This window comes from Schistocerca piceifrons, chromosome 3, assembly GCF_021461385.2.
Source record: "Schistocerca piceifrons isolate TAMUIC-IGC-003096 chromosome 3, iqSchPice1.1, whole genome shotgun sequence".
Taxonomy (NCBI): domain Eukaryota; kingdom Metazoa; phylum Arthropoda; class Insecta; order Orthoptera; family Acrididae; genus Schistocerca; species Schistocerca piceifrons.
Window position 1 is genome coordinate 289,642,980 of NC_060140.1, and position 132,474 is coordinate 289,775,453.

A 132,474-nucleotide genomic window follows, 5' to 3' on the forward strand; every position below is an offset into this window, starting at 1 on the left:
GTTGGCCGTCGAATGGCGCTAGCTGCGCAGCATTTGTGCACCGCCGCCGTCAGTGTCAGCCAGTTTACCGTGGCATACGGAGCTCCATCGCAGTCTTTAACACTGGTAGCATGCCGCGACAGCGTGGACGTGAACCGTATGTGCAGTTGACGGACTTTGAGCGAGGGCGTATAGTGGGCATGCGGGAGGCCGGGTGGACGTACCGCCGAATTGCTCAACACGTGGGGCGTGAGGTCTCCACAGTACATCGATGTTGTCGCCAGTGGTCGGCGGAAGGTGCACGTGCCCGTCGACCTGGGACCGGACCGCAGCGACGCACGGATGCACGCCAAGACCGTAGGATCCTACGCAGTGCCGTATGGGACCGCACCGCCACTTCCCAGCAAATTAGGGACACTGTTGCTCCTGGGGTATCGGCGAGGACCATTCGCAACCGTCTCCATGAAGCTGGGCTACGGTCCCGCACACCGTTAGGCCGTCTTCCGCTCACGCCCCAACATCGTGCAGCCCGCCTCCAGTGGTGTCGCGACAGGCGTGAATGGAGGGACGAATGGAGACGTGTCGTCTTCAGCGAAGAGAGTCGCTTCTGCCTTGGTGCCAATGATGGTCGTATGCGTGTTTGGCGCCGTGCAGGTGAGCGCCACAATCAGGACTGCATACGACCGAGGCACACAGGGCCAACACCCGGCATCATGGTGTGGGGAGCGATCTCCTACACTGGCCGTACACCACTGGTGATCGTCGAGGGGACACTGAATAGTGCACGGTACATCCAAACCGTCATCGAACCCATCGTTCTACCATTCCTAGACCGGCAAGGGAACTTGCTGTTCCAACAGGACAATGCACGTCCGCATGTATCCCGTGCCACCCAACGTGCTCTACAAGGTGTAACTCAACTACCCTGGCCAGCAAGATCTCCGGATCTGTCCCCCATTGAGCATGTTTGGGACTGGATGAAGCGTCGTCTCACGCGGTCTGCACGTCCAGCACGAACGCTGGTCCAACTGAGACGCCAGGTGGAAATGGCATGGCAAGCCGTTCCACAGGACTACATCCAGCATCTCTACGATCGTCTCCATGGGAGAATAGCAGCCTGCATTGCTGCGAAAGGTGGATATACACTGTACTAGTGCCGACATTGTGCATGCTCTGTTGCCTGTGTCTATGTGCCTGTGGTTCTGTCAGTGTGATCATGTGATGTATCTGACCCCAGGAATGTGTCAATAAAGTTTCCCCTTCCTGGGACAATGAATTCACGGTGTTCTTATTTCAATTTCCAGGAGTGTATGATGCAGGCGCCGATCATACGCTACGGGCCATTAAAATTGCTACACCACGAAGATGACGTGCTATAGAAGCGAAGTTTAACCGACAGGATGAAGATGCTGTGATATGCAAATGATTAGCTTTTCAGACCATTCACTCAAGGTTGACGCCGGTGGCGACACCTACAACGTGCTGACATGAGGAAAGTTTCCAACCGATTTCTCATACACAAACAGCAGTTGACCGGCGTTGCCTGGTGAAACGTTGTTGTCATGCCTCGTGTAAGGAGGAGAAATGCGTACCATCACGTTTCTGACTTTGATAAAGGTCGGATTGTAGCCTATCGCGATTGTGGTTTATCGTATCGCGACATTGCTGCTCGCTTTGGTCGAGATCCAATGACTGTTAGCAGAATATGGAATCGGTGGGTTCAGGAGGGTAATACGGAACGCCGTGCTGGATCCCAACGACCTCGTATCACTAGCAGTTGAGATGACGGGCATCTTATCCGCATGGCTGTAACGAATCGTGCAGCCACTTCTCCATCCCTGAGTCAACAGATGGGGACGTTTGCAAGACAACAACCATCTGCACGAACGACGTTTGCAGCAGCATCGGCTACCAGCTCGGAGACCATGGCTGCGGTTACCCTTGATGCTGCATCAGAGGCACTCAACGACGAACCTGAGTGCACGAATGGCAAAACGTCAATTTTTCGGATGAATACAGGTTCTGTTTACAACATCATGATGGTCGCATCCGTGTTTGGTGACATCGCGGTGAACGCACATTGGAAGCGTGTATTCGTCATCGCCATACTGACGTATCACCCGGCGTGATGGTATGGGGTCCATTGGTTACACGTCTCGGTCACCTCTTGTTCGCACTGACGGCACTTTGAACAGTCGACGTTACATTTCAGATGTTTTACGACCCGTGGCTCTACCCTTTATTCGATCCCTGCGAAACCCTACATTTCTGCAGGATAATGCACGACCGCATGTTGCAGGTCCTGTATGGGCCTTTCAGGATACAGAAAATGTTCGACTGCTGCCCTGGCCAGCACATTCTCCAATCGCTCACCAATTGAAAACGTCTGGTCAATGTTGGCCGAGTAACTGGCTCGTCACAATCCGTCAGTCACTACTCTTGAACTGTGGTATCGTGTTGAAGCTGCATGGGCAGCTGTACCTGTACACGCCATCCAAGCTCTGTTTGACTCAATGCCCAGGCGTATCAAGGCCGTTATTACGGCCAGAGGTGGTTGTTCTGGGAACTGATTTCTCATGATGTATGCACCAAAATTGCGTGAAAATGGAATCACATGTCGGTTCTGGTATAATATATTTGTCCAATGAATACCCGTTTATCATCTGCATTTCTTGTTGATGTAGCAGTTTTACTGGCCAGTAGTGTATCAACACGAAAGAAAGATGGGGACAGAATGGATCGCCTATACGAGATGTCAAACAGGCCATAGCATTTGTGGTTTGTAGCTGGATGGGTGCTGTGCTGGTGTTTTCTGGGGTGTGTGGTGGCGCCGCTACATGTGATGTTTGAATCAAACTTCACCTGACGATACAACCTAACATGTGGGCCCAGACGTGTGCTCTGGAGTCGCTGGTGTGCGTGCAGGATATTGTGCTGTGGTTGGCCCTTGTTACTCAACAGGTCTACCTCGTCAGTGGACGGCGGGTGGCCTGAACTATCGTCGGGTGGCTGGACTATTGTCCAGCACTATTACTTGATATCAAAACTAGTGGAGAGGTCTCGGATCGACAGATCTTGACATCCAGGCCACGTATAAGAAATTGAGGAGAGCATAATATTGCCCCTATAGCCATATATATCTCTGGAATGGTGCTGCAAAATTTGATACACACCAGCTGCTAATGATATCTTGATGAGGCCACGGCGAGAAACTCTTTTAAGGTGCTGCCTGATCCAGAACGCAGCGGTCGCAGTTCGGGACCACTTGTTCAGTGTCAATGTCTATACATGGCCAATATACGTGATGGCAAGCCAACTCGTTCAATTGCGGCGTACCTCAAAATTATCGTTGCAGCATCGGTGAAGCATCTGGAGGTTGTGGGGACAGAGCGTGGCCTCGAATAGTGATTATGCATGCTACATCTTCTGTAGATGAGAGTAGTACACCATCCATTTCGATTTGACGAGGAAACGGAAAATAAAATTGCTGAAGCCAACGTCCGCCATTTGGAACAGGTGACAGGGCACTCGTATTGTACTGACGAAATTACCTTGTGCAGAACAAGATTCTGCTGTGTGGCTTGTGCCACTCTGCGGTATGTGATGTCGTGGAACTCATCCAATCCCTGGCGCACAGTATCGTCAACTAGTAAGAAGACTCCTCTCAGCAACTCGAAGTCGATGTCTGGGTTTATGGATAGGCGTCGGAAGACAACCGCGTTGCCGTTTTGACCCACTGCAATCTTTACACCAATTTTCAAGGAGATTAAACCAGACACCAAAAGTGAAGTCGGGTTGTATTTGGTGAAATTTAATGCTGTGTGGGTGCACAAGAAATCTCTCAGTTCTATGAATACTGGCCAATATCCATCGCTTAATTTCGATATACTGAAGTTGCTTTGATGATAATGTTTTGGAATCATTTGCAGTTTCTGTTGGTGTATTTGTGGGGCAGTACTTTCGAGCGCACCTTGGTTTAAAATAGCCGATATAGGTGTAGGCAGTACAGGACCTACTTATTTATTGGCCTGAATCGTCGTTATGTCTGAGTGGTTCAAATGGCTCTGAACACTATGGGACTTAACAGCTGAGGTGATCAGTCCCCTAGAACTTAGAACTACTTAAACCTAACTAACCTAAGCACATTACATACATCCATACCCGAGGCAGGATTCGAACCTGCGATCGTAGAATTCGCGCGGTTCCGGACTGAAGCGCCTAGAACCGCTCAGCCACCACGGTCGGCTCTGAGTGGTCGTCCGTCACTTTTAAGCCCAAATGTATAATATAACAATACTACGCAAACCATTAAATAGTAGACAAATCAGTAAGCAGAATGACTGAAAATGTTTGAATTTGAATTAACTGGGTTAAATTCCGTAGGATAATGATGTAGGCTAAACCAGACAAACATAATTAAAACCGAAGGAAGTGTTAACTGAACACAGTTTGCAGCCAAATGATAACTGTGGCCTGACGTAGATTTGTGGCCTCAAAATGAAAATAAAACCGAAAACAATAATGAATTATGTACAAGCAGTACAAAGTGTGTAGTTATGTAATGCGAGCAGAGCGTTGAATACAGTAACGCACGCGAATGAAGTTAATATAATAACACAATAATTCTCGAAATCGCAGTTCGAAAGTTCACACTTATAGTTTCTGTGTAAGCTAACGTTTTTTATACACAATAACTAAAGTGAAAAAAGTCCAACGTGTTCATCATTCACTAATATCGGTAATAACCGTAGCGAAATATCACAGTTTAAAAACGATCATCGCAAAGCACATAAAAAATTGTACGTCTAGCACGAAGTTTAGGGCCTGGAACTGGTACTCGCCAAATTGTCTAACTCCATCAAATTTTATACAACATGTAAACTCAAGAATTTTGTTCAGTGTCCGTCGAACGTTAATCTAAGCCAAGAGGCACTCGACTGCACAGTCCACCTATCAACAACTACAAGTGAATGACAACTGGCGAAAGACCAGATATGTAAGACCAAGACGAAAGAGCGTGCTTGCTCTTTTATGCTCCTCTGACGCCACAGTTACTGAATCCAAGTGTAGATAAAGATTGATCACCAGTCATTTTCAAAGATAACAACACATATACACTACGTATACGTATATAATACAGCACAAAAAAGAGAAGAACGTCGACAGAATATTAAATAAGTTACGAATAAATCCCATGAATGCCTGTCTGCGTCCGGCCCTGCATCGTGTTAGAAATGAAAAATTGTAATATCCGACACAACAGCTGCTAAGAGGAGGATTTAAGTGTTAGTATAATGTATCTACGATGCATTGTCACATGGTTCAACAGCTGAATCGCGGCTGTCAGGGTAGTTCTACGCCGTTCGCCAGAGACGTTGCGTTTTTCGAGTGTAACAAGTGAATCGCGACTGTCAAAGCATTCCACACCCGGCCGTCAGGGGCGCTGGCTTTACGTTCAATGTTTTTATTTCTTGTGTTCTGTACTGTCGCTCTGGGTTATAGTTCAGTTAGGTTCATGCTCTCATTGGGTAAAGAGTTTCCTGTTGCGTGTAATCCTTTGGCGCCCGATTAGTCAGTATTCATAAGTCAATCATTTCGAATTACACTGATCCCATCACTAGTATTATTACAGATTTATCACAAAGCTTGGTGTAGGCTTACATACTTTGAACACCTCAAAATGAAATTCAAAAGTAAAATGTAGCGGGTTATTTCTGAAAAAGTGACACTGAGTGGAAGTGAATGATACGTTATGGGTAAGATTTCAATGCAAGAAGGTGTCTAAACTACAGTGACATTAACACACGGACAGTCTGATGAAATAAGAATTAGTTCTGCATGGAGGTATACCTCCACACAGTTCCATTGCTTCTACATTTCAAGAATCTTTCACTTTGTTGACATCCACGAGGCATGATAGGGCATCTTTCCATTTTCCCCACTCTGCACACATTTATGGGCTGGCAAAGAAAACGAAGGTAATTTTTTTGCAAACGTGAACATTGAACTTGTTGCATATATGATTTGAAAGTTGAAAATATAACGAGTAAGAATCAGTATCAGTAAGCAAACAAGCGCAATTTTTAGAGTTCTCTCTCCATGAGCTATCGATGCAAATGCAATAAAAGATGTGTTGTATGAATTAAAAAAGCATTTTTTTCTTTGCAGATGCTTCACTTTCTTGTTGTTTGAAATGTATAGCAAAAAAGCAAGTTATGTTTACGAGGACACATGCGTCGTATACGCACGTAAGACCAGAAAAACGTTCCAAAATCCATTCCTGACACAACGTTATTTACATAAACACTATAATATGTACTAATTAAAACAACTGTCACGCACACATGACAGAAATTGAGAAGAAAAAGCAATCGTAGACCATCTCCATGTAAACAATAGTCTGCTAATTTTTTGGGGCGTCTAACATGGCGGCGTTGGCTTTAAAACAAAGTACAGCGTTAAGTTTGTAGCGCCATCTCCCCTTATTTTTACCTCCATGGGAAGCACCACAGCCACAGTCCATAGCACCATGTTAGACCGTGACAGCACTGTATACATATCTGTGACATCTGAATACGCATTTCCGCGATAAATGAAGTGTTGTCAAATTACTTTAATGTTACAAGAACGGCCCAGAATTTGGCAGGCAGAAGAGGTACAAAGAAATTGTTACAGTGCACTCGGGAACGACTTTTTAAAACATTGCTCGGCTAGACATTGACGACGCTTCGCCAACGTCACAGAGTAATATATTCGAAAGCGTCCTGTATCTCGTACTTCTCGTTTCTTCTATCTCACAATAAATACTATGGGAAAACTGAGGAGAATAAAAGCAAAGTATTCGCAGTTTTCGACTGCAAAATGATTAACGAATCGAAACCAGAAAATTAAAAGAAAAGTACAAGTTTATGTCGGTGACTTGCTGGGCTACTAATTATATATCGGCGAAGCGTTAGGTAAGTACCGCAAAACTTTCTTCACGACGGTTTTTACCGTTGTTTCTTTGTTAAAATCGATGAATATGGTGTGCTGTGTAGAGTGTTAAATACAATTACTGTGTGAATTGCTAAACGATGCAGCTATATTCCGCATATTTAAAGAATAGTGTTTTAGCGCACATCGATTCGAATGAGGGCCAAATAGACACTGCTCTTAAAGACGTTAGAGCTCAATCTCTTATCTTATAACGATAACTTGCTTCTTCAAGAGAAAGTACAGATATAAAGTCGGCTAGTAGTTTTAATACAAAAAATGTATTTCTAATTTACGACACTTCTGTTCGTGGCCTGGGATATACGGATGATGTTCCTTTCGTATCAATGTAATATCCAACTTTTCAGCTGACAAACAAATCCCAAAAAGTGCAAATTTGAAATGAGGCACAGTATTTCACCAACTGAGATAGAATTTATGAATTTACAGTTTGTTAATGTCTCTATTAAGTGTTCATTGTGAGAAGAGCCTCTATGCGGTAGTTGACGGGAGTAGTTGTTACAATAGAAGTAGGAAGATAATGTGTGACGTTTGACCAATATTAACTTGTTTTCGGTAGCTTTCAATGCCGTGCGCTAGTGCACTGGCATTGTTATAGTCATATTGTTTCCGTGTTAACGTCATCCTTTGATTATGGTTATGTACAAATAACATCAACATCCCCTTACTTGAAAACTAATGACATAATTTCTTTTACGGGTACGTAAACGCAGGCCGGCCAGTGTGGCCGAGCGGTTCTAGGCGCTTCAGTCTGGAATCGCGCGACCACTACGGTCGCAGGTTCGAATCCTGCCTCGGGCATGGATGTGTGTGATGTCCTTAGCTTAGTTAGGTTTAAGTAGTTCTAAGTTCTAGGGGACTGATTACCTCAGAAGTTAAGTCCCATAGTGCTCAGAGCCATTTTAACCATTTATGTAAACGCAATGACGTGAGTAAATGTCGTCTGCTAGGTAAGGTGCATCGTGAAAACTGCCGATACTGATCGAAGCTGTTCGACTTCAATCGAAAGAACTCCTCTTGTCCGTCATGGATCCCAGAATATTCTTAAAGAGAACAATTAGTACTCATTGTTCGCATGAAGCAGCAAATCGTATATATGAGAGGTGGAAAGTTCCACCGTGTTTCAGATCTTATGTTAGACTGTGGGTTTCCCAGCCTGTTCCTCTTGATTAGTTTCTCAGACTGTAGGAGGACAAAGGCGTTTAATCACAATTTGTCTATACTTAACGAAACGCACCAGACCCTCTTCTTCACTGTAAGATTATTTTTTACACATATTTCGCTAAATGGAACGTTGTGAAAATAATAGACTAATAATAAATTGGTGCAAGTCTGTCAATTGGACTTCATTTCGGCGAATTGTTGCTGTCAATTCACTTAAGCTCTATTGAAACATTTCTTCGGTTCTGTATTTTCTGTTATCAGAGTAATGAAAGAAACCGTCCGTTTCTTTTTCTGAATAAGCATACGATAATTGAACAGTGGTGTTGGACATTTCAGATTTTCCACATACTACCCATTTGTCTCAATGCTCATCCACTTCACGCATTTAAAATTTACAAGATTGTCGTATTTCGAAAATGGTCTAACCATTGGTCAGTATAAGAAATATACGGTACGGTATACTAGCTGCAAAAGTTTTATTGCAACTTACGCTTCCATATCGTCACAACAGATTTAAGGAATAAAAGTTAGGTAAATCTTCAAAAATTGTTCGAAAAGGTACCAAAAATTTTGTTTCGATATATTTTACCAATAATGTTTAATAAGTACATTGATGAAACATTTAGAACATTGTAATGGGAGAGTCATTCCGGATTTTGAGAGGAGAAATGTACAAAGATCATACTATAGTCTGATGAGTTATCTGTAAAATATGATACAGTTCTATTCTCAAGTTTGGCTCTAAATAACATTTCAATAAGACCAAAGTTGAGGTGCGACAAATAAAATGAATTTTCTTTCGAAGATGGTGAAGGTGTTTGGATATTCTAGCCAAACAGAAACAGAAAAATTAGTATTGAGAAACAACGCAAAGAGCAAATACTTCTTAGCAGTACAATAACAAGCAACAGAAGACTACACAGGCACCTTTACAGCATGTCAGTATATGGACTACCGGCAATGGTTGTGAATTACTTCCCTAAGTAAAATAGTATGTAGAAGGAGAGAGGAAGGGACGGACAGCAGAACAAGTGCTTTTATAGCTTAACATTTGTAGATAACAGAGTGACTAAAAATGTAAAGAGATGTATGTGGTGCAATCCCATGATCGGACTAGTGTCATGACTGCCGGCGGTGTGTAGCCTTTCGATCTGGCACTAGCAGGGGCAGGGCTGATAAGTCCTTCCCTCTGGCAGCCCTTCATCCCCGGGAAAGATCGCTTTACTCAATTTGACAACAGACTGAAACTATCTGGGACCATCCTGTAAGAACTAGAGCGAGGGAAAATCCCTGCCCCCAAGCCAGGTTTGAACACGGGACGCCCAGGGTTAAAGCCTACCACTGGGCCACCACGGCCCCAGCAAGGTGATTAACGAGAAGAAAAACATTTTATCGACGAGTTTTGTTAATTTATCTCACTGTACAAGAATAATTTCATTTTGTCGTGAAAGTTTAACAGCGAAGAACTGATACCTTTCTTTTTTTTTATAACATTGCAACTGTTAACGGTTGTTAATTACAAGGTACTACAGTATATTGTCTGTACGTCAGACTACTTAAAGAATTTTCTTAACACTTTAGACAATGCACCCAACGTCCATACTAGAGCAATAATTTCATACTGTATAAAAACAGTACCGCCAAGCAACACGGGGATGTTATTTCCCCCTGCTGATTTGAAACTTCCTGGAAGATTAAATCTGTGTGCCCGACCGGGTCTCGAAACTGGGAATTTGCCTTTCACAAGCGAAGGATGGGAGCCTGTGTGAGCCTCGAAAGCTACATGACGGCTATTGACCAATTTATACATTGTGAATCATTGGGTACTTAGAAAGCACTGCCACAATAATATTGCAGAGCTTTCACAGTAATAATGAGTTAAGCAGGTCAACTTAGCAAAGAGAGAGACGATGGCTCTGCGGTACATAAAGTAAACAATGAAAACAAGATCGTGGGGCAGGTACCAGAGACTGCGCTATCAGAGCAATATTGCGGCTCTGAGGTACACAGAAGGAACTACGAGAGCAAAATGCCTACCGACTGTAGCGCTGCCCAGCGTAGACTTCCTCAAATTGTTGTGGTAGCGGCCATGCAACGACTGGAGTGCCGCCAAGTTGGGGACACATCAGTTCGCAGTGATGGTGCCGAAAGTCTTTTGCTGTCATTCCATGTCCCCAAATGCCCTTTGCCCTCCTACTCATATCTCCACAGGAATCATAACAATGCAATACGTTCTAAAGGTTTTCATTCGTATATACTACTGACAGCATGGGTTATCACCAATGTGCCCAAAGCAGAATTTATTAGATTAACATTCAGATCTTTGCATTTCTAGATTTCGTAGTTGGAAACTGTAAGCTCAATAATTTCAGATGTATGTCATACTTTTAAGTGATAAGTTTCATTACCTTAAAAGAAATAAAAATTTTCATCACAGGTGCGTATTGTACTTTTCTACAAGTGAGCTCTTATCCTTTTCTGTATATGTGTTCGAACTTTTTCAGGCAGACGTTACGAGAAATTATGTAACAATGACTTTGTGTTTTAATGTTTTTTAATCGTTTACTCACATTATGTTACTGACTCACCCAGGTAGATGAGCGCATTTGTTCGCCACTTCCGGGATTCGGGGATGCGCCCCAGCTTCGGATCGATTCCACCCGATGAGAGGCCCGATGTGTCGGCCAGCCTAGATATGGTTTTTCAGTGGTTTCTCACATTCCACTGGTATCAACATCACGCTTCAAATTTCATGGTTCACAAATATCTTGAAAACGTTCACAGTTTTTTATGTAACGTTAGACGCAGACGGTTGGGGGTACACAAATTTAATCCTGGAGGGGAGGGGTTGGTGACACGAAGGGCAACCTGCCAAGCCCTATCACTGACACTGGCAAATCCAGATTAACATGCGTACCGTCTGACTGACAAGTGACAAGGCCAGAGAAAAGAAGACTCACATTACGTTACTAAATCAGACGAGACGATTAGACTACCACTAAAGGTAGAATAAGATCCCACTCGAGAAACCTTCATTTGGTTTGGGATCGACCTTTACACTGTGTGGTGTTCGTCAAGGAATATGCAGGTCTAGAAACTAAAAATCTAAAAATATCGTTTCGGTATTTCTGTGTGAGAACTTTTTACTGCTGACAAGGAGCATCAAAAGTTGCTTGCGAGGATAGTATCCATATAATGGTGATAAATATAAGAGTTTAGGAATTATAGAAATGTGCGATCGTGAAACTAAGTTACGAGTTTGCCAACAATAGAAAAAGGATCTCTTTTTATAAGATGGTTATTTGTAGACAGATAACATGGTCAGTGACAATGTGTTTGAAAATTTTATAGTTTATGATTGCAGCATCTTAAATTTTAATTGAATGAAGGAACACCAAAAATATTTCTGTATTCTTTTACTTCTTGTGCAATGCTGTTGCGATTACCTTGAGTATGTTGGTGAAAGAGAAAGGTGATCTTAAAAATCAAGTAAAAATTACCGTATTGCAAAACAAATTTTGAAATAGGTAGTAAAAACTCATAGTAGAAACGTGTACGAGTGGAACAAATACTTGGTGGCACCTGGAACGAAAATTTCAACTGGAGTTGTACTTCGTGATAAAATGTTAGCACGTAAATATTATCCATCGTGGATTTTCAGTGTTCTGCACTCATAATGAAAAGTATCATACAATAATGTAACCCTGAAAATAAGAAGTATAAGCTTTTTTCCATGTCTCGTTTGACAGTATGGCTAAATTAATGATATAGTGAATGTATAATACATTCTAGCCTTGAAAATTTATTGTAAGAGAAAAATCGAAATAAGGAACCTTGAAATAAACTGATAAACTGAACAATTAAACTGATACTATAGAGGGGGAAAAGAAACTCTTTCTTTCTTCCGGCCGATACAATTCTCTGTGAATGTGGAGAAGATGTAGTGAAATGCATGTAACTGACCGTTGTCAGCTTAAGTAATCTGTTATTGCTCTAGTTCTTCTTTAAAGTAAGACGCCAGGAAAGTACTTTTATGTTCTGTTACTTCCGAATACGAGGGTGAGTAAAATGAAAACCTTAAATTTTTTAAAAGTATTGTTTATTGTGCAGGAGTGGTACAAAGCTGTATCACTTTTCAACATACTCTCCCCCACGCTCAATGCAAGTCCTCCAGTGCTCCTTTAGAAATAAAAAGTTCTTTTGGTAGTCCGCGCAACCACTCATGCACCGCGTGGCGTACCTCTTCATCAGAATGGATTTTCTTTCCTCCCATTGCGTCTTTGAGTGGTCCAATCATATGGAAATCACTTGGGGCAAGGTCTGGTGAGTATGGTGGATGAGGAAGACACTCAAAATGTAGGTCTGTGATTGTTGCAACTGTTGTACGGGCAGTGTGGGGCCTTGCATTGTCATGTTGCAAAATGTTACCTGCTGACAGCAATCCACGTCGCTTTGATTTGATTGCAGGCTGCAGATGATTTTTTAGGAGATATGTGTATGATGCACTGGTCACTGTGGTCCCTCTAGGCATGTAAAGCTCCAAAATGACGCCTTTTTCGTCCCAAAAGAGAATCGGCATAACGTTCTCTGCTGATGGTTCTGTTCGAAATTTCTTCCATTTTGGTGATGAGGAATGGCGCCATTCCTTGCTCGCTCTCTTCGTTTCCGATTGGTGGAAGTGAACCCAGGTTTCGTCCCCAGTAATGATTCTTGCAAGGAAGCCATCACCTTCTCGTTCAAAGCGCCGAAGAAGATCTTCACAAGCATCAACACGTCGTTCTCTCATTTCAGGAGTCAGCTGCCGAGGCACCCATGTTGCAGACACTTTGTGAAGCTGGAGCACATCATGTACAATGTGGTGTGCTGACCAATGACTAATTTGTAAACATGCTGCAATGTCATTCAGTGTCACTCGGCGGTTTTCCTTCACTATGGCTTCAACTGCTGCAATGTTCTGTGGAGTCACAACTCGTGCCTCACCTGCACGAGGAGCATCTTCCACTGAAGTAATACCATTTTCGAACTTCCTGCTCCATTCGTAGACATACTGCTGTGACAAACATGCATCACCGTACTGAACCTTCATTCGTCGATGAATTTCAGCAGGTTTCATACCTTCACTACGCAAAAACCAAAGAACGGAACGCTGTTCTTCCCTGATGCAAGTGCAAGTGGGGCGGCCATCTTTATACTGATACTGGGACGGTATGTTTGCATCTGCACTACGCGGCCACCTACAGGCCATTCTGCACGCTGTTTGTAGCACGCTTACCAATTTACAGGATAACGACGCGAAATTTCGATTTGTTAATTACAAATTTAAGGTTATCATTTGACTCACCCTCTCATAATACTGAGCCGTATTATTACTAAAATACAGATTTTTAACCTATAATTAGAAAAATAAATATACTGAAAAACGTCAATGGTATACTGAGCAAAGCGTATAGCGAAGGGTATAGAGTGCAACTCAGGTAAACCTATCCACTTACCAGGCACTAATGAATACTGTAGGTCTGTTATGTCAGTCTCTCCCAACACAAATTACCAGTGAAGAGTATAACACCTCGGTATGTTTCTTTGTCGCCACAATTATTTTGAAATTATTGTCAGTTGTAATTATTGTCTCGAAACTTCGCGCAGTATGAAAACAGATCGAAAGATACTGTGTTGATTTCCGATAAATCTGAAGATGTTCATTTGAACACTAACAACGTATGACCTTTCTTTCGTAATAGCGAAGGGTCTCAGAATAATGTATGAAAAGAATCATTTGGAGTGGCAGAAGATTAAGCAGGAAATCCAAAAAACCAGAAGGTAGGAGACGTCTTAGAGAGAGTTACGAGGTCATAGTGAGAATTTCCGGAGTATAACAGATGTTGTTCTTGCAGTGTCCTCTCTTTCTCTTCACACAACAGATGTAGATGAATGTCACTGGAACATAACCGATGTTGGCGCAGCAGACGACTCCACTGATCGTATCTAGGGAATGCAATAAAAACTTCTCAACACGCGTCACAACTACTTTGAAGATACATAATAAAACTAACACTTCACACTCAAATAACTGCAGCAGCAGCTTTTCCACTGCTTTTGGTCTCACATTTACTGTGATATCAAGACTTGGATATGCACCTGTTTCAGCGACTGAGCTGCAGCAGCCAGCGGCGATATGGGGAGACCGTCTGCTCTACGGAGGAGGTTGCCTCAGGTATTCGCGGCCCTCTCAGGTATGTGTCGAGTTCCCTACTGATACTGTAGAAGCGCGGAATATGTACTTGCTTTTGATGACGTTTTTAAATTAGATTCATTAAAATACGTGTACAAATGGTGAAACCAGTTCTGAAAATCTGTATAAATATAAGTCAAGTAGAAAAGTGGCGATTATGCTAGATCTTACAAAAGGTTGCCAACAAAACGAGAGGGGTGTTGGAGATGGTGAACAAACAGAGGACAGGAATTAGTGTTTCAGAACGAAAAAAGTTGCGGTTGCGAAATTATTGAATGTCAATGATGAATTTCACCCTTTTGGGGCATCATCAGATACCTAGTGTAACTTTTCCCGTCGCCAGAAACTCCGTCACGCCAGTAAATTTTAGTTTTGTACTAGTAGACAGCATACAATTTAGATCAGTGCATTCTAGTTTGATATTTATGTCGTGCAGTAACTTCTCGGTAAACAGGGTTTCTAATAAAAGGTATCTGTAAATACATCAACTTGAGCCGAGAAATTTATTTCTGTTTAATAGCTTGCGACCTCAGAGTACAGTGAGAAATCTGCACAGCAATTTTTAATCTTTCTTTACTCTTCTTTGGTGTATTTCGTATACATTTCAAGCTCAATAGCGCCATTTGAGACCTTACATCTATTTTATACACAGTACGATATGGCTAGGGACTGTGCATGTTGTGAGGGATACAAGGAGAGTTGGCTGCTGTCCGTCAACACAGCTGGATGCTGCGTTGGTTACCGTCGACAAGCTCCTAGCTAATGCTCAAAGTTGGCGCCGGTGAGGAGACCTGCGACACCTTTGGTGCCACTGGAATCCCCTGGTGACCCGGACGTCGCTGCGCCTTCTGATACGCTACATCTGACCGGTCCGTCCTAATTCCAGAGTGGCAGACAGTGGTGGTTTCGGAAGGCGAAAGAGGGAGCTGGCCGTGGGGCTGGCTCCCTAGGTCTTACCAATAGGTACGAGGTGCTGCCCATTGTTGATGATAACTCTGAGCCGGCACGGGATGCCTCTCCTGTTGGGTAGCGGTCGATTTTCCTGCCAAATCTGGAAAAGAACAGAGGGTGGGTATGCTTGTCATTGGGAGCTCCAATGTTAGGCGGCTAATGGAGCCCCTCAGGGAGATAGCAAGCAAGACGGGAAAGAATTCCAAAGTGCATTCGGAATGTTTGCCGGGAGGTATCATCCGTGATGCCGGCGGCTAACGGGCGCAATGGTTGCAATCGGCTGCATGTACTGGTACAGGTTGCCACGAATGAGGAGTGCCGCTTGGGTTCTCAGGCCATCCTCGGCTCCTTTCGGCGGCCTGGCTGGTAAAGGCAACTAGCAACGCACGCGGGATGCAGGCTCAGCTGTCTACTTGTAACATCGTACCAGGGTTCATCGCGGTCCTCTGATTTGGAGCAGAGTGGAAGATCTAAACCAGAGGCTCAGACGACTCTTCGACTGTATCAGATGAGAATTTCTCGACCTTCGCTATCGGGCGCAGAATTCTAGGGTTCCCCTGAATTGGTCAGGCGTGCACTACACGCAGGAAGCGGCTACTAGGGTAGCGGAATACGTGTGACGTGCACATGGGGCATTTTTTAGGTTACAGGACCCCTCTCTTGGGAGCAAACACGATTTGCCTGTTAAATCAGCAGCAGTGACCTCGGAGAATCTTGGTCCTCGCAGATCAGAGACAGAAAAAATTAATACGATTTTAGTAAACTGCAGGAGAATCTAAGAAATGTCCCAGATTTAGTGTCGCTTACTGAATGTTATAATGCACAGATAGTTTTGGGAACACAAAGCTGGTTAAACCAGACGTAGTGACAACGAAATACTAAGTTCAGATTGGAATGTTTATCGTAAGAATAGGTTAGTCGCCAATGGTGGCGACGTGTTTATTCCAGTAAAAAATTCAATAAAATCTAGCGAGTTTATCACGGATTCCGAATGTGAGTTAATCTGGGTGAAACTGAGTATCAAAGAACTGTCCAAAATGTTGATCGAATGCTTTTATAGACCACCTGGGTCAGGATCTATAATTGTAGAGCGCTTCAAACAGAACCTGATCGTGCCGTTGTAATAGGGGGTGACTTCAACTTACCAGGTATAGATTGGGAGTGTCATGCCATCAAAACTAGTGCCAGACAGGGATTCGTGTGGCATTGTTCTGAATGTCTTGTCCGAAAATTATCTTGTGTAGATAGTTAGGGAACCAAGTCGTGAGGATAACATCTTGGCAACAAACAGACCTGAACTTACCGAATCATTTTACGTAGAGGAAGGTATCAGTGATCATAAGGCTGTGACAGCTTCTATAACGACGGGTCGTACAAGGAATGTTAAGAAAGGTAGGAAGATGTTATTGCTCAGCAAGGGTGACAGGACACAAATTTCAGAATATCTCAGCAGTCAGCATCAAGTATTCGGTGATGAGGACGAAGGTGTGGAGAACAAATGGAAAAAATTCAGGGGCATCGTACAATATGCCCTAGACAAGTATCTCCCTAGTAAGGTTTTAAGGGATGGGAAAGATCCACCATGGTTTAATAGCCGTGTTAGAAAAGCGCTACGTAAACAAAGAGCACATCATCTCAGATTCAAGAGAAGTGAAAACCTAACTGACAAACAAAAGCTGAACGAAGCGAAAATGAGCGTAAAGAGAGCAATGAGACAAGCGTTCAATGATTTTGAAAACAAGACCTTGTCAACCAACCTAAGTAAAAACCCTAAGAGATTTTGGTCGTATGTAAAATCAGTAAGCGGGCCAAAATCATCTGTTCAATCTCTCAGCGACCACACCGGCACCGAAAGTGAACACAACAGAGAGAAGGCCGAAATACTGAATTCGGTCTTCCGAAGTTGTTTCACCACGCAAGATCGTATCACTGTCCCTGCTTTCAATCGTCATACGAATGTCGAAATGACAGATATTAAGATAATCGATCGCGGAACTGAAAAGCAACTACAGTCGCTTAGTAGTCAGTCAGGCAGTAGCAGCCGACCGAAACAGACAGAGCAACAGGGAAGTAACCACTTTTGTGACATTTACGAGTTTCTAACCAGGAGCGAATTTTATTATATCATCTGTGTGCTTTAATAGCTTAGTTTCTTGAGTTTCTGCGTGTAGATTTAATATCTAATATTCACAGTTCTCGCGTTTTCGTTTGCGTTGGAAAGTAAACCGATTTTTTGACATATTACAAGTTCTTAATCAGGGGCGAATTATTTAGTTTCACATGAGTGCTTCGGTAATTAGGGTTCTGAATATCTGCGTAATATTAGACACAGTTCCTGCATTTTCGTCAGGGTCTACAGTAGAGTTGCGCAGCACGTGCCGATAGTCCGTTTATCTGCATAGTTTAGTTTTCCACGGTCTTTAGTATGGACGGGGACTGCGGATGCGAGCCGAGTTGGTAACACTTCACTCTCAGCTTCAGGCTGTGATGGCTTCGGTTACACAATTTGAGGCTGCAGTGGATGGGCACCACTGTTGTGGGCCGACCGTGGGGATCCAACGAACGTCCAGCACGTCCGAGTCCTCCGATCGGTCCTCACCGGTGCCCAGCCCAGTTGCTGCTCGCACTGAGGTTGACCCCTCACTTGTGGTCGAGTGGGAGGTCACTCCAGGACGAAGCAGGCGGCGAAAAACTTCCCAGGCGGCCGCAAGTAAGGCCTCCCCGGTTTGTGTGACAAACAGGTTCCAGGTGCTGTCTGTGGCTGACAATGTCGCTGAGCCAGATGCTGTCGACTGTCCTGTTTCAGAGGAAGCCACTCAGCCGGCAAAATCCGGGCAATCACAGAGGGTAGGATTATTGGTAGTTGGGAGCTCCAAAGTTAGGCGCGTTATGGGGCCCCTTAGGGACTTGCCTGCCAAGAAGGGAAAGAAACCCAATGTGAACTCCTTGTGCATACCGGGTGGAGCCATTCCAGATGTGGAAAGGGTCCTCCTGGATGCCATGAAGAGCACAGGGTGCAGCCAACTGCAGGTGGTTACTCACGTCGGTACCAATGATGTGTGTCACTTTGGATCAGAAGAGATTCTTTCTGGTTTCGAGCGGCTAACAGAAGTGGTAAAGGCTGCTAGTCTTGCTTGCAAGACGAAAGCAGAGCTGACCATTTGCAGCATAGTCGACAGGACCGATTGCAGACCTCTTGGTACAGAGCCGAATGGAATATCTGAATCAGAGGCTCAGACGGTTCTGCGACCGTGTAGGCTGCAGATTCCTCGACTTGCCTCAAAGGGTGGTTGGGTTTTGGGTTCCGCTAAGTAGGTCAGGTGTCCACTATACGCAGGAGGTGGCTACATAGGTATCAGGGGCTGTGTGGCTTGGACTGGTGGTTCTTTATGTTAGAGGGTCTCGGGAAAACACAAGAAGGGCTTCAGTCACAAAGGGTGCAGGCTGAACACAGGAAGAACGTAGATACAGGAACATTGGTACAACAGTTGTCTGTGTTGGGAAAGTACTAGAGCTCCAAGCGCTAATAGAAAGCACCGATGCTCAAATCGTTATAGGCACTGAAAGCTGGCTAAAGCTGGATATAAACTCAGCCGAAATTTTTGCGAAGAACCTAACGGTGTTCCGAAAGGATAGGCTAAACAAGATTGGCGGTGGCGCATTTGCTGCTGTTAGAAGTAGTTTAACTTGTCGCCCAATTGAAGTAGATACTTCCTGTGAGTTAGTATGGGCAGAGGTCATTGTTGGCAACCGGAATAAAATAATAATAGGATCCTTTTACCGACCTCCCAATTCAGAAGATACAGTTGCTGAAAGGTTCAAAGAAAACTTAAGTTTGATTTCAAACACGTAACCGACTCATACAATAATAGTTGGTGGTGACTTCAATTTACCCTCGATATGTTGGCGAAAATACATGTTTAATTCCGGAGGTACACATAAAATACCATCCGAAATTGTGCTAAACGCATTCTCTGAAAATTGTTTCGAGCAGGTAGTTCATGAGCTCACACGAATAGTAAACGGTTGTGAAAACACACTTGACCTCTTAGCAACAAATAATCCTGAGTTAACAACGAGAATCAAAACCGATAGAGGGATTAGTGAACACAGGGTTATTGTAGCACAATGCCCATAATATAGCAGACTGCAGTCTGTGTTTACAAGTAGGAGTACTAACGTCAATCAACCCCAATCAGATGAGGTTGCACCAGCGATGGGATCCGCAGACATAATTATCGTATATGGGCAAACAAATCGAAGCAGCAGAAAAGCAGACAGGTTGTACAGGACAAATATCCGTGTAGAAGACATCCAGTTTACACCATGTTTCCAAGACGGTTCCATATATCAAGTAAAACAGAACAGTTGGTAGTAGTACGACATAACGACCGAGAAGGCCGACGAACTACACAGGCTCCCGGCTTAGAAGACTCAGTGCTTGCTTGAATGGTCACATGACCTTCAATCAATACTTGATCAGCTGAATGTGAATCGAATGTTTCTCAGAGTACTGTGTGGCAAGTATTACGCGAAATGCATCTACACAGTACCGTCCACAGGAAGTGCTTGCTTTGACTCATTCTGACTTCGAACCTTGAGTCGCGTTCAGCCAGTGGCTCTCGCAGCGGAATATTACACTAAAGTGCCAAAGAAACTCGTACATGCATGCGTAATCAAATAAAGAGGTATGTAAACAGGCAGAATATGCCGCTCCCGACGGCAGCACTTATATAAGACAATAAGTGTCTGGCTCAGTTGATCGGTGTTACAGTCGGGGCCCGAGAGATTGGACACAGCATCTCCGAGGTGGCGATGAAGTGGGGATTTCACGAGTGTAACGTGAATATCAGGAATCTGGTAAAACATCAAATCTCCGACATGGCTGCGGCCGGAAAGAGATCCTGCAAGAACGGGACCAGCGACGACTGAAGAGAATCGTTTAGCGTGCAAATTGCTGCATGTTTCAGTGCTGGGCCATCAACAAGTGTCAACGTGCGAAGCATTCAATGAAACATCATCGATATAGGCGAAACAACATAAATATGGGCTTTCGGAGCCCAAAGGCCAACTCGTATACCCTTGATGACTGCAGCACACAAAGCTTTACGTCTCGTCTGGGCCTGTCAACACCGACATTGGATGGTTGATGAATGGAAACATGTTTCCTGATCGGAAGAGTCTCGTTTGAAATTGTGTCGAGCGTATCGACGTGTACGTGTATGGAGGCAACCTTATGAATGTCAGCAGGCGACTGTTCGAGCTGGTGGAGGCTCTGTAATGGTGTGGGGCGTGTGTAATTGGAGTGATATGTGACCCCTGATACATCGAGATACGATTTTGACAGGTGACACGTAGATAAGCATCCTTCCTGATGACCTGCATCCATTCGTATCGATTCTGCATTACGACGAGCTTGAGCAATTCCAGCAGGACAATGCGACACCCCATAAGTCCAGAATTTCTACAGAGTGGCTCCAGGAATACTCTTCCGAGTTTAAACACTTCCGCTGTCCAAAAAAAATTCCCAGGTATGAACATTATGGAGCATATCTGGGATGCCTTGCAACGTGCTGTTCAGAAGAGACCTCCATCCCCTCGTACTCTTACGGATTTGAGGACAGCCCTGCAGGACTCATGGTGTCAGTTCCCTCCAGCACTACTTCAGATATTAGTCGAGTCCATGCCACGTCGTGTTGCGGCACTTCTGCGTACTCGTGAGGGCCCTAAACGATATTAGGCAGGTGTGCCAGTTTCTTTGGCTCCTCAATATAAATAGTCACAATAGTCATGTTTGGGCCGATGAAAGTCCCCACGTTACAGTTGTGAAGAACCATCTACACAGATTGTCAGTGTGGTGGCAGGCATAGTTAATTATTACGTACAAAGCCCTTTTTTTTCTTCCTCCCCACTTAAATGGAGAAGTGTACAGGGTGTTTGTCCCAGGCATACTATCCAGGTCCTGGAACATAACACCCTAGCTTTTCGTCGAAGGTTGTGGTTCCAGCATGATGGAGCTCCACCTCACCGTGGACTGAGATTTCGTGAACACCTGGATCAGATGTTCCCTGAAAAGTGAATAGGCGACAAAGCCTGACCCTGGTATATGTCATTTTGAACAATTTTTGAACATGTATCAGCTTGTGAAACTTGTGCAGCTAAATGGAACTCATTATTACTGTATTGAGACCTAGGATTTACGATCTCGCTGGCATCAAGGTACGAGCGCTGCTACTAGTCCTCCAACAATGGAAATTATCTGAGGTGATGTGTGGCGTCAGCCGATGGAACACAGCGAGCGAAGTTAGCCCCGCGGCGCGCTGGCAGGAGATTTAAGAGTGCCTTCTCTCACGTAGATGTGTACGACCCTCCGGGTGCCCAAGACGAAGATACCGTCGATAACGCGTAATATGTGGATAATTAATGAATTAATGTGTTGGCTGAGTCAGGAAGTTTGACGTAAAAGTTTTCGGATAAAGAGCGAATCTCTTCAGAAAGTGTTCTAATTATCATTGTAGACTGTCGAATTTCTAGCACATAATGTGGTATTTAATACACTGCCTGAAAAAAAAAAGAATGAAGCATCCAGAAGGGAGAGACGAAACGAAATGAAAACACGGTTTGATAGGATGTGTGACGTAATTTCAGTGATTGTGAAATCGAGTCAAATTTACAAAGAACTTGGCAGTATTGACCCACTTACTAGTATGACGCTTCAATCCTTCTGGCGTGGATACACACACTGGTTGGGATGGGTATCATAAAGCCGTTGGATCCTCTCTTGAGGCAAGCTAGTCTACCACTGTGATAAATCGTTCTACGTATCCTGTATAATCGCGCTGGTACTGAGTCAACATTGGAGCATTTGCCAAATATGTTCTGTCGGGGACAGATCTAAGGATGTTGAGGGCATAGGAATACCTCAACATAACGCAGATAGTTCATAGAGACACATGCTATGTGTGGATGAGCATTGTCATGTTGAAATATGGCTGCTCAGTAGTGTCGCATGAGATTTAACACGTGAAGTCGCAGGATGTCTATCGCGTACCGTTATGCCCTCAGTTCCCTTAATCACCACCAACCATAACCTGAAGTCATATCTAATTGTACCCTACATCTTGACGACAGATGTAACACTGCTATGCCTGTTGAAAACACTGCAGGAATGGAACCTCTCCCAAGATCGCTGCCTTACTCGCCAACGTTGGTCACCCAAGGTAGCGGACAATCACAATCCGTTGCTGAACACATTGCAACGACGTTCATCAGCAGTCCATACGTCCCGCTCACGACACCAATCCAAACACAGCTCTTTGTGTTGTGGTGAACGGCAGCCTACACATGGGACGCTAATTCCCTGTCCATCTGCTGCTAGTCCCATACTAATGATGTGGTATGAGACACAGTGTTGCAGGGAGTCCATTAGTTGTTCTCGGATGCAGTTGCAGATGTGGTGGTCAGACATGGTCGACTGTAACCCTGACGACGAGATTGCCTGCCCTCTCGTTCTCATGCACTCCACCACCACTGTCACACTGAGAGTCCCACAAATCTAGATATAACAACAGCGAGCAAACGGAGACCTACAGTGTGGCCCCTGAGGTAGTTATGACGCTGTTTCAAACGAGTACACTGCATCCTCGAGTCAGTCAGAGTGATCACTCAACTTCTGACGCTGCTCACGCCCTTTATGTACTATACCAGGCCTGGTAATACACAAAACATGAATAACAGTAAGACACTCTGGTGGCCATTCTACTGAACACAAAAATCTCAACTAAAATAGATTATTTACACGCCTATGGTGTGAACCTGTATGAAGTTCCATTGCCATCAGATCAGATCGTCTGAATGCTTCACTTTTTCGCCATGCAGTGTATTATTTGCAATGTCTTATATTGGAGAAACAGAGATTCTTTAATATGTGTAGACGTAGAATGTTCTCATATGGGGCTGGGATTCATCATTACTGGTTTTATGAAGTTAGAGACTTATTCCAATTTAGAGACGACTTTCTGTTTTTTAAGGGTTATAAGGCAGCTATCCGATTACGTCTATTATATGCCACTGAAGGTAAGACATTTATTTAAGTGATCTCAATGATGTTTGGTGGACTGAGACTGTGGAATGATTTCATTGAGTAACATAGAGGTGTTGGTATATTCTGTCTTTTACTTGAATAACAAAGTGTTATAATTTTGCTTGCTTTTATTTTCACTCGCCATTCTGTAAAAAATTTCTCAAGAATCAGCAGAAATCATCGTAGTCAATTTTAAATGTTCATTAGATTGTAATTTATCAGTGTGTCATGAGTGAAGGAAGCTATGTTAACCAGTAGCATGCCTGAAATGTATGTACGTATATTAAACTGATCTATAACGACAAGGACAACTGCCACCTCTTAACTCAGTACGTTAAAAACCTACTCAACTGTGCTCCACCAAATGAAGACTTCAACTACGAACAAACCACACCAAACCCGGACTCACTGCCTCCTTCATTGGAAGAAGTTCGACAAATCATTCAACTGCTCAAGAATAATAAGGCAACTGGAGAGGACTCTATCATTGCCGAACTTTAGAAATGTGCCGGAAGAAACGTCGTGGGCAAGGTCACCGAGATCATCCAGAACATCTGGGAAACAGAGAAATTGCCACCTGATTGGAACACGACTCTGATCCATCCCCTTCACAAAAAGGGAGATGTTACCGATCTGAATAACTACCGTGGAATTTCTCTTGTCCCGGTAACATACAAGATTCTCTCCAAGGCATTACTAACAAGGGCAGAAGATCAACTGGACAGTCAACTGAGAGAATATCAGGGAGGCTTCAGGAAAACCAGATCCTGTGCTGAACAGTTCCTCAACCTTAAAACGGTACTGGCATACTCCAAGATGAGAAACCGCAAAGTGCTGTCACCTTTGTTGATTTCAAGATGGCCTACGACTCTGCTGATAGAGAACCCTTAACAAAATACTCTAGGAATTAGGACCAGACAACAAAACCCGCAGACTCATTCTAGAAACCTTGACAAACATCCAGTTGGAGGTCAAATTTAGAGGAGAGATCTCAAAAACCTTCGAGATAAAAACTGGAATGAGACAAGGAGATGGACTCTCCCCTCTTCTCTTCAACTGTGTCCTCGAAAAGGTTGTGAGAGAATTACGTAAAGAACTGACCAATTTTGGTGTCCGGAGTAGTGTCTACCTGTGCCGTAAGAACGAAGGAGTGATTGAAGATTGCCTGGCGTTTGCAGACGACATGGCACTAAATGCTGATTCTGTTGAAATGGCAACACTGCAGGTAAACTGCCTCAGAAAACAGGCAGCCAAAGTGGATCTTCAAGTGTCGCTGGAGAAAACAGAGTTCTTCACCAACATCAAAGATGCTCACAAAGGGATGTTACTAGACCAGGGAAAGATCAAAAAGACTGAGAAATTTAAGTATCTCGTCGAATGGATTGAACCCAACTTATCAGAAGAAACGTCATTATTCATGAGAGTCAAGAAATTGGAACTAGCCTATCGACTGACTATGAACACCTACAACAAGAAATGCCTGTCACGCAACCTGAAACTGAAGCACTACACATGAGTCATACGACCAGAAGCCCTATGTACCATGGAATGTCTTTCTATGAACCGGAGAGGTTTGATGGAGAAATTGGAAGTCAGAGAGAGAAGAATCTTCAGGAAGACCCTAGAAGAAGCTGGGGAATTCAGAAGGCGCATAACTCGGGGCTCTACGAACATATCGAGAGGCTCTCTGACTGTGCAAGAAAAAGGAGGGTAGCTTTCTATAGCCATGTTGCAAGATTGCTTCCAAACAGGTTGACCAACCGTCTGTTCACCTTTTGGCAAAACAAGAAGGTTCGCACCACTTGGCTGACACAAAGCGAGAAGGACATTAAGGAATCGGGAATAACTGATCTCCAGAACAGACAGTCTGTGAGGCACACCCTGAAGGAAGTCCGAGGATTTCAGGAAAAGACCCGAAGAAAAGGTACCCCCTGGACAGAAGAAAGGAAGGAGTTACACCGACATAGGATGCGACAGTACTGAGCGAAGGTCAAAGCCCAACAGGTGAACAAGCGTGGCCCAAAGTAGACCCTTTCGAAACAAGAAGAAGAAAAAATAGTGCCCACCCCAAAAATGAAGTTTAATGTACATTATTTAATCACAACACCACCTCGCACGTCGGTGGTGAGACAGGTAGCCAGGACCTATCGTTGCCATGTAGCCATGAAGCCAAGTGTGTGAACGACCGGATGAACGAAAAGCGAGTGAGGGAGAAACAGGGCTGGTCAAGCAGCTTCGCTACACTGGTTTAAGGGACACAGTTTTGGGATTTTTGCGCCCCTGGACACAGTGCTTGTTTCGTATACTCTTTGATTCTGTTTGTACTGTAAATCTGTAATTACATGTGCTACGTCTGCAGAAGATGTAAATATCTGACTGGGAATTTAGTTCCAGATGGGCTCAATTGCAATATCAAATTGTTTGCTGACATCGTTCTTGTCTACAGGAAAATATCGTCACTGGGTAATTGTAAGGAAGTACACAAATTCCCTACTTGGTGTAATGAATGACAGCTGTATTAAAATGTGGATAAATGCCCAATAAAGCCTACAACGAGAAATAACCCATCAGTATCTAATTACAAGATACTGGTGGGCGTCTTGGGCATGTCACGTTGTATAAATGTTTAGGGACAATATAGAGAAGTGATTTGAAATGGATCGATCATGTAAAATCAGTATTATAGAAGGCGAATGGAAGACTTTGAGTGCACCACATTTCATGTTCTATCAGTTGCATTTCTCCTGAACTTCCAGTGGTCCATATTTCACTTTCATAGAATGTTGTTATCCAGACATACAGTTTCAGCAAGTTACTCCTCTACTAACATCAGTATTTGATGTTAAGAGAGTATTTCTAGTGAAGAAAACTTATTTATGCACACCATTGTGCTTCTGACATGAGACCTCGGCTGTAAACAGTGTTAAGTCCATGTTGGTTGTATCAAGAAATTTTACAGTAAAGTTCCAATAAATTCTCATAAATAAGATACTTCAAGTACAACCATTGTGATATTATTATTCAGGTAAGTCATTGTTTTCAAATTATTCTAGAGGAATGGCATATTTTTAAAATCGTAAATTCTGTCCAGAACTGTATTCTTAAAAATTTGTCAATGATTGCTTAACATTGTTTACTTGCGAATTGAGTGGGCTTAATATCGGCTGCCTTTGACTTACCAATGTTTAAACATTTACCGAGTTAACGAAAAATTTCTGTGAAACCGCTAAAAATGCAAATTTAAAAGGTCTGCATTGTTTCAATTTATGATGCAAAGATTTGCATTACTACTATTTGAAACAATTAAATACAGCAAACTCAAGAGTAATCTACGATTCAGCACAGTGTTGAGGATGGTCGTTAATATTTCTACCATCACACTGCCATGAAGATCGACGTAAGTAATGGTAAGTGAGGCAAAAATTATTTACCTGATTACAAAATTATTCACTTTACCTGACTAGCAACAACTTTTGAAGTACACTTGCTTTCAGGAACATAGGATCTTTACCTGAACTGTAGCTATTAATATCATCTTCAGATTTGTACAAATCGTCCCTGAAAAGCATTTTTCTGGCACACTGCACACGTTATAGCTACTAGCAACCTCGTTTATGGCATTTGCCACTGTTGACGTGTACACATCCTGACGAAGTCGCCATTATTCAGAATCTGAAGTTAGAGATAGAGCTGCCATTTCTTGGCCTATTGTGAAACTGTCAACCAATATGTGTTAAATGCAATAATTCTGCTTCTCATTGATTGCCCTTTGCCATTGTTTACAGCTGAGTGTTCATTTAATACTTAATTTTCCCATTTCATGTAACCTGGCTTCATGGGTATGAGAATTTCTTTGATGTTAAGGAACTCTGTTTTCTTTTCTACTTCACTTAAATGGAGATATGTGGTGTCTGTACAAAACATTCCGGAACACTGTCCACAAATACTGACTGTGCATGGTCTCCTTCGAAATACACTCCTCCACAATTGATACACCGCTCCTAACGCCATTTCCTCTTCCGGAAGCGATCTTGGTACGCCTCCTGCTGGATTGCGCGAAGCGCCGTCTGCGAATTTTTTTTTTTATCTCGTCTATCGCTGCAAATCTTCGTCATTTCGACGGGCTTTTCAACTTCTGAAATAAAGTCCTCAGGGGCCACGTCTGGAGAATACGGATAATGAGCTAGCACAGTGATTTCGGTTTTTGTGCAATAGTGAGGCACCAACAGGGATGAATGTGCGGGTGCGTTATCGTGATGCGAGAACCATAAATTGTCTCGTCACGTTTTAGACCGCTTCCTTCTCTCATTTTCCCGCAGGCGTCGCAATACGTCACGGTAGTATCATCGATTAACAGTTTGTAGCTTTGGTCCGAAGTGATGATGAACTAATCTTTCAAAGTCAAAGAAAACTATCAGCATGGCTTTGACAGTTGACTTGACCTGACAAGCTTTTTTTGTCTTTGAGAACCTTTCCCGACGCTTTGCGAAGATTGAATCTCGGTCTCAACATCATAAATGCAGACTCATGCCTGATCACCAATGGTACATTTAGCCATCGGGAGAGCGTTACAAATCTCATAGAAAGTTTGAAGTGGGAGACACTTGCAGATAGACGGCGCACTAAACAGAAGGGGTTGCTCACTAAATTCCGAAATCCGATCTTCACCGAGGATGTAGAGCATATATTATTAGCACCAAGTTTCAAATCGCGCAATGATCACCATTCAAAGATAAGGGAAATAAGATCTTGTGCTGAGGCGTTCAGGCAGTCGTTTATCCCTCGCGCGATCTGCGAGTGGAACAGAAAGAGGGTGTGGGGATGGGGGGGATATGACTTTGGCGCGAATTGTGCCCTCCGCAACACACCGCTTGGTGGCTAGCGGAGTATATATGCAGATGTATTATTTTCTTAAGGAACATCTAGTTCACATATGGGTGATTCAAAAGCCTTTCACAGATTGCAAGGAGAACCCTTCCTGGTCTTGATTCATTAGCCGTGTGACGAACTTGGTGACGACACGATGCATTCCAAGAAGCTTATCAGGATTTCATGACATGATCACAGAAATATTGCTTCTTCTGCAATCTCTCGGACAGTCAGTCTTCCATTGGCAAGCACAATTTCACTGACTTTTCTGACATGAGCGTCGCTGGTAGACGTCAAAGGGCGTCCTGAACGAGGGCCATCTTTTAACTTCCGTCCAGCCACTTTTAAACAGTGTGAACCATTCGTAACTCGAGTACGGCTTAAGCACTCGCCGTCGTAGGTACCCAGCATCATTTGGAGTGTGTCTGTAAAGGTTTTCCTGAGTTTCACGCAAAAGTTAATGCAGGCGCGTTGCTCCTCTAACTTTGCCACCTCGAAATTCTCAAACTGGGCGACACCACGTTCTACTCAGTACAGTACTGAACAACAACTAACCGACATGCGACAGTGAAACTTCCGGTATCCAGAATGAGATTTTCACTCTTCAGCGGAGTGTGCGCTGATATAAAAGTTCCTGGCAGATTAAAACTGTGTGCTGAACTAAGACTCGAACTCGGGACTTTTGCCTTTCGCACGCAAGTGCTCTACTAACTTTTTTTTTCGCTTCGTTCGTTGTATCTGCTCGGGGCGGACGTCGTAAGAAACCCGTTTAAGTTCGTTGTTGATCGATTAACTCAGTTTTTTTTATTACAGAGGGCTGCTAACCCTCTGACCGAACACGCTGTGCTACCGTGCCGGCATTTTTTGCTCGTTTGGTCTGGGCGAACGTCATATGACATCCGTTCAAGGTGATCGTTGATTCCTTTACTCGTTTTTTTTTTATTACAGAGGACAATCGGCCCTCTGGTCGAACACGCTGAGCTACCGTGCTGGCGCCGACTTAGCTACCCAAGCACGACTCACGCCACGTCCTCACAGCTTTACTTCTGCCAGTACCTCGTCTCCTACCTTCCAAACTTTGCAGAAGCGCTCCTGTGAACCTTGCAGAACTAGGACTCCTGAAAGAAAGGATATTGCGGAGACATGACTTAGCCACAGCCTGGGGGATGTTTCCAGAATGAGATTTTCACTCTGCAGCGGAGTGTGCGCTGATGCGCTGATATGAAACTTCTGGAAGATTAAAACTGTGTGCTGGACTGAGACTCGAACTTGGGACCTTTGCTTTTCGTGGGCAAGTGCTCTACTAACAGAGGTACCCATGCACGACTCACGCCCTGTCCTCACAGCTTTACTTCTGCCAGTACCTTGCCTCCTACCTTCCAAACATTGCAGAAGCTCTCCTGCGAACCTTGCAGAACTAGCACTCCTGAAAGAAAGGATATTGCGGAGAAAAAAAAATGGTTCAAATGGCTCTGAGCACTATTGGACTTAACTGCTGTGGTCATCAGTCCCCTAGAACTTAGAACTACTTTAACCTAACTAACCTAAGGACGTCACACACATCCATGCCCGAGGCAGGATTCGAACCTGCGACCGTAGTGGTCACGAGGTTCCAGACTGTAGCGCCTAGAACCGCACGGCCACTCCGGCCGGCTTATTGCGGAGACATGGCTTAGCCACAGCCTGGGGGATGTTTCCAGAATGCGATTTTCACTCTGCAGCGAAGTGTACGCTGATTTGAAACTTCCTGGCAGATTAAAACTGTGTACCGGACCGAGACTCGAACTCGGGTCCTTTGCCTTAAGGCTTGGTTCGCAGAAGAGCTTCTGAAAAATTTGGAAGGTAGGAGACGAGGCATTGGCAGAAGTAAAGCTGTGAGGACGGGGCGTGAGTCGTGCTTGGGTAGCTCAGTTGGTAGAGCACTTGCCCACGAAAGGCAAAGTCCCGAGTTCGAGTCTCGGTCCGGCACACAGTTTTAATCTGGCAGGAAGTTTCAAACTTCCGGTAGTTACACATTAGACGCATGGGTTAGCCACAGCCTGGGGGATGTTTCCAGATTGAGATTTTCACTCTGCAGCGGAGTGTGCGCTGATATGAATCTTCCTGGCGGATTAAAACTGTGTGCCGGACCGAGACTCGAACTCGGTACCTTTGCTTTAAGGCTCGGTTCGCAGAAGAGCTTCTGTAAAGTTTGGAAGGTAGGAGACGAGGTACTGACAGAAGTAAAGCTGTGAGGACGGGGCGTGAGTCGTGCTTGGGTAGCTCAGTTAGTAGAGCACTTGCCCACGAAAGGCAAAGTCCCGAGTTCGAGTCTCGGTCCGGCACACAGTTTTAATCTGCCAGGACGTTTCGAACTTCCGGTAGTTACACAGGTGCGTGCAGGGATGCCAAACGCACTCCATCACACCATCGGCGCGAAATTACCGTTGTTCCGGAATTTTATTAAAATGACTCGTAGTTGTGGTCGTGCGGGCAAGCTGACGTTTGGTGACTCTGCAGCGACGCTGGGCGGCTTCTCGCTGGGCGCGGTGCTGGGATGGACGTCGCCGGCAGTGAAGTCACTGATGAAAGAGGGCATGTCCGACGAGACGGTGTCGTGGCTGGCGGGCGTGACGCCGCTGGGCGCCCTGGCGGCCATGTTGGCGGCGGCCGTGCTGCTGGACCGCGTGGGCCGGCGGCGCGCCCTGCTGGCCACGGCGCCGCCCTTCGTCGCCGGCTGGCTGCTGCTCGCCTTCTGCCGGCACCCCGCAGCACTGCTCGCCGGCCGCTTCGTCACCGGCTTCTGCGGCGGCGCCTTCTCCACCGCGGCGCCCGTCTACATCGGGGAGATCGCCGAGAACGACATCCGCGGCGCTCTCGGCGTCTGCTACCAGCTCATGCTCACTGGGGGTAACCACTCTGTCTGACTGCTACTTCCAGTTCATTCCACGTTCTGGAAATCGCGCCCATAACGAATGAGAGTACAAGGACGCTGGAAGCTGAGCGTCCGCTAGGTGTGAGTGCAAAATATTGGCCGAGCGGTCTGAGGCGCTGCAGTCATGGACTGTGCGGCTGGTCCCAGCGGAGGTTCGATTCCTCCCTCGGGCATGGGTGTGTGTGTTTGTCCTTACGATGATTTAGGTTAAGTAGTGTGTAAGCTTAGGGACTGATGACCTTACCAGTTAAGTCTATCTATTGATACGTAATCAGCATGGTTTCAGAAAACATCGTTCTTGTGCAACGCAGCTAGCTCTTTATTCGCACGAAGTAATGGCCGCTATCGACAGGGGATCTCAAGTTGATTCCGTATTTCTAGATTTCCGGAAAGCTTTTAACACCGTTCCTCACAAGCGACTTCTAATCAAGCTGCGGGCCTATGGGGTATCGTCTCAGTTGTGCGACTGGATTCGTGATTTCCTGTCAGGAAGGTCGCAGTTCGTAGTAATAGACGGCAAATCATCGAGTAAAACTGAAGTGATATCAGGTGTCCCCCTGATCTATATAAATGATCTGGGTGACAGTCTGAGAAGCTCTCTTAGGTTGTTCGCAGATGATGCTGTAATTTAGCGGCTAGTAAGGTCATCCGAAGACCAGTATCAGTTGCAAAGCGATGTAGAAAAGATTGCTGTATGGTGTGGCAGGTGGCAGTTGACGCTAAATAACGAAAAGTGTGAGGTGATCCACATGAGTTCCAAAAGAAATCCGTTGGAATTCGATTACTCGATAAATAGTACAATTCTCAAGGCTGTCAATTCAACTAAGTACCTGGGTGTTAAAATTACGAACAACTTCAGTTGGAAAGACCACATAAATAATATTGTGGGGAAGGCGAGCCAAAGATTGCGTTTCATTGGCAGGACACTTAGAAGATGCAACAAGTCCACTAAACAGACAGCTTACACTACACTCGTTCGTCCTCTGTTAGCATATTGCTGCCTGGTGTGGGATCCTTACCAGGTCGGATTGACGGAGGACATCGAAAGGGTGCAAAAAAGGACCGCTCGTTTTGTATTATCACGTAATAGGGAAGAGAGTGTGGCAGATATGATACGCGAGTTGGGATGGAAGTCATTAAAGCAAAGACGTTATTCGTCGCGGCGAGATCTATTTACGAAATTTCACTCACCAACTTTCTCTTGCGAATGCGAAAATATTTTGTTGAGCCCAACCTACATAGGTAGGAATGATCATCAAAATAAAATAAGAGAAATCAGAGCTCGACCAGAAAGCTTTAGGTGTTCGTTTTTCCCGCGAGCTGTTCGGGAGTGGAATGGTAGAGAGATAGTATGAGTGTGGTTCGACGAACCCTATGCCAAGCACTTAAATGTGAATTGCAGAGTAATCACATAGAAGTCCCATAAGATTTCTGACACTTTTTTTTTTTTACAAAATATTGAACCATAAAATTGAATAGTACTCAGCTGTTGTATAAACTAAAGCAAATGCTGTTATTCTCAGAGTCATCATCATCATCATCATCATTATCATTCAAGACTGATTATGCCTTTCAGCGTTCAGTCTAGAGCATAGTCCCCCTTAAAAAATTCCTCCATGATCCCCTATCCAGTGCTAACATTGGTGGCTCTTCTGATGTAAAGCCTATTACTTCAAAATCATTCTTAACCGAATACAGGTACCTTCTTCTTGGTCTACCCCAACTCCTCCTACCCTCTACTGCTGAACCCATGAGTCTCTTGGGTAGCCTTGCCTCTCCCATGCGTGTAACATGACCCCACCATCTAAGCCTGTTCGCCCTGACTGCTACATCTATAGAGTTCATTCCCAGTTTTTCTTTGATTTCCTCATTGTGGACACCCTCCTGCCATTGTTCCCATCTACTAGTACCTGCATTCATCCTAGCTACTTTCATATCCGTAACGTCAACCTTATTGATAAGGTAACCTGAATTCACCAAGCTTTCGCTCCCATACAACAAAGTTGGTCGAAAAATTGAACGGTGCACAGATGTCATTTCTGGAAACCCAGAATCTACTATGTAGGAATCAACATGGATTCCGGAAACAGCGATCGTGTGAGACCCAACTCGCCTTATTTGTTCATGAGACCCAGAAAATATTAGATACAGGCTCCCAGGTAGATGCTATTTTTCTTGACTTCCGGAAGGCGTTCGATACAGTTCCGCACTGTCGCCTGATAAACAAAGTAAGAGCCTACGGAATATCAGACCGGCTGTGTGGCTGGATTGAAGAGTTTTTAGCAAACAGAACACAGCATGTTGTTATCAATGGAGAGACGTCTACAGACGTTAAAGTAACCTCTGGCGTCCCACAGGGGAGTGTTATGGGACCATTGCTTTTCACAATATATATAAATGACTTAGTAGATAGTGTCGGAAGTTCCATGCGGCTTTTCGCGGATGATGCTGTAGTATACAGAGAAGTTGCTGCATTAGAAAATTGTAGCGAAATACAGGAAGATCTGCAGCGGATAGGCACTTGGTGCAGGGAGTGGCAACTGACCCTTAACATAGACAAATGTAATGTATTGCGAATACATAGAAAGAAGGATCCTTTATTGTATGATTATATGATAGCGGAACAAACACTGGTAGCAGTTACTTCTGTAAAATATCTGGGAGTATGCGTACGGAACGATTTGAAGTGGAATGATCATATAAAACTAATTGTTGGTAAGGCGGGTACCAGGTTGAGATTCATTGGGAGAGTGCTTAGAAAATGTAGTCCATCAACAAAGGAGGTGGCTTACAAAACACTCGTTCGACCTATACTTGAGTATTGCTCATCAGTGTGGGATCCGTACCAGGTCGGGTTGACGGAGGAGATAGAGAAGATCCAAAGAAGAGCGGCGCGTTTCGTCACTGGGTTATTTGGTAACCGTGATAGCGTTACGGAGATGTTTAATAAACTCAAGTGGCAGACTCTGCAAGAGAGGCGCTCTGCATCGCGGTGTAGCTTGCTCGCCAGGTTTCGAGAGGGTGCGTTTCTGGATGAGGTATCGAATATATTGCTTCCCCCTACTTATACTTCCCGAGGAGATCACGAATGTAAAATTAGAGAGATTAGAGCGCGCACGGAGGCTTTCAGACAGTCGTTCTTCCCGCGAACCATACGCGACTGGAACAGGAAAGGGAGGTAATGACAGTGGCACGTAAAGTGCCCTCCGCCACACACCGTTGGGTGGCTTGCGGAGTATCAATGTAGATGTAGATGTAGATAACTTAATCTTGGTACTGACTTCCTTCTTGCAGAAGAGAGTAGATCGTAGCTGAGCGCTCACTGCATTAGCTTTGCTACACGTCGCTTCCAGTTCTTTCACTATGTTGCCATCCTGTGAGAATATGCATCCTAAGTACTTGAAACCGTCCACCTGTTCTAACTTTGTTCCTCCTATTTGGCACTCAATCCATTTATATCTCTTTCCCACTGACATTACTTTCGTTTTGGAGATGCTAATCTTCATACCATAGTCCTTACATTCCTGATCTAGCTCTGAAATGTTACTTTGCAAACTTTCAATCGAATCTGCCATCACAACCAAGTCATCCGCATATGCGAGACTGCTTATTTGGTGTTCACATATCTTAATCTCATCCGGCGAGTCTATTGTTTTCAATATATGATCCATAAATAATACGAACAACAGTGGAGACAGGTTGCAGCCTTGTCTTACCCCTGAAACTACTCTGAACCATGAACTCAATTTACCGTCAACTCTAACTGCTGCTTGACTGTCTATGTAGAGATCTTTAATTGCTTCCAAGCAATTAAAGTTCTCAGAATCTTTGGGATCAGAAAACTTAAGCACACTGAACAGAAATTTAAGTCACCCACAGGAGACATCTTCCTAATATTGCGTAACACTACCTCTTACTTGAATAACGGCCACCATTCACGGAGGTTTTTAATGTATCTGACATTTGTTTACATCACCTCATTGATGATTATACCGTGTGATATCGGCTGCCTCGAAGTACGTACGATATATTATTTTTTAAACATAACTCACGACTCATCGCCTTCTACGAGGGTCACTCCAAAAGAAATGTACACTATTTTTGTAAAAATACAGTTTGCATTCTGCATGTGTGAAAGTTTTACAGTATGTAGATACATCCTTCCCGCTTGTTTTCAAACTTAGTTCAACCTGTTCTCGTGAGTGGCGCCGTCACAGGATGTCTTGAAGGTGGCTGCTACGCTTGACGTTCGACAGAAGCAACGTGCTGTCATAGACTTCGTGTGCTGTGAAAACGAGACAGTGGGAAACATCCACAAGAGGTTGAAAAAGGTGTATGGAGATGCTGCTGTCGATCGCAGTCGGTGGGCAAGCAGGTTACGTGATGAAAGCGGGCACGGCAATATTGAGGATTGTCCTCGCAGCGACGGGCCTCGTACGCACACAGTCCAGACAATGTGCAGAGAGTTAACGAATTGGTGACTGCTGACAGACGCATCACAGTGAAAGAATTGTCAAGCTACGTTGGGATAGAGGAAGGAAGTGTTTGCAGAATATTGAAAGTGTTGGCGTTAAAAAAGGTTTGTGCCAGGTTTGATCCCAGGATGTTGACAGTGGCTCAAAAAGAAACAAGAAAAACGGTACACAGCGAACTTTTGGAACAGTACGAGAATGGTGGAGAAGAATTCCTTGGAAGAATTGTGACAGGTGATGAAACATGGCTCCATCATTTTTCACCAGAGAGGCGGAGGCAATCAATGGAGTGGCATCGTGCAAATTCACCCAAGAAAAAAAAGATTCAAAGCCACACCTTCTCCTGGAAAAGTTATGGCTACAGTGTTTTTCGCTTCCGAAGGACTCTTGCTTGTGGACATCATGCCAAGTGGAACCACCATAAATTCTGATGCATATGTGACGACACTGAAGAAACTTGAAGTTCGACTGAGTCGTGTTTGACCACATCGGCAAAAGCAGGATGTTTTGCTGTTGCACGACAATGCACGGCCACATGTCGGTCAAAAAAACCACGGAAGCGATCACAAAAGTCAGATGGACAACACTGAAACTCCCGCCTTACAGTCCTGACCTTTCTCCATGTGACTATCATCTCTTTGGGAAACTGAAATACTCTCTTCGTGGAACAAGGTTTGAAGATGATGACTCTCTTGCGCACGCTGCCAAACAGTGGCTCCAACAGGTTGGTCCAGAATTTTACCGTGCGAGTATACAGGCGCTGGTTCCAAGATGGCGTAAGGGAGTTGAGAGGGATGGAAATTATGTGGAGAAATGAAAATATTGTTCGTAAAGAATGTATCTACACACTGTAAAACTTTCAAACTTGTAGAATAAAAGATGGATTTAAAAAAATAGTGTGCATTTCTTTTGGAGTGACCCTCGTATTAAGGGCGTTCAATAAGTAATGCAGTACATCTTCGGTTGAAATATGCAGAATATTCCAGCTTCAGGCACTATAGTTTCATAATGTTCTGATAGGTGGCGGTGCTATACGTTGTCTGCAAAATGGCGTCTATTACATGGATGCGTTTCAAGCAGAGAGCTGTCATTTAATTTCTCTTGGTGGAAAACCAGAGCACTGCAGATATTCATAAGCCCTTGTAGAATGTCTACGGAGACCTTGCGGTAAACAAAAGCACGGTGAGCCGTTGGTCGAGACGTCTGTCATCATCCGAAGTAGGCCGTTTAAACCTATCCTGTCTGCCACATGCCAGTCAACCGCAACAGCTGTGACTCCTGCAATATTGGAGTGGCCGGACACACTCAGTCAAGGTGATTGATGGGGCACAATCGAGCACCGGGCCGCTCAACTGAACATCTCTGGTGATGTGTTGACACACTCGTCCACCAGTTGGGGTACTCAAAGATGTGTGCCTTCTGGTTTCCTCGCTGCCTCACAGAAGACCTAAGAACAACGAAGGCCCATCTGTCCGGAACTGTTTCCGCTTTACGATGCTGATCGTGAATATTTTTTGTCGAATTTCGGCACAGGCGATGAAACATGGGTTCATCACCAGAGCTGGAAACAAAACAGCAATCCTTGGAGTGGCGTCAAGCCAGCTCCAACTAGGATCTCGCACCTTCCCACTTCCGTCTGTTTGGCCCAATGAAGGTTGCATTCAGTAGGAAGCAGTACGTAGCTGATGGGGAGGTTATTGCTACAGCAAGAGGTTGGCTCCGATGTTACTGTAGAGTAGTACCATATCTCCATACAGTCACATCTAGTAAGGTGGCGTAAGGCCATCGCAATCAACGGAGATTATGTTGAAAGATAGGGTTTGCCGGCCGTTGAGGTCGAGTGGTTTTAGGTGCTTCAGTCAGGAACCGCAATGCTGCTACGGTCGCAGGTTCGAATCCTGCCTCGGGCATGGATGTGTGTGATGTCCTTAGGTTAGTTAGGTTTACGAAGTTCTAAGTCTAGGGGACTGATGACCTCAGATGTTAAGTCCCATAGTGCTTAGAGCGATTTTTTGAAAGATAGGGTTTTGTAACCAAAAGAGTGGGGAACAATATGGCGTATTTGTATCGTCAATAAAACCAAATTTCTTTCAGAAAAAAAAGTGTTGCGTTATTTGATGAACGCTCCTCGTACAAACTGCAGGTACTTGGTAGTCACGTATTCCCACAGGTATGCCATATATTGATGAAATCAGATTGTTGAACAGAGACCACATACAGCTATCAAATTGCAGGGATGTTGATTGCTACGATTCATTTTCTGTTGCAAATAATCTTATGCATTTTCTTTAGGATTAATACCGAGAGATTTTGCGGGACAGTACAGGTGTAATAGGGGGTTTGAGTGTTTGTCAAACGCGCGACGTATGAGTATAGCCCTGTGAACGTGTTTTGGAAGATAGTGCCCACAGAACACTCGTCATTAAGATGTACGAGAAAGAGCGGCACGTCATTATCGAGAATGTGGAAAATAACATCATGGGTAACGTGAATGAGAGGAGTCCAGTCATGACACGAAAGACTGTATGAAATATCACAGAATCACCTCTGGCCTGTAGTTTTTTTTTTTTTTTAATGGGACTTAACTTCTGAGGTCATCAGTCCCCTAGAACATAGAACTACTTAAACCTATCTAACCTAAGGACATCACACACATCCATGCGCGAGGCAGGATTCGAACCTGCGACCGTAACGTGGCTGTAGTACACCGTCCAAATGCTAAACAGTTCATTTGAAAACAGCAAAAATCGTGACACGTCATACGACACTACGCGCCTCCAGTCAGCTGGTATCAAGTTTTTGTGATGTTTGTCCCATTTGTGCTTCTCTGAGCAACGGTCTTTTGCGAATGTAAATGACATGCAGTATTCTTAGCAATGTTCGCTCGGTAACTAGTTGAGGTACATCTGTACTCACTCACAGCAGCAATTACTTGATCCGATTTGGTCTGACAAGGGGTGACTCTTGGAGGCTAGGATCTTTTTACGTCTATTGTCCATAGGCCTTGTGGAATGGCTGCGAGTGGAACGCCATTCCTCTTAGACACGCGGGAGAATCCGCGTTAATACACTACTGGCCATTAAAATTACTACACCACGAAGATGACGTGCTAAGGACGCGAAATTTAACCGACAGGAAGAAGATGCTGTGATATGCAAATGATGAGCTTTTCAGAGCATTCACACAAGGTTGCCGCTGGTGGTGACACCTACAACGTGCTGACATGAGGAAAGTTTCCAACAGATTTCTCATACACAAACAGCAGTTGACCGGCGTTGCCTGGTGAAACGTTGTTGTGATGCCTCGTGTAAGGAGGAGAAATGCGTACCATCACGTTTCCGACTTTGATAGAGGTCGGATTGTAGCCTATCGCGATTGCGGTTTATCGCATCGCGACATTGCTGCTCGCGTTGGTCGAGATTCATTGACTGTTAGCAGAATATGGAATCGGTGGGTTCAGGAGAGTAATACGGAACGCCGTGCTGGATCCCAACTTCCTCGTATCACTAGCAGTCACGATGACAGACAGCTTATCCGCATGGCTGTAACGGATCGTGCAGCCACGTCTCGATCCCTGAGTCAACAGATGGGGACGTTTGCAAGACAACAACCATCTGCACGAACAGTTCGACGACGTTTGCAGCAGCATGGACGATCAGCTCGGAGACCATGGCTGCGGTTACCATTGACGCTGCGTCACAGACAGGAGCGCCTGCGATGGTGTACTCAACGACGAACCTGGGTGCACGAATGGCAAAACGTCATTTTTTCGGCTGAATCCAGGTTCTGTTTACAGCGTCATGTTAGTCGCATCCGTGTTTGGCGACATCGCGGTGAACGCCCATTGGAAGCGTGTATTCGTCATCGCCATACTGGCGTATCACCCGGCGTGATGGTATGGGATGCCAATGGTTACACGTCTCGGTCACCTCTTCTTCGCACTGACGGCACTCTGAACAGTGGACGTTACATTTCAGATGTGTTACGACCCTTGGCTCTACCCTTCATTCGATCCCCGCAAAACCCTACATTTCAGCAGGATAATGCACGACCGCATGTTGTAGGTCCAGTACGGGCCTTTCGGGATATAGAAAATGTTCGACTGCTGCCCTGGCCAGCACATTCTCCAGATCTCTCACCAATTGAAAACGTCTGGTCAATGTTGGCCGAGCAACTGGCTCGTCACAATACGCCAGTCACTACTCTTGATGAACTGTGGTACCGTGTTGAAGCTGCATGGGCAACTGTACCTGTACACGCCATCCAAGCTCTGTTTGACTCAATGCCCAGGCGTATCAAGGCCGTTATTACGGCCAGAGGTGGTTGTTCTGGGTACTGATCTCTCAGGATCTATGGACCCAAATTGGGTGAAAATGTAATCACATGTCCGTTCTAGTACAATATATTTGTCCAATGAATACCCTTTTGGCAATTGGTTCAAATGGCTCTGAGCACTATGCGACTTAACTTCTGAGGTCATTAGTCGCCTAGAACTTAGAACTAATTAAACCTAAATAACCTAAGAACATCACACACATCCATGCCCGAGGCAAGATTCGAACCTGCGACCGTTGCGATCACTCGGTTCCAGACTGTAGCGCTCAGAAGCGCACGGCCACTCCGGCCGGCGAATACCCTTTTATCATGTGCATTTCTTCTTGGTGTAGCAATTTTAATGGCCTGTAGTGTACAACAACAGATTGGGCATCTTCACGCTCAGTGTGACCTTGGATACGTTCAAACGCAACATCTTCTTTCGGTCTAGTCTCCATCTGGAACTTAGTACCACAGAGTGGCAGATACATCTCACATCACTGCCATGACTTACGTGAGCTAAAAAGTCAGTGTTGTATTTGTTTCTGTTGGTGTTGTGATACGCGACGACCTGGTGGTTTGCCAATGTGTAGGTACTGGATGACCGATTATTGCTGTTCGCAGGTATCCTGTACGTGTACGTGGTGGGCAAGTGGGCCCCGCTGGTGTGGCTGTCCGTGGTGTGCGCCATCCCGCCCATCGTCTTCTTCATGCTGTTCTTCTTCGTGCCGGAGTCGCCCATATTCCTGCTGTCCAAGGAGAGACACGAGGAGGCCATCCGAGCTCTGCACTGGTTCCGGGGCGGAGACGAGGCAGACATCACTGACGAACTGCTCGAGACGGAGCAGGTAGGACGGCCGTACATTTCCTTTTCATCACTAAGGCGATCATAAATCTACAACTGTTCTACGCGAACCATCATACGAGGTCTATTGTTTGGTGTACAGCGTGTCCCACAATTAATGTGCCAAGATGTTAATCGAAAGAGGATTTATTGTGGCCACAACCGCGTCCACCTGCAAACAACATTCTATTAGAAGCACTTGAGTTTTGACACATATTAATTTCCAAATTTTTCAGCCGACCGTCAGAGAAAATAGCAGCAAAAACACTAAATCCATCGAAAACGCCAGGGCACTCTAGGAAACAACAAAGTTCGTATAATACAATATATATTTCTGTTGCTTGCATGGGGGCTAGCTTACAAGGATGTGCTTATGTTCTTGCGACTTTACCAGCTGCATAAACCGCTCTTCCCAAGTAATGGCGGCCATTCACAGACTGTTGATATCTACTACTACAAAAAAAGAAAAGAAAAAAAAGGCATGTAAGTGTGGATGACTGAAACAAAGAGCATTGCCTCATGTGCACTCTCGCACAGCTAGGCATAGTCTACAGGCCTGAGATCATAATGTTAGTGCTACACCGCATATATTACAAAGTTCTCAAATTGTGAACCCTTGTTCCTGTTATAATTCATAAATCAATTACAGAATACATGTTCTTTCTGAACTGCAATTTTTTGGAGTTATGCTAAAACGATGTTCTATGCACTGAAATAAACAAATTATTGTTAATATAAGTACACTGCTGAAAAGAATAAGAGGAATATGAATTTCGGCTTCTGGCATACTCCATTCAGCAATAACTGAGGACTGAGTTTTTATCAAATTATACTTTGTCTTTCACAGATTAAGTGCACGACACAACGTCGTTACATTGTCGATCGTTTACATAAAAAGAGCAGAAATGTCTACAGGTGTCGAAAACAAAGTGGAAACAATGATTCGTCCCTTCATCTTGGATGCCTTGCATTCGAATTTGAGAGCTTCAATAACGTGCATCCCTCAGTCAGAGCTTATCACAGTCTGACACCTACGTGACGTGCTCCATGTAGGTCTGTGGAGGTCACCCTGAGATACCCGTTGCCACTTTGCAATGGGAGCCCATGAGAATAATTGGATAGTCTATGTTGGAACACGACGACCGTCAACACGTCTGTGAAGCATGTCGCACATATGCACGATGGAGTTTATGTCTGGACTCACCGCCAGCCATTCTATTACTTCAATGTCGAGATTTCGCAAGACATCCCTGCTGACGCCCATCATATGGGGCCTGGTATTACAAGAAATTCAGTGTCACCACCGTATGCAGCAGGGTCCAAAACGATCTGTTCTATGTACTGCCTGGCTTTAAGACGACTATGGGCAACGACAAGCTCTGAATGGCTGTCAGCACTAAAGCCTCCCCACAATAACACAGAGCCTTGGAAATCTGTCGACTTCGTGGAGAACATTTGGCACGTACTGCTCACCACAGGTCTCGCACACGAACACGGCCATCATCTTGCGTCAGAGAATGTCTGAACTCGTCTGTGAACACGTTTCACCAGTGTCGAAGTTGCCAGTTGACATGTGAAAGGCAGAACTGAAGCCGAGCTGCAACGTGCTGTCGTGTCAAGCGGGATACTGGGCGTAGGGTCCTTTCTTGTACACTGTTAATTAAAGTCTCAACGGACACAGCGCCTCCAGTGGCCCTTCTGAGAACGTCCTGCAGTGCTCTGGCGGTATCCGTACGATGCCGCAAAGCGCAGATGGCCAGACACCGGTCTTCAAGTGGTTTTGTAATGTGTCTGCGATCTTGTCCAACTCACCTTGTGCACTGATCTGCCTCTCTATAGTGTGTCCACAAACTGTGGATGATATGCGGAAAGAGTTGCATTGGATGAGTTTGGTTGAATACAACGTTCAAAAATGACAAGTGCCATCTGTGTACCTCATTAGAAAATACGGGGACACCGGTACTCACTTCCTACTGAGGAGCCACCTGACACTGTAATGCATAACACAGCCAATAGAAGACGATTGATTTTCAATGTTGCCTACATTGAACTCGAAGATCTCAAGCTATGCAATAAGATCACATGTAACCCCTGTATCAAACTAGACACCAGATGTTGACACACGTGTTGTCCTAATTCTTTTGAACAGGTTATAAAGGGTGAAGAAAAAGATTTCGTACGAAGGCCATACAGTCCAGAATAGGTATGCCAGGCAGGCAAAATAACTGTGATCACTGAGGGAATCATTCCACCGACAGACCAGGCTGAAGATACCCGTTTGCTAAAACACTATGTCTTGCTGCATTAAGAAGTCCGTAACTGCCTGCTGCACATTCTCGCCCGACAGAAACCGTCGACACTTCAAGGCATTTTGTAAGGGATCGAAGTCGTGATAATCGCATGGGAAGAGTTCAGGACCATAGGGCGTGTGCTCTGATGACTTCCATTTGTAGCTGGGCATAAAGGATGACGTTGGCATGCAGATCGCCCGGCGTCTTATGTCGGATCGCAACCAGCAAGGAACTTGGCGCACCATTCCACAACGGTGATTTTCGATAGACATCCTGCCCCATACACATTCTTCATACTCCAATGGTTGTCTACATGTGACTGCCCTTCGGCACACAAGAAAAGAATAACAGACATTGATCCTGTTTGGGGCTGATTTGCCAATAACTTCGCCGTAGATCACATTTCCACATTTACCGCACTCACGTCGGGAAGACACGAATACCAACACGAATGACACACTGATCCCTTTCCTACATATCTCTGATTATATGCCCGCATCGGAAGTCGCGCTATCTTGAATACACGATGCAGTAACACCCTCAAACGGAAACTTTTTGATCGCCTTACATATACACTACTGGCCATTAAAATTGCTACACCAAGATGAAATGCAGATGACAAACGGGTATTCATTGGACGAATATATTATAATAGAACTGACATGTGATAACATTTTCACACAATTTGGGTGCGTAGATGCTGAGAAATCAGTACCCAGAACAACCACCTCTGGCCGTAATAACGGAGTTGATATGCCTGGGCAGTGACTCAAACAGAGCATGGATGGCGTGTTCAGGTACAGCTGCCCATGCAGCTTCAACACGATACCACATTTCATCAAGAGTAGTAACTGGCGTATTGTGACGAGGCAGTTGCTCGGCCACCATTGACCAGACGTTCTCAATTGGTGAGAGATCTGGAGAATGTGCTGACCAGGGCAGCAGTCGCACATTTTCTGTATCCAGAAAGGTCCGTACATAGGGTTGCCATAATCCAAGGACGAAAATCAAGGACAAAATTCGGTGATTTTAAAGATGAGGTTTAAAAACGGACCGATATGTTGTGCAAGTGACCATTGGTTTGCATTTCAGTTGAATCTTCATCATTACTTTACAGTGGCAATTATGAAAATTAATAATGACCATTATTACCATAATTCAAACAGTAATTCTGTCAGCAAAGAAGTTGTAATAAACAAGGAAAATTAATCCAAGCATTAATGGTGTCTACAAAGTAGTAATCAATGATGAAGAAAATTAATTGCAATTGACATCTGTTCTGAAAATAGCCGAAAGATTCTGAAGTGACATAGAATATCAGCACAGGTTTCAACGACTATCGTCAAGTTAGCAGGAGTTATGAAACACTTGATCGGTGGCCAGTGGCAAAACTTGCGACTTGCGCAAAAAATCGCGGACTTTCCGCGAAATCCGCGACGTATGGCAACCCTACCCATACAGGACCTGCAACATGCGGTCGTGCATTATCCTGCTGAAATGTAGGGTTTCGCAGGGATCGAATGAAGGGTAGAGATACGGGTCGTAACACATCTGAAATGTAACGTCCACTGCTCAAAGTGCCGTATGGCGATGACGAATACACGCTTCCAGTGTGCGTTCACCGCGATGTCGCCAAACACGGATACGACCATCATGATGCTGTAAACAGAACCTGGATTCATCCGAAGAAATTACGTTTTGCCATTCGTGTACCCATGTTCGTCGTTGAGTACACCATCGCAGGCGCTCCTGTCTGTGATGCAGCGTCAAGGGTAACCGCAGCCATGGTCTCCGAGCTGATAGTCCATGGAGCTGTAAACGTCGTTGAACTGTTCGTGCAGATGGTTGTTGTCTTGCAAACGTCCCCATCTGTTGACTAAGGGATCGAGACGTGGCTGCACGTTCCGTTACCGCCATGCGGATAAGATGCCTGTTATCTCGACTGCTAGTGACACGAGGCCGTTGGGATCCAGCACGGCGTCCCGTATTACCTTCCTGAAAGGATTTCATATTCTGCTAACAGTCATTGGATCTCACCAACGCGAGCAGCATAGTCGAGTTACAATAAACCGCAATCACGATAGGCTACAATCCGATCTTTATCAAAGTCGGAAACATGGTGGTACGCATTTCTCCTCCTTACACGAGGCATCACAATCGCGTTTCACCAGGCAACGCCGGTCAACTGCTGTTTGTGTATGAGAAATCCCTTGGAAACTTTCCTCATATCAGCACGTTGTAAGTGTCCCTACCGGCGCCAACCTTGTGTGAATGCTCTGAGAAGCTAATCATTTGCATATCACATCATCTTCTTCCTGTCGGTTAAATTTCGCGTCCTTAGTACGTCATCTTCGTGGTGTAGCAATTTTAGTGGCCAGAAGTGTAATATGTAATTAATATCAATCAGTTAATATAAATAATGTGTATTTTGCTCTTCCCCAAAGACTACGTCCTGAAAGTGGGAGACAAAGACGACTCCAGTTACGTATTCAGGACACTGTACAAAGAATACATAGAATGGGGCCTGACAACACACACGAAGAAGGTAGAATACGTGGTCATGGGTGAAGATGACCTAGAAGATGTGTATGTAGAATTCTGAAAAATTAAAAATGTCTGTACATTTAAATACTTGGGTGTCGCTTTTACAACAGATGAAGGAAACACACATGACTTGTCAAATAAATCTGCGCAAGGGAAAAGAGTAATTGGCCAGCTTAGCTGCTTGCTATGGAGTGACAAAATTACAAAGCGAACAAAAGTCTTGAGTACAAGTCGATCGTAGCGAGTATCGCCACATACGGCGCTGAAATGGTGAAGCTAACCAAAACGGAGAAAAATAAACTGATGTCCCTTGAAATGGATTTTTGGGTAATAGTTTCCCGCGTATCCAGACTGCAAACCATCTGAAATGTCCGAATAAGGGAAATTATAGCTGAAAAAGATACTATTTTTTAGATGCCGAAGGTGGCAAATATTAACTTGGTATGACCACCTCCTGCGATGATAACCGATGGCCAAAAAGAGTCTATGGATGGACACCTAAAGTCATAGAAGTCACACATGGAACGTTTTATATATTTTGTTGATACTATTATCATAAATATATGAGTGTGTGGCAGGTTCAGTTGCGTGCAGCTCAGTGACCGTGTGCAAGTCTTGCGATTGGACGTCCCTTTGGCTCCTTTGGTGTAGCTAACCTGAAACGTCCCCTTTTGAAAGATTATATACGACTGTGCTTAAGCTGACACACAATATTTTTAGCGCAACGCAATCTGACTTTCAAAAATCCCTACAAAAGAATGGCCCTGACTAACATTAACCTATACCTTTCACAAATCACTTACCTCACAAAAATCTTCATTACTCGAACTACTGCAATACAATAAAAGATTTTAATAGAGAACAAACAATGTATTTACCTCAATAGTGTTCAAAAGTCATAATGTATATAGCAGTTCATGATATCCAGTATTGCAAATTTCAAAACTTCGCCATCTCTCTCCTCACATCCACCACTGCTGGCGGGTCCCCTCCAACTGCGCAACGCTACGTGCTGTTAACATCCAGCTGCCCAACGCCACAATCACCAACAACAATGCAAACCAGCCACAGACTGCGCACAGCACAGCCAGTAATTTTCATACAGAGCGCTAGGTGGCGTTGCAATAAAAAAACCTATACAGTCTACTTACATAGCCCCCATGCTCCCCATAAAAAATTTTACAAATTGTTTTGGGCAGTGGCCATAACAGATTTGAAAACATTTTTCATAATTACAGTAAGAAAGATATCAAATGCACACACTTATTAATACAATGTTGTTCAAAGGCTAAACTTTTCTCACAGTCCATAAAGACAGTCCTGGTCATTCATCACAGTAAAATCGCAGTGTTTTTCTCAAAGTCTGAGCAGTAAAAGAAAATGCACACAGAAGTAGTGGATTTCCATACAGTCTTGAAGAAGTAGTGTTGTCCTTCCAACGGAAAGACAGTGCTGACTCTCGACATGCAGACAGGTAATGGGCCACAATAGAGCAAACCCACAGCAGAGTCATTCGACGTTTTGAAGAATATTGGTAGGTAGGTCACCACAGAGCAGACCCACTATAGTCTTGGTAGAGAGTATGGTATTGGTGGGCCACCAGAGCTGCAGACCCACTGCAGTCCTTGTAGAAATAGTAGTATTGGTGAGTCATCAAAGGTGTAGACCCACTGTAGTCCTTGTAGAGATGGCCAGCAGCCATCTGTTGCGACTGGGCAGGTGCATAATCACCATCGAAGAGTCTTGCAAAGAATATAGCAAGTCCATAAACCACCACTTGTGCGCTCACAAAGTTTTTGGAATTGTCCTTAGAAGTCTTGCAGACAATATAGCAAGTCCATAAACCACCACTTGTACACTCACGAAGTTTTTGGAATTGTCCTTAGAACCAGCAATGCTGTTATCCAGTCCCTTGCTAAATTAGTAACACACGTGCAAACACTAACAGTCCCAACTTCTCACATATTGTGCATTACTATGACCAACAGAAATGTGTGCAGTGAAATGAATGCTTACAAGTTACTTAATTTGATGAACTGGTGTCAATTACAATATTATAACATGAGAATACAATAACAAAGGTACAAAATACATCATTAAAGAACATAACAGTACAGATAACATTTGTAGTAACACAGGCTTTACAAAAGAATAGAAATAAACATATACATCAGTGTTACAGGAATTATGACATAAGTACATACATAAAAGATCAGAATAACTTTCGAAACATCAACTTCACACATGTGCATTAAAACAGAACAGAATTAATAATGTCTAAACATCTTTACAAAATAAATAACATAGTATTAGAAAAATTCTACAACATAGCTCTCATCAGCTAAACACATAAAGACAGGAAAAACACAAATACACAAGGGTACACAAACATATAGAGGGATGACACAAAAGGGAAAGGACAGGGTTTGTTTTACTGCAGTATTTTGCACGGAGATTTCACTTCGTTCATCATTATTCCCAAAAAGTCCTGTCTAGGCCTGCTTTCTGTATTCTGTTCACATCCTCTGTCAAAAACTAGTTTTTCTCCACTGCACACTACCTTTTTTTTTGCCAAACCATTTTCTTATAGCTTCTCAATGCATTTCTTATAATTCATCATAGTTTCTTATATAGTCTACCACCTCTTAAGCTAACTTAAGTCTACTGAGCTCAGATATATATACCAAAGGATGAGGCAATGCATCAGCACATAACAAATTAACACAAACAGCAAGGACAAAAAAATGCAAATTGGCAGCAGCAGTAAATCTAAATTAACAGAGAAAATGCAACATTACAACTAATATGAGCCAATGTGCAGCAACAAGAAAAATAAATCAGTAGTAAAACTGGCTTAACAGAGTAATACAAAGTGAAATTCGGTAGCACTATGCCTGGCAAACAGCAGCAGCAAATGTAATAACTTATATCTAAACATGACATAGCTCAATCAGAAAAAATATTACAGTAAAAATGGCCATGTGTAATACCTATGTCACATCTTAATACTAGAGTGTTGCATCACAATTTATTCTACAAAAGAAATTACCAAGTACATGAAAAGAAAATTCTGTATGCAATTCCTGTGAAGGGACATGTCTTTTTGTGCTCCTTCGTTTTTTTGAAGTACATCTTAAAGTTAGTCTTTACTGGGTCTGTAGGCATAAAATATTTATATTAGTACATCTATAAAATTTTATTTTAACCATTGCTGCAGTGCAGCTTGAAACTAGATATTAAACAAATGAGCAAATATATATAGCCTATATAGAGCAATGCATGAAACGTTATTCACTAGGCAAATGGCGTCTCCAAAGGCAAAAGAATCTCTCAACTAGAAAGACAATAAATGTAAAATGTTTCTCATCATTTCATTAGGCATTTCAGTAAATATCATAAATTAAGAGCTCCACAGTGTAATCATATGTTTTCAAGTTTGAGTGTGTCGTATTTGCGATGCTTTCTACAAAGGAATGTCAATAGCAAGGATAATGGCCTCCCTTTTTTTTTTCTACCTCTGCCTCTGAAAAGGGACACACTAATGGCTTTTTCTCCAGGCGTCTGACACAGCTGGGTGCCCACGACGCATTACGTGCAGGTGGTCACTTAACTTTCTTACGGAAATACTTACCACAGCAGTTTCCGCTACAGTGACAGTCTCATATAAAAATATTTCACAGGTCAAGAATTTGCGCTACAAATCTGTAGAAACAAAATCCTATTGATATAACAGTGTCCAAAAAATTTTCGTCGGCATTGTGATACATTCACACATTTACATACATTTCGTAACTCTTAAAGTACGATTCTTGGTTTCCAACAACCTTTTTCACAAATCAGAGTCCTTAACCACTACTCATTATTCCTTACCTTATTCGTCGACACTTCTTCAACATTTCATCATAACAGATACGTAGCATAATCAAATAACTCATATAGCATCAGCTTATTGATCATAAACATACCGCAACAGCATAATACGCATAGTCATCGTAATAATAACATCATAACACCTCAGTCAACTCTCAAAATCGTCGTAGCTTCCTCCAATAATTACAAAACCTAAAAAAACTCTCTGCTCGTGTCAAAAGTGTCATCTACCTCAAACATACTTTAAAAATCATGATCCCATACCAAATACATCATTCAAAGCTTTCATAGTATCACAATGATTCCGAAAAAATATGAAGAGTTCACACAGTACAGACAAATACAATTTCAAAAGTGTGAAGTTATCCAATGGTGTAATTGGGTAAACATCTGTCACTGCCGTAATAAAAAAGTTTGTCTCTCTCAGTTAAATGATCGGATAGCTGTGTAATTATGTGTTAAAGAAATATGGTACCGATGTGTAAAGTTGTATAAGCAAATACCATATTAGCTAGGGCTCCTTGTGCTTGCCAAACACATGGGACACAAAGTAAGCGTGTACCCCCCTGAGGATTAATGTAACTATACCCTCAGGTGTTAGAGATTACAGCAATGGAATGAAATGTATCACGGAAAACCTTTGTATCATTGTACTTGAAATATCTTTAAAAATAAATGTTGTAAGTACAAAATTAATCACTCAAATACGTGTACTGTAGCGCTAAACTGTGTGTCTTGTTGTAAGATAATCTCTGTGGAAGTGTCATAGTTATTTTCCTCCGAAAGCTAAGTTCTGCAGAAGCCAATGTACTTACCTCATGATAAACAAAAGTGAAATGCTTTGCGTATAGATATCGTGATTATTACGTACAGTACCATGATCAAGAAAGTACTACACTGTAATGTATTGTTGTGCTACAAAGCAAAAAAAGGCTGTCTTATTGTAGCTATACCACAAAGTTACGATTAAACATGTTTTACTTTCCAGAAGAACTCAGAAAAACTGTGCAGATATAAAACAGATACACCGCAAAAACAACATTGTAAATTGTCTCTCATTAGTAGCGTCGTGATAAAATCGTGTAGCTGTCACATAAACTAACCACTGTGTCATCTGGTATCTCACAGAAAGTACTTTAAATCCAGAATGTATTTTCAAGTAAACCAAAATGTTGCATTAAAATCTCATTAGCAGTACTGGTAAATGTTGTACGTATGTGAGCCTTATAGTCGTTATGTAATTGTGCAACTAACAAGCAAGAATGCACACACATAATAACACTGTATCGTCTGTTCACAATGACAATGCATTCGTAATTTCTGTTTAAATAAGTTCTCTTGGTTCTTGACTGGATATTTAACTTCAAACATTGTTGCATGGTAACAGTTTCTAGGTCTGACAATGCATACTAGAACTGTGAAATGAAAAGTTTTATGGCAAAGACAAAGTTAAAAAGCAGATTATCTTTCAATAAACGGTTTTACATGTGAAATGTGGTGTAAACCTTTACTCTTCCTAGTACGCAGAGTTTCAACTTCAACGCAATTATCATGTGGTATACGTCGGATTCTGTAAGGTCCATTGTAAACTAGAAAGAATTTGTGACTCAAGTGTTTCTTCTTATGTGATAATGAATGAGCTTTAATGAGAACTTTCTGACCAATGTATAATTTCTTTGCATTTGCTTTACCGTGTAGATTTGTCCTTTTGTTTGCTGCAGATTTTATATTTGTAATAGCCAAATCAATTATGTCCTTGTGTCGAAGTTTACGTGTATTCGGGAAAGGTACAAGCTGTCTGATTCTGTTCGGTGGTTCTTCATTCTTCAGTACAAGAGTAGGTGGTAAAGCAGTGGAATCATGAGGCATTTCATTCAGCACATTTTGAAATAAGTGTAAATATCTGTCCCAATGCTGATGCTTTCTGTGACAATAACGTCTGCAAAGCTTATTGATTTCTTTCATAATCCTTTCAGACGGGTTACAATGTGGTGAGTACAATGAAATAAAAACAGGTTTGATTTTATGATTCTGAAGCATGCGTGACCAAACAGCAGATCTGAATTGCGGTCCGTTATCTGAAATGACTTTACTAATGTGTCCAACTTCATGTAAGAAATTTTTAATAAAGGCATTGGGTACAGTCCGTCCAGTGGCTTTACGTAAGTCAGTGAAAGAAACAAATTTTGAAGTAAGTTCAACAGCGACTAGAACGTACGAAAATCCATTCGATGTTCTGACAAGGGGTCCCAAGAGATCAACAGCAGCAAATTCTTTTAATTTAGAAGGAATAATAGGAAACTACGGAGCACGATGTGAGATAGTATATGGTTTCGCCTTTTGACAAAGTTTACAAATAGACAAGACTCTTCGAATTCTCTTTTCCATATTGTTAAAATAACAAGTCGTCCGAAGAATATGATAACATTTTCGTGGACCAAAATGTGCATAGCTGAAATGAATGTACCAAATGAGCTTATTAACAAAATCGTCAGGAATGCAAAGTACCTATAGCTTGTCATCAACAGTGCAGCGTTTGAACAGTATATTGTTTCTAACCAGGTAATAATGCCGAATCTGAGTGTGCGGCTTTTCATGCCATTTACTTTTGATGTCTTTCCAAATTGGATCTTTATCTTGTTCATGAGCAATGTCCTTTAAAAGATGTGGTGATGAAGTTTTCAAAGGCGACTTTCTGAATGTAAAGAATACTGAAATTTTTCTCGAGGTTGCCTTCTGTGTTACTTTTCTCAAGCCCAGCCGGTGCGCGTGACAGTGCGTCCTCAACAATGTTCTCCTTGCTGGGAATGTAGACTATTGTGAAGTGGAATTCTTGCAGAAAAAATGCCCAACGTTTTAACCTGTCATGATTTAATTTTGAAGACAAAAGAAATTATAATGCACGATGATCACTGTATACTTTTACGTCCTTACCAGAAAGAAAGAAACGGAATTTGTTAAATGCCCAAACGATAGCTAACGCTTCTAATTCAGTAACGGAATAATTTTTTTCATATTTTGTTAGCACTCGGCTAGCAAAAGCAATGGTTTTCTGAACAGTAGTGTCGTTTTCTGTGGCTTCTTGAAATAAATTGGCACCAAGACCGACTTTAGAAGAATCCGTGCTAAGGCAGAAATCTTGTGACAGATCTGGATGAGCTAGTATTGGCGCGTTAAGTAGCGATTCTTTCAAAGAATTGAATTCCAACTGTGCTTGTTCGTCCCAGTTCCAAATAGTATTTTTTCCAGTGAGAGAACAAAGTTTTGGTGTAACTAGAATTTGCATATTCAGAAAACGACAGTAAAAATTTACGAGACCTAGAAAACTGCGGACTTGTCTTTTTGTGGATGGAACTGGAATGGCTCTGATTGCTTCTAACTTTTCAGGATCCGGCTGAATGCCTTCAGAAGAAATAATATGTCCCAAAAACCTCACCTTTGACCTACCGAATTCAGACTTTTCCAAGTTACCTGTAATTCCAGATTCTGCAAAAATACGTAACAAACTGTTGAAGATGCGATTATGTTGTTCCCATGAAGCTTCTGCTATTAGAATATCGTCCACATATAAGGTGATGTACGTTTTAAGAACTCAGGTAATATGGAATTTAGCCCGCGAATGAATGCTGCCGAAGAAATGTTCAAACCAAATGGAAGTTCCGAAACTGATAACAAACGCCGAAACAAAGGAAAGCTGTGTATTTTCTACATTGTGGATGAAGTTCGATCTGATAAAAGCTGGATCTGAGATCAATGGAAGACAACACTTTTACACCATTAAAATTTTGAAGAAGTTCTTCCAACGTTTGCGGCCTGTCTGTTTCAGGAATGATGATAGTATTGATTTGTCTTGAATCTAAGACAAGCCTGATCGATCCATTTTTCTTCTCAACAACATGTAATGGATTGTTGTATGACCTTACTGCAGGCTCAATAATGCCCTCGTCAAGCATAGAGTGTACGTCTGTTCTAACACGGTCCCTATAATGCGCCGGAATTACGTATGGTCTAACACAAAATTTAGTATGCTCACGAACACGAAATAGGTATTGAAATCCCTTGATTGTTCCTGTTTTGTGAGTAAAAACTGTGGAATGTGCTTGTAAAATCTCAAAAAGGTCCTCCCTATCAGTGTCATTACAATTGTTTGAATTTTATTCTGAATTAACTCATTAGTATCAAATGCGCCGTCGATATCATCCCTGTCAGTACTTGCAGAGTGATTGTTAGTGTCAAGTTCTGTCGAAAATTCCGAACTGTTGTCTAACAGGAGGTAAAGCCGATTAATTTCTTCGTCATGGTTTGAGAGTCAATCTTCAAATTTCAAAGCTACTGACTTACCTTCTTTTTCTAAACTTATTTCAGCATCGTGAAAGCTTAAGATTGCTTTGTATTCATTCAAAAAGTCTACTCCCAGTATAATTTCCGTCGACAATAATGGAACAATAAGAAACTTCATAGAGAAGCTGTGGCTTTGACAAAAGAATTCTAAGTTGGTTTGTTGTCGTACATCTACACTTTTTCCAAAGATTGCACCTTGTAATTTAATCTTACGTAACGGAAGTGTGGGGCAATCGTTCGATTTGTTGCATTTGCTAAAGGCTGTTTCACTAATTTCTGAAATGGGACTGCCAGAGTCAAGTACTGCCGTAAATTTTACGTCACTTACTGTAATGTGAATCACAGGATATGCAATGTTGTTATGTTTTACGTCTTGCTCCTGGAGTAAGATGTCCCTAATGTCTTCCATTTTTACGTAATTACTAGCTACGGCAGCTGCGTCGTTAGTGTCATACGTACGTTTTGTGGCTGCTAGCTTTGTTGGCGCGCGTCGTTATTGGGGTTTGGAGACCTAACTTCTACAAATTCGCCTTGTCGAGAGGGCCCTGCCCTGTTTAAATCCCGCCAGTTCTGATGCAATTCAGGTCTGTCGTTACGATCATATCGTCTGTCGTCATGTCGGTAGTTCCTGTAGTTTCTTTCTTGTCGGTTAAGTGGTGGAGAATTTCTCCCTGAATCGTAACTGCGCGCTGGACTGTTGCGTCTAAAGTTATTCTGTCTCCCGTAATAATAATTGTTTTGGTTCCCATATTGTCTGTTTCTATGGTTATCTCTGTCATATTCATTACTATGGAAGTGCGATCTTTCTCTGTACCTATTATTCTGCCAACGGTTGTCATAAGGGTGGTGTCTGTTTTGGTCACGATTTGTGTTGTGAGAATAGCCTTGTCGTGTCCAGTTATTATTTCTTTCATCGCGGAATTGCGACGGATGTGACCTGTAATTGTTGTGTTCCTGTTTTCGTGTTCCACGATTGTCAGTGTCAATTTCTAATTCTTGTAAGAGTCCCTGAAAAGCTTCAATGTCGTCTTTGCAACGTCCTGCCAAAATAATATGTCGTAAATGTTCAGGTAATCTGATTAAGCAAATGCGGATGAGTTCTGAGGGGCTGTATGGGTTTGACAGGTACTGATTCTTGTGCAACATATCTTCAAAATATTTGACAAGACTGGAAAATTCAGATTGTTCAAAGTGTTTCATCGTCATCATGCTATGCTTTACTCGGTCTTGTGTAGCTTGAGACCAATATGCTGAGAGGAATGCATGGTAAAATTCTCCTTCGCTGTGACAATCGTGAATGACCGATCGCATTCTTTCAGCTGGTTCATTCTCTAAGTAGCCACACATAAATTCTAATCTGTGCTCTAACGACCAGTTGGGAGGAAAACAATGAGAGAATTGATGGAGCCATGCTTGTGGATGAATGTCGTTGCCAGAATTCTTAAATGTTTTGAATTTACGTGTAGTAATAAACAGCTTATAGTCAAAATCATCATGTCGGCGAGTCACATGTTGGTCATTGTTACGTCGTTTCGGCGGTTCCATCTCAAAATTCGGTGTGCCTTGCCAATTTCTTTCATAATTTCCGAAGTGTCCTGTGTTATTATTTTGTGGTTGTTCCGTATTTCTAAGTCCCTCTTCCCGTGTTGGAGTGTGAGTGTCCTCTGAAATACGTAATTTTTGTATTACTTATGCCAACTGATCTTGTACTTCCCGGATTTCTTTTTTGTGTTGCGTATTAATTTGATTCTGATTTTGTTTGAATTTCTTAATTTGTTCATACTCTTCTGTGTCAGTGATGGCTACAGGTCTTGTGTCATTCAGATCATCATCTACCTTTGTAGATAAGTTAGTGAACTGATCTGAAAGTTCGGCTACTTTATCCGTTAGTGAAATTATTTCCTCTGTGTGTTTTTCTGAACCAAGTTTCAGAGTGTCCATTTGTGTTGAAATCGTATCTACTGTGTCCCTTAAGTTTTCGTGAGATTTTGTAAGTTGCATAACCGAATCGGTAGATGTAACTGAGTAAATTTTAGCTTGCAAGGTCTCATGATTTTCATGAACAGTAGTTTGCAGTTCTTTTATGGCTGCTTCGTGATTCTGTAATGCATTTTCATGACGCGAAAAAATAGGTTGGAAATGCTCACAAATTTGTGTTTTTACTTCATTACAGACTTTTTGACATTTCGATTCGATTTTATGTTACTCAGTAGTTAAATCTTCACATGTTTGTTCAAGTGTGGTGTCTGAACTTTTGAAGATTTTGTTCCATTGCGTCTAACTTTTGAAGATTCTGTTCCATTGTGTCTAGCTTTTGAAGATTCTGTTCCATTGTGTCTAACTTTTGAAGCTTTTGCTGTGTTTGTCTCTGGTGTTGTTCCATTGTGTCTAACTTTTGAAGCTTTTGCTGTGTTTGTCTCTGGTGTTGTTCCATTATGTCTAACTTTTGAAGCTTTTGCTGTGTTTGTCTCTGATTTTGTTCCATTTGTTGCATTAGTTGTAATAACAATGCATTAGTGTCTGGAATCTGTTCCTCTACGCTTTTCGGCAGTGCATTTGCATTGGCGAGATTCACATTTTGACAAGCTGAAAATGTGTCTTGACTTATTTGAGAAAACGGTGAGGACGCAAACCCTGAATCTACATTATTTGCTAGATTGTGTCCTGTCATTTCGGATTCCTGAGGCGAGCTCTTGCCGACCGATCAATCGATAATGCTTCGCTGTTCACTAATTGTTTCACTGCCTACGCCATTGTTTGCCACCCGCTCCAATTTCCCTATGCACAATTACCAAATTACTATGTTGAACATTAGTTAATTCATTACATGGTGGCGCTAACACACTGCTTTCGTCTTCACTGTCATTTATCAGTTTACTTTGGAGCCTAGTATTACGTTTTTCACACGCCATTATTGTCACAATATTTCACACGACAACATAGAAAAGCACAATTTGAAGAGCAAAATAAGAAAACACATTAACATAGCACTGAAAATGATATCTAATTAATTGCAAGCACAGCTGCGAAATACTTGGTGCAAATTTACATACGTGCCACACCTGTTTTACTGTACAACATTGAAAGACTGCAACTACAAAGGATATTCTCTCTACAATTATGGGCTAGCAATAAACAAAATCTACACTAATTATACAAACTACAAGAAAAATCAGAAGATTCCAGTGAGGTATCCTGGCAGGGTCGCCATATGAAAAGTCCCCTTTGAAAAATTATATACGACTGTGCTTAAGATGACACACAATATTTTTAGCGCAACGCAATCTGACTTTCAAAAATCCCTACAAAAGAATGGCCCTGACTAACATTAACCTATATCTTTCACAAATCACTTACTTCACAAAAATCTTCATTACTCGAACTACTGCAATACAGCAAGCGCCACTACTGCCAGCTAAATAAGAGATTCAAACTATGGAAGGCACTAACTACTGATAGGCATAGTTAGCAAATGAAAGATTTTAATAGAGAACAAACAATGTATTTACCTCAATAGTGTTCAAAAGTCATAATGTATATAGCAGTTCATGATATCCAGTATTGCAAATTTCAAAACTTCGTCATCTCTCTCCTCACATCCACCACTGCTGGCGGCTCACCTCCAACTGCACAACGCTACGCGCTGTTAACATCCAGCTGCCCAACGCTACAATAGCCAACAACAATGCAAACCAGCGACAGACTGCACACAGCACAGCCAGTGATTTTCATACAGAGCGCTATGTGGCGTTGCCAATAAAAAAAACCTATACAGTCTACTTACAAACCTATCTCATTTATCCGACTGGGGAAATGAATCTTACAGTTTAACGTGGAAACCGAACCATGTAGCCTTCCTGGCGACTCCCCATACCGTTGAGAGTGAAGGCCAGATAAAAGGCGGACTGAAAATTTCCATGTTCCTCCCAGGATTCGATCCCGCGTTGTCTAGGTTGGCACTTTGTTACTGGATCTCAAGGCTCGACCTGGCTCTGGTGACGGCAAGTTGTAATCAAAGCGGCCCCTAGTCAGTCATTAATACTGCAAAGTAAAACAGTGCAATAAAACTGATTTTCTCCATTGACTGCTCTGTAACATGGTTAATTGTATTGTCGATACCATAGTGCAATAATACTGTCTTCGGAACATTGGACTTCGAAAACGGTGCTGCTATGATAACAGTAGCTCTAACCTGTCGCAAGCAGAAAAAAGGTGGATGAACAATTTGGTTGATGGAATGTCAAAGCTCACGCACGAAAACTTGTTGAGAGAAATGACGCTAAACGAAAGAAAAGGTTATCATAACCTTATATAACAGTCCAAAAATTGATACATTCTCCAGAGTCCCGCATCTCGATCATCAGGAAAGAAAATAACAGAATGAGAGACGCACTTCCGTCAAGCGAACGCTTATCTGTTACGCTACAATACCTTGCCACTGGCAATTCTTCTGAAGACTGGAAATTTACAACTGCAGTTTCACTTTCACTATACGAGACCTAGTTAAGGAAACGTCTCATGCAGCAATATAAGCACTAAAGGATTACATTCGGGTAGTAATGTGTACACATAAATAAATATATACATACACTTTTCTTCATAACATTGCATTAATTAAATTTTTAAAAAATATCTTCTTTCGTGGTCGTTTCTTATAGTTTTTCAGCAAGAAATAATACCGTTAATCATACTTAACACTTCTGATTTTGTACTCATGTGTCCTAACATCCCACAATGTCGGTAGTGGCTTACACATTTTGATTTGACATAACAATAACGCTTTGTCGGTTTGTTTTGAACTCATTTCCACTGCTGGTCAGAGTGACCGTGCGGTTCTAGGCGCTACAGTCTGGAACCGCGCGACCGCTACGGCCGCAGGTTCGAATCCTGCCTCGGGCATGGATGTGTGTGATGTCCTTAGGTTAGTTAGGTTTAAGTAGTTCTAAGTTCTAGGGGACTGATGACCTCAGAAGTTAAGTCCCATAGTGCTCAGAGCCATTTGAACTATTTGAACCATCATTTCCACTAACAACAACAAACATAGCCTCCTTGGCGAGAGCAGCACGCGAGAGACTGTGAAGTATATTTTCAACTGCAACCTGCATGAAAATGCCCTGAGACGACGCGGCCTTTGGATGCACTTTCGATAACTTTTCCTATGCCTTGACCACTATTCTATTTTTCCAACAACCTTACGCATTTCGACTTTACGTCATTTTCAAGAATGGTTCAAATGGCTCTGAGCACTATGCGACTTAACTTCTGAGGTCATCAGTCGCCTAGAACTTAGAGCTAATTAATCTAAATAACCTAAGGACATCACACACATCCATGCCCGAGGCAGGATTCGAACCTGCGACCGTAGCGGTCGCTCGGTCCAGACTGTCGCGCCTAGAATCGCATGGCCACTCCGGCCGGCTACGTCATTTTCAATTGCAGTGTTATGCCAGTTATATAAAAATTGTTCGGTACTGCATTGTATATAGTCAACATTCTTGTCTTGTGATCGAGAACGTTGACGTAATACATACATCAAAAAAAAGTTTTGCATCATCTAGGTTCCGAGAGTTCAGGAAGCTGTGCAGGAAATTAGAAGTGAGAACAACATAAACATCAATTTCGCCCTTTTTATTGCTCACGAAAACCACACATTGCATGTTGTACCACCATACAGGCCGGCCGGAGTGACCGTGCGGTTCTAGGCGCTGCAGTCTGGAACCGAGCGACCGCTACGGTCGCAGGTTCGAATCCTGCCTCTGGCATGGATGTGTGTGATGTCCTTAGGTTAGTTAGGTTTAATTAGTTCTAAGTTCTAGGCGACTGATGACCTTAGAAGTTAAGTCGCATAGTGCCCAGAGCCATTTTGAACCATCATACAGCGAGACCTTCAGAGGTGGTGGTCCAGATTGCTGGACACACCGGTACCTCTAATACCCAGTAGCACATCCTCACGCATTGGTGCATGCCAGTATTCGTCGTGGCATACTACCTACAGCTTCATCAAGGCACTGTTGGTCCAGATTGTCCCACTACTCAACGGTGAATCGGCGTAGATGCCTCAGAGTGATTAGTGGGTCACATCGTCCATAAACAGCCCTTTACAATCTATCCCAGGCAAGTTCGATAGGGTTCATGTCTGGAGAACATGCTGACTATTCTAGTCGAGCGATGTTGTAATCCTAATGGAAGTAATTCACAAGATGTGCACGATGGGGGCGCGAATTGTCGTCCATGAAGACGAATGCCTCGCCAATATGCTGCCGATGGTTGCACTATCGGTCGGAGGATGGCATTCACGTATCGTACAGCCGTTACGGCGCTTTCTATGACCACCAGCGACGTACGTCGGCCGCCCCTAATGCCACCCCAAAACAGCAGGGAACCTCCACCTTGGTACACTCGCTGGACAGTGTGCCTAAGGCCTTCAGCCTGACCGAGTTGCCTCCAAACAGGTCTCCGACGATTGTCTGGTTGAAGCCATATGCGACACTCATCGGTGAATGTCAATATTGCGCGCTCCATTCATCATGTTGTTGGGTCCGTATGTACCGCGCTGTATGGTGTCGTGGTTCCAAAGATGAACCTCGGCATGGACGTCGGGAGTGAAGTTGCGTTTCATACAGCCTATCGCGCACAGTTTGAGTCGTAACACAATCTCCTGTGGCTGCACCAAGAGCATTATTCAACATGGTAGCTTTGCTGTCAGGGTTCCTCCGAGCCATAATCCGTAGGCAGCGGTCATCCACAGCAGTAGTAGCCCTTGGGTGGCCGGAATGAGGCATATCTTTATCTTCTCCATGTCCGAAAAACATAACTTTGGTTCACTCCGAAACGCCTGGACACTTCCCTTGTTGAGAGCCCTTCCTGGAACGAAGTAAAAATGCAGACGCGATCGAACCATGGTATTGACCATCTAGGCGTGGTTGAACAACAGACAACACGAGCCGTGTAACTGCTTCCTGGTGGAATGAAAACTGATTGGCTGTCGGACCCCCTCCGTCTGATAGGCGCTGCTATTGCGTGGTTGCTCACATCTTTGGGCGGGTTTAGTGACATCTCTGAACAGTCAAAGGGACTGTGTCTGTGATACAATATCCACAATAAACGCCTATCTCCAGGAGTTCTGGGAACCGGGGTGATGCTAAACATTTTTGATGTGTGTGCAATGTATCTACGAACAATTTTATATAAATGACATAACACTGCCTTTCATAATGTCATAAAGTCGAGCAGCGCAAAAAATAAAAGTTTGGTCAAGACATAAGAGAAGTTACCAAAAGCGATATTGTCAATACTGTCAACAGATGGCACACTGGCGGGCAGTGCAATTTACGTCAAAAGTTTTTGATGTTCTCAGTATTAAAGCGGAAGCTTTGAATCTTACCTTTACACGTTCAGTATTATTGGCTATCAGGTAATTCTGGACAATACGATTGACTGCCTACGGGGCGTTTGAGGAGTAGGAGTGGTGAGGGCGATAAAGGTATCCTCCCTCCGTCCTCCTTTCTCCCTTCCCCAGACCCAAACTCTTGGTCGACATATAATTGTACCAGAGATCGAAAATTGAACGGCCGAATTTCTATGTAACATGTGTCTTATTGTTAGACAAACGTTAACGGACATATCTAAGTGACAGTATAAAACGTGGACTACTTCCGAGGCCAACTAGATGGGCTAAAACATGGCATTTACATCAGGAGAAAAAAAACTTACGGTTTGTGGCAGACGGTACTTCGCGTGTCATGTCATTTCACACCTTCCCTACTCCAATCGTGAATTATGTCCGAGCAGAACGGCTCTTGGTAAGTCTCCGTGTGAGCCCGGATATCTCTCGTGTTACCATCATGACATTTGCGTGAGATGTAGGTGAAACCGGCGGAGAATGAACCACGGGGCGGAACGGAACTAGGAGTTTATTTTGATCGATAAGTGGTACACTCTAGAATCATTTTCAGGAACTGTTACCCAAGGGACAAGGATGGTGACAAGCCATTCTAGAAGATCTTACCTTTTATTGTTGTGCCAGTAACGTGTTTGTGATCGTTTTTCTTTTGCATATTGCAATATTAGTAACTCTTTATCTGTGCTTTATCTACTAGTTTTCTTTTTCTTAAAATCTCAAAATACATGCTAGGCTCCTTGTTTTAGTGCGTTTAGAAGATGTTTGATTTTGAAAACGCTTAGTTGATCTTGAAATGCACCTAACCTCACATCAGTTCAGGGCGGAACGGACCGAGGTTGCGTTCTGCTACAGGTAGCATGCCATTCTTTCCTAGTGTTAATTTTTTGGTATTCATGTTTATTCCAACACTTCTAAAATACATTACTATATTTTGAAGTTCTCCATATTGTTGGCAGTGATAATTTTGTTTCGTACGTGGTCAGAAGATACGAGCACAAAACTAATCGTCGAAGTTGGTCTACAGAAAATATGGGAGAGACTGCGACAGCTGTTGTGAGTAAGAAAATGAGTTTTGGGAAAAGTAGTCTTGAGTTAAATGTTCCTAAAACGTCTCTTCAGGGAGCAGTTCAGTATAGACTTCAACACGAGACTTTTCAAACTGACAAGAGTGAAAATTTTGTCATGTTTTCTGGAATGAGCAAGAGTTAGAGCTTGACAGTTATCTAAAAGACATGGATGGCACAATGTTTGGACCGACAACGAACAAGTTCAGAGCGTTAGATTTTCAGATGACATAGAAAAACAAACCGAAGACCCGTTTAATAAAGAACTAAAAATGGTGGGGTGAAGACTGGATGACTCAGTTTCTTTCGAGATGTCGTACATTCTGCCTCTTATTAACTCATATGCGCATTGCGTTTATGCAGATTTTAGGAAATATGATTAGTTTTTAAAGTTAAACTTCTAAGGAAATGTAAATTAATAACAGCCCTTATTACGAATCTGATTCCGTTCTGCCTCAAGCCTGGAGCACAGTGGACAAATTGTCAGATATCTTAAATTATTTATAGTGTTCGCTTGTGTACTTTCACGTTTGATTTCTTTGTTTCAGTGTTTAAAATAAATATTAAAAGTCACACAGAAATTTTCTTAGATTTTTGTTTACCATTTTAATTGAACTGTGGTGATTTTAATGTAAGCATTACCGTCCTGCTCCCTGTTCCCGTACGTAGGGCAACTCTTATAGGAACGTACGTTCTCACACAGTGCTGCTCTACATCTCTCTTCTAGTATCTGTCACTCTAGTCGGGTGAGTGTCTCTGTGATGCTTACTTGCTTATTAAATGAAGCTCTGAAATTCTGTGTTGCTCTTCTTTGATTCCTTTATTACCTCTAGCAATGCTATTTGGTAAGGGTCCCATTATGGACAGTAATACTCAAGTATGGAACAAACGAGAGTTACATCAGCTGCTTCCCTCGATAGTGGATTACACTTCTGGAAGATTCTTTTACCGAATCTGAGTCTGGTATCTCCCTTTCGTAGTATTAGTTTTGTGTGATTGTCTCACTATAAATCTGTACGTACACTCTCAGAAATGTAATATTTGTGTGTCATTCCAGTGACTGACTATAATGTAATTAAAAAACAGAGCTACATCCACCTATTTATGCATTACGTTACGTTTGTTTACGTTTAAGATAAACTGCCAGTGACTGCACCAAGTGTCCATCCGTTGCAGGTATTCCAATACCTCTCTACAATTTTCCAGTGTGCGACTTTACTGTAAGCAGTGGTTCCAGCATTTCTGACACCACTGCCCCTGAGTGCAGTTAGATATCAGCTAGTTTCTCGACCTTCTCCCCCCCCCCCCTCCCGCCCTCCCCACCACCATCATCAACGTTTGTAACTACCTAAACTTCAGAACCAAAAATAATTTTCTTTGAATACTTCCACTCTTAAAGTGACGAAGAATAAATGACATTTAGAGTTCGTAGGCGTTTCATTAAACCACGAACAAATGAGTCAACAAGACAACTGATACTGCTTATCTATACTATCTTTTTTTATACAAAAATGAATGAATTCTCAGTACATCGCGACTGCTACCTACAACTCCTTCTCAGAAGAGAAAACTGGCTATCAACACACAAGACACAAAAGACACTTCCGCTGCACCACTCCTCTCCCTAGAAATCTTTACTTCATTCACGCCCCCCTACCCCAACACTTAAAATATGCAAAGTTACAATAAGTACACCGCACTTAAGCTACTGTTTGTAAATCACCTGAATGCTGGAACCCTTACTTCTTAATTGGCAGAAGTTGAAAGAGTTCGGGCTGCTAATGCATTTTATCTCACCACTGGCACTAATAATAATAAATATAATAATAATAATAATAATAACAATAATATAGTGTAGGCTCTTAAGCAATGTAGTAGCCATTGCAGAGTTACTGTTCTTTGTGAGTTTGTTTATCGTTGAGTGGTGAATTATGAAGCAATTTCTGGTCCATTTCAGGAACTACCTACAGCATATGGAAGGTATTTTCATGAGATATTTAAGCTTATTTGATGCGCATGTCTCAGTTTTACTGACATAGATGCATGGTACAAAGTACGAAGTAAGTGTGCATTGGGTGGATTGTATAAGGGTGATGTGTTAATAGCTTCAGCAACTGTAATGCCTAGCACATTTTATCTCGACTTAATACTAGTACTGGAGCAAAAATTATTACTAATTTATTAATCCGTATTAAGGCTTACTAAATAGTGAAAATACTAGCGATCTTTTAAAAGTAATTTAGATGCAGATTCGCGAACGATGGCGGTTCGCGCAGGTCGAGACTTCGACGAGGATTGCACTGTTGCCGGTTCCAAGCGACAGTTCCAATATGCACGTACATTTTTACTTGGCTCATAAAGAAAGCGTGTATCCTGCAGATCGTGTTTCTCGCTTGCTTATATACAAGGTGTACATAAAGTCCGGGAACACCTTCAATTATTTATTGCACAAGAACGAAACATTGTACAGACGTCATACATATTGCATATTTTCCTTGCAAACATTCCATATGCGAACCATGAGTGACCCGGTAGACGTTAATATGATAATCGAATTCATGCCATAACCGTCCCAGCATGGCATCGTCGACTGTGGCAGTCGCTTCCCGTATTCTCTCCCGCAGCTTTGCTACATCACATGGTAGCGGCGGTACACACACCAGACTTTTAATGTGTCCCCACAGATAAGAGGCACATGGAGTGAGATCTGGTGGCCGGCCGTTGGAACCGAGCGGTTCTAGGTGCTTCAGTCCGGAACCGCGCGACCACTACGGTCGCAGGTTCGAATCCTGCCTCGGGCATGGATGTGTGTGATGTCCTTAGGTTAGTTAGGTTTAAATAGTTCTAAGTTCTAGGGGACTGATGACCTCTGATGCTCAGAGCCATTTGAACAATTTTTGAGATCTGGTGATCAGGGAGGCCATTTCATGAAACAGCTGTCCTCTTCCGTAGCACGGCTGATCCATCGATGCGGCAGCTCCGTGTTCAGGTATCTACGAACTTCACGATGAAAATGGGGTGGAGCCCCATCCTGCTGAAAGATGAACGGAGAGTCCGATTGCATTTGAGGCAGCAGCCATTGCTGCAACCTGTCCAGGTTGGAATATCCAGTGGCAGTGCTCTCGGCGAAGAAGAATGGGCCGTACAGTTTCCGACATGACAAGGCACAAAAAACATTTACCTTTGGGGAATCACGCTCAAATTCAATGCATTCGTACCCTAAATTCGACAACTGTGTCGTCCCCATTAGTGTGAAAAGTGCCTTCGACGCTCAAATTAAGCGGTAAACAAAGCCATCCACATCCTGATTAAATTGTTGCAACTGCGAACAAAACTCAAAACACTTGACTTTGTCGTCGTCATTGAGATTCTGCACTAGCTCCAGTTTGAATGGTTTCATAGACAGCTTCTCTCGCAGGACTTTCCACACTGACATAGGAGGCATTTCGAGTTCACGGGATGCACGACGCACCGATGTCTTTGGACTCCTTATAAATGTCTCTCGTACGCTCTCCATATTCACTTCCCTCACACTGGGACAGCCAGTGGTAAATGGCCTTCCTTGTTGGTGGCTGCTTACCGTACTTGGTTATAAACATCCGTTGAACAGCTGTAGCACACTTGTTTTTGTCGAATTCCAACACAAAGGAAGCTCGCTCCGCACCTGAACTCGCCATGTTTGCGACTAGCGCTGACTCTCGGCAAATTACCAAACTACGCTGTGTCGGTATGCATGAAAAAACAAAAAGAACTTTCAGGGTTTCTCTTCATAATGGCGTATGTAGGATATCTGTACAATGTTTGGTTCTTGTGCAACAAATAATTGAAAGTGTTTCCAGACTTTATCTACACCCTGTAGAGTTTGTCTCTTACCGGCATAAACAGCGATGATATCTCGCATCAAATGGAATAAAAATTCACTAAATATCTCGCTACACTCACGTTTAACGCTAGCGTTCGCTACGACGTTCACTGCAGAGCCCTCAGAACACTAGTGAACGCTCAATGGCTGTCGGAGAGTGCGTGACGTAGGTGCGCAGAACAAACCTAAAAGCGACCAACATCGTGCCTGACTCCAGTTATAGTTTAGTGAGCAAAAGAAAATTGACCCCCTTCTGCTTTCACGCCTCAGGAATAATATTTCACTCCTCAGGTGGTAATTAAACCAAGTTTGGGAACCACCGCTGTAGAGGTGTACCCTAACTCAGCCGATATTTTCCGAGTATTTTGGTATGAAGGGACCCCTGGTCTCCGGTGGCTCGATACAGAATAATTGAGTTTCGTTCCATTTCTTATCTCCATTTATCTGTGGATCTGAACTGGACTGAAAATATCTGCACAACATTTCGAATGTCGATGATATGCTGTGAGTCTCATGTTTGGAAAGTAGCTTGTTCCACTCATTCATGGTACTTGCTGATAACAACAGTAATGCTTCGGCGTCAAGCTTGAGTTTTTTCCCTGGCAGTGTTAGTTGCACGTTAACAGTGATCATGGTGGGCAAAACAATAGGTGTACGACAACATTTCTGGACTTGTTACATACAGCTACATACACTGGTGGAACTGATTAAAATATTGTGATAAAAGTGTACATGTTTCATCTGGGGTTTGTTGAGCGTTTTGGTGATTGAATATTGACTGATTCTTCACCGTTGGGAACGTAATTTATCAGAAGTAAATGTAATTGGGGTGGCAGCTAAATAAATGGTATTTAGATTGCTAATCTGTACCAAAGCGACGGTGAGCATTGGTGGATCATAACAAAATACACTACTGGCCATTAAAATTGCTACACCAAGAAGAAATGCAGATGATAAACGGGTACTCATTGGACAAGTAGATTATACTAGAACTTGCATGTGATTACATTTTCACGCAATTTGGGAGCATAGATCCTGAGAAATCAGTACCAAGAACAACCACCTCTGGGCGTAATAACGGCCTTGATACGCCTGGGCATTGAGTCAAACAGAGCTTGGATGGCGCGCACAGGTACAGCTGGTCATGCAGCTTCAACACGATACCGCAGTTCATCAAGAGTAATGTCTGGCGTGTTGTGACGAGCCAGTTGCTCGGCCACCATTGACCAGACGTTTTCAATTGGTGAGAGATCTGGAGAATGTGCTGGCCAGGGCAGTAGTCGAACATTTTTTGTGTCCAGAAAGGCCCGTACAGGACCTGCAAGATGCGGTCGTACATTATCCTGCTGAAATGTAGTGTTTCGCAGGGATCGAATGAAGGGTAGAGCCACACACATCACAACAACGTTTCACCAGGCAACGCCGGTCAACTGCTGTTTGAGTATGAGAAATCGGTTGGAAACTTTCCTCATGTCAGAACGTTGTAGGTGTCGCCACCGGCGTCAACCTTGTGGGAATGCTCTAAAACTAATCATTTTCATTTCAGAGCATCTTATTCCTGTCGGTTAAATTTGGCATCTGTAGCACGAAATCTCCGTGGTGTAGCAATTTTAATGGCCAGTAGTGTACACAGAAAATACCTCTGAAGAACTAGCTGAAATTTTTTCGGTTGAGTCTGGGCCCATTCTGTATCTGTAAGCCGGAGTTTTACTTCGAACCAACACAGAAACAACATTTGCAGGGGCTATTGGTTACAAATGATGATGAACTGGTTGAGACGAAGCTGAAGCGACTGGGAACAGTTGACACTATGGGTTTTCATTAAGCAGAAACAGTTCCCCTCAACGTCCAGTTTCAAGTGTGCTAGACTTGACAGTTTTAAAGGCTCTGAACGTTGTCTCTTTTTACGGTGTGCAGTTTTAGCTTTTTCTACTGCCTCTGTCGTCAACACAGACGTGTTTTGCCACAGGTGGTGACGGAGATGCTGAAACGCACCGGCTCGCTGTGGGACATGTTCAGGTCGCGAGCGGCCGCTCGAGCCCTCGGCATCGGTATGGGTCTGCAGGTAGCGCAGCAGCTTTCCGGCGTCATCATCATCATCTTCTTCTCTGTGCCCATCTTTGTGGCCGCCGGCAGCTCCATGGACCCCAGCGACTGCGCCATCGTCGTCGGCGCCGTGCAGGTGAGCGCTCCCGCACTGAGGTGTCCCCCTTCTCTTGGACACGGTATATTTATACTACATTACATTTTTCTTTTTGTCGTCAGTCCTCTGACTGGTTCGCGGCCCACCACGATTTCCTCTCTCGTCTCATCTTCATCATTCAGATCAGAACTTTCACCGTGAGGTTCATTTATCCCAATCTCTGCCTCCCCCTACAAGTTTTACACTCTACTGCTCAATGTAGCACCATGGAAGTTATTCTTGAAGTCTTAACGCAAGTCCTGTGACCCTGTCCCTTCTTCTTGTCACTTCTTGTCAGTGTTCAAATGGCTCTGAGCACTATGGGACTTAACTTCTGGGGTCATCAGTCCCCTAGAACTACTTAAACCTAAGGACATCACACACATCCATACCCGAGGCAGGATTCGAACCTACGACCGTAGCGATCGCGCATTTCCAGACTGTAGCGCGCAGAACCGCTCGACCACCCCGGCCGGCACCGATTTCTCATACACAAACAGCACTTGACCGGCGTTGCCTGGTGAAACGTTGTTGTGATGCCTCGTGTAAGGAGGAGAAATGCGTACCATCACATTTCCGACTCTGATAAAGGTCGGATTGTAGCCTATCGCGATTGAGGTTTATCGTTTCGCGACATTGCTGGTCACGTTGCTCGAGGTCCAATGACTGTTGGCAGACTACAGAATCGGTGGGTTCAGGAGGGTAATACGGAACGTCGTGCTGGATCCCAACGGCCTCGTATCACTAGCAGTCGAGATGACAGTCATCTTATCCTCATGGCTGTAACGGATCGTGCAGCCACGTCTCGATCCCTAAGTTAACAAGTGGGGACGTTTGCAAGACAACAACCATCTGCACGAACAATTCGACTACGTTTGCAGCAGCATGGACGATCAGCTCGGAGACATTGGCTGCGGTTATCCTTGACGCTGCATCACAGACAGGAGCGCCTACGATGGTGTACTCAACGACGAACCTGGGCGCACGAATGGCAAAACGTAACTTCTTCAGGTGAATCCAGGTTCTGTTTACAGAATCATGTTGGTCGCATCCGTGTTTGGCGACATTGCGGTGAACGCACATTGGAAGCGTGTATTTGTCATCGCCATACTGGAGTATCGCCCAGCGTGATGGTATGAGGTGGCATTGGTTACACGTCTCGGTCACCTCTTGTTCGCACTGACGGCACTTTGAACAGTAGACGTTGCATTTCAGATATGTTACGACCCGTGGCTCTGCCCTTCATTCGATTACTGCGAAACCCTACATTTCAGCAGGATAATGCACGACCGCATGTTGCAGGTCATGTCCGGGCCTTTCTGGATACAGAAAATGTTCGACTGCTGCCCTGGCCAGCACATTCTCCAGATCTCTCACCGACTGAAAACGTCTGGTCAATGGTGGCCGAGCAACTGGCTGGTCACAATACGCCAGTCACTACTCTTGATGAACTGTGGTATCGTGTTGAAGCTGCATGGGCAGCTGTACCTATACACGCCATCCAACCTTTGTTTGACTCAGTACCCAGGCGTATCAAGGCCGTTATTACGGCCAGAGGTGGTTGTTCTGGGTACTGGTTTCTCAGGATCTATGCACCCGAATTGCGTGAAGATGTGATCACATGTCAGTTCTAGTATAATATATTCGTCCAATGAATACCCGTTTATCATCTGCATTTCTTCTTGGTGTAGCAATTTTAATGGCCAGTAGTGTACTTAAACATAACTAACCTCAGGACAGCACACACATCCATGCCCGTGGCAGGATTCGAACCCGCGGCCGTAGCAGTCGCGCAGTTCCAGACTGGAGCGCCTAGAACCGCTCGGTCACACCGGCGGCTGTCAGTGTTCGTCAATGTTCCTTTCCTCTACAATTCTGTGGAGACCCTCCTCGTTTCATATCTTATCAGTCTATCTAATGTTCTACATTCTTCTATAGCACCACACCTCTAATTCTTATTGGTCTTAATGTGAACGAGAGAACGGGCATACTCATTATCAAACTTACGGTAGACCTCGTCTGATATCCACGCAGAGGATCGTCGCATTATGCACCAGGCATATCGTAACCCGTAAACATCTGTGCCTACTTCTGAGAACAAGAACTGACTCCCTGCAACATTTTGTGTGATGCCACACCACTGGTCAGAGACTAGCAGCAGTCATTCCAGGCAATTACTGCCTCATCCGTAGGATACCGTTAACACCGCAACAAAAACGACTGCTTGTGGAGAGATGCCGTGAGCGGAAAGCATGGACAGCCGCTGAAAGGCGTCGAATTGTGTTGAGTGACGAATCGTGGTTCTGTACTACCTTCCAATCCTCCGGGCAAAGCGCTGGCTTAGGGAGAAGTACATTTCTTCCAATGCTCTGGAAATGTACAGTTATGTTACTCCTGTCATCATGGTGCGAGAATCCGTTGGGTGCAACTTCAGGTCGCCGCTGGTAGTGAATGAGAGTGCACTGACGGTACTGCATCCTCATCCGGCAGTAGGTCTACGGTGTCATTTTGCAACAGTACAATAGCAAGTCTATATGAACTGTGTGCTTGATTCTGGGGTACTCTCAAGGCGAGCAATATCTCCAGATCTGTCACCGATAAAACTCGTGGGATCAACTCGGATATCAGTTCTGCACAAGTTTCAGTATCTATCGTATCAAGGGCTAATAACAGAGCTTCAGGTCACCTAGCTTCAAGGGAGGATACAATGGCTTTATGACAACCTTTACAACCGAATCAGTGCACGCATTCACGCCTGAAGGGTTGCGACATCGTACTGATAAGTGGGTTCATACGGCCGAGTTCTTTGTACATTGGACTCAATTTTTTAATCATTTATATAGCATGAAATATCCTCTCAATCCCTGAAGTTTCCTTTCATTTCTTTCTCCGCTTCTGGATGCTTCCAATTTTTTGACGGGCAGTGTATGTTTTAGTAGTCAGCACTACTTTACTATACTACAAGAAACACCATCCTCACTATCTCCTTCCAACTATTAGGTGTTATAATCACCTGTTCCGGACTCTGTCACATTTCTGTTAATCGTTTGTATTCTTGCACACAAAAGCCATGGCTCGATGCTAGGTAATCACACATCTCCATTAAAAAAAAGTCCCAGCGAAATCTTAAATCCAGATCCATAACGTAATAGTCGTCTACACAAAATTGCTGCAATATCCACCTCGTCCTGGAAAATTATCACAAGATAAGCAACAATTATTTTGAAACTGTTCGTGATTTCGATGAATGCTTTGGACTGTAGGAGGAATAGTGCGATACTCTCCAAGAAAGTGACGCAGTGGACTTGTAACTGTTGCAGCCGTTGAAACAGAAAAGCGTTGAACTCCTTCTGTCGCTGTGTTGTTGCCATCTAGACTCGGCGCACACTCGGTAGTAAGCAAGCGAAGTAGTTGCACTTGAGGGACCAGTACTGGTAACCACTTGAACTGAAAAGTTGTAATTGGACCCAACGTGAGCTTTGAGTGTCAATGCGTAAGCTAAAATTTACCCGGAGTTTCTATCGTTATTCATATAGCCTTGTAAAATCGAATGAATCGTTCTGAAACACCCTGTACATCCATAGAAGTTGCTCTACACTACTGGTCATTACAAAGGAAAGATATAAGAAAAGGTAATTTTGCTTACTGTGCATAAACAGTGCAGTAAGAAGAGTACATGATTAAATCTGTATGGGTATTTCTACATTTCCAGAAGGCTTTTGACATTAGCTCATAAGCGACTTTTAGTGAGACGGAATATCGTCTCAGTTATGTGACTGGATTCGTGATTTATTGTCAGAGAGATCACAGCTCGTAGTAATTGACGGGAAGTCATCAAGTAAAACAGAAGTGATTTCTGGTGTGCTCACAAGGTAGTATTGTAGGCTTCTGCTGTTCCTTATCTGTGTAAGCGATTTAGGAGAGCCGGCCGAAGTGGCCGTGTGGTTAAAGGCGTTGCAGTCTGGAACCGCAAGACCGCTATGGTCGCAGGTTCGAATCCTGCCTCGGGCATGGATGTTTGTGGTGTCCTTAGGTTAGTTAGGTTTAACTAGTTCTAAGTTCTGGGGGACTAATGACCTCAGCAGTTGGGTCCCATAGTGCTCAGAGCCATTTGAACCATTTTCGATTTAGGAGACAATCTGAGCAGCCGTCTTAGGTTATTTGCAGATGATGATGATTATTATTATCTAGTATTCTGCCTAGTGGTGGGTCCATGTCTTGGTACGGAGAATTTCTGATTCCACTGTTCCCTGTCTTCAGTTTCTTCCTTCAGTCTGTTGTATCTCCTTCCATCTTTCATGTCGTCCAGATGTTGAATTCATCTTCTTCCTAGTCCTGCGTTTCCTCTGAGTTTCCCTTCGATGATATCATGTATTATTCCCTCGTGTCTAAGTACATGTCCAATCCAGTTGGCCTTTCTCTAAAGAATTGTACGCAGAATACTTCTCTTCTCTCCTAATCTTCGCAGTACATCGTCATTTTTTATGCGATCTGTCCACTTGATCTTTTCAATTCTCCTCCAGCACCACATTTCAAAGCTGTATAATTATTTTTCCTCCTTCTTTCTCATTGTCCATGTCTCTGCTCCATACAGTGCATTGCTCCAAATGTAGCACTTTATCAGATTTTTCCTCAATGCCAAACTCAACTTGCTGGTCAACAGAGTCCTCTTCTTGTTGAAAGCAGCTTTGGCCATGGCGATTCTTGCTCGGATTTCGTTTGTGATAAGACTTCCCAGGCACTTGAACTGATTCACATTTTCCAGTTCCCGATTGCCAACAGTTATCTTCAAGTGTTTCTCACGTTTTGATATGCGCATAACTTTTGCTTTTTCGATGTTGATTTCCATGCTGTATTTTCTTCCAGTTTCCACCAAATTGTTCATCATGTGTTGCAGCTGTCTCTGATTTTTGGCGAGCACTACCAGGTCGTCTGCATACTTGATGGTGTTGATGAGACGTCCTCCTACTTTGAAGTTTCCGCATCCTTTCAGCGCTTCTCTCGCCAGCATTTCTCCATACAGGTTTGAAGAGACTTGGCGACAGACAACATCCCTGTCTCACTCGCCTTCCTATTTCCACACTGTTCGTTTCTCCATAGTTCAGTCATATCTTTACCCTTTGTCCCAGGTACAAGTTCCTTGTAAGTCTCCGATCTCTCCAGTTGATTCCTGTTTCCTTAAGGATGTTCATCAATATATTCCAATTGACTCTGTCGAAGGCCTTCTGCCAGTCTATAGAACAAGCGCAAACTTCTTCGTTAACGGCCAAATCTCTCTCTGACAATAACCTCATCATGCCAATGGCGTCTCTGGTCCCTTTTCCTTTCCTGAAGATAAACTAGTCTTCTCCCATCACTTCTTCAATTTTGTTTTCCAACCGTCTATTTAGTATTCTAGCAATGATCTTTGCCCCATGCGATATCACACTAATTGTTCTATAATCACTTCTTGGGTTGCTTTTTCGTCTCAAGAGTAACCATGCCGACGTCCAAAAAGTCTTCAGGCCATTCTCCAGTTTCATAGATTTTGTTTATGAGTTGTGTCAGAACTTTCAAACTTTCATTTCCGATTTCTTTAAGCAAATCCACTGGTATGTCGTCATCCCCTGTAGCTTTCCTACTCTTCATGTCGTTTATCGCCTTCTCTACTTCCCTTGTCAGTATACTGGGCCCTTTTTCATCTTCGTCAATAGCTTCCTCTGGCCCTATGTCGATGTCATCTGGGCGATGTTCTGTATCATATAGTTTCCTTATATATGCTTCCCATGTTTTCAGCACTTCCACTTGTTCAGTAACCACTTGTCCTCTAGAATCTTCTATTCCGAACGTCCTTACACTTTTGTTCTCCCCTTCTCCCAGTTCGTTCGTTTTATGGTACATGAGGTCGTACCTTCTTCTTCTTTGTAGTTCTTCCATTTCGTCACACATTTCTTCTAAGTACTTTTCCTTCGCTTTGTCTGTTTCCCTCCTGAGGGCGTTGTTAAGTCTTCTGTATTCTTCTTAATTAACATTTTTACACTTAATCCTTTCCTCCATCTTCTCCAGCATCTCATCGGTGATCCAGGGTTTTCTCGCTCTCTTTGTTTCCCTCCCAACTTCACTCTTCACAGTATTTAACAGAACCATTTTAACATTTTGCCACTGATCTTCCGCACTTGCACTTGTATTTTTGTGTCTCACTTCGTTAAATTTTTTCTCTAACGATTCTCTTACTGCCACGTTATTCTCTCTTAGCTTTTCCAAGCCCCATCTCTGTTTTCTCCTCCCATGCTGTTGGATCTTCTTCAGCCTTGTGCTGATATCTGCAACCAAAATGTTGTGATCCGAGTCGATGTCGGCAGCCGGCATAGTCTTGGCGTCCTTCACACTGCTCCTAAACCTCTGTTTGACGAGTATGTAGTCTATCCGATACCTATTCATATCTCCTGGGCTCTTCCATGTGTACAGTTTACTCTTCCTTTTCTTGAACCAAGTGTTCATCACCACCAAATTATTTCGGTGACAGAATTCCACTAGCATTCCTCCTCTGTTGTTTCTTTTTCCTAATGCATAGTGTCCAACAATGTTTGCTTCATTGCCTTGTCGAACCACACTATTCCAGTCATCCATGATTATGGTACTTACTTTACTTGTTTCTTCAGACTGAATGATGTCTTCTATTTCATTATACATTTTCTCTGCTTCTTCGTCATCGTGATCTGAAGTTGGGATGTACACTTGGACTATTAGAATGTCTACTGGTTTTGCACTTATTTTCACAAACATTAAACGGTCACTATGACACAGGACGTTATTCACACTTTGCACTAATTCATTTCCCATCATTATTGCTACGCCACGTTCAAAACTTTTACCACCGGAATAAAACATTGTATAATTACCTGATACTATTTCACCACTGTCTGTCCACCTCACTTCACTTAAACCCATTATGTTCACTTCACATTTGTCCATTACTCTCTTCAGATTTTCCAGTTTTCCTGCTCTTTGAAGTGTTCTCACGTTCCATGTCCTAATCCTGAAATTAAAATGTTCATCTCTTTTGATGGCACCACCTGAAATACTCCCCGCCCGGAGATCCGAACGGGGGAGTAGTTTATTTCTGGAATATTTTACTCCAGGAAACGCCATCAATATCCTCCGTCTTCCAACGTTCAGGGAATATAATAATGTGGTAGTCTTTCCATTTCCTTTCCACATCGCAGTATCATGGCCGCAAACCAGACTATGGTTGGTTTCACCCGTGAGTCTTCGATCTTGATCCACCTGAAGCATCATTTGCTCTGTGCATCAATTCGTTACTGGTGCCCACTACTGTCCGGTACCAGAGGAAATACAGGATTGGGAAAGGAAAGACCCCTAGCTCTCGAAACCTAATAGCGTCAGGCTCGGAAAAAACAAGAGTTGGCAGAGGATGGCCAGACAGGAAAGATAAAAGTGAGGGGCCTGGCATAAGTAAGTGGAAGCAATGCCAGGACTCAGCTCGGGGCCCCGTGGTTGCCAGCCACGTACTCATTAGGTGCGAATCCCCTGGAGCTTTGCAGATGATACTCTCGTTCACTGCCCAGATACCTGTATGGTGCGAAAATTGGCAATTGATCCTAAATAATGAAAAGCGTGAGGTCATCCACATGAGAGCTAAAACGAATCCGTTAAACTTCGGTTACACGATAAATCAGTCAAATCTCAATTCAACTTAATACCTAGAAATTACAATTACGAACAACTTAAGTTGGAAGAACACTTAGAAAATGTTGTAGGGAAGGCGAACCAAAGACTGAGAATTATTGACAGAACACATAGAAGATGTAGCAGATCTACTAAAGAGACTGCCTACACTATACTTGTCCGTCTTCTTTTGGAGTACTGCCGCGCGGTGTGGGATCCTTACCAGATGGGATTAACGAAGTACTGGGTGATCAAAAAGTCAGTATAAATTTGAAAACTGAATAAATCACGGAATAATGTAGATAGAGAGGTACAAATTGACACACATGCTTGGAATGACATGAGTTTTATTAGAACCAAAAAATAAAGATGTTCAAAAAATGTCCGTCAGATGGCGCTTCATCTGATCAGAATAGCAATAATTAGCATAACAAAGTAAGACAAAGCAAAGATGATGTTCTTTACAGGAAATGCTCAATATGTCCACCATCATTCCTCAACAATAGCTGTAGTCGAGGAATAATGTTGCGAACAGCACAGTAAAGCATGTCCGGAATTATGGTGAGGCATTGGCGTCGGATGTTGTCTTCAGCATCCCTAGAGATGTCGGTCGATCACTATACACTTCCAACTTCAGGTAAGCCCAAAGCCAATAATCGTACGGACTGAGGTCTGGGGACCTGCGAGGCCAAGCATGACGAAAGTGGCGGCTGAGCACACGATCATCACCAAACGACGCGCGCAAGAGAGCTTTCACGCGGCTAGCAATATGGGGTGGAGCGCCAACGTGCATAAACATCGTACGTTCCAGCAGGTGTTTATCAGCCAGGCTGGGGATGATGCGATTCTGTAACATATCGGCGTACCTCTCATACGTCACGGTAGTAGGTTTGCTGTCCAGCGCCATCTGTCGGACGTTTTGTGACCTTTTTTTTGTCCTTATAAAACCCCATGTCATTCCAAGCATGTGTGTCAATTTTTACCTCCCTATCTACATTATTCCGTGGTTTATTGCGTTTTCAAATTTATACTGAGTTTTTGATCACCCAGTACATCGAAAAAGTTTAAAGAAGAGCAGTACGCTTTGTATTTTCAAGAAATAGGCGAAAGAGTGTCACTGACATGATACAGGATTTGTGGACATCATTAAAACAAAGGCGATTTTCTGTTCGACGGACTCTTCTCATGAAATTTGTCACCAACTTTCTCTTCCCAATGCGAAAATATTTTGTGGACTCCTACCTACATAGGGAGAAACGATCAGCATGATAAAATAAGAGAATTGCAGCTCACACGGAAAGATATAGGTATTCGTTTTTTCTGCATGCTGTTAAAGATTGGAATAAAATGGTTCAAATGGCTCTGAGCACTATGGGACTTAACTGCTGAGGTCATCAGTCCCCTAGAATTTAGAACTACTTAAACCTAACTAACCTAAGGACATCACACACATCCATGCCCGAGACAGGATTCGAACCTGCGACCGTAGCGGTCGCTCGGTTCCAGACTTAGCGCCTAGAACCGCTCGGCCACTTCGGCCGGCAAAGATTGGAATAATAGAGAATTATTGTGAAGCTGATTCGATGAACCCTCCGTCAGGCACTTAAATGTGATTTACAGAGTATCCATGTAGATGTAGATCTGGATATATTTCACAGCGTATAGGATTCAAAATTTACTGTACAGAGCTGCCAAATGTCGCAAAGCATAAAGGAACTAACGCAGATGAGTGTCTTAATTGCACAGAAATCCGTTGATACATACAGGCAAATTATGCCATGCTCCTTCAACTTTGTGACACAATTCATCAATCATAGTAGTCTGCGAGTGGTAGCATACCAGTCCTTCAGCAAGTTGTGATCAGACATTTCCAGTGAATGACTGACCTGGAGAACATGTGAACAACAGATCCAACCGTCTGTATCGATTAAGGTCAGCACAGCAAGTGCAGTAGGCAGTCTTGCGTTATCTTGTTGAAAACTTTGTAGAGACCTCTAAGATTGAGCACAGCCACTGCCCTAAACACGTCAAAAATGAAACGGGTGCTCTCCAAATTACCGGCTGCGCGAACCAGAAATGATCGTGTTGTGTATGAAATGGCACCCAAATCATCACGCCAGACATAGATGATGAAAGAGATCCGGTATCGTGGTTCTCCTGGGAGCCTCCAAGCACTGATACGTCCATTGCGATTCTGTAAACAGAACAGGACTCGTGTGAGAAGATGATGTGGTGGTACTCCTATGTTGTGTTATTGCCGTCGCACCACTGTCGGAGCACTGTCTCCGCTGGTGCATCAACGGAAGCAGTATTCATGGTCGCAATGCAGACAATACTTTGTAGTCCAAACATCACACTACTTCGTACATGATGTGGCTGCATGTTCGTGCGTGGGCGAGCAAATAATGTCTGTTCTATAGTGTGTTAGTCACGTGAGGCCGTGGAGTTGCATATGCAACATTCTGAACCCATAAATTCCTGGATCGAGACCAACGGGGCAGCATTATCGCGGAATTACACTGAGGTGACAAAAGCCATGGGATACCTCCTAATATTGTGCCGGATCTTCTTTTGCCCCCGCTACGGTCGCAGGTTCGAATCCTGCCTTGGGCATCGATGTGTGTGATGTCCTTAGGTTAGTTAGGTTTAATTAGTTCTAAGTTCTAGGGGACTGATGACCTCAGATGTTAAGTCCCATAGTGCTCAGAGCCATTTGAGCCATTTCTTTTGCCCGGTGACGTAAAGCAGGAAGACGTGTCATGGACTCAAGTCGTTGGATATCTCCTGGAGAAATACTGAGCAATGATGCCTCTGCAGCCATCCGTAACTGCAAAAGTGTTGTCAGTGCAGGATTTTGTGCACAAACTAACCTCTTGATTATGTCCCATAAACGTTCGATGGGATTCATGCCGGACGATCTGAGTGGCCACACCATTCGTTCGAATTGTCCAGCATGTGCTTCAAACTAATCGCAAATAATTGTGGCCCTATAACATAGCGCATTGTCATCCATTAAAATTCCATCGTGGTTTGAGAACATGAAGTCCATGAATGGCTGCAGATGGTCTCCAAGTAATTCGCTTGGACCAGATGATCCAGTACATTCCATTTTAACCCAGCCCACACCATTATGGAGCCACCACCAGCGTGCCCGGTGTCTTGTTGACAGCCTGGATCCTTGGCTCCGTGGGCTCTGCGCCCCATGCGAATCCTACCATCAGCTCATCAGTTCAAGCTGAAATTGATAAGAGCTGATCGAGACTCACCTGGACAGGCCACGGTTTACCAGTAGTCTAGCGTCCATCTGATATCGGCATGAACCCAGGAGAGGCGATGTCGTGCTGTTAGCAAAGGCACTCGCGTCGGTCGCGTGCAGCTGTAGACCATTAAGGCCAAAGTCCGCCGCACTGTCCTAAGGGTACGTTTGTCACACGTCCCACATCGATTTCTGCGGTTATTTCACGCAGTGTTGCGTATCTGTTGGCACTGACAACTCTGAGCAAACGCCGCTGCTCTCGGTCGTTAAGTGAAAGTCATCGACCACTGCGTTGTCCGTCGTCAGAGGTAATATCTGAAATTTTGTGCTATCGGCACACTATTGACAACGCTAATCTCGGAATACTGAATTCCCTAACGATTTACGAAATGGGATGTCACATGCGTCTAGCTCGAACTACCATTCAGCACAGCGAGTCTGTTAATTTCTGTCGTGCGGTGATAACCACGTCGGAAACCTATTCACATGCATCACGTGAGTACAAAAGACAGTTTCGCTAATGCAATGTCCTTTTACACCTTGTGTACGTGATACTACCACCATTTGCATATGTGCATATCCGTATGCCATTGGTTTCAGTGTATATGCGGGTGTCTGACAGGTGACGATCTAGCAGCTGTCGAATTCCGCCAGATACAAATAGTGTGAGTGCACGAGACTTCTCAGCCTTTGGGTCGCATTCGATCCTTACTGCTGACACAAGTCTAACTTTTTTATCGTGCTCAGGTTCGATATTAGGAAACCAAATGAAGAACACGTTTGGCAATACCGTCATTAGCGGGCGTCTTGAAATTGCGAGCGCAACGGCCTGGTTGGATGACTTCAATGTCAGTTAACTCGGAAACGGCGAAATCTATCGAATTTTTTCTTAGCAATTATTTCTTAACATAACCCTTACAACCTTTTCAAACTGTTGCTGAGCACCCTCTGGATAACTACATCATCTGCAAAAAGACAGGTTATTGTTAATATTGTCCTTCATTTATATACAACACCAAGAGCAAAGGACCCAACATGCTTCTCTGGGACACACCAGATGTTTCTCTTGCATCTGCCAACGTTTCTCCATCCGAGATAGCTTGCTGTGTTCTCCCTTTCAAAAAATCATCAAGCCGGTGAAAAATATCGCCTGATACTACGTACAATCGTACTTTTGATAATAAGCCTACATGTTGTATTGAGTCACATGGTTTTCGGAAATCGAGAAATACCGCAACTATCTGACTCCCATGTCCTAGCTTTCAGTATGTCATGTGCGAAAAGTACGAGTTGACTTTCGCATGATCGATGTTGGTTAGGTTGGAGGAGATCATTCTGTTAGAGATACATCATTAAGACCATGCCCAGAACAAATTCTAAGATTCTACAAGAAATCGATGTCAAAGATGCTGGACGATAGTTTTGCGGATCACTTCCGCTATCTCCTTGTAGTTAGGTATGATCTGTGCTTTCTTCCAGCTATTGGACATGTTGTTTTGTTCGAGGGCTCTAGATCAGATAGAGGTTAAAAGAGATACAAGCTCAGCAGCAAATTCGGCATTCTGACAGGGATTCTATCGTGCCCTGAAGCTTTGTTCAATTGTCGCAATATCAGCTGTTTATTAATACCACTGATTAGCCGCGCGGCGTAGCCTCGCGGTATAATGCGCCTTGCCACGTTTCGCGCGGCTACCACCGTCTGAGGTTCGAGTTCTCCCTCTGGATGGTTGTGTGTTGTCCTTAGTGTAAACTAGTTTAAGTTAGATTAAGTAGTGTGTAAGCCTATGAACGGATGACCTCACTAGTCTGGTCTCATAGGAACTAGCCATGAATTTCCGAATTTTCAACACCACTGACACTGACAGCAATGTCACTCATCTTTGCAGTTGAACGAGGATTAAATTAGAACAGTTCTTCTTAGTAAAGGAACATTTGAAAATGGGATTTAATATTTTTGCAGTTCTCCTTTGCAAAGGAGCACTTGAAACTAGGAAGTCAATATTTGTGCTTTTCTTCTTCAACCGTCAGTTTCAGTTCCATTCTCGTCTGGTACCAGAAACAGCTGTTCCATATGACCAGAAATTTTTTGGATTATGTGTGAAATATTTCATGTGACCATATATCCTTTGGGTTATGTGAGAAATCCTTCGATAACATTCTTCTGTGGTGGCAACTTTAGGCTTCGGCATTACGCTATTTGACAGCCCAACGAGTTTCACTCGGCATACCCTTTTTATAGCCCAGTGCTTTGCTTTACACCAATGAGTATTATATTGTAGCCTCGATGACTCTCATCATGAACTGTTGCACCATGTACATGACTGTATTTATCAAGTGCATGGTCAACTGTTCTTCTAAACCTAAGCCACTATTCTTCTACTATACATTCTCCTCTCCTCAGCTAAATGTTTCAAGTTTGGTATTGAGATATGACACTATTGTCTCTTTGTCTAGTTGGCTGAACGTGTAGATTTTTCTACCTGCTTTGGATGCGGTTTGTACTTTGGTAATCATTGTCGCTGCTGCAGTTGCTTTGTGGTCACTGACACCCGTTTCTATCTGGACATCCTCATAGAGTTCATGTCTATTTGTTGCTATTAGATCCAATATATGTGTGGTGAGTAGGTTTTCGTACAGTCTGTTTCAGTCATGTTTCTCATACCAAAAATACCATTACCATGCACAACTGCGAGCACAACGAAATAAAATCATCCAAATCGGCAATTGAACTGAGAGGACAAAATGAACTTATGTCCAAAAATGCATGGTTTCCAAGATGGAGACCATTTATTCAGTCGTACTTTGTTACAGAGACTGCGGTCTAATTGCGCTGTACCGTGCAGCTACAGTAACAGTATGCTTGGTTTCCTCCTAGGGGTGGTACTGTTTCCCATACATCATACTCTAGCGCCCTCTCCTGCCATAACAGTTGGTAATTGCGTCCTATTCACTTCTCTTGCTTACTCACTTTGTAGTGGATGATAATGGATGGTGATACAACGTTGTACGTAACGGTTCAGTATTCAAATCGAGACCTTGCCGACTTGGTGTTTACATACGTAAAGGCAAACGGCAGTGGGCGGCGAGCAGTAAGACTGTATCAGGAGACCTATCCCTGCCGACAACAACCACAGCATTCAGTGTTTGCAACAGTGTTTCGCTGTTTGTCTGAGACAGGGGCGTTTCAGGAAGCAGGAAATCATGGACGTACCCGAAATGTTCGGACACCAGACTTGGAGAACAATGTGATTAACGCTGTGGAAGGCGACCACCGTGTCAGTACCAGGAAGCTGGCCCGCCGCTACAGCGTAAGCCCGACGACCGTGTGGAACATTTGTAACACCCCACCCATCACTTATCTGGTTTTGGCGTGCGTTCACCCCAGCTAATTGACTAACAAATCAGCAGAGAGTGCAAAACTGCAGCAATATCGGATAACGCAAAGAAAGTAATAAGGCCCTGTGACTCCAGATTGAACAGCGGTGGCAGTGTTGACATTAACTGATTCAGAATTGATCACTTTTAATTAAAAAGGGGTGCACATTGATGTTATATTCAGCTATTGAACACCAGATGCAAATGTTGAACATAAAATTAATTTATTTTAACTCACGACCTTCAATCATCACATTACATGACTCTCCTACCAGCCAGTGGTAATAAATTGCGTTTGCGTGGAGTAAAGCACGATAACTCAAAAGTAATTCCTATCGACTGACCCAGGTGTAATGCGTAGTATGAGAAGAATTCTACAATACATGGCCCATGAAACCCTCGTGGAAACTTTGCCGACGTGATCCAACAAATTAATCAATGGCCAGAGCGGGCGCAATATCACCGAATACAGTGTGGCGGAGCAGCGTCATTGTGCTGACGTCAGCTGACCACGTGGTGCTGCAAGGCTGTGCTCTTCTATTCACTCCTAGCTAATTTGCTCAGTACATAGCTGAACCAAAACTTCCTATCTCCAAGCTCAATCGTTCCATTTGCTAAGTCCTAAACTGCAGAGATGCTCACTCTTTCTCAGGCAAGCTGAATAAAGAACGCCACGCCCACACTCTAGGCAAGCTGGGAACGGAAGACCTCTACGGGGACTTCTCCCAGTGTGCTCTTGGCCTCGGTTTCCCCTCCAGCAAAATCACTTACGCCAACTGCAGCGCAAGTCGCGTTAATTATGCGTTGCTTCCCAGCGCCGAACAATGCCTGCTCTGGGAAGTGATCAAATTCCCACAAAATTTCCCTTCCTCTCAACGTCTGCTATTTAGCTCCTCCCAGGCCACCCATCAAGGTTAGCATCTGCAAAAAACACCAATTTTTTCCGAATTCTGACTCCCAGGAGAGTACTTCAAATTCCTTGGTCCTATGTTCGCATCGGAGGTCAGCGTATTTCATTCTGTCGCTTTTCACCGGATTTACTTCAGACTCTGCGGACCGTGAATTCAGCGTGAAGTTGCTATAGTCACGAACACATATATTTTGGCCTCTGTTTGACTGTTTCACCGTAGCTTTGCGCAGCTTACTTGCATGTTTCACTGAAAATGGGACGACTGATATTTATCGACAGGTGTACAAGTTCTCCTTCTGCTTCCTGATACACAAGCATGGGGTCAACCACCCACTCACTGACACTCATCTGAAGGCAGCTGGAGGCTGCACCCCGTTACTGCTTTCTCAGAGTTTGAGCCACCCTAAGCTGCCTATTGTCACTTCCCTTCGCTGCTCCCCAGCCGGCCATGGTCAACTCTGTATACTTCCCTGGGATAAACTAGCCTCTAGTAAATCGACACATTTCCACAGAGTTTTCCTGTTGTGTGAATTACTTTAAAACCATGACTCAACATTAATTATTCCAATATGTCTATACTTATACCCTCTACAAGATGCATTGTGTCTTGTCAGTCATTTTTGTTCAGCCCTACTGTTCGCTCAACGTGAGTTATGTGATCTTTAATGACTTCATGTAAGGGGCATAGTTCTTGCCATCTTACACATTCTCCATGACAATTGATACTACACTTATCACTTACAGTATGTGCAGGACTTACTAGCGACAGACTTTTCAAGTTGGGAGCAGTTTTGTCACTGGGTTTTTCCCCAGGCAACCTCGATTCCGAGATTTGTGTCATCCGTCTAATTCACAGAAGAGGCAACGTTTGTGATGACAGCGATTCATCAGCATTGGTGCAGTCGGAATGTGCAGGCCATGGTAATTGGCGACCATATTTGGGGACCAGTCTTCCATAGACATGTCCTAACAGGCTGGAACTATTGGCATTTCTTGCGGTTGACTTTGTCTCCTCTGCTGGAAGAAGTGCAACTAATGATTCGAAGGGTTATGGGGCTGCTGCATGATGGTGCTCCAACTCACTTCGCCGTTAATGTCCAGATACATCTCAGTCGTATCTTTCCTGATCCATGGATTGGACGAAGGTGTGTCGTGTGTCTGTATATGTGCGGATGGATGTGTGTGTGTGTGTACGAGTGTATACCTGTCCCTTTTTTCCCCCTAAGTTAAGTCTTTCCACTCCCAGGATTGGAATGACTCCTTACCCGCTCCCTTAAAACCTACATCCTTTCATCTTTCCCTCTCCTTCCCTCTTTCCTGACGAAGCAACCTTGGGATGCGAAAGCTTGAAATTTGTGTGTGTGTTTTTTACTGTCTCCTATCAACATACCAACGCTTTCGTTTGGTGTATATATATATATATATATATATATATATATATATATGTATATGTGTGTGTGTGTGTGTGTGTGTGTGTGTGTGTGTGTGTGTGTGTGTATTTGTAATATGTTAAGGGGGATGAGCTGTTACGACAAATGTCAAAAAGTTCTTGGTCGATTTACTTGCAATTTTTACACGATACTCCAATGAACATTCAGACAGACATAGGCTGTATATTTCTGTAATGCATTATATGTATAAATATATATATATATGTGTAATATATGGACAGAAAACGTTGTTACCAAAAACTCTCGAAAAGATCTTGACGAGTTTACTTCAAATTTTTACACGTTGCTTTACTGAATATTCATACGGAAATGGAGATACAGACAGGGGAGGAGAAAATGGACAGAAGGAGAGGGAGAAACTTCCTGGCAGATTAAAACTGTGTGCCGGACCGAGACTCGAACTCGGGACCTTTGCCTTTCGCGGGCAAGTGCTCTACCAACTGAGCTACCCAAGCACAACTCATGCCCCTTCCTCACAGCTTTAATTCCACCAGTACCTCGTCTTTCGTTTTAGAGAGGGAGAAGGTTATTCACTGAGAGGACCAGGGAGGAGGGGATGTACAGAATAAGAGGGAGGGGGGGATGAGAAGATGGGCAGAGAGGGGGGGACTTGCAAGCTTTTCGACGTTCGCTAGTAAGTAAATAAAAGTGCAAGTTACACGAATTTTGCAGTAAACTGACACCTTTATTATTGTCGTGCCAAAGATATATATTGCGGCGTCAGCATATCTCACAAACACAGTGCTGCTCGCAGCACTGTATATGTAACATTCTAACACTGATCACAGAAATTTTCTATCTGCGTAAGCCTACTATTCAAACAATATTTTTTGCCCACTCATAATTGGACATTATATTTCTTGAGGATATGTCGGAGATGTTTTACGCTGGCTGCATTCCACCTTTATGATGTTGCAATTTTAATGCCCAACAATGTATTTTTCGCGATCGTTAGTTGACAGCCTATCCGAGAGCGGTGGCTGAGATATGGTGTCCACTGCCCATTACGTTTCAGGTGGGGTCGACGCTGCTGTCCACCGTGCTGGTGGAGCGCGCGGGTCGCCGCGTGTGGCTGGTGCTGTCGCTGTCTAGCATGGGCACCTGCCTGGTTTTGCTGGGGATCTACTTCCACTACCACGACCACACTCGCGTACCTGTGGCTGGTATCAGCTGGCTGCCGCTGCTCGCCATGTGCACATACCTGCTCACGTGCTCCCTGGGCATCGGCCCGCTGCCCTGGGCCATGATTGGCGAACTCTTCCCCGGCGAGATCAAGGGCATCGCCAGCTCCATCTGTGGCGGCACCAACTGGATCCTCTGCTTCATCGTCTCCAAGACATTTACCAACATGGTGGACGCCTTCGGAACCGACGTCACTTTCTGGATATACGGAGGCACCTGTTTTGGGGCCACTACTTGGGTCTTCTTCTTCGTCATCGAGACTAGGAACAAGTCTCTTGCGCAGATACAGAAGGAACTCGAGGGGGTATCGTAAGCTTGTCTGTCCGTCCTTGCATCAAATGCTATACCTGCGAATAACTCTCTTATTTTCGAACTGTTCTCCGCAGCAAACTCATCCCTCTTTCCGCTTTTGTCTTCACTTTCACCAGTCTTCTTTTCATTAAAAAAATTGACATATTTTCTTTCTTAGGGAAATTACACAATCAATGGCCGCAGAACAGATTTTATTGCTGGTCTATATTGCATATGTTTCTAACCTTAGTACCGGTTTCGGTTCAAGTGAAGCATCTTCAGATCTGTGGAGATAAAAAGTAAAAGAACTAACCGTAATATAACGACAGATACACAACTTCGTTATTACACTAGGTACATTGTTGTACATTTGGTATTAGCGATGGGGTTACAGTAGCGCTGTGCACCTTAGGTTATATTGTGGTTAGTTATTTAATTTTTCTTATCCCTACAGATCTAAACATGTTTCTATGTAACCGAAGAGTAATAATATTAGCCATATTTGCGATCCAGGCGACGATGAAATATATTGTAGTCTACTTTTTATCCCTTTTCCTTTCGTGGCTTATCATTGCCGAGGTCTGCGAGTGAATATTCTGTGACCACATATTTCGAAGGATTATTGTGTTTTTCGTTCGCAAGGGGTGTGTTCTTACAAAAATTTATTGTGCTTAACCCGGCTATAGAAACAAACAAACAAATAAGGTGCATAGTGCCTTGAAGCATGTGACAAGATCCTCATCATATCGATAACAATTGTATATTCTCTTTGTTGATTTTCTCATTTTTGTTGCATTTATTGTATTTCTGCATGTACATTTATTAGGTATCTCTCATCTGCATCTACTTAAACACTGCGAAAGCACTCCAGAGTGCATTCTGGAGACAAGAAACATTTCTTAGCAAGTTCAATGTAAAGATGTTACGAGTACACAATGAAACTTATGACATAACACGTGAAGCGGAAAGTAGGATATTTATTTAGCCAGCAATTGTTACCAGATTGCCCTTTATATATATTGCCGATTTGATACATTCTCGGCTAAGAAGTATGGAACAGAGTCATCAAAACAGGTGCAAGTTTTTTGAACAAAGGCGTTCTCTTTGTATAGTTCCCTGGAATTATAAAAGCAGAAACGTCGTAAGACATGACTGTTTACTAAAGTGAGTGTATCACCTTCACAATTGCTTCTGTTGGAGTACTTCTCTGCAATTTAGTAAGAATTTTGCTTGCTTGTGCAACACACATACTTGTAGATAGATGAATCCATTCAACTCCACCCCTTATCTATTATCGTTCGCCTCTGTTGAGAGCTATGTGGGCTGTGCCATTCTTCTTCCAGTATGTACTCAAGAATAATTGAATACAGGCAAAATTTACGTATATTTTCAATAAAAGATACCGTCAAACTAAGGCAAACTTAGTGCGCAGAAATGAGTAGCTATGTATTGCAAATAAGAAGCGATTTTCAAATTCTCTATCAGGTTCAACAGAATCACAATGTTTGTCATTTAAGCTTATGTTAAGTACGGAACTCTTTGGAGTGTAGGCAGAATTTATTTTGGAGTATCAGTCACTTACATGCTACTCGTATTTGGGTGGTTTAGTAATGTTGAAAGAGTATAAATAATTATATATGCTGTTGCATGCTTTATCTAGTCAATATCCCAGCGATGTTCGTTTTATTGTTGTACATATGTGGTAATGGCAATAATATTTAATGTGTGTGTCCAGAATGGGATGTAGTTTTAAAGTGCATTTAAAACAAATCAAAGCACAAATGGTGTACACAATACTTCTGTTTATCAAAATCTATATTTTCATCCATTAAATTAATAGTTTGTGCATTTTGTTTTCTTATTTGCTAATTCATTAATTAAATGTGACAGTTTCAAATTACAGTTCACATAATATGCAAAAAACTGCTAATTTCTCAGACTGGGGAACAATCAAGAATGGGGTGCCGCTAGGTTTGGTCTTGGTGCCTCTGCTGTTCTTAATATATATTAATGACTTGCAATTCAATATTCACGAAGATGTAAAGCTGGTACTTTTTGACAATGATACAAGTATAGCTATCACACCCGACAGACAAGAATTAACTGGTGAAATTGTAAACGATGTTTTTCAGAAAATCATTATGTGGTTTTCTGCAAATGGGCTCTCATTAAACTTTGACAAAACACAGTATATACAGTTCCACACAGTAAATGGAATGACCTCATTAATAATATAGACTTCGATCAGAAATCTGTAGCTAATGTAGAATGTTCAAAATTTCTAGGTGTATGCATTGATGAGGGGCTGAACTGGAAAAAACACACTGAGGATCTGCTGAAACGTTTGAGTTCAGCTACTTATGCTATTAGGGCAATTGCAAATTTTGGCGATATACATCTGAGTAAATTAGCATACCACGCCTATTTTCATTCTCTGCTTTCGTATGGCATCATTTTCTGGGGTAACTCATCATTGAGTAAAAGAGTGTTCATTGCACAAAAGCGCGTAATCAGAATAATTGCTGGAGCTCATCCAAGATCATCCTGCAGACACTTATTTAAAGAGCTAGAAATCTTCACTGTAGCCTAACAATATATATATTCACTTATGAAATTTGTTATTAACAATCCGAACGAATTCAAAAGTAATAGCAGTGTACATGGCTACAACACTAGGAGAAAGGATGATCTTCACTACTCAAGGTTAAATCTAACTTTGGCTCAGAAGGGGGTGAATTATGCTGCCACAAAAGTCTTTGGTCTCTTACCTAATAGCATCAAAAGTCTGACAGATAGCCATATAGCATTTAAAAGGAAATTAAAAGAATTTCTTAATGGCAACTGCTTCTACTCATTAGATGAATTTTTGGATATAGTAAGTCGGTAATTTCCCAACCTCCACAAAAAAAAAAAAAAAAAGAATTGAGTGTCATGTAATATTTTGTCTAATGTAATATCTTGTATAGACACATTTTATTAACCTGACACGTTCCACATCATTACGAAGTGCCGTATTCATGATCTATGGAACAAGTACTAATCTAATCTAAGCACAGTTCCTTCTATACAGTCAGCATTTCTGGTCATTAAATACGTCTCGAGTTATTGATCCTGTTAAATGTCTCTTTTCGTTTAATACAATACTTGCTACTTGTAAATCCAGAACTCCAGTCTGTCTCTGCTGCACATTCATTGTACATTACAACACCATTCGTATTCTTGAAACTTTTCACTTCCTTACGTCCAGAATGTATATCAACCCTTCGTCATGCAACTTTCGAAGATAGTTGTGATGGCCGGAATAATGCTACAGGGGTATGGGGCAAAATATCAGCTCGGCGCAGTTGCAAGCTGGGTTACCTCATATTGTGCTGTCTCTGCCCTCCTGTGTGACTGTAAGCAGCGTTTTGGCATAATACAACAGAGTCGAGTGAGTATAAATACTGGCCACTCTGGTCTAGCAGTATCTGTCTTCAACTGCTAGCTACAGTAAGAACTTCTCAACGCCAGTCGTATCTACAACTAGCTGCCACCTCTGCTAGCTATGGGTGTATGGGCCGCTCCTAGACCTGATGCTTACGGTGAGCGAAATGTTTCAAGTGGGAGCCCTCCATCTAGGGGTCTTTTCCAGGCTGTCAACTGGCTCTTGGGCATACGCAGCGGGTTTTGGGTTTGCGGTTCTGTGCCCTGCCACGACCCGCATCCGTGCTGCCAGCCAGTGTCCAGCACTTTTGCACCTCGCTGTCAGTGGAATGCCAACGTGACCACACTCCACAACGTCGCTTGGATGGCGACTTTGTCTACTGGCATATGTGCACTTCCAGCACATTGCCCAGTGTTGTGCTGTGGTGGGCACTGCTGATTGGGGTCATCGCATGCCACGGAGGTGTCATTCTCAGCTGATGTATGAGTCTAGCTAATTGAAGTATAATGAGGATTTGGCTGCATTTCCGATTCCACAACTGCGAAGGAGCACCCAGCACCATGGTGACTATCCTGAGACAATCGCCCTGACGCTTAACGGTACTGCCATGTAGGCAGCAGCTTACTGTTCTTCACTGTTAGTCACTGTTGCCTGTGTTACAATAACTGCAAAGGTAAAAGTACGGTAAATAATCAGAGCCACGGGGACATTCCCTTAAAATTAAATTTTTAAAAAATTGGTGGCATGGCAAAGTTAGAAAAGTTGCTTGTTCTAGACAACAGGAGATCTTTTTGTATGGAATCCTCATGAAAGAAGACTTCTTAGCATAATTAGAAATCTGAAGGCCTTCGACCACATAACGCTGTCTAGACACAATCATGCATACAACACGAGACACTTGGGATGACCCTAATAGCACGCACGATAAATGTGGCCAATATAAACTTGAAAGAATCATCAGAAAAAGTACAAAGACCCGTAATAACGTGTTTATCACGCAGCATGAACAAGGAGCAGAGTATGAAATACGTAAACTCGTGCATCCTCCTTAAAGCTTATAATACTGAACAAAAATGGCAAGGAGAAGTGTTTCAAGTAAAACCAAAGTAGCCGCTCTACATCCCAGAAATGGGACTTAAGGACTGATCGATATAGCAAATAAATAATCTGCTCTCTTGTTAAAAGGACAGTGACTATGACACGAGTACCTCCAGACAGCATTAGAAGCAGACTTTTTAAAAACGTCGATCCTGAAAGTCTTCGACGTGTGAAAAACTGAAAAACTTTCGCCTCCAACACACGAGGGCGGTTTATATTGAAATAAGTTGTTTGACCATTGAATTATTAAGGTTTTGATTGAAAACAGACTTTGTTGCAACTTCAGTTATTTATTTTTCAACTACGGGTTTCACCTAATTTAGGCATCTTCAGGTTAATCTACATAGAAAACAGAGAACAAATACATCTATTTAAGAATCGCGATCGCGTTGTGCAGACTTGAATAACCTAGAAGCATATGTAAACAGATTAAAAATACTGAAAGAGCAAATACCTTAATTTGATATTTCTTAAAACGATCCTTTAGATAGTGTAGCCAAAGGGCATCGTCAAATACATCAGGCCAACATCGCCTTCGTTAAACTCATTAAAAACTAGACATTCAGAATAGTAAAAACAGATAAGAGAATTCACCAGTGATCGGACACTCAGAAATGCAATCATATTGCCGAAGCCTTATGATCAGGCCTTAACTTCCTAGATGGACGTGAGTGACTCCAAGACCCGCATAACGCGTTCCCGTTCACAGGAGCGAGTAATAGAATAAGATGGGGCTCAAGTAGTAAGCATAATGCACAATAGCGTCGTGTGCTAGTACTGACATCTAATACAGAATCACCTCAATAGTTGGCGCTGCCTCCATGCTGCTGGTAAGAATGAGTGATGGTAAACTGGATATACATAGCCACTAAAGCTTTATAAATTTAATGCACGTAAAACATTAATAAGATTGAATTGCTAGTAGCAACACCTGTGCAATAACTTATCCTAAAATACAAAAGAAGGCGGTAAATTTAAAATGAGAAAGTAGGGTGTATAATACAACACACAGATGCAGTACTTAAACAGATTTTACGTATCATATATCACTAGAACGAGAACATTAAAAACACAGGAGCGTAATTTCAAATGAAGAGCGCCCCCCCCCCCCCCCCCCCGCCCCCTATAACACGCAATACAGCGTCATTCGGAGCTAAAACTTCTACCTAACAAGAAAACTCTTTTATTATAAAATACAAGTAAAATTATTAGTTATTTAACGAAGGCGATGTTGGCCTGATGTATACGACGATGCCCTTTGGCTACACTGTCTAAAGGATCGTTGTAAAAAATACCAAATTAAGGTATTTGCTCTTTCAGTATTTCATCTGTTTACACACGCTTTTAGGTTATCCAAGTCTGCACAACGCGATCGCGATTCTTAAATAGATGTATTTGTTCTCTGTTTTCTACGTAGATCAACATAAGATGACTAAATAAGGTGAAACGTGTAGTTGAAAAATAAAAAACAAATTGCAACCAAGACTGTTTTCAGCCAATACTGTTAAGCACTGGTTTGCTGTATGCCACAGATGGACTGGAAAAAAAAATCATAAGGTCAAGACAGTTGAACTCCAGAGCTACTGTGCGTGAAAGAAAGAAATGTGAATGAAGAAATAAAACAGCCAATTCAGAAATGTAGACTTGGCTGCTGTTTGGCTCAAAATTTGTCTAAATGGCATAAATTCTGATGTAGTAATGACTTTATACAAGTCAGTCAACGAGATCTTTAACAACAACGAGCAAATAAACGAAATGCGGGTGAATCAAGTAAACCTTTGCCAATGTTGCAGTCTGGTCGACACAGTTATAACAATTTGGAGGGAATATAAATAACTGACAGAGAGAAAATGGCATTCATTACAAGATCTATAGCTGCGATCAAAACAGTTAACATCCTGTGCAGACATCAAACACTTTATTTCGTAAAGAGAAAAAACAACACTATGTACCTGGCTCTGACACCACCATAGATTTCAAGATATACGTGTGGAAGAATGGTGGTAAGATAAAAAAAAATAATAAAAGAAGGACTAGGACGCACTACAAGTGTCAATGATATTTTATTCTTTTATTTTTCTTTAAAAGAATTAAACTTTTAAACAAGCATTCGTAGAAAGAAGTTTCTTCTTTTTGTCATCTTTAGAAAGATCTCATTTGTGCTGCTTTCCTAAATGAGTCATTTTCCATATACTCTGGCGGAAAAAATTCCAATAGCAAGTAATAATTACTGTAGAGTAATAAAAGTTCGAGAATACATTGATCTAGGTAATATATTTTAGTGATTAACGTTGTAAGATCACATGTTAATGTGAGCCACTGCAAATGTGAAATGTTGGTGTATTAATAATAGGTTTGACCTCCAGAAAGGTGAGTGCTAGCATGCAAACTTCCGTGCATTGTATCCTACAGGTGCCACACGTCGGTTTTTGGGATGGAGCTCCATCCCTATTGGGATGGTTAATCCTGGTTGTGGGTGATGCTGGAGATGTCGTCCAATGATGTCCCATACTTGCTCGATTGGAGGCTGATCTGGTGATCAAGCAGGCCAAGACAACACATTGACAATATGTAGAGAATGTTGGATTACCACAGCGGTATGTGGGTGAGCGTTATCTTGTTGGGAAACACCTTCTGGAACGCTGCTCATGAATGGTAAGACACCAGGTCGAATCACCAGCCTGTCGTACAGTTTTCCAGTTAAGGTGCACGGGATATTTATGAGAGTGTTCGTGCTGTTATACGAAATCGCACCCCAGACCTCAGTGCTCCGTGTATAGGTCCAGTGCGTATAGCACGCAGACAGGTTTGCTGCAGCTCTTCAACTGACGTCCTTCTAACCAACATACGGCCATTACAGGCACGAGGCAGAGCCATCTTTTATCAGAAAACACAACAGACCACCACCGTGCCCTCCAACGAGCTCTTGGTTGACACTACTGAAGTCGCAAATAGCAGTGGTTTTGGTCATGGGAATGCACACTACAAGGCGTCTGGCTCGGAGCTGCCCTTGAAGTGACCGATTTGTGTCACTGAGGTGCCAACTGCTGCTCAGATTGCTGCTGCAGATACAGTACAATGCTCCAGATCCATACAGTGAACACAATAGTCTTTCTTCTCGGTAGTGCCATGTGGCAGTCCGGTGCCTGGTCTTCTTGCGACCCTACATTCTCTTGACCAATGCTACCAGCAGTCATGAACGGTGTCTTCATTCCTACCAAGTCTTTCAGCAATATCGCAGAAGGAATATCCTTCTTCTCGTACCTCTATTGCATGACCTGGTTCTAAGTGAGGTGTAGATAATGCCGACTTCATCGTCTTAAACGCATTCTTGACTAACATCATCTCACTACGCCCAATCTCAAAGGTAATTAACACTCGCCTTTTTTTTTCTTTATTGTGATTTCTTCAGCTGAGTGACATGACATCTATGGCAGGAATAAAATGTTACATATAAGGTGATAAAAAAGGGATACATAAAACAGAGTAAGGAGAGATAATGGAGGTAAAAATACATTGACATGGAGACGATCATGGGGGACAATTAAAAACGCCGAAATAAAGTTAAAAAACACAGTCGGCGATTCTTAAAACACAAAGAGCCACTGAAGGCACATGTACAAGTTAAAAGTCGGTCACAGTATTAAAAACACTCCAGAACAAAACACTTTAAACCCACTTGGAGCACACATGAGGAAGAATAAAACTGCCAAGTGGAACCAGCCGAGAGAGAGGTCGGAGAGGATGGAAAAGGAGGGGAGACCATGGGCAGCAGGGGAGGCCGCAGGATGAAAAGAGTAGGGGCATCAGCAGGTACACTAAGAGGCAGGAGACTGGTGGGGCAGCAGATGAAGAGGGAAGACAAGGTACGAGGGAGTGCAGAGACACTGAAGGGGAGCACAAAAGAGGGAGGGGGAGTATGAGGGGAAAGCCGCTCAGGAGAAGGGAGGGGGAGGAGAGGGAGCCCTGAGTAGGAGGCAGGACGAAGATGGGGTTAGAGTTGGTATGAAGGCTAGATGTCAGGGCGAAGCTCGTCATCTGGGACGGGTAGATGGTGGAAGCTGCGTTGGGAAAGGAGGCGGAGGGTGTGGAGATGGAGACAGTGTGGGACACAATGGTAAAGGTGCAGCAATGAGCTGGGGGTGGAGAGGAAGGGAGACATCAGGGGGTGAGGGGGATCAATGTGGTGGATAATATATAGTGTGTGGATGTGTTCAAGGAAAAGGAGAAGGTGGGGAAGGGGATGAGGTCGTTGTAGCTAGGCTCAATACCGTTTCTTCCAAATCCACCAGAAACAAACACAAAATAATTTTATTTAAAAAAGCGGATAAAGTGTCACCAGAAGCCTTCCGAAGAGGCAATCTCCATTCCTTCCGAACTGACTATGCAAATGTAGAAGAGATGTGGCTCAAATTCAAAGATATAGTAGCAACAGCATTTGAGAGATTCATACCTCATAAATTGGTAAGAGATGGAACTGATTCCCCATTGTACACGAAACAAATCCGAACGCTGTTATAGAGGCAACGGAAAAAGCATGAGAAGTTCAGAAGAACGCGAAATCCCGAAGATTGGCTAAAATTTACAGACACGCGAAATTTGGCACGGACGTCAATGCGAGATGCCTTTAATAGGTTCCACAACGAAACATTGTCTCGAAATTTGGCAGAAAATCCGAAGAAATTCTGGTCGTATGTAAAGTACACAAGCGGCAAGACGCAGTCAATACCTTCGCTGCGCAGTGCCAATGGTACTGTTACCGACGACTGTGCCGCTAAAGCGGAGTTATTGAACACAGTTTTCCGAAATTCCTTCACCAGGGAAGACGAATGGAATATTCCAGAATTTGAAACACGAACAGCTGCAAGCATGAGTTTCTTAGAAGTAGGTACCTTATGGGTTGCGAAGCAACTCAAATCACTTGATACGGGCATGTCTTCTGGTCCAGATTGTATACCGATTAGGTTCCTTTCAGATTACGCTGATACAATAGCTCCCTACTTAGCAATCATATACAACCGCTCGCTCACCGATAGATCTGTACCTACAGACTGGAAAATGGCGCAGGTCGCACCATTGTTTAAGAAGGGTAGTAGGAGTAATCCATCGAACTACAGACCTATATCATTGACGTCGGTTTGCAGTAGGGTTTTGGAGCATACTCTGTATTCAAACATTATGAATCACCTCGAAGGGAGCGATCTATTGATACTTATTCAGCATGGTTTCAGAAAACATCGTTCTTGTGCAACGCAGCTAGCTCTTTATTCGCACGAAGTAATGGCCGCTATAGACAGGGGATCTCAAGTTGATTCCGTATTTCTAGATTTCCGGAAAGCTTTTAACACCGTTCCTCACAAGAGACTTCTAATCAAGCTGCGGGCCTATGGGGTATCGTCTCAGTTGTGCGACTGGATTCGTGATTTCCTGTCACGAAGGTCGCAGTTCGTAGTAATAGATGGCAAATCATCGAGTAAAACTGAAGTGATATCAGGTGTTCCCCAGGGAAGCGTCCTGGGACCTCTGCTGTTTCTGATCTATATAAATGACATGGGTGACAATCTGAGCAGTTCTCTTAGGTTGTTCGCAGATGATGCTGTAATTTACCGTCTAGTAAGGTCATCTGAAGACAAGTATCAGTTTCAAAGCGATTTAGAAAAGATTGCTGTATGGTGTGACAGGTGGCAGTTGACGCTAAATAACGAAAAGTGTGAGGTGATCCACATGAGTTCCAAAAGAAATCCGTTGGAATTCGAGTACTCGATAAATAGTACAATTCTCAAGGCTGTCAATTCAACTAAGTACCTGGGTGTAAAAATTACGAACAACTTCAGTTGGAAAGACCACATAGATAATAATGTGGAGAAGGCGAGCCAAAGGTTGCGTTTCATTGGCAGGACACTTAGAAGATGCAACAAGTCCACTAAAGAGACAGCTTACACTACATTAGTTCGTCCTCTGTTAGAATATTGCTGCACGGTGTGTGATCCTTACCCGGTGGGATTGACGGAGGACATCGGAAGGGTGCAAAAAAGGGCAGCTCGTTTGGTATTATCACATAATAGGGGAGAGAGTGTGGCAGATAAGATACGCGAGTTGGGATGGAAGTCATTAAAGCAAAGACGTTTTTCATTGCGGCGAGATCTATTTACGAAATTTCAGTCACCAACTTTCTGTTCCGAATGCGAAAATATTTTGTTGAGCCCAACCTACATAGGTAGGAATGATCATCAAAATAAAATAAGACAAATCAGAGCTCGAACAGAAAGGTTTAGGTGTTCGTTTTTCCCACACGCTGTTCGGGAGTGGAATGGTAGGGAGGTAGTATGATTGTGGTTCGATGAACCCTCTGCCAAGCACGTAAATGTGAATTGCAGAGTAATTATGTAGATGTAGACATAGATGTAGAGGATGTACATGGGGGATGGAAGGTGGATATGGAAGGCGAGGTGGAGCTCATGGCGTTTGAGGATTTGGAGGGATTTATAGAACCTGGGAGGGGTAGAAATCCAAGCTATGCTGGCATAACAGAGGATGGGGCGGATCAAGGATTTGTAGGTGTGAGGTTGGTGGAAGGATGGACAGGACTTTCAGAAGGCGGAGTCAGTTGTGAGTTTTGTGTTGGATGGTAAGGAGATGTGGAGTCCAGGTGAGGTGGCAGTCGAGCGTGAGGTCAAGGTATTTGAGGGTAGGAGTGAGGTGGATAGGATGGCCATAAATGGTGAGATAGAAATCATGGAGACGGAAGGAGCAGATGGTGCAGCCTATGATGATCGCCTGGGTCTTGGAGGGGTTGATACGGAGGAACCACTAGTAGCAACAAGTGATGAATTGGTCAAGTTGGGTTTGGAGGGTATGTTGGGACCGTTGAAGGGTAGGATAAAGGGCTAGGAAGGCGGTGTCATCAGCAAACTGGAGGAGATGAACAGGTGGGGGAGGTTTGGGCATATCAGCAGTGTACAGGAAATAGAGGAGAGGGGAAAGGATGGAGCCTTGGGGCATGCTGGCAGAGGGATAGGAAGTATGGCAGTTGGAATTGTGGATAGTCACATAGGAGGGACGTTGGGAGAGGAAGGAAGAAATGAGACGGACGAAGTTGACGGGGAGACCATAGGTCTGGAGTTTGAAGAGGAGCCTAGGATGCCAGACATGGTCATAGGCATTCTGGAGGTCAAGGGAAACAAAGATAGCGGAGCAACGGGAGCTAAGTTGGAGGGAAAGAAGATTGATAAGGTTAAGGAGCTGGTCGTCAGCGGAGAAGGAAGGACGGAAGCCACATTGGGTAAGGGGAAGGAGGTGGTGCTGGTTAAGGTGGCGGTGAATACGGTGAGAGAGGATGGTCTCAAAGACCTTACTGAACACGGAGATGAGGCTGACGGGACGATAGGAAGAGGTATCAGAGGGGAGTTTGTTGGGTTTAGGGAACAGCATGACACGGGAAATCTTCCACAGGTCGGGGTAAAATCCAGTGGAGAGGAGGACATTGTACAGGGTAGGAAGGACAGCCAGGAATGGATTCCTTGAGGTGGCATTGGGGAATGCCATCGTAACAAGGGGTGGTGTTGTGTTAGGAGCAGAGGACGAGTGTGATGTCATGTGTGGTGATGGGAGTGTTAATGTCTGAGGGGGGTAACTGATCCAAGTACTGGAAGCTAGGGGCGAGCAGAGAGACAGAGGTGTCAGTGCAGTTAAGGACGGTCGGGAAGAGGGAATAATCAAAATGGGGATCATCAGGAATGGAGAAGACCACGGAGAGGTGGGAAGCAAAATGGTTAGCCTTACTGAGGCTGGCAAGAAAGGGTCAATCATCATGAAGGATAGGGTAATGGGGGGTGGGGTGGCTACCAGTAAGGCGGTGGAAGGCTGACTGGTACTTGCAGGAGTTGACAGGGAGGGTGGAGTTAAGGCGTGTGCATGTCTGGCGCCAGTCCCGGCGTTTCTTTGCTGTAAGGAGGTTCCGGATGGGTTGCTGTAATTGCCAGTGATGGATGAGTGTATCCCAGTCACGAGTGTGGTGGAAGGAGCAGTAGAGCCTGCGGGATTCACTCAGAAGAAGGACAGCCTATGGAGGAGGAGTAAGGCGATGAGGGTGGATGAGTTTGGTAGGAACATGAGCCTCCACAGCAACAATGATGGTCTTCTGAGGGAAGGAAGAGGCATGGGCGATGTCAGCAGGGTGGTGAAATGTGAGGGGGTGTCTTTCGACCTTTAAGGCAATGGATTCCTGGTAGGTATCCCAGTCGGCATGGCAGTAGTCATGGACAGACTTTGAAGGGGCAGCTGGGTGGGTGACTGCAGGGATGGGACAGGCAGAGGAGATGTAAGAAGGACTGGGAGATGGTCACTACTAACAGGATCGAGGACATCAACAGCGATGAGACCAAGAAGGTTGGGGGAAGTGAGGATAACATTGGGGGTGGAGTTTCTTTCAGGATGGGTGTGCTGTGGGAGAGGAACAAGGTCACCATGGAGGGTGGCAAGGAACTGATGCCACTGCTGAAGGATGGTAGGGTCATGGGTGTGGGTGTTGAGGTCAGCAGCGATCACATAGGTGGAGAAGGTATGGTCAACATGGGAAATGAAGTCAAAGGGGAGAGGAGCTGCGGGGCGGATACAGTGGCACAGGAGATGGTGAGGGAGGGAAGAAATATGCTGAGGAGAAGGTGTTCACTCAAGTCATTGAGAAGGGGTTGTGGCCAGACAGGGATATGCTTGAGGTGGCCTATAGGAACCCCACCTCAGGCTAGGGGAAGGGGATTGTCAGTGCAGTGAAGGAGATATGGGGAGGTGTGGACAACATGGTGGGGTTGGGGGAAGGTTTCATTAAGGATGAAGGAGTCAACCTGGTGCTGGGATAGGGTATGCATGAAGAGGTATTTGTTGGCAGGGAGGGAGTGAATGTTGAGATAGAGGAGACGATAATGGTGATGCACCAGGAGGTCGGAGGTGGGAAGGAAGCGAGATGAAGTGGGTGAAGGTAAAGTGGGCCTGGTTCTGGGAGTAGGTGGTGTAGGTGTTTAAGTGGAAAACAAAGCGGGCAGCAAGGGAAATCTGCTAGAGTGTGTGGGGGCGCTGGAAGGGGTGGATGTTCTGCAGGACGATGGTGAGGAACCGGATGATGTCTTCTGCTGTAGGGGAAGGGCGGGGGAATTGTTGGGGTGGATGGGCAGGTCGATGGGGCGAACGGGGACAGTGAGCTCAGGGTTGGTGGGAGGGGGTTTGGCTTTGCATTTGGAGGAATAGGTGAAGTGAGGTTCGTTGCAGATGTTGCAGGAAGGTGGGGAGGCGAGGTTGGGACACTGTTTAAGGAATTGGGAGGCTTTACAATGGGGGCAGGTGGGGAGTTCTTGCAGGTTAGGGTGAGGTGGTCGTTGTACAGGAGACAGTGCTGGCAGCGGTAGGATTGAGGAGGGTAACAGGATGGGTCAACAGCGTGGTGGCGGTTGAAAATCAGGGCTCCCTGTGTGAGGAGGTGGTCGATAGAGGAGGCGGACTCTGTAAATATACGTTTGAGGAAAGTAGGGCCAGAGGAGTTGTGAATACAGTGGGCCGAGCAGATTTCCAGGGCAGGGTGGGCGTTAAGTTCCGCCAACACCTCAGCCTCCGTGACGACAGGGCTGAGTTTTGTGATCACGGCGGTGAGGGTTGGTGGACGACGGGGGGGTTGGGGCTGATGAGGAGAGGAGGATGTAAGGAAAGGGGTGAGGGTTGCATGGGGGCCAAAGGTGATGCAGGAAAGGTACAGGAGGAGATCAGTATGGAAAGAGGGAGAGGAGGACTTGATAAGAACAGAGTCTTTGCGAGTGATAAATTGGGTGATGGGTGCACTGAGGATGTACTTCCGGATTTCAAGGGTGAGGGTGCGGGCATCGAGGAATTTTGGATCAGGGTTGGCCAGGATGAAGGTATATACGCTCACAACCCTTGAAGCACGTATTTAAAGCAAACCTGATGCACAACCTCATAGTGGTGCTACTAGTGTTACTCTTACGCAGCTGGCGCGGAATTTGAACAGTCGTCACCTTTCGGATGTAGAAACACTCCTGCCAACTTCATTTTATCTCGCACAACTCCTTTCGGTGTTGGTATTTTTTCGGTCAGTATATTAATTAGAAACTTTTAGTTAATACAAAGAAGAAATAGTTTAAGTTACACAACGAAAAAGGGACTTCACTTTTTATCACTGTTTTTCTTTCGTATTCACTGGTAGTACGATCTGTTCAGGGTTATTTTTAAAATAGAAATGCTGCTAGTCAGCACAGACTGACAGAGCTATCAGAAGGAACAAGCTTTTCTAAAAACAAAAAGTGGCAAACTGCATGCCTTGAAAGCGAGAGGTCGCGAGATGAAATCCTGGTCGGACTTCGAAAATTTTTCAGGCTGCCTTTCACATAGCCTAGAATCCTGAATAATGTGAAGATTTGCCAAGAACGGGATGTGGTTCAGGCTCCACGTTAAACTTAGGTCCCCTTTCGCTGGTAGGATTACAGGGGTAGATCAAATCAGGAACATGTAAACTGCCGAAATGGCGTCCATCTGAACTACCAGGCAGTTGAGCCACACGAAATTATTATTATTATTATTATTATTCGTGAACAATCACTTTCGATCTAGCACCATCAAGTCATGGATGAACTTTACATCAGATTAAAGGAAGATTCCTTTACCTCAAATACACGATTATCAGTTGCAGGAGCTGTGTACATTATTACATCAATAACTACCGTGGAAAAAAATATTGAATAATGGTTCGAAGTTTAATATCTTCCTGTCTATCAAGTTCTCCTACCTTTCTTTATCTATGCACATATAAATTAAAGTCGACCATTGCAGTTTCTGTCTGTATGTTTGTGATACTCTAAGGAACTACTGTAGCAGTTCTGGTACAGTTTTCACTAATAGTTTACGAGGATGGTTTATACATTTTTCGTGCATATCGGCTGAGCTGTGATGAACAAGTTCCCCCACTCCAGTGAAAACGATACCATAGTCATCCACCGGTGAATGTCAGAATTTCTTTGAATTATCAATATATTTTATGTAAATCAACACGTAACCATCACTACGGCGTCGCTGGAACTCGATGAAAGTATGAAGTTGTAGTAACTTTCGTATTTTTTGATCAGGGAGCATAGCCTGTTCACCTTACCTTTTTATGGTCGGGAGCAACGTTGCGTGCTCAGGCGACTGCAATTTGTTATCAAGACAAGCACTGTAAACAACTTAGAGTCCTCCAGATTACTGTGATATTTTGAGTTTAGTGAATATGTCAGTGAATCCAAAAAAAAGTTAATGTTACAGATCCTAACTATGATGAAAGTGTGCTAAGATGGATTGAGTAATGTGATGCTGACTTTTCAGATCAAGATGACTATCCCGAGAAAGACACTACCATGGCATGGCTCTAAGCACTATGTGACTTAATATCTGAGGTCATCAGTCCCCTAGACTTAGAACTACTTAAACCTAACAACCTGAGGACATCACATACACCCATGCCCGAGGCAGGATTCGAACCTGCGACCGTAGCAGCCACGTGGTTCCGAACTGAAGTGCCTAAAACCGCTCGACCAAACACTACCATCGAAAACGCTATCCAAAGTAATCACGAAACAGCAAGCGAACTTTCTGGCGATGAGTCGGATGACGAAGAGGTCATGCAGGCTACTGAATGTAAAAATGGTGTGTTCAATGCCTTGAAAATCTGCAAGACTGCCAAATATTACCTCTTTTTACGTGCTTGCTTCGACCGTCGTCAATATTTTACAGTTTTATTATAGAAGTAAATGTATGCTCTTATCTTACAGTTAATATCTTATCCAGTGTGTATTAGACAAAAAAGTTTTTATTTATCAAATTTTTCTTAGGATAACAGATACAACAGAAATACATTTGTTTTTGTAATCTCTTTAGTTTCATGGTTTTCGCTTTACTTTGTTTCTAAATTGATGGTAAGTGAAAAAGTTTGTTTACTTATACGTCTTCAGTTACGTATACATCCCGAAATAGGAACAAAAAATCATTGCCAGACAAAATACGCTTTTCTTGTTCTGGAGTTCCCAGGGCTGCTCAACGCATTTAGCCTTAAAATTTCCGACCTTAGCGGTTAAAGGTCAAACATCCCCTCCTTCCCCCACCGCATATGTGAAGGTATAGGGGGCAGGCATGAAGGTGCCTGACTGAAGTGATAGGCTGGCATGAGATACGACTACCAGGAAGCTGGCACCAGCTACTGCCAACTTCATAAATGATTTGTGGTGCAGGACGTGTCGGATATTACGCCGATAAACAGATTTTTGGCATAGAGTTAATGTTTAAGAGATGTCAAGGGAAATGTGGGAGAAGGTTGCACACAAAATGTAGCTCGCACCAAACTGGTCGGAGTAGGGCGGTGGGCAAGTGACATTGGCCAATTGCGAAGTCCATTCTGTTTGGGTAGATCGCACCGTATGTACCGGCGCTGTAGCTGGGGTCGACTGACGCTGGGTCGCAGCTCACACTGAAGTGGCTCTACAGGCGAACGGTCTCGCCACTATGACAGCTCCCATCACTGCTACGAGATGTCGCAACTGTAATGTCCTCCACGCACGCTGTGTAGTTCTTATAAGAGAAACTCCCCATTGCATCACCCTCAGATTTAGTAATAAGATGGCTCAGTGGATAACCAGTCAAAAACTGAACACAGATCAAGCATGAAAACAGGAGCTGTGAAAAAAAAAGCTAAATAGGAACAATTAACGGCCCAAGAACAGGAAGTGCAATAAAGAGCAGGCTGACACAACAACGGCTTCGTGGTTAACAGTCGACACGGTAGCTCAGCGTGCGCGGTGAGATGGTTAACCGCCCACTGTAATAAAATAAATGGCGGGAATAGCCCAACATTGAACCTCAGCGGACGTCGTGGGCTGTCAGCCGCAAACAAATGAAATTAACAATTACGGACAAAATGAGGTGGGCCGGGGGGTGCAATGGGGAGTTTGCCTTGTTAGTGGATACAGGAGTGAGGAACAGATGCCCGGGGTCAGGGATTTTCTCTGCCTCGTGATGGCTGGGTGTTGTGTGCTGTCCTTAGGTTAGTTAGGTTTAAGTAGTTCTAAGTTCTAGGGGACTGATGACCACAGCAGTTGAGTCCCATAGTGCTCAGAGCCATTTGAACCATTTGAACAGATGCCGTTCATGAACACTGAATTTAGATATAAATTTATCCTAAACCTAATATCAAAAAGTAAAAATAATACATAGCTTTGTTGCAGCGTCAGTTGCAAACAGTGGACTTTAATTTAGAAAAATATACAGATACACAAGATTTAAAAATCTGTCACTCTTCTATACGATGTCTACTCTAAAAGTGTCGAGCCCTGTTGGCCACTATGAAAGTCTGTAACAGTTATTTAACTGGCAAACACACAAAAGGGTACAGTTTATGGATGTTCCAACTTAAGTACATCCGCCACTTGAACTCCGAAGAGGGAATGCTTGCGTCTCATTGGCAGCGGCGTAATCGTTCATCCCTGCGCCTTCTTGCAGTGCTGACGGCGGTAGCGAAACGCGGCCGCGTAACTGGCGGCGTGCGTGTTTCAAAGTTCGACCGCCGGGATGGCAGCTGATACAGCAGCACCAATGGCATGCACTGCTTAAATCGTATAAGTTACGTGAAAGTGATGATATTCAGTTATGTTGCGCTGTTCTTTAAAGTTTAAACATTATTCTGGAGAGTGGCCTGTAAACAAAACTATCGCTACGCCAGACAAATCATGCAGCTGTAGATACTTAGTGCCACTCATGCAAAGCTGCGATGGGACACTGTTCTACACTAACTGCAACCCTCCGTCGACAGATCTCTAAGTACTGCTGTCGACAGATGGAAAAACTACTAGATCTAGTCGTCTTGAATATTATAATAATTAAGCTTGATTGAGTAAGAGCTGCTATTGCACTTCATGTTCCAATGTTTTAATGCAGTGTTAGAAACTGACAACTCAAAATGAGAATATAATCATTTTTCCCAATTAAGTAAAAGTATGTCCGTATTGTCCATGAGCTCTGTCATTTCTAATAACAGCTGTAGGAACTAACAAAATCAGAATGAAGATCGAAAGGACAAAAGATTTGTAACTGTTCAATCTATGCCAACAGGCAATGTAGTTCTAGTGGTGCAAGCACAAATTCAGCGTGTTCCTAAACGATTATAAATAACGGACATGATTTTTTTTAAGTACTGAAGGGTAGTTTCCTAGACAAACAATTTAGAGTTTCTTACGAGTCTACTTACCAGTGCTATAAATTCACAAGAATTCAATAAGTGCGCATCATGAGACTGAAATTAGCAACTCAAACATAGTGGAGCCATACAAAATAATAGAAAATGGCTCTGGTACTATGGGACTTAACTTCTGAGGTCATCAGTCCCCTAGAACTTAGAACTGCTTAAACCTATCCAACCTAAAAACATCACACACATCCATTCCCGAGGCACGATTCCAACCCACGACCGTAGCGGTCGCGCGGTTCCAGACTGTAGCACCTAGACCCGCTCGGCCACCCCGACCGGCCATACAAATGTAGAATTTGCGTGGTTTGTACATACGTCTTAAGATCACTGCTGGGGAAACTGCAATGACCCTTCTGTCAACACAGTGTTGGACTCTAATAATCATTCCTACGCATACCGAAATAACAATACTAAGATTGCTACGACAGGTAATATAGTTCCAAGATCTCTGCGATCTAGCGTAAAACATACAACAATATCGAATTACTAGTCCAAACACACAAAATGAGTTGTTATTGCCAGACAGTAATGATGCGAACTACTAAACTTCATAAAAGACAGTGATCCGAGCTAATCGTGTTTGCACTTGATTATCTAACGGAACTGACGCTGCCTATTTGACATGCCAAGTGGAATACTGGTAAGTGCAACAAGTACTGCTTGTGTGAGTCGACAAGCTCACAATATCTATGCCAACAACCGAGTGCTTTTCGATATCTCTGTTCAGTGGAGATATAAAGATCCCTCATCCATTTAACCAGAACTTGGGCTGATAATGCCTGGCTCATGATTTTGGACCTGTGGCACAATGGAACGGAGAGGTGCTGGTATCCCTGCCAAGGGTATCAGGGAATTGAGGCGACATGATTTCTTCCACTGATATGGGCCCTGGATCAGCTTTGACTAAAAGATCTGTGTCCGTTTTTACTGGGGTCCATACACGATCGAGGCACACCTCTGCTGGCCATCATGCTGAAGGACTATGACACAGACGGAGGGCATATAAACATTTGGTGAGGGCAGAGAGGACCGCCTACAATGGATGACAAACAAGCTGTAACATTAGTGGTTGGCAGCTCAGTGAGCGCTGTGCTTGGATTGATAGGGGTCTATACTCTCAGCCGTGGCGCGGCCAAATGTGATTCCAACAACGACACTCAAGGTTCACCGAGGAGTACAACAGAACACGTGGGTCCAGATGTGGGAGCCCGCATGATCATATAGGCCGATATTTGCGTTCTAGGATCGCTGGTCAGGATGACGAAATCGAGAGCAGCGTTTGCATCCATGTAGCAGTTCTGCCAGTCTGCTGTTGTTCACCAAGGTTGATCAGCAAGTGGCGAGTCAGCTTGTCAGGACTTCCTCTCCTATTGCGACCAGCGTCGTATTACAATTAATCACTCACGTCTTGAACTTTCTCACCAACCACTCTATCTCAGAAGTAAATGGAAGGAAGGACGATTACGGTTTAACGTTCCGACCGCATCGACGTCATTAGAAACAGAGGACACGCTCAAGCTGGGATTGTTTCAAGGACGTAGAAGGAAATCAACCGCGCCCTTTCAATGGAACCACCCGCCATTTGTCTGGAGCGATTTAGGGAAATTACAGGAAACCTAAATCTCGATGGCTGGAAGCGGATTTGAACCGCCGTTCTTTCGAAAGCACATCCAGTGTGCCAATCTCGCTCGGTCTCTCCAGAGGAAGTGGGCTCCTGGAGGATTGGGGCAGTGATCAGCTGCTGTATGCTGTTGCTCTGGTAAAATTGCTGAAACTCTGATAATGTAAACTGCAGACCATTGTAGAATACTATAACGTTTGTGACCTCTTTAGTATAAATAATAATGGAGAGGGCTCGCTTCACAGTCCGTCTGGTGGTTGTTGATATCCAGGTCACGGATGAAAAATGGGAGAGGATATGCCACCAACAGCCAGCTGTTCCCTGAAATGGTTGCAGTAAAGTGGTTCACCAGCTCTGAGGGTACTCTGGTTTAGACCATGCCGAAAAACTCTGTGCAAGTGCTGTCTGATTCTGGGCGCAAGCGTGGTAGATCCAGATTGTTCAGTGTCACAGTCAGTGATACTTAGACAACACCTTTGTGTGTGACATCCCACAGTATGATTGGTGCAGCATCTCGAGGCTGTAGGGTTAGAGCGTCGGTGGGAAAGTGACCATGCATTCCGCATCATCTTTGGATAAGAGTAGTGTAACATCTCTTTCTGTTCCGGCGAAACGACAAGAGCCGACACGTCGATGAGGAACTTTACAGCAGAGGGGGCTGTGAGATGACGTCAGCCAATAGTACGCTGACTAGGAAGACACCACGACTGGAGCGGCATCTGCACGAAGAGAATGTAAGCGCCGCGCCGCCCAGCTGCGGCCGGCAGTGGACAACGAGCCACCATATGAACGCCATAGCAGAGACTTATGAACAGTTTTGTTTTGACTGCATTGAAATTGTATACACCGAAGGGCATTCATTATTTGTCTGTCGCCATTTGCTTGCGACACACTTTTGTGAATACGTAAAGTTAAGTATTGTCAATTCAACTTACTGCAATAGACTCCATTAATATGATTTGCTGGAATTGTTGTCTAGCGATCCGAGAAAACAGCTTCCTAGGCACCCTATATTAGACGATTGGGCGGGATACTACACTCTCGATCCGGTGATGACAGAAGCCGCGGTCTGCTGTGTGAAGCTGGTGGTCGGGCTACCTATATTGTGTCGATGACATAAACTGATGGAGCATCAGATCTTGCCGTGTGGCTTGGGCTGCTTTGCGGGATGTGTGATGGAGAACTCATCCAATATACGGCGCATAGAGCCACCAATCCCAAACTATACTGCTTCCTGCAGGACGAAATCAATATCTGGGTTTGTAGGTAAATGTCGACTTTGGCATTTTGAGCAGTGAAACAATAGTGCGTACCATAAGATAGTACCCTTGAAATATCGTCGATCAGTGTATACATTACGCCTTATTCTCAGGAAGCTTAGACCAGACGTCAAACAGTGAAGTCGGGTTGTTATGCTGAAGTTCCATGCTGTGCAGGTATGTGTGGAACTTCTTACTTCCACAAATAATGGCCAATACTTTTTTTCTCAATTTTGCTGTCGGATATTTTGTGAGCCAGAGCTTTCATAGGCTCGCAGAAACTCATACAGAACTTAAATAACAATATTTTAGTATATGTGAAGAAAAACTGTACAGATATTACTTCAGTCATACATAATCCACTACCTGTTTACTCCACATTATATACAGGCACATACAGAGGTTGGACAAAAATACGGACACTTCAAAAACACTACACATTACCAGGCCCAAACGGTGTAGGAAACCCGTTGCCACTCTAAACAGCTTCCATGCGTCTCTAAATGGATAAACAAAAGTCTTGTATGGCTTTCAAGGGGATCTGCTACCACTGTTCCAGGAGCAGCATTGGGAAACAAACAGTGTCCCATGGGATGAACCAGATCAGCCAAAAGTGTAACATAATCTTCAGCAGTAATGTGACTTTGCAGACTAATCATGGGGTTCATGGACTACCACGGTATGTCTGCCCACATCGTCACCGAATATCCGCCACGTTTCACGTTTGGGGTATAAGCTCCGCCAAGAATTGGAAACAGTGAGCAAGAAGACTCATCCGACCAAATAAGTTTCTTCCATTGCTCCATAGTCCCGATTTTATGGCTTCGGTGCCACGTTTTCCTGTTACGGACGTTTGACTCACTAATGAGTGGTTTTGGTATTCCAGATCGCCCTGAAATTCTCTGCTCATGGTTGTCCCTTCGTGTTGTTTTGGTCCTAACGGGGTTCGCAACATTCAGTGCTGCAATTAGTTTTGAAGATGTCGTCCTCTTATGTTTCATTACCGTTCTGTTCAGTGCCCGTCTCTGACGATCATTCTACACACAATTTCATCCGTGTTGTGAGTTCGCCGGCTTTCTCTGTAAGCGATATAAATTTTCCATACGGTGCCCCTCGATAACAGAAAGATCCACCATACGAGCATCAGCAATTCGCCCACGTTAGAATTCACTTGTCTCCGACAAAATGCACTCACAACTTCACAGAATACAGTTCTGATGACGACAGACCCTTACACCATGATAATGACGTTGCACAGGTGCCGTTCGTGACCAAACACAACAGTGCAACCTTCAGGCTTGCATTTCTCGCGGTGTTCTCATATTTTTGTCCAATCCTTGTAAGTGTTTCATTATTTACAGTTTTGAGATTCATTCTTCATATTCGTCACTAAGTCCAAAACGAATTCTGATCACATAAGGGTTTCGTATTTCAACTAAAAATAGTCTGAAACGAAAATGAATGTCCCAAAATACTTCATAGTGTAGCTCGCACTTTCGACGTTAGAAGCCGTTTTACGGCAAATTGACAGTCAATCGTTTAGATAGAGCACTCCTGTGGTATGTGTACGATGTCATGTCAGTGTATCGAGAAACAAATCTGAATTTCTCGAGCAGTCAGTGTATAAACTTGAGACTTGAATAGTGATATACTATTACTATTTGAAAATATTGTATAAAGGTTAATTATAATTGAAGTACTGGAACGGACAAATTTAATCAACAGGACAGTGTCACTGATCAGATGGAACACTATGACCATCGACCTACTATCAATACAAACACGTCCAGGTGATAGCAGCGTCACGTGGCGAGGAATGACTGCTAGTCAGACACATGCACGGTGCACGCAGTATTAGCGAGCGTGCTGTCCATAGTATGGGGAAGGAGCGCGATCTGAGTTTGACGGAGGGCAGATTGTGTTGGCCCCGCGATTTGACCCGAGAATTTTGGAAAGTGCACGACTTCTCGGGCGTTCGAGGAGTGCTGTGGTGAGTGTCTTCGACACGTAGCGAAACCAAGGGAAACCACGTCCAGACGTCGCCGGGTTGAGCGGCCACCCCTCCTTACAGATGTCGGATGTCTTGGCTGGACCGTGAAAAGTGCCGGAACTAACATCAGACTTTAATGTGGGCGGAGTAAAAGTGTGTCCAACCACACAGTGCACCAAAAACTCTTAATGATGCACCTCCGGACGACCCATGCATGTGCCAATGTTTACACTACGACGTCGGCATTTACGACTGGGATGGTCACGTGATCATCGGAACTGGTCGTTGGCGCAGTGACAGAGCGCTGCATGGTCTGATGAAACCCGATACCTTCATCATCACGACAATGAGAGGGCGCGAATCAGTCGTCTTACAGGGGAACAGCTCCTTGACACCTGTACTGCGGGAAGGACACGTGCTGGTGGCGGCTCCATTATGCTCTGGGAAATACTCACGTGGGCATCCATGAGTCCAATGGAGCTCGTGCAAGGCTCCGTGACGCCAAGGAGTATCCCACTGTTAATGCTCAGAGATTGACCAGGAGGGGAAAGGAGTAGGCACCCCTTGAGGTGAAGAATAAAGAATAGTTTAAACTGTATGAAGTTTTAATGCCGTAAAAAACGGGAGGCCTGGAGAAGCCGCCGAGACTGAATGGGCAGGCGCCCAAGAAAGCAGGTGAGGAGGGCATCTGGTCGGTTTGGAAGCTGCCAGCAGAAGAGAGCGAACGATGTGTCCGCTTCCGGCAGCTAGCCGCGGTTCCACCCCCCCCCCCCCCCCCCTCCTTGACCACCACCAAGCCTCCCTATTGGTCGGTGAGGTAGTAAGACGCGTAGTTCGATAACGTTACCTCGTGAGCAACATGTGAGTTTAGCTGCTGATGGTTCAACACGTGAGTTTCAGGGTGTTTCTATCCGGTTCTGGGCAACGTGACTGAGACGCTGCAACTTACCGCCAGGCAGAAGGCACTGACGAACATCAAGTGAAAAAATAAAAATCAAACTTTATACTAATAAATTCATTCAGTATTGGCCCCTACTGTGCAATATGCTGGTAGCAGACCACGTAAACCCCTTCATGATGATCATGTGTCCCGACGGCAGTGGCATTTTTCAACAAGATTATGCGGCATGTCACAAAGCTGAGAGTGTGATGGAGTGGTTCGAGAAACACAGTGGCGACCTACAATTGATGCGCTGACCCCGCGACTCGTCATATCTGAACCCGATCGAACACATCCAGGATGTGATTGAACGATGCGTGAGAGCTCATCGTCCTCTTACCCGGAATATACGGTAATTAGATGACTTGTGTGTACAGATGTGGTGCCAACTCTCTCCAGCGACCTACTAATGCCTCAGTTCTTCCATGGCTTGATGCGTCGCCCCTGTTATCCTTGCTGAAGGTGGAAATACCGGCTGTTAGGTAGCTGGCTGTAATATTCTGACTGATCAGTGTAGTACACTGTATGTCACAAAAACACAAACTCCCCACGAAGGACTTATCCGAATGGTACGGAAAACCGTAGTGTGATCTTTGTCTACAAAGAAACAAATGAAAATTAGATGCTTTACTAAGAGAATGGGCTTCGCAAATTGAGCAAGTTTAGCCCTTATGCAAGCAGCTATGCGTCTTATCACTAGTTGATAGGGTTGTTAGGTGTACTCTTGACAGATATCGTACCAAGTTCCATCCAATTGGATCGTTAGATCGTCAGAATCTTCAGATGGTAGTAGGGGCCATGCCCACAATGCTCCAAATTTTCTCAGTTGGGGAGAGATCGGATGAACCTGCTGGCAAAGGAAGGATTGGGCAAGCACGAAGACAAGCGATACAAACTCTCACTGTGTGCGGGCGGGAATTATCATGCTGAAATATAAGCCCATGATAGCTTTCTATAGAGGGCAACAATCCGGGGCTTAGAATATCGTCGACGTTCCTGCGTGCTGTAACGGTGCTGGGGATGCCAACTAAAGGAGTTCTGCTATGAAAATAAATGGCATCCCAGACTATTACTCCTTGTTTTCGGACAGTATGGCGGGCGACAGTCAGTTTGGTATCCCACAGCTGTCCGCAGCGTCTCCAGACGCGTCTCCGGCATGTAATCTCATTGGACAGAAGTGGGATAGCAAACTAACTGTCGCCTGGCATACGACCCGACAGCCAGGAATGATGGACTGGGATGCCATTTTATTCCATAGCAGGACCCGTTTGGTTGTCATCCACGGCATTCTCATAGCACAGTGTTATGTTGACGATATTCTATGTCCTTTTTTGTTGCCCTTCATGGCAGACCATCCGGGGCTTAGGTTTCAGCAAGATAATGGCCACCCGCACACAATGAGATTTTCTAATTCTTCTGTTCGTGCATGCCAAACACTATCTTGGGCAGCAACATCGCCGGATCTTTATCCAATTGAAATGATAATTAAATCAAGACCATACGCTGTCAACAGGTGTTGATATACAGCACCAGGGACAGTTGAAAATGTGTACCCAGACCGGGACTCGAACCCGGGACCTCTTGCTTACATAACAGAGGGCACAGAGGATAGTGTGACTGCAGGGACTTATCCCTTGCACTCTCCCCGTGAGACCCACATTCCCAGCTTAATGTCCACACACTACATTCGTAGTGCCCCTGCCCGTTACACTCATTACTCGCGGCAGACAACCTTACCGAGTCCCGTAAGATTTCGGGCAATACATGTGCACCCAGCACAGAAGAAGAAGGTCAATGGCCGGTTAGCCTTAACTATATGAAGACGGTATCTGTTCTTTCTGACATGTCCGAAAGAAAAGATACCATCTTCATATAGTTAAGGCTAACCGGCCATTGGCCTTCTTCTTCTGTGCAGATGCATATGTATTGCCAGAACTCTTACGGGACTCCGTAAGATTGTCTGCAGCGAGTAATGCGCAGGGGCACTACGAATTTAGTGTGTGGACATTAAGTTGGGAATGTGGGTCTCACGGGGAGCGTGCAAGGGATAAGTCCCTGCAGTCGCACTATCCTCTGTGCTCGCGGTGGCTCAGATGGATAGAGCGTCTGCCATGTAAGCAAGAGGTCCCGGGTTCGAGTCCCTGGCGAAAGCTTGTCAGCAATGTCAAGTTTCAGTTGTTTAGAGTTCTGCTTTGCTATATATTAGGACGGCAAAGAGATGCTCACCTTCCCGAATGTTCTTTTGACACAGTCGCGATTGCAGTCCCCTGCTTCTCCGAATTCCCTGCTGCAGACATAAAGCTTTCAGCGCACCTTTCTCTGTTCAAGATTGACTAACTGTGGCCCATGGGCGCCACTGCCCCCGTATCCGGTCCACTGCTTTGCTACGTGTATGGTCCTACAAACTATTTATTTATTTATTTAAAAAATAAAATAAATAAATAATGTGTACGGCCCCCATCTGCTTTTACCTCAGCAGCCCCTTGCCAATTCTCAGAACACCTTGTCCCATATCTACAGGGTTCCGTTCGCTTGTGTTTCTCGCTGAACGTCCCGTCCCCAGTACGCCACAGCTCGAAAATTCTCCCAGAGAATTCATTATAACTATGTGTAATGGGGTAATTATAGTACAGTAGTCACTTTTATCGCTTTATCCAACATGAAAAAGCGTTTGCGCGATCTGTGTAAGTTTAATTACGTTAAATCGAATCTACTCATCAAAAAATGAAAATTCACTAACAGAAGTGACTTGACGCTGTTCATAATATCTTCATTCGTCACTCCATGATACGTGTTTTGGAAACTGGAGAATGGGAAATAGCTGAAGTAGCCATCGTCAAAATTACTTGAATATTTCGTGAGAAAACGACAAATTATTTATGACCATATATCAGATTCAATAAATCCCTCAGTGCATGTGAGATTTGTAAATATTCCAACTATTTCCAAACACGCAGAAAACAAAGGTTGGTAGCGATTAACGGAACATAACTGCAGCTTCAGTAAGTTGCTTAATAAGACAGAAACGACTTTCGTAAATTCTTTACCTTATATCTGATAATAGAGGATGAAGAATTTCCTTCACCTCTCTCGTCTGAACTGACTCAACTAATGAAATTTTAACTCGTTAACTAATTTTAGCTACCAGAGTAATGTATGACAATGGATAAATAAATCAACAGTATGCAGCATGATTTACACCCCAACTCACATTCTACTATCAGTTATACAATAGTACAGACAACCCGAATTGAAATATTTTTTCTTTTTCATTTCCTTTGTTAGGCTTTTTACTGTCTGTTCCAGTCCCATCCTTTCCTCGATTTTCTACAGTTTCCTTTTCTTTTTTCGTTTGTATCTGGAAGGTTTCTAATAGGGAAAAAATGGTTTTATCAACTTCAGCAACAAACAGACATCGTTGCAGAAATCCACCTCGGCGTCTTGCTCAACAACTTGCTAATAGCAGCTTCATCCTGGACATCAAATGACGTGAAACATGCTCTACGTGAAGTGTGACTTCGTATTTACCCTCTACAGAGACCGAAGGGAGTCAGTTATGTGGCTGGATTCGTGGTTTCCTGTCAGAAAAATCGCAGTTCGTAGTGACTGTCGGAAAGTCATCGAGTAACACAGATCTAACATCTGGCGTTCCCAGAGAAAGTGCTACAAGCGCTGTGCTGTTCCTGATCTATATAAAAGATTTAGGTGACAATCCGAGCAGCCTGGGCAATTGACTCTAAATAATAAGTGTGATGTAATTCACATGAGAACTAAAAGGAATCCTCTAAATTTCTGTTGTACGATTAATCACGCATATCTAAAGGCTATGAATTGAGCTAAATACTTATGGATTACAATCACGAATAACGTAAAACGGTTGAAATGGCTCTGATCACTATGGGACTTAACATCTGAGGTCATCAGTCCCCTGGAACTTAGAACTACTTAAACCTAACTAACCTAAGGACATCACACACATCCATGTCCGGGCAGGATTCGAACCTGCGACCGCAGCAGCCGCGCGATTCCAAGCTGAAGCGCCTAGAACCGCTCGGCCACTGCGGCCGGCTTACGAATAACTTAAACTGGATAAGTCATACAAGTAATGTTGTGGGGAAACCGAAACAAAGTCTGCGGTTCCTGGCAGAACTCGTAGCAAATGCAACAGGCCTACTAAGGATACTGCCTACGCTATGCTTGTGCATCTTCTGGGGTGTTGCTGTGTGGTGGGGATCTACATCAGACAGATTGACGGAGGACATCGAAAAAGTTTGAAAAAGGGCAGCTCGTTTTGTATTACCGGGGAATATGTGTAAGAGTGTGATGGAAATGATACGTGGAGTGGGGTGGCCATGATTAAAACAACCGTTGTTAGTTGCGGAGGGATCTTCTCAGGAAATTTCAATCACAAATTCCTCCTCTTAATGCGCAATTATCTTGTCGACACCCATCTACGTGGGAACAAATGATCATTGTAATAAAATAAGAGAAATCAGAGCTCTCACAGAAAGATTTAAGTTTTGGTTTTTCCTGAGCGTTGTTAGAGAGTGAAACGGTAGAGAAATAGTTTGAAGGTGGTTCGATGAACGCCCTGCCAGGCACAGAATTATAGGTTGCGAACTTCTCATTTAGATATAAATGAAGAAATTTCAATTCTCACAGCAAGAATATATATCTCGTCCGAACAGGACGAGCATACAGCCTGCAGAAATGGGGTAAGCGGTGCAGCCCAAGCAGTGTTTGTGGAACACAACCAGACTATCAGGCGTATTGTCGACGAATATAAACTGTGAACCTACCTCTGAGATCCAACCGACTTTCTCATAGCACTCCACCAACCCTTACTGAATAAGGAGACTGGACAATAGCACATAAAAACTGTTTGCTATGTGAGCTTAGGGTTCCCCAGCAAGTCAGTTGTTTGGATTGTTCCCAGTTGTTCAGCTAGCTGCAGTCGTTTGCATAACACAATGGTTCGATAGCGTGGCTTGCCGTCATCTTAGAGTGATACCTGTAGCATGCGTCTTGCCTACATCACGCCTCGTTTGTACACTGATCACCTCCCGCCCCTTCCCCCACCACCCAGTCCTGCGCCGTGTCGGGTGGAATGATGGGGCGGACGCGTTCGCTGAATGCTGGGCACAAACTCCGATCCTTCAGTGCTTCCTCTGCCACGACTGAGCGCAGAAATCTCTCTCGGACGACGCTGTGGCTTCAATTGGCTTTGCACTGGGTTCCATGCTTTACTGAGAGTGAAGCCACTGTCCCTGTTGATCAGGTCGTTGGCATCTAATATTTGAATAGACTTCCTTTGAGTCCAAATCGACGAACTCTGTAACATCATTTCCGTCTGTCCATATTTAATTGACTCCCCTGTAGTTATGTAACGTTCTGTAACTGCAGATTATGTTGGTTGCTTAAGTTCAGTGTGTGTCTTGTGCTCCTTGCACCTTTCTTCAACTGTACGCAAAGTATGCCTGACGTTGGAACCCAGCATCAAATTTTCTATGTAACTGGAAGAGAATGGCAAATTCTCCATTTTGGATGTACTAGTCACGTGCAAAGCGGGCAGCTCTTTGAGACACAGTGTTAGAGGAAAACGACCCACTCTCATTTGTACCTCCATGTCTTCAAATGCCTTCATCCTTCACAGCGTGAGGGGTGAGCTATGTACACAGGCTCACAGGGCCCGTGCGATACTAGACGAAGAAAGCCTATCAGGGGAGCTCAACCACTTTAAGGAAGTTTTCGAGAATTGCCGTTACAGCTTGATAAAAATTCGTCATGCCATGACGGGAAAGGTACGGGTCCAACAAATAGAACACGACAAGGAGGATAAGACAATGGAGTACCTGTCGTGCGCCAGCAAAGTATTATACGTAATTGGCATAATATTGGCTTCATATAACATTAAATGAGTTTTCCGTCCACCTCCGAAAACGTGCGCACTGTTAGGTACGGTGAAAGACGTTCTGAGGCTCCGTAAACCAGGTGTCTACCTCGTTTCACGCAAATGCGGCAAGGCACATATCGGTCAGGCTGCGACAGTCGAAGAAAGGTGCAAAGAGCACAGGAGATACACTGAACGAAAGTAAGCAAACAACAAAAACTGCGGTTACAGTGCTGCAGGGGAGACAATGAAATGTGGACGAAAGGAAGTGTCAAGACAGACGACGTCGTTTTGGCGCTGTGTTGTAAAGGAGGCTATTGTAATACGAGTGACCGACGACCTGATCAGCAGAGGCAGTGGCGTCACTCTCAGTAAAGCTTGAGATCCAGCAGTCAGCCAGCTAAAGACATAGCGTCGACAGAGAGCAACTTCCACGACCGACTGGAGCAACAAAACCACTGAGGGCTGGAGTTCGCCGCCAGCACTCAACGATAGCATCCTCCGACCAGTCCACCCGACGTGCTGTATGGCGAGGTTTTGAGGGAAGGGGTGGGAAGCGATAAGACTGTGACAGAGGCGCAGTGCAGCAAAGACGCTCATACAACAGGTATCACCTGAAGATGAAGCAAGGTAGATTGTTGAAATATAGTGTTGTGTAAACGGCTGCGCTTGTATGGGCGCCTGAGAGCAATACAAATTATTTGTTAGTTTAATATTTCATTTGTAGTTATGTCTTTTTTTTCTTTTCTGTATTTTTGATTATATTTTATCGGTAGTGGTAAACGCTAAATCCACACATATTAGAAAATGTATGTATGTATGTAAGAAGGTAATCCAAAAAGTAAGGTCTCCTGTTTTTTTTTTATAAGTACATAGACCTGTTAATTTCTACAACGGTTTACATTAGTTTACAGCTTGAACTTTTAGCTGTGGCACTTTTTGTATGCCCATGTCATACCAGCTGGCCTCTATGCTGTTCAGAAAGTTATGAACCTCTTCCTTCACTTCGTCGTCTGAGCTGAATCGCTTTCCGGCCAAATGTTCTTTTAACCTAGGGAACAGGTGATAGTCACTGGGCCCCAAGTCAGGACTATAGAGTGTGTGGGTGGTTATGTTCCACTGAAACTGTTGCAGGAGAGCAGCGGTTTGCCGAGAGATGTGTGGGCGAGCGTTCATGGAGAATGTGTACGTCCTTGATCAACATTCCTCTTCTCCTGTTTTCAATGGCCCGTTTGAGTTTTTTCAGAGTCTCACAGTACCTGTCAGCGGTAATTGGGGTCCCAGCGATTCAGCTCCGATGACGAGGTGAAAGAAGAGGTTCATAGCTTTCTGAACAGCATGTCAGCGAGCTGGTGTTACATGGGCATACAAAAACTGCCACAGCTAGTACAAAAATGCAGCGACAGAAATGGTGATTATGTCGAAAAATAGCTAAATTTCAAGCTGTAAACTGATGTAAACCATTATAGAAATAAACAGGTCTATGTAGTTGTAAAAAATAGGAGACCTTACTTTTGGTATTACCCTCGTATGTATGTTGTAACACGTCCGACTGCGGCAACTTTTACCAATTCGCTGCGAGCGGCCGAAGAGAAGGAGGGAGCCGGACATGCTGGGGCGAGCCCCAAGGAGAGAACACTGCAGTCATTCTGCAAGCACACAGCGGGAAGCTGGGCAGACACGCTCGCCTCACTCAAGGAGGGACACGTTGCGAAGGACCTGTCTGGCAATGAGAAGTGTGGCGAGAACTGGTGGGCACCTGCAGTGATTAGGATGGAGTGCGAAGAATGTTAGAGTGAGAGCATGTGAGTTCTTCTGGCCCGGAAGCTGTCATGTTACCTGCCTTACAAAGCAGGAACGTGGCAATGATTTCAGCACCCCACGGGCACAGCGAGGAGCGTACACAAAGCAAGGGAAATTGGCGCAGGAAGGTGTGTGAAAGAAGTCAGCGTTCTTAAGAAGAACTTTTTCTCGACTGTGAGTACATCCCTTATAAATCACGGATGATGAAAGATATTGGGACGAAGCCCAAACATGAGTCTGTTCAGACCTCACGCAGAGAGAGCAGTTATAAAGAAGTGTTGTGTAGCTGCTCTCACAACACAATCGGAATGCAGGAAAACATAATAACTGTGTGAATTCGTAAGAAAGTTGCCGTTTCAGAAGGCACGCGCCAGCCCACCCGAAATAGAAAATTTCCGCCCCGCACGGAGAGGAGTGGCTATGAAACAGAGATCTGTCATTTGGCAGCATTGAAAATTTTGTCCGCCAGTGACAACGCCGAAAGGAAGAATATTTCGAAGAGGACTTTGGCTGAGAGATGGAGTAGCGAGAAAGGGGAGCCGTGGAGACACCGCTTAAGCGAGAGGAAATGGCGCTCTTCCACCCGTCGCCAACATCCGCCTTCCGACACCGTGGCAGCACAGCTTCGGCCACGCGCCCGGCAACTGTCAGACAACATGGAGATCGTACCTGGGCCCCGCCGCAGAGCCGCGATTGATGATGGGGGCAGCCGACTCTCGCCACACAGCTCCGAGGCGACGTGCCGAACCGACTCAAGTGCCTGCCGCCGACAGCAGCACACGACGAACGATAACGAATTTTGATGAGACGATTCCTCTTCTCCTCCTTCCCCTCAATAACTGAATCGTGTCTACGCCCAGTCAAATCTGCCCTGAGATTTATAATTTTGTTTTGGCTTGTGTAAACAGCATGAAAACAAATACATTTCATTCATGTTTTGATCATACAGGGTGTTTCAAAAATGACCGGTATATTTGAAACGGCAATAAAAACTAAACGAGCAGCGATAGAAATACACCGTTTGTTGCAATATGCTTGGGACAACAGTACATTTTCAGGCAGACAAACTTTCGAAATTACAGTAGTTACAATTTTCAACAACAGATGGCGCTGCGGTCTGGGAAACTCTATAGTACGATATTTTCCACATATCCACCATGCATAGCAATAATATGGCGTAGTCTCTGAATGAAATTACCCGAAACCTTTGACAACGTGTCTGGCGGAATGGCTTCACATGCAGATGAGATGTACTGCTTCAGCTGTTCAATTGTTTCTGGATTCTGGCGGTACACCTGGTCTTTCAAGTGTCCCCACAGAAAGAAGTCACAGGGGTTCATGTCTGGCGAATAGGGAGGCCAACCCACGCCGCCTCCTGTATGTTTCGGATAGCCTAAAGCAATCACACGATCATCGAAATATTCATTCAGGAAATTAAAGACGTCGGCCGTGCGATGTGGCCGGGCACCATCTTGCATAAACCACGAGGTGTTCGCAGTGTCGTCTAAGGCAGTTTGTACCGCCACAAATTCACGAAGAATGTCCAGATAGCGTGATGCAGTAATCATTTCGGATCTGAAAAATGGGCCAATGATTGCTTTGGAAGAAATGGCGGCCCAGACCGGTACTTTTTGAGGATGCAGGGCCGATGGGACTGCAACATGGGGCTTTTCGGTTCCCCATATGCGCCAGTTCTGTTTATTGACGAAGCCGTCCAGGTAAAAATAAGCTTCGTCAGTAAACCAAATGCTGCCCACATGCATATCGCCGTCATCAATCCTGTGCACTATATCGTTAGCGAATGTCTCTCGTGCAGCAATGGTAGCGGCGCTGAGGGGTTGCCGCGTTTGAATTTTGTATGGATAGAGGTGTAAACTCTGGCGCATGAGACGATACGTGGACGTTGGCGTCATTTGGACCGCAGCTGCAACACGGCGAACGGAAACCCGAGGCCGCTGTTGGAACACCTGCTGCATTAGCTGCGCGTTGCCCTCTGTGGTTGCCATACGCGGTCGCCCTACCTTTCCAGCACGTTCATCCGTCACGTTCCCAGTCCGTTGAAATTTTTCAAACAGATCCTTTATTGTATCGCTTTTCGGTCCATTGGTTACATTAAACCTCCGTTGAAAACTTCGTCTTGTTGCAACAACAGTGTCTTCTAGGCGGTGGAATTCCAACACCAGAAAAATCCTCTGTTCTAAGGAATAAACCATGTTGTCTACAGCACACTTGCACGTTGTGAACAGCACACGCTTACAGCAGAAAGACGACGTACAGAATGGCGCACCCACAGACTGCGTTGTCTTCTATATCTTTCACATCACTTGCAGCGCCATCTGTTGTTGAAAATTGTAACTACTGTAATTTCGAAAGTTTGTCCGCCTGAAAATGTACTGTTGTCCCAAGCATATTGCAAAAAACGGTGTATTTCTATCGCTGCTCGTTTAGTTTTTATTGCCGTTTCAAATATACCGGTCATTTTTGAAACACCCTGTATAAGCAATCGTTTACATTTGTACATGAACCCCTTAGTTACAAACCATTTGTGTTCTATTTCATTTCGTTACTGATATCAAGCAGTTGTCGGCTCATAATGTGGGGCAGTCTCATTACTCATCTACCCGTCATTTCATGTCCGACAGCAGAGAGAAGAATTCACAGTTCACTACTACATTCGGGGTGTTCAAAAAGTCTCTTCGCAGTGCCGTATGATTGTTAGCTGCGCGTGACGTATGCCGCAGTGAATATACCGAAATGAAACTCAGTGAAATACATGTTATTAATTTATTGAGTATACATTTTTACTTACTAATTTTCACATTACATGTTGTTCAATACACAATTCATTTCGTCTAATCATGTTTCCAAACACAAGCTGCAACATTTCTTCTGTAACAGAAGCAGCGAAAGTGGATATTGCAGTTTTCAATTCATCAGTGGATTTTGGACGGTTTTTATAGACAGTTGCTTTCATTGCACCCCAGAAGAAAAAGTCAGGTGGTGTTAGGTCAGGCGATCGTGGAGATCAAAGTCCCTGTGAAATTATGCGTTCACCAAAATCATCAGCAAGCAGTGACATTAAAACGCGAGCTGTATGCGGTTGCACCAAATTGTTGAAAATAACCGTTCGGTATTTCACTTAACAACTTAACACAAGTTCATCTATGAATGGGTACAGAATATCACTGCAGTATCGTTGTGCGTTTATTGTTTCGTTGAAAAATATGGTACCACAATCCGACGTCTAGCAATTGCAATCAAAACTCCTATTTTCACAGAATGAAGTGGTTCTTAATGAATACACCTTGGATTTGCAGTACTCCACATACAAGAATTTTGCGAGTTCATGTGTCCGGATAAATGAAACCAAGCCTTATCAGTGAGAAACGTTTCATTAAGAGTGTCCCTTTCATTTTGATGAACGAAATTTTTGAACCATTGACAATAATGCAGTCTCTTGCCATGATCAGTATTTTTCAGTTCTTGCACGACTATCACTTTATACGGTAAAAGTTCTATTTTTTTCCTTACAGCTCTGTGGGCCGTTGCGACACTAAAGCCGTCGGCACACGGACCGTGCATCCGAACGTGGAGCGTTGAGCGTGCCGTGTTTCTGACGTCATAGCGTGGAATAGCACGTTCGGGAGTCTTTGCGAACGTGCAGAGCAATATCTGGCATGTCAGATATTCTGAGCGTGCGTCTGAGCGTTGACCAATGAGATGCCACAATGAGACCTACGTCACACGCACGCCGTCTCCCTTCAGTACAGAGTTGTGAGGCGCCATATTGGCATTCATTTCAAGCCTATATGTATATATGCCGTTTCTGAGCACCAGTAGATCACTGGAAAACCCGTTGTTAGTTGAGTGATTCGTTCCAATAAAATAATGAGAAACATAATATTCGTGGCAAAAGAATTATTGTAACTTGCGTATTGTGAGAGTAGGCTATTTGAAGGCAGCGAGACACTGAAGATCCACGCAAAACGCATTGTTCTTGGTACAATTTGTTATAATTAAATTTCATTTAGTAACATAATTATCTACGATTAACGTTTTTAGCAAGGCGTAACACAATTTGATTAAGTGTAAGGAGTCTCTTGTTGGTTTAGCCTGCCGGCACGGTAGCTCAGCGTGTTCGGTCAGAGGATTATATCAGCGTGTTCGGTCAGACGGTTGAGTGCTCTCTGTAATAAAAAAAACTGAGTCAAAGAATCAACGATGAACTTGAACGGATGTCTTGTGACGTCCGCCCAGACCAAACGCAACGAACAATATCGAACAAAATGAATTAAAAAAAAAGAGGGTTTAGCTATCCTCGGTAATAAAAAAAATGAGTCAACGGATCAACGAACAACCAGAACAAGTGTCATGGGACGTCCGTTACGAACAAAGTCAACGAACAGTATAGAACAAAATGAGATTAACAAAAAAAAAGCGTAATGAATAGCGTCACTGTCCGATAACGAGTGTTTGGAGGGGCGGTGGTTCGCGTCTTGACACTTCCCACTTCTTTTTTCCTAAAATTCGCGTTTTTATTAGGTTCTGATACTTTATTATTAGTTTAATATAAGTATCTAGTATAATATTTGATGTTATGTATATATAAGTTAACCTTTTTTTGAGGAGTGACTTTGTTCGATTGGCTTAACCTACAGGACAGCTTGCGCTACTTGTATAAAGATATTTTGCTCCTATTTCTTTTACACTTCGTAATTCACTTGTTGCAAAGATTCTGCTACTGGGTAAGAACAGTGATCAAGTAAGACTGACCTTGGGGTTTTACTAAAATGTGGGAATGATGAAATAATATATATCTTATGCGGAGAAGTATTCCAAATTTGTACCGCCCTGTTTGTAATGAAACTTTTATAAGACTGTGTTCCTATTAATTGGACATGGTACTTTCCTTTTCATGTACGATGGAGGAAATGTGCGTTTTAATAGAGCTAACTTGGGAATTTTAAGCGCGCCCGTTGAGAAAACAGTGTAATTTACGAACTAGAAAGATCCCTCAACTGTCGCTGGAGTGCGTTGCGATTGCGTATACCAAGTTGGGGCCCACGTACCGTATGCACAAGTCACATCGTTCCTGAGCGTTCAGCAGCACGTTGAACTTGGCACGCTCAACGTTTAACGTTCGACAGCACGGTCCGTGTGCCGACGGCTTAACATCGATTTCCTGGGCGAGTTTTCTTACTGACTTGTTCGGACTCATGGACACTTTATCGGAAATATCGAGTAGTTTATCCTCAGACAAAACGCTGAGACGACCACTTCTCGGTCCATCTGCCACTGAACCCTTACTTAGAAATTTGTTAATCAAATCTCGCACAGTATCGCGACGTGGGAGCGTTGTCTCTGGGAAAACTGAATTAAATGTTTGACGAACCGAAACTGTGTATTTGCCGCTTTGAACACTTGTTCGACTAAAAACACAATTTCTTCAATGGTTAGCATTTTAACAGTGACAAAAACGAAACAAACGAACAAAGGAACTAAACTTAAGCGTTCACGTCGGCACGTAACGACACACACCAATGATACTACCGACGCTGGCTGAGATAAACGAAACCGTGGAATGTTGGGAGATTCCACTTGAAGGGAAGTAACCCAGGCAGACTAACAATCATACGGCACGTGCGGCTAACAATCATACGGCACTGCGGACAGACTTTTTGAACACCCCGTATATACACTACCGGAAATAAAAATTTAGTACACCTGGAAAGACGACATCGGTTTTGAATCAATGACGGCCTATGCCACTTGGGGGATATTAGATGTACTGACAATGTTTTCAGTGTCGTCCGACAACGATGGTGTAGTGGCATAGATATAACAGTGCCATCTGTGTCTACCCTTTAGTAGGGAATGTTCACCGCTGAAAGTGTGGTGTAGACGTTTGAAGCAAGCAGGCAACCATGCAACGGAGAAACACTCGACTTCCTACAGTCAACTGAGCGAGTTTGAAAGGGGTCAATAGCGGCCTTTCAAGTGCTGGGATGGTCCTTGCGGAGACTTGCCACACACTTTTGATATGCTGCGTCAGTTGTGCAACAATACTGGTATCAGTGGTCACGTGGGTATTCTCATGCCCGTAGATGAGTTTCTGGACGTCCACGCTGCATCTACGCCCGCTAGGATCGTCGTATTGTGAGGTCAGCAGTGGCAGATCGTACAGCTACCACAGCACAGATAACAGGGCTTGCGGGCCCAGACATGTCAACACGAACTGTTCGAACCGGACACTAGCAGTGGGAGTACGGGCATTTACACCTCTAGCCCGTCTTCTACTCATGCCACAGCATCGACATCCATGATTGACTGATACCGTCAGAGGATGACGGAATGGGGCGCCGTGGTCTTCCGTGATGAAACTAGACTTTACCTGCACGCAGCGTGATCGTTTGTGCGTATAACGTAGAGCTGGTGAGTGCTGTCTCGTTGAGGGCATTCGTCCATGACACACTGGCCCCACCCAAGTCCTTATGGTAAGCTACAACTCTCTTTCACCTTCGCTGTTTCTGGGGGAGGAGGGACGCTAACCAGCACTAGGTAATTGTAGAGTGTGAAACGTCCCCTTAGAAAAATTATACATGACTGTGCTTAAACTGACACAATATTTTTTTAGCGCAACGCAATCTGACTTTCAGTAATCCCTACAAGAGAATGGCCCTGACTAAATTAACCTATACGTTTCACAAATCACTTACCTCACAAAAATCTTCGTTCTCGAACTACTGCAATACAGCGAGCGCCACTACTGCCAGCTAAATAAAAGATTCAAACTACGGAAGGCACTAACTACTGATAGGCTTAGTTAGCAAATGAAAGATTTTAATATAGAACAAACAATGTATTTACCTTAATAGTCATAATATATATAGCAGTTCATGACATCCATTCTTATCATGACATCCATTCTTACAAATGTACTGTTTCTGATGGACACACCTCCAGATTATCCATTCTCAAAAATCCGCCATCTCACTTCCCCACATCCACCACTGCTGGCGGCTCGCCTCCAACTGCGCAACGCTACGTGCTGTTACCATCCAGCTGCCCAACACTACAATGGCAGACAACAATGCAAACTAGCCACAGACTGCACACAGCACAGCCAGTGATTTTCATACAGAGCGCTACGTGGCGTTACCAATATAATAACCTAAACAGCCTACTTACAAGTGTTGTTAGACCTTTTCTTTTGCCATTCTTGCAACAGGAAGGTAATATGTTGTTCCAACAGGATAGTGCTCGACCACACACTGCCCGTGAAACTCAGCGTGCTTTGCAAGACGTGCAGCAACTTCCCTGGCTAACGCAATCTTCGGACTAACCTCCAATCGAGCACGTTTTGGATATGATTGTGATACGACGGGACAGGAAGTGACTCGTGCAACTCGTCAACCAACAGGTCTTACAGAACTACATGACCAGACCGAGGAAATGTGGCGTAACGTATCCCGGGACAGTATTCGCCATATGTACGATCGACTGGATCCCAGAGTCAGCGTCTGTGTAGCCGTTTCTGGAGGCTACATCACATACTAATATGGGTGTTTCAGCATGGGTCGGTACCTGGTACCTCAGAACCGCTTGTGCTAATGATATAAGATTGTAATCATTTCATGTACCCCTTATGCACCGTTGTCCGCCCCGATAGCTGAGCGGGCAGCGCGGCGGTATGTAACGACAAGGGGCCCGGGTTCGATTTCCGGCTAGGTCGGAGATTTTATCAACTCAGGGACTGGGTGTTGTGTTGTCCTCATTATCATTTCATCATCATCAGTGGAAGGCAACAGGAAACCACCACTGGAATCACTTCCCTAGACGCTCATGTGGTGGACCTCTCTGACGAGGCTTCCCGCATGACAAGACCTGCCGTAAGCCAGAACATAAAGTTAAGGAAGTTATGCATTGTTGCAAAAAGAAATTTTGAGTGAGTTGTAAATCTCTATAACGGTGTAATAATTCTTTTTTGCAGTGAGTGTATGTGTGTATGTATGTTCCACATCTCCTCTCAAACCACTGGACCAAATTCAACGAAACTTGGTACGCATACCGCTTACTGCATGGAAAGAATCGCTGAGGGGGTAAGAACCACATACTTATAAGAGGAGCGGGGGTGACAGTGAAAAAGTAGTGTAGCTCACAACGTGCGAATTCGCATAGTTCATTCATCCCCTATTTGAGAATGAGTGCACTTAGTGACATCCAACAAAATTTACAGATAATTTCAAGCCTTTACGAAACTTTTCATCGTTGACACCACCATAGATTGATGAAAGGAAAAAAATTATCGCTAACTACATTTTTGCAGTTCATACAGCAAAACTGCCGCATTGTGCGTGACAGTTAAATTTGCAAGTTCTCTGCTGCTAGATCAAACTGACAAGCCAAAACATTATGACCTCTGACCATCGCGAAGTATGAATCCGCTTGGTGACGTTGCGGAATGTGACAAGGTAAGGAAAGTATGTTAGTGGATCAAAGGTGGATGGGGAATCATTCTAGCGACGACACGGGCCGTAAATTGGGAAATCTACTGACATAAATAACTTTGACAAAGGCGATATTATTATTATCCAGAGCCTATGAACGAGTATCTCGGAAACGGCCTTGCTATGGAATGTTCATGTGCTACTGTTGTGGGTATCTGTGGAAAGTGGTAGAACGACAGTGATGCTATCAGTGGGCGATAAGTGGTTAGAAGTTCACGACTCTTCGCAGAACGTGTGATTTGGAGGCTTGCCTTCTGTGTAAAGCAGTGTAAGTGGACATCTGTGGCATCTCTGTCCGAAATGGCACAATGCTGGTGCACGTACAATTGTTTCGGAGCACACCGTTCGTCGTTCAGTGTTGAACGCAGGGCTCCTCAGCAGACGACCGCTACGTATTCACATGTTACCCCAACGACATCGTCGATTATGACTGCAGTGGCCGCAGGAGCGTCGAGACTGGACCTTGGATCAATTGACACGTGTCGCCTCGTTGGTAGGTCGAGGGCCGTTTCCAAAAACTCTGTCATACACTCAAACGGAGGTTCGAAATTTGCATCAGGCCAAGAACGCATGCTGCCGGGAGCAGCATTACGCTATCGGAGACATTCTGGTGCTCTCGCGTGTGACCTGTAGTAGTAATCAAAGACACGCTAATGTCTATGGACCACCTGCACCCGTTCATGCTTGATCACTTCCCCGCCAGCGATGTCATCTTCCAGTTGGATAATTTTCAGTGTCTCAAAGTCAGAACCGTTTGGTTCGATCAGTACAGGGTGTATACCACACGGGACAACCAGGAGATCCGGGAGAAACCCGGGAATTTTTTCATCTGGGAGAAAACCGGGAAAAACCCGGGAATTTTTTTGAATTCCGGGAATTTTTCGTTTAGTTTTCAGTTAAATTTTTGTAATTTTGACTGGTAAGAATCGATACTCTAACAAAGGCTATTACTGTATCCGGCTACTGCAGAATAATACTGCAACAATAAAACGTGAACGAGGAAGAAAAACGAAAATAAAATATAAATTACAAAGGAAATGTGTCATATACAACAACAAAACACAGTGCTCATACAAGCGTTTGCCAACAGCAAAATGTGTCAAAGGCTTTAGGAAAGCTATGCAGTGCTTCATAACAACAAATTGCCTCCGATGAGCGTGACAACTGTTTACGTTAGATTCCTTTCGGCAGTTACGAGCGGGCTCATGTGAAGTTGAATGGCGTATCAGTAGTCTTTCTCTCGTTTCTGGCTACAGAAATGTGGCTGCTGCTGTGTAAGCAGTCGCAGTAAGCAGCTAGATGCAACCGGGAAATATTGTGCTGCCGCGCCCAAGCTGCCAGATTCACGCATGCACAGCGGACCCGGATCTGTGAGGGAGGGGGGGGGGGGGGGGGGCGCCAAATTCATATTCTTGAGGAGTAAAAACGTAGTTTCACAAAGCGCCTAGCATCCAGCGCACGTTGGTCTATCGATTACTCATATGATTTTGATGCGCATCCCTGTTGGTTTTTGAACACACTCTGAAGTTGATTTTTGAATGAATCATAAGCCGTTCGGTCTGAGGCGACTTGTCACGGGTCACGGTTCGCGCGGCTCCTCCCCCCCCCCCCCCCCCCCCCCCCCCGTCGGAGGCTCGTATCCTTCCTCGGGCATCATCGTATGTGGTGTCCTTGGCGTAACTTAGATTAAGTAGTGCGTAAGCCTAGGGACTGAGACACCAGCAGTTTGGTCCCATGGTTAAAAAAAAAAATTCCTAAGTTGATTTTGGAATGCGTGCATAGTGCACGTGATGTCTCTGTCAGGGGAATCCTCGTCGCATCTAGAAGTAAACTTTCCTGCAGGCAAAAGGGGACCGTGCTATACAAGCTGAGCGGAGTAAAGCCGAACGAGTGAACGCCAATCGCTGTCTGATTATTTGGTTGTTTGAGTCTTCAAATGGTTCAAATGACTCTGAGCACTATGGGACTTAACATCTTTGGTCATCAGTCCCCTAGAACTTAGAACTACTTAAACCTAACTAACCTAAGGACATCACACACATCCATGCCCGAGGCAGGATTCGAACCTACGACCATAGCAGTCGCGCGGTTCCGGACTGAGCGCCTAGAACCGCTAGGCCACCGTGGCCGGGGTTTGTGTCTGATAATGATCAGCGGTGTTATAATTACTAGGGAAATCCATAGATTCGGACTACCAGAGTGGGAATAAGCGACTAACAGGAATAGCAGGTAAGAAAGATTACGTATTATCTTCTCGGTGTATCCAGGAAAATGAAATTTTGTCAGAAAATTTTGGGCCAGATCGCTACACTAGTAAGGGCCAGTTGTACAGTCCCCGTCTAGCAGCCCCTTAAGTTCTATTCTGGAAGTAGCGCGGAAAATGGTTTGTATGAACATAACAACGCCTAACCGGAGAAAAATCAGGGATAACTAAGCCGGTGATTGTGGCAGGGTTAGTGAAGTTAACCGGCGAATAAGTTTTGACAAAGGCAGGAATAGTTCCGGAATTAGTCATGACTAGATTGTTTGTTAGAACGAGGAAGGAGAAGAAACAGGGACGTCACACAAATTAGGGACGTATATGACGATTCTCATACTCGAGAAACTGGAGCATATGAATGAAATGTGAAACTATTTTCTAAAATGAAGCTATTTTCTTGTAGTAAGCCTAATAGGCATTTTATGTTGGTCTTCGTGAATTATATTCTGTCGTGTTATAAAAATGACCATTTGTGCCGAGTCTCGTTTATTTGGTGTGTGTTACAATTTCTGCAGTGTTAGAAAGGCCTATTTTGTTTTATTTAGCAGATAGTAACAAAATAGACGTAATCAGACCGAGAAACCACACCAGTCTTGGGTACTACTTGTATTAACAGCTTACGCAGTGTTAGACAACGATATTTTGATTTTTCATGTAGCAAAACGTTTGACGAACTGTGATGAGGTAATAGATTCTTTCGCAGAAAGCACGCCGTGTAAAGCTGTAGCAAGATTAGAGAGAAAACAATGCTAGCAGCTAAGGATTGAAGAAATGTGTACTGCATTGCTTGTCTGTTGTCTTTACTTGTTTTATGTATCATATATTTAATTTTATGTCCCCCGAAACAGAAAGTTATCAGCTAACAGGCAATAAAGAGTGCAAATTTTGTAAAGAGTTCTTGTTCTCCTGATTACAAATACTTGCGAGAGGCTTTTTTTTTTAAAAAAAAAAAAAGAAAGAGGGGCAGGATGTTAAACCGGGCGACTGGGAGCAGGAGAGACACCACAGGACATAATTTCCACTGTCCTGAATATAGTTTGATGGCATCCAGTGCAGAATATACTCGTTTCAATCCCACGGAGCGAAATACAGTGACGCGCAATAGAAGAATGCTGTATGAAGAGGGGTGGCAGTGCACTCTGACACACTTAAGACCAAATCACATGTCTTGCATTTCTGAACATATATGTTTTATGTATCAGACTCTTCAGAAAGATGTGCGCTACAAAATGAACACATTTGAAAATTCGATTTTTTAATTTTTGACGTCGTATCTCAAACGCTCTAAGGGGGGGGGGGGGGGGGGGGAGGGGAGGGCGGGATTTCCACTTTTCTGACAGCCATGCATTAATCGCCTTGTAGAACAATGAAGTTATTTTTGTCGGTTTGCTAAAGAAATTTGGCTTTTATTAATCGTTTACGTTGAGGCAGTCAACGTGTTTGAAACAAAGTGTTCAGCTCCACTCTATTGACTAATTTCAACTGCTCGGTGCATTTCAAGTGCACGTTTTCATCTTCTAGCACGTATGGCATTATATCATAATAAAGAATCAAAAATGTGTTAATACAGTACTGGTACTCCAAGAAAATTTACATCCCGAAACCCACTCTCAAAAGCTTAATGTCAGGTCGAGGTATACTTCATTACGAATCTGGACATACGAATGTGCACTTAAGTATGCGCTTTAAATGTGCCATTTTAGCAGGGTTCACGAAATTCTGATGCTCTTGGAGTATCCTCTGATGTATTTCTTCTTTTGTGACATAATGTAAGATCTTTTAATGTTTTACGTGTGCGAACATACGGGCTTCCTGCGTCATAGCAGCTGGCAAAGCGCGGTGGCGCCTGTTATCTGGCACTCTATGACGACTACTGAAATGAACCTATTTCTAACAGGTCGCGGGAAAATATTGCGAAAGGTGGTTTGAAAAGCGTTACTCTCACAGTAAATTTCCTTTTACGCAAGCTGAACTATGTGCGAGAATGTACGATGAATTTCTTAAATCACAGAGCGTTTGATGACGAGCCATTTAGAAGTATTTCGAGCCCAGATCAGACATTCATGTCGTCATTATGAGCAAATTGATGTAGTGCTACGGGAAGCTCTCTCTCCTCTGCGGTAGCTAATTTATTTGTGGAAAACTTTGAGGACAAGTCACTGGACTCAGCTAAAAATTTTACTGGCCCATTTGTGTGGTATACCTTAAAGTTTAACACGTGCAAAAAATATCAACATTATATATGAAAGCTTAGCTTCTCTTGCAGCTTATTAACCTTAGAGACCAATATTATATGTGAAAGCTTTGCTTTTCTTGTAGCAACACTATGTACATTAACTTAAAACATTAACTTTTCCTGTTTGTGTATCCGCGCTACGTAAGTAATGTTGCTATTAGCTGAGTACATCACGTGTCCTGTGGCCTGAATATCCACTGTCATCGGCTGGCGGTATTACGTGACATGAGCTATGACTAGCTTACAAAAGCGCATCGCAATCTCGATTACAGTGGTTCGGAAAGTAACATGCGGTGTTTGGTGGAATTCGAATTTATACTTTCGTAATACGAAAATATGCAGCGTACATGTTGCTGCACATCAAAAATGTTTCCAAAAGGAGTTTTCTTCCCTGAGTTTAGTTTTCTAAAGTGCCGGGAAAATCTATGCCCATGTATAAAAACATAACCATTCATAGGACTGATAGGTTTTACAGTTCCGAGGGCGAATATACAGTCACTTAATAACACGGAAAAAGTGTTTTCATCTGGGAGAAAGTGTATTTTTAACCGGGAATCCGGGAAAAATCCGGGAATTTTTTTCCTTGTCCGTGTATACACCCTGAGTAAGACAGTGTACTTACGTTGACGTTTTCGCCACCAAATTCGCTTGATGTGAATCCAAAGGAACCCGT

The 132,474-nt window shown here is 43.8% G+C and overlaps 1 protein-coding gene across 1 annotated transcript; it reads left to right on the forward strand.

Moving 5' to 3' along the window:
• Positions 1 to 30,715: 30,715 nt before the first annotated feature.
• On the forward strand, positions 30,716 to 86,523 carry LOC124788599 (facilitated trehalose transporter Tret1-like). Its single transcript, XM_047255868.1, has 4 exons — positions 30,716 to 31,157; positions 40,593 to 40,816; positions 68,156 to 68,368; positions 86,044 to 86,523. Exons 1-4 carry the CDS (start codon positions 30,716 to 30,718, stop codon positions 86,521 to 86,523), a joined length of 1,359 nt encoding a protein of 452 aa, XP_047111824.1.
• The last annotated feature ends 45,951 nt before the right edge of the window (positions 86,524 to 132,474 follow it).

What these genes read in the sequence shown, in the direction of transcription:
- LOC124788599 (XM_047255868.1), top strand. Translation starts at nt 30,716, where the DNA reads ATGACTCGTAGTTGTGGTCGTGCGGGCAAGCTGACGTTTGGTGACTCT. An exon ending in CCAGCTCATGCTCACTGGGG is followed by an intron (nt 31,158 to 40,592) that starts GTAACCACTCTG and finishes TGCTGTTCGCAG; the next exon opens with GTATCCTGTACGTGTACGTG. An exon ending in TCGTCGTCGGCGCCGTGCAG is followed by an intron (nt 68,369 to 86,043) that starts GTGAGCGCTCCC and finishes ATTACGTTTCAG; the next exon opens with GTGGGGTCGACGCTGCTGTC.